Source organism: Phaenicophaeus curvirostris, chromosome 3, assembly GCF_032191515.1.
Source record: "Phaenicophaeus curvirostris isolate KB17595 chromosome 3, BPBGC_Pcur_1.0, whole genome shotgun sequence".
In the NCBI taxonomy this organism is placed as follows: Eukaryota; Metazoa; Chordata; class Aves; order Cuculiformes; family Cuculidae; genus Phaenicophaeus; species Phaenicophaeus curvirostris.
In genome coordinates this window covers 3,787,726-3,931,904 of record NC_091394.1, presented here as the reverse complement: position 1 = coordinate 3,931,904, position 144,179 = coordinate 3,787,726, and the positions used below count along the sequence as shown (strand labels likewise).

The window sequence follows — 144,179 nt, the reverse complement described above, 5'->3', positions numbered from 1 at the left end:
CGGTAGGCAAATGCTGGTGTGAAATATACTCAAAGCAATTTCAATTAACAACAATTAAATTGTACTTGGCTTTAAAATAGGATACCAGGAGTGAGGAGTAAGATGCATAGAATCTCTACAGGTGATAAATGGAGAACTGGCCTGCTGCTCACCTGAGTTTTTCAGATTTGTTCTAGGTGATAATAGTGTCATTGGAACAAGGAAAATGAACAGAACAGCAGTTAGTGGGAGGGTGTAATGTGAAGAGGGAAGGAAGAAGTAACTTGTTCAGCCTGATGAAAACAGAATGAACCCAACCTTTTCTCAGCATCTATTTTCCTCACATCCTAGGAGGAGGAGAAGGAAAGAAAAACAGCTGTCAGCCAGGATGAAGATACCACACAAGGGAACAGCACTACTACCTAACAACTGCTGTTCTCAATTTATGGCAGAAAGTATATTCATCAGCATAGAGATATCAGAGCTTCAAACATAATTCAGACAGCTGAATGTTAGTAAAACACATAGTTTTGCAGAGTCCTCGTAACTCTAGATTTTTTTCAGCAAAATGATTTTATGCAACCTGAAGAGCTAGCTGAGGAAATAACTCAAAAGAGAAGTTGATAATATTTTCAGCAACAATCTCAGTAACAACTCTCTGTGTGCTTGCAGTCCAGGAGTTGTTATGGATAGTTAGGCGATATGTTCTCATAAAAAGAGAAAACCCCCAAAAATTACTTCCAGAAGAAAATGTTTCTCAAATGCAGAGATGCATGTGAGGATTTTTTAAAAAGTAAAACAGAAGTAATATTAATAAATATACAATGTACATGCAACCTAATGCCACATCTGTTCTACTTTTCAATTACTTTAATAGTGCGTGGTATGATTTAAATATGGTATGAAGTAAAGATTCCTGTTCTATCATCATAATTTTATTGCAGTTTAGTTAGTTTTACTTAGCTGGAACTCTGTGAGGTAGAATCAAACTTGTTTAGATCTTGGAAGTGTTGTTCTTAACCTGATTTCTGCCCAGCAGGGGCAAGTGACAAGTCCAGAGCTTTACTTGTTACCTGAGCACCCATTGCTTTGCTATGCTCGCTGACTATCTTGCTATTATCAAATCACGTAAACTTGGTTTAATCAGATGAGTCAGGGGAAGGTGAACAAATAGGACCTGTGATAAACTTGTCTGATTTTATGTTGTTCTTTGCTCACAGGCAGCTGCAGAGAATGACATTTTGTGGGAAATATCATCTGCACCTAAATCTAAAACAATGTGCATAGAAATACAAAATGATAGATAGTGCTGAATCCAAGTACTACTGGTAAAGCATGGTAAAACACACTGAATTTCAGTTACGGATGAGTTAATTTATGTTGCTCATTTCATATGATGATTTTTCCCCTCCAAAAATTGTGATAAATGCCAAACCTAAACTCTATCTTACAAATATTTACATGAATCATAGAATCATAAAATCATAGAATCACCAGGTTGGAAGAGACCCACATACTTGATGGTTGAATGTATGTTTTTTATGCAGTTTCAAATATGAGATTGACAGGCCTGTTTCTGTAATAGCTGAGATACCTGTAATTGGTAGCATAAACCAGGACTGAAGAAGCAGTATGGTTTTTCAAGACTACTGTTAGTCAGTTTTTTTAATAATTCTAAAAATGAATAAAATTGAAAGTAAATGTATCTTTTTTTTTCAGGCCAAATATATGTTTCAGACATTATGTAGACAGATTCCTTTTTGTGTGCCATTTGTGGTAGTTTGCTTACTGAAATTACCCAGTGCTTTAATCTTCACTTGAGACATGCCCACAGAACATTTTTCAGGGATGTTTGCTGTTGACCACTGTGCACAGCACAAAGAGATTGCAAAAGAAAGAGCATCCAAAGTGCACAAAGACACCATGCAATTGTTGGCACTGATTTGCAGAATGATGAAATATCCTGAAAATTGATCCTCTTAATATCAGTCTGAAACCAAGTGTAGCAGCACTAAGGAAACTAAACTCTTCCTTGTTATTCAAATAACACATCTTTATAATCTTATTTTCCCTTGAAGCAGTATTTTCTTGCTGAACCTCATGCAAACATTTTATTTTTCCTACTGACTGCATAGATCAAGCTGAGTGTTAGATAAATAATAAATCAAGTTACTTGGGGTTATGTGTGTTTACCCAACTGACCAAACTGTTCTTGCTACACTGTCCTTCTCCGTTTCAACTGCTATTAATACCCCCAGCATGACTTCAGAATTAATTGCCTATTTAGTGATGTTGTTCTGAGGAACAGTTGAAAACTTATGCTAATAAATTACTTGATTAGTGTCATTGGACACAATGCGAATAATTTGTCAGTGGCAAACATCTTTTCTCTTGGGAGAGTGAAGGTTAAGCAGAGACAAAATAGAAAAGCAAATGTGCAAATGTCAGCATCATTATTTCAGGAACAGAGCATGAATATCTTTCTCTATTTCCTGTGTCAGAGGTGTTCTTGTTTACTATTTGATAACATTTCCTGATGAACAAACTCTTTGTGTTGTCTTGCCTGCTAAAGGAGTAAAAAATTTTGAAGTATTAACAAAGCTACTAAAAGTCTGAGGAAATAAATGATAAAATATTTCTCTATTTCAGGTTATAGTAATTGTTGTCCTTAAAACATATATTTACATTTCATCAAGGCATCTTTCCTTTAAGATGAAGACAAGGAAAAGGTGGTTTGGTTAAAAAAGCGAATTTTTGAAGTAAAATATCTTTTTAGAAAGGTTTGTGGTTTTGTTTTTATTTCTTCATTCTCTGTGGAATCTTGCTCCTTCTAATAGTTGATCAGGTATAAAATTATTGTTCCTTAAGTTGGCTTCATGAAATGTGAGGTTTGCAGAAGGATGTTATGGTGCTAAGTGTCAACATAAGGAAGAGAAGAGTGAACAAATGCACACAAAAATGGCAATGACAGCTGTCACCATGGAGCAGTCAGAGATGAAACTGCTATTTCTCATTTGCTGTAGGAAAAGTTTAAGAGAGCTGTGGAATTGAAGACAAGTTGTAGAAGTTTGACACTGCAGTAAAAAGTAATAAAAACATTCAGAGATATGAATCATCTGGTCAAAGAGACAAATCGGGGATCTGATCTGTCTGACAAAATTCTGAGTGATTAGCGGTAGAACAACCCTAATCTTGTTCAGAGAAAAGCTTTTTGCATTAAATGGAACATAAAATGACAGCTGCCAGAGAATTTTGGTTGTATAGATGGGAAGGAGAATGTGTCTTAGACATCTTTTGCTGAGTGATTCTGAAAACATATCTTTTAGTGTTACTCAGTTTCTTGTTTCTTCTTGCAAGTGTTTTAGATTATTTTACTCACAGCTGTATTTGAAAATAGGCAGTTGTCATAAATCATTGCAAAGTATTCTTAGACCTCTGTAAAACAGAAAACAGAAGATAGCTGAACAGAATCATAGAATCATAGAATGGTTTGGGTTGGAAAGGACCTTAAAGATCATCTTGTTCCAACCTCCCCTGCCACGGGCAGGGACACCTTCCACCAAATCAGGTTTCTCAAAGACTCATTTGACCTGGGCTGAGTTTCAGGTTCATATAAGTTGAATGTTGTTTCATTTTGCAAAATAAATTTTTACTTTTTTTTACCACTGCTGCTCAAAGCTATATTCACCAACAGACTAGGCAGTATTTGGGAATGCTCTTGGATGACAGCGTCTTTCTTTCAGAGTAAAAAAATAATTCTCCAGTTCTACTGCATGCATGGTACTTTGAGTTGGAGATTTTGTACGCCTGAGAGAAGCATGTTACTGAAAAAAGAAACATAACACGTCTTAGCAATAAGTTCAGGAGTCAGAAGAAGACCTGGTGCCAGTCTTTTCATTAACATTTTTGAAAAAAGTGTCTGGTAGGAAATGGAGAAGAAAATGGCCTGAGAGACTATCAGTCTGCAGCTTGATCAAGCAGCAAACAGGAGAATCATTGAGCTTAGAGCAGTAAACAAAAAAGGTTGTGGGACATGTGAGAAGGGAATTCAATGAAGATATAATGACTAGAGACATGCATTACTGCTCTGGTTTGAGCTAAAGAAGAATTAATTTTCTAAATTTTCAGCTAACTTTTGTCTAACATCATTTGCTCAAAATTAAATACAGAGGTTTTTTTAGACAGTGGCTGCTAATTGTAAGACAGTAGTGTTAATGCTTAAAGTTTATGATTATCCCTAAATAACAGGGCGTTGGTGCACATAAAGACTGTTATTTATATTTATTGTATTATTTATATCTCTGCAAACAAAAGACATCCTCTAGTTGGCAGAATATTGTCAGAGGGGCAAAAAAATGCTGTACCTGCAGGGAGGAGCAGACAGGACAGGTGACCTAAAACTGGCCAACAGATTATTCCATTTCATATATGTCATACTTGGTATAAAACTGGGGGATCACAAGGGTCAAGATCTCTTCTCTGGTGGCTGGAGTCCAGCAAGAACTCCATCTGTCTTTTTGACCCTGATCCTGGATTAAAGCATTCCTGAATCGAGTTCCTGAATCCAGCTCTCATCCTCTGCTGAATCCAGCCTGGAATCTTTCCCCATGCCTGCTCTGCAGCATCAGTGGTGATGGATAGTGATTGATCAGGATTTGCTTTAATATATTTTTATATGTTTTATTATTTTTAATTAAAATATTGTTGTTATTGTTCTTGTTCTATTAATGCTGGTTTAGTTTTAGTTTCCAATGCACAAGTCTTTCATTTCCCTTTCCTCTTTTCCTGTGTGTGGGGGGATTGGGATGATATTTAGCTGCTGACCTGGCAAGGGCAGGGCTGAATCATTACGCGTAAAAATAAGGATATGATTGCTTAGCCTGACAAGAATAAAATCAGTCATCTTGAAGCTGGACATCGAGGTGCTAAGGTTTAGTGTTTGATAGGAATGGTTGGACTCAATGATCTGGTGGGTCTCTTCCAACCTGGTGATTCTATGATTCTATGATTCTACTTTTTAAGTTGGATTCTGGTTCAGAGATGCAAAACAGGAAGACTCAGGATGTGTGTACTAGGAAAAAGATCAGACATGATAAAGATTACATTTTCTTTCATTTAGACTCTGTTGTTCAAGATAAGAGAATTCTTGACGTGCTTGGTGGGCCAAAACATCTAGCAACCCAAACAATTACTGAGAGTCTTGGAGGTGGTCATATAGAATTATATATTCTGTGCACATTCACTAGAATCCTGCCTTAAACACAAAGAACAGAAAAGTTTAAATAATAGATTTGTTAAGGAGAAAGAATGACTGAGATGAGGAGCTCCTTCTCCAATGGAAAGAGATGTGATTTGCAAGCATCCCTAGAGACCAAGGACTTTGACAAAAAGACATATGTAAGAACAAGACATTTAGAAGAGGGGGAAGAGGAGCTATGCTTAAAGCCAAGTTCCAAACCCCAGAAAAATATGGACAAAATTATTATATTTTTTTTTCTCAGTCTTATCTTTGCTAATCTTCCACTGTTGCCAGCTGGTGCAACATCAAGCAGTAAGTAGCATCATTTCATGCTATTGTAGCATTGATGTGGTGGTCATTTGCACCATCTGTTACGCAAATGTTATTGGACAGAGAAAGCATTTCCTGAGAGCGATCTTAAAAATGTCATCGAGAATCAGGTATATGATTTCTATGGCAAAAATCAAGGAAATCAAAGATACTGCTACAGAAAAAGAGAAGAAGGAAACGGAGGAATTAAAAGTAATTCTTCTGCTGAGTCCTGAAATATTGTCTGTTGCAGTCCTACTCCTACCACTAATATTGAGTCAAAAAGGATTCGATCTAGACTAAGGCTACAGCAGACTGGTGTATTTTTAAGACAGAAACAATGCAGAACACATACATAATATCATCATGAAAAAGAAAAGTATGCACTGCATATTGTTATATCTCTTGGACATTGCCACAGTGATGGATGAGATATAACTGCTAGTATATATGCCTCCTACTGAGACCATAGACTATATTAATAGCTTTTGAGCCTTGGTGATTTTTTTTTTATGCTATATGTCACCGCACTGTGAAGCTACTCAACCTAACTTAAAATTTCAAGCAGACTAACCATGTTAACGTGGAGCTCAGCTTGAGGGAATTATCAAGTCTTCTAGCAAGGCAAATTAGTACACGTTCATGCAGCTGTAAGAACTCTGTATGGCTGCTGTTAGTCTGCTTCTGGTATCTGAACTAGATCACTGAAGTTACCAGTATGCTACAATGCCATCTGAGGCATGGATATAGCCTACCTCTGTAGCAATAATGATATCTAAGGTTCAGTGCAATAATCATGAAATCTCCGAAGCGCTCTGACTGGAATAATTGTCCTCCCTTAGAAATTTCTTCTGCAATTGCAAATCTTTAGCAAGACAGTATTCACTAAAATCATCTTTAGTGCATAGTTGCCCAAAGTAGCTGCTTTATTTAAAAGGCAGAATAAAAGGTAGTTGCCTGTGATATTGCCAGATATTAAACATTTGTGTATCTGGTTGTCTTAAGTGGCAATCAACGTAATAGTAGATGTTTCTAGAGATTTTTTTCCCTGCTGTTCTGGCTTGTTTTAATTAAGCATGTTTGATTTTTAGATTTGGGAGATTATCTCTGCTATTAGGCCACTACTTGCAAGGGTTTGCAAATAAAAAGGCAAAGGGGGGGGGGGGCGGTTGAATTTTTTAAGTGGTATGTTAACTCTTATTGTCTAGTATATAGAGATTTTTTTATGTAAAACCCATAAACACCTCTACTGTATGCAAGCAGTTCCCATAAGGCATAAAGAGCTTTCTTTTCAGGTAATCAGAAAGCAGATGGAAGTATAGGAATATTTTGCCTGTACAGGTTAACTTGTTCTTGTAATACAAAGAAATCCCAAAGAAATAAACATTACTAAATGTCATCACATATTACTGTCACAAGAAATTCAAGTTGAGAAGACTGCTTACTTGTCAATGTAATTTGATAGCATTCTCTACAGCAGAAGGATGTTTGGCCTTGAGAAGCTAGAGGTATAATTTCTTTGACTACATATGGTTAGAAATTACCCAAGGAGAAAAAGGAGGCTTGTACTTTATTACTCAGTGGGGCAAGTAGAACATCGATTTTCATTCTATGCCTATTTAATGTACTGTTTGAAGAAAGCTTGTACTTGGAAAATCTTTTATGATCCTCACAAGTATTTTCTTAGTATGGTAGTTGGCAGGGAAGTATGGATTACATTATCACTGTTGGTTAAGAAAGTGCCTATTATTAACTTCCAGCTAATATAGCTTTATATGAGTTCATAATCACTTCATTTTGTATAAGCATGCATGTGCTTGTGTGTGTGTGAAAAATGTCCTTGTATGCATTACTTCAATTCTTCCAATGTCAATACTCATGGATTCTAAAAAGGATACGTAACGAGCAAACCACTCAGGCTAAGTAATCTGACTGGCTAAAATGGTGTACAACAGAAGGACCTCTGGATTTTTCATCAAATAAAGGTCCTCAGTTTTGAGAACTGTCATTCCTGGTGGCACAAATTATTTCAGGACATCTTCAAATACTTGAATACCCAAATAGTTTGAACATTCAGTATTCACAACTATTTGTATCAGCTAGCATAAAAGGATTCACTATTTTATTTAAAAATTCAGAGTAGCCTAATTTCTACATAAAGACAAGCATTAGTGAGTAGAAACCCCTTTCCATCATCTTCCAACAGTCCTGGAAGACTGGGGAAGTCCCACTGGACTGGAGGCTGGCTGATGTTGTGCCCATCTACAAAAAGGGTCGCAGGGAGGACCCAGGAAACTACAGGCCTGTCAGTCTGACCTCAGTGCCAGGGAAAGTCATGGAGCAGGTGATCTTGAGTGCTGTCATGAAGCACATGCAAGAGAACCGGGTGATCAGGCCCAGTCAACATGGGTTCACAAAAGGCAGGTCTTGCCAGACTAACCTGATTGCCTTCTATGACAAAGTGACCCGGCTACTGGATGAGGGAAAGGCTGTGGATGTGGTCTTCCTGGACTTCAGCAAAGCCTTTGACACAGTTTCTCACAGCGTTCTGCTTGAGAAACTGTCAGCCTCTGGGCTGGACAGGCGCACACTCTCCTGGGTGGAAAACTGGTTGGCTGGAGGGCCCAGAGAGTGGTGGGAAATGGTGTGAAATCCAGCTGGAGGCCAGTGACAAGTGGGGTTCCCCAGGGCTCAGTGCTGGGTCCAGCCCTGTTCAATGTCTTCATCAATGATCTGGATGAAGGCATCGAGTGCACCCTGAGCAAGTTTGCAGACGACACTAAGCTGGGTGGAAGTGTCGATCTGCTGGAGGGTCGGGAGGCTCTGCAAAGGGATCTGAACAGGCTGGACCGCTGGGCAGAGTCCAATGGCATGAGGTTTAACAAGGCCAAATGCCGGGTCCTGCACTTGGGGCACAACAACCCTATGCAGTGCTACAGACTAGGAGAAGTCTGTCTAGAAAGCTGCCTGGAGGAGAGGGACTTGGGGGTGTTGGTTGACAGCCGACTGAATATGAGCCAGCAGTGTGCCCAGGTGGCCAAGAAGGCCAATGGCATCTTGGCTTGGATCAGAAACGGCGTGACCAGCAGGTCCAGGGAGGTTATCCTCCCTCTGGACTCGGCACTGGTGAGACCGCTCCTCGAATCCTGTGTTCAGTTCTGGGCCCCTCACCACAAGAAGGATGTTGAGGCTCTGGAGCGAGTCCAGAGAAGAGCAACAAAGCTGGTGAAAGGGCTGGAGAACAGGCCTTATGAGGAGCGGCTGAGAGAGCTGGGGGTGTTTAGCCTGGAGAAGAGGAGGCTGAGGGGAGACCTCATTGCTCTCTACAACTACCTGAAAGGACGTTGTAGAGAGGAGGGTGCTGGGCTCTTCTCCCAAGTGACAGGGGACAGGACAAGAGGGAATGGCCTCAAGCTCCGCCAGGGGAGGTTTAGGCTAGACGTTAGGAAAAAATTCTTTACAGAAAGGGTCATTGGGCACTGGAACAGGCTGCCCAGGGAGGTGGTTGAGTCACCTTCCCTGAAGGGGTTTAAGGCACGGGTGGACGAGGTGCTGAGGGATATGGTTTAGTGTTTGGTAGGAACGGTTGGACTCGGTGATCCAGTGGGTCTCTTCCAACCTGGTTATTCTGTGATTCTGTGAAATACCTTTGCTGAATAGGTTTGTCTATAGAGTTCCTTGAGGCTTAGTCTTAGGGACAATATTTTTCTATTAATAACACTGAAATCATCACAGAAGAGAATTGGGATATTTTACAAGAAGATGAGGGCAGAGAGCTTTGAGCAGAAGGCAGATTGCAGAGGTGTAGGTCCAGTAGGGACAGCCCATAGGATTATGAAAGGCATCTAAACCCTATGTAATAAAGAACTGAATATCCTTCTAAACGAGCGAGAGAGCAGCAACAAAATCCATGCAAACCCCACGCATTTGTCAATGTTTTAATGGAATTTGCTCACCTTATAGAAAAGACTGTATAACACTGCTGCTTATGATGGCAGGATACCATCCCTATGTTCTCAAATTCAGTGTTATTCTTCATAAAAAACCAAGAAGTTGCACATAATCAAGCACAAATATGAAACCTGTTGTAATAAAACTTGTAGAAACTGCACTCAGACGGATTTTAACATCATGGTGTAAGAGTAAGTCTAAGATTTGGTAGTGTATTTGTCTCCAAAGAGATTTTTAATTTCTAATGAAATTTCATTGATAATTTCTAGTTCAACATAGCAGTATTCAGAACCAAACCACATGGAATAGGTTTTGCATGAGGAAAATTACTTCGTCATCAGCTCGTCACAGTACAGTTTAGGCATGAAATAAGTTTCTTCAAGAGATCAATAAAATTCAAAATACCTGTGGTACTGAGGATTATAGTACAATCAAAAATGCTTTTCTTTAGGTACAGGCCATGATTCAAGGCTAGATTGGAGCCATCTTTGTCTGGGGTGGGGAGAAAAGAGAAACATACATTTTAACAAGCTTGGATTTAGAGTGAAGGTGAAAAAAACAAAAGAATAGAATTAGGAAAATATTGTTTGCTAAATGGAGTGACAAGAATTAAACCATTATCATAAAAAAATGAGGAAAAAAAAGAGCTGTGAACAATGTTTTTGATGGATAAACCTCACAATGCAGGCAGCTCACAGAACCATGGCTATTCTGTTTTTTTAAAAATATCAGTAATATAATAGTGGACTCAAGAAAGCCAAAGTCATTGTTTTGTTCTGGAGAACAAATATGTAGATTCAAGTGTTGTGATGTATTAAAAACTGAAAAAAAAATAAAACCCAAAACACATTAATAATGAGCTGAATATTTAGGTAAATTTTCACTTTGTTGTAAAATTGAAAGCTCATGTTCACATTAAAAACCCAGATAAATTACATTAATTGACTGAAAACATTGCCACAGCATAGATAGTTGCTTGAGATTATGTCAGTTAGTTATACAGAGCCACATACCAAGTGACAATAACTGCATTCTGGCTACATCCTCTCCTGTTGACCTTTGACAGAGCTAGTGAGGGACTAAGCAGCTGTCTCTTCCGACTCTACAGGGACTAAGTGTCTTTCCAAGCTAGATGCCTTTTAACTAGTAGGATTTCATGTTCCTTTCTCCTTTTGTATTTTGGAGCAAACCAAGACCCTTTCTGAGATTGTAACTTATTTGTTTCAGCCTTTTTTTCACATAACATAACAAAAAACTTCTATATATGGCAGGTAGTTTTTAACAGAAGACCAAAGTCATGGGAAGTTGGCTGAAAACCTGAGGTGCGAAAAGACTGTGATTGAAGATCTAGGCTGTGTTTCAGACCATGAGCTGCTTCTTTTAAAAAAGGAACTCTGCCATGTTAGGAAGACTTTTTTATTATTATTTTCGATTCTTTTAATATATGTTATTCAATGATAAGGAGGTTTGGGATTCTTTATAGAGACAGCTCTGCTGCTGTAAGCAGCAGAGGTAAAGTCTAGGTCTGGAAATCAATACAGAATTCCAGTTCATTTCAGTAGAGGAGGCAGGCTGGAGAAGGACTTAATATTACCAAATAGTCAAACTGTTCCATGTGTTCTGGCTGTGCTTGTAAGCACTGTATAAAAGAAAAATAAAGCCATCATTAAATATCTAACAGAAGCTGTGCACTACAGCTTCACACTGAACAAAAATATTAAATGCAATTTTATTGACTTTTTCTTACATTATGTCACTAATTTCACTTTTACCATGTATAGCAGAAGGAAATGCATAGGAACAGCAATATGACTGTTGTTTTAAAAATAGAGAAGTATCATACTATAGTTTACTAAGTTTGCAGGATAACATATGACAGAGTCTTTGTGGGCTTCAATTAACTTGTGCTCTTGGCTTCAATAGGTTATTTGTTCCACCTGCATTTCATCAACAACAGCTGAGCTATTGATTTTGTTTATTCTTTTATCCCTTGCAGTAAGTTGCCTTACATACAGTGAAAAGTGCTGACAGTTCCCAAAGAAAATCACCAACTGGCAGGCATATAGGATTTCACAGATAGCTGGTTAGGTTGTTTCTATAATGAAATACTTAGAGTTGTGCCAAGAAATTTTAATGACAAATGGAGCTCAAAATCCTACAGGATATGCTTCTTTGCTTCACTGTAGCTATTAGAATATTTTATTACTACTTGCTTCTTCAATGCACTTGCTTATTTGTTACAACATATTAGTCAAATTGCTTTGTTTATGTCCAAAACCTTTGAAACACAAGTTGAAAGGCAAAATAAGAATATTAGATGATTCCTATTTTATATCAGTATCATTGCATGCTGAGAATCATTCAAATAATAATAATTGGGGGGCACAAACGCTCTTTGGTTTAAAGATGACTAGAATACTAGGATTTTTTTTTATTTTGGACATCTTTGCAGCTAGTTCTAGATATATAATACTGAAACAGAAACTCTCAGTATGTCAGTTCAGTAGCTAAACATCTCCACTATGCCAAACCAGTAGTCTGATTTAGCACTGAGATAAAATCATTTTTCCTGAATCAAAGAGGAAAATTGTTTCTGGATGCCACGTTATTCAAAATTACACTTAATAATAACATGTATATTAGTTAATTTAAGAGATATAACATCACAACACATGCATTGACAAATTAATGTTCAAATTAATGGAAATTAATGAATTCAAGGAAATTAACAGAGAAGTATAAACGCTAATCACACATGTGAATTACTGGAAAATTAGAACACTTGATCTTGAGTCCTGTGTACCTTATAGCATCTCAATGTTGACATTAATAAAAACCTGTATGTTGTAAACTGGCAGAACTGACTTAATGTCCAGCTTTCCTTCTCATATAATGAAGATGGTTGTTGCTACTTTTTTAGTGGTTTTGCAGGCAATTACTACATTATCCCAAGTAAGTGTTTAATATAGTTATTTAAATAGAATCAATAATATACCGAAATTTTCAGGAAACTTCTTAAAAATACATGGAGAGATACATTGGTAATCCCTATTCTCTATGTATTCGTTCTATTCAGCATAGACAACCAATTTAAAATTCTGGCCTTTAGGAAAGCCCAGAACAGCAGCCAACAGTTTTCAGACCTGTGAGATTATTCACTTGACTTCAGGTTGTATTTAGGTATGTTCCTTACTAATTATGCAAAAAATACTCTTGAAAAGTATTGATACCACTGCATTGAGAGCTGGCTGTCCCTTAAATTATGACTGCTTCCAAAGAACAAGGTGCAGAATGTACAGAGAAGAGTAGGTGCACCTGACTCTCAAACTGTGAACCAAAATATTCCTTGTCAGCATTTGCCGATCCCTGGAAGCAGTTTTGAAGTTCCCTAAGGAAGGATGAATCGCCCCACATGCTGCTAATGCGCAACAGAGGTTCCCTGGAGCAATCTGTAGGGCATTTTAAAATGATCAAGTCTCCCATCTGTGCATTTACAATTATTACCTTTCAAAAAAAAATCAAACCATAAGATGCCAGAATATTTTTTATAATATAATAATGGAAGCTTTGACAGGGAAGTGAGAGATCAATTTCCTCTGTGGTCCGAAGGGTCTCACGTACCCCTCCTGAGTACTGAAACTGTCAATTAAGATAACAGGTAGTCTCAAGTCCAGGAGAGGAGATAAGGCACCTCCTGTTTAGGAATGGTTGGACTCGATGATCTGGTGGGTCTCTTCCAACCTGGTTATTCTATGAATCTATGATTCTATGAGTCTAGAAATAGACCTACAGAAGAGAAAATACTTTAGAAGTTCTATAAGCAGAGACCAGATCCCTCCTGGATACAGTTTCACAGCTTCAGGTGAAGTATACATGTTGTCCTCCATCCCTCTGAGGTGAGAAGCAGGGAACTGAACTCATTCAGGTGAATCAGGAACTGGCTCTGGGCTCCATTTTCTGTACAAGTGCTGTAGCCATGAGGTTTTTCTGCATGGGGAAGGCAGTTGTACCACAGTTAAACTCCTTCTGTAATCTTGTTTTGAAAGGAAGCATTGGGATCAAGTTAGTTCTCCAAAAGGAATGTTTTAATCACCTGCTCTGAAGAAAGAATCACTGCCTTTCCATGTTAAATAGCTTAGAGGTTCTTCTGGATCTCTAACTTAGGTGCCTAAACTACAGGAATAGTTAAGAATTCAGACTTATCTCTAACATGATGCAGCACAGTGCTCAATATTGTCTTTTCTGGCTTACCCATCTGTAGCCTCTGGCCAAGGCACCATTTTAAACTCTGCATTCCAGTCCAAGGATCTGGCTAACAAACTGCTGGCAGAGCAGCCCTAACTTGTAGACCCCCATGTCTCTTATCGCATGTTATCTCCTCTCTGATGGAATCTTTTAGAAGCAATTCGGTAACTATAGTGTAATAACATCACACCTTTCTGGTAAGACTTTTATGTGTTAATTGACAATAAGGTTATGGTGTATTGATTTTGTAATTTTAAAGACAGATTGAATTCCTTGCCCTTAGTTAATTATTTTGTATTCTGCAAAGGACTTAAAACTTGTTTTTCATCCAGGTTTTCTTGAAAAGAAAACATATTATTTGTATCCTTAGTGGTGTGGAACTGAAAGAGCTGGTCTGTATAAAACTACGACTTATTTAACAGTCATTAAAATGCACCACAAGAACAACATAGTCTAAATCAAGCTATAGGTGACTGAGAATATTAAATGTCTGTTCCTAATTCTTTAATTCTTTAATTCAGATATTAATAGTGGCAACTATCTTCATTACTATTTTAGCATTTTCCCCACAAAAAATCCAAAACAAAAAAAAACTTACTAGTCCTGCAAAAAGGGTTCTAGTAACAAAGATTTTTCTCAGCTTCTCTCCCTTCCCCACCACTCGCTCTGATGTGGAGGGAAGGCAGGGAGGGTTATTCTGAGCAGAGAAGCTCTTTCAAATAGGAAGTCTTGCACTTCATTGGAAGTTCATAAGCAAAAGTGCCTCTTGAAACAGTGCAAAAGAAGAACTGTTTAAAAGAATGAGCTATTTTTGAGTGTATGGGTTACTCCTAGTATAAATTTCAACCTTTGAAATATTGTACAATAGCTCTGATAAACTTCCTCTTTTGTTACCCACATTTAATTTAAATAACCGTTGATTAAGCATTTATAACAGATAAAGCACAGCTTTTACATATACTACTACTGAGTTCACGGAGAATAAGTCAGAATGGAGATCCAAGAGTTGGGAAGTTCTTCATGCTTTCAGCTGGCATTTTATTTTAGAAAGTTCATGAGAAAGAGCAAGAATCCTTGATAATGTCATATAATTTTACAAACGTCAACAGTCTTTTCTGGAATCATACTTGCCTTAATCAAAGATAAGGCATTAATAAGAGATTGACCGATAAGGTCCTTGAATAAGATGACCAGCTTGTAAAGTGCTTGTGGACCTAACTAGGACTATTTGCCTATGCAATAGTACATTTCATGCTGAGGCATCGCATCATTAGTAGAATACTGATGTGCAATACCTCAATATCATACTAATTTTAAACTATTATCACTATAACTAACTAATCAGTTTATTAATTTAACCTGTGGGTTCCATCTAATACTGGTTAAATGTAACAAATATCATAATTTGATTTTTTTAACTTAATGTCTAAACGCTTTTTTTTCTCCTTCTTAGTTGTGCTAAACTCAGTATCTTGTAATGGACACAAAAGAACGTGCATTACAGTCACAGCTAAAATTATATTTTCAGCCTAATTAGTGATTTAGCAACCTAACCAAATACCAAAGGTCCTTGTAGCCATAGTTCAAACTATCCAATTATTACAGCAAACACTTATTACTAATAGTTAAAACTGTATTTATTAGGTACAGGTGCTTTGTGCTGGTCACAATCAGTTCCATCCAATTCTAATGGAACTACTGCAGGGCACGACCAAGCCCCTTTCTGGCTCTGAATATCTTGTGGTGAAGTTTGTCTCACAGACTGATCTGTATTCAGCTCATTTCTGGAGCTGAGATCACAAGTTAGAAGACATGATATTGACTGACAGATGATAGACAACATAGCTCCCTGGAAATCATGTTCTACATTAACAGTTAAGGGTCAAACTTTGCTAGAACCTGATATTAAATAAGTTAAATATTTTCAGTGTAGGCAGGTCCTTGGCAGCCCATTCTGAGTGTTGTTATTATAATATATTATAATATAATTCTATGCATACATCTCAAACACAAAAACAGGACCAGTTTTCAAGGTCATTATTAAGACCTTTTGTAAACTTCCCACTCATACGTCTTCTCCTTCCCTAACCTCCATCTTCAATGAAGTTCTGGAATGAGTGCAAATAAAGAACAGAAAATACTTGTGAGTGATGTAAATTCTGGTTTTGAAAAGCTGAGTTTGCAGTATCTTATGATTATCCCTGCTCAGACACCTCATTAATACATTATATATCGTTCTTTAAAGGAGTGTCCTTTGTTTATTTTAGCTGCTGTAATGTGATCAAAATTTTATGTTCTGTCTTATAACTGGAAGCACAGACTACGGGACATTCTTGTATCCAGTGTGAAGAAAAGAGCTTCAGATAGGCAAGTGCTGTGAAACTTTGTTCTAGAAAAGGAAAAACAATGCAGCATTACAGCTGGGAGATGACCATCAGAAAAGGATCCCAGTCCAAATGTTGGGGAATAGATTTTCCACTAAAAGTTGTATTTTCTGACTTCAGGAATGCAAACCATATGTGGCTGATACAAATGTAAAACTTGCTCCATTTCTACAGTTTTCATGGTTTTCCTACAGAAGACAGTAATGCTGCTCATCTTTTCAATGTGTCTTGCTTTTAAATATGCAAGAAATTTAAAATTTCCTTGGCTTATAGGAGCTTTTTTTTTTTAACTTCCATAGTGATATCTTTAATGATAAATTAAATGATTTAATAATCCTAAAGATGCTGGCAAGATTAATTGTTCCGTTGCAGATTTATCTCATGTACTATTTGTGATCATGTTGTTTTCTTGCTTAAATTATACATATTAAGGCTGAGAGTCAATCTGAGGTCATATGAATACCCTATTAAACTCAGGTAGGGAGGGATTTCAGGCTTCAGTACAGTTATTAACAAATTCTTAGAGGCATTTAGGCCACTGTTGCTGATTTCACTGTAAACATCAGCAGGTCAGATTTGGCTCATGGTCAAGGTTAATGTTAACAATAATTTCTGTTCTACTGTCCTGTTTAAGGGCAGGGCAATGAAAGCTGACTTTATTCCAAAGTAAATATATCTGTTAGATGTTAGCCTAGTCTTACTCAGCACACTCAATTATGAAACTCTGAAAATCATCAGGATAGAGTTTATTGCTTTATTTTCATTAACTCTGAAATCATTTGTCTTTCAGCTTCCATTTACCTGAGAAAAAAAGCATTTTAAAGAAATTAGTTTGTTATTCTCTCAGATTTCTGTGATGATGTGTGTCAATCCATAATTTTCTTATTTTATTTGTATTTAGGAAACAACGAGCAGATTATTTCTCTTGAAGATCTGTAAATGAGAGATTATATTTAAAACTGCTAAATACTCTTGAAATAAAAAATGTTGAGACAAATACATCAAATATTTTTAAGTTTAACAACTTTATTTCTTCACAGTTAGCCTATTGGAATTTAAAAAACTATATCTCAGCAGATAATTTTAGTTGTTCCCCGAATAAATTAATATATTCTGTTACCACCCATATTTCACTCTCCAGGATCATGTATAAAATTCTCCATGTTTAAATCATGTAAACTCATTTTCCATTTCACTTACTTGGTAAATAATGGATAGCATACCAAAATTTTGCATCCAGTTTTATACACTGGCTATAAAATTTTTCTGCCTTTTTTGGTCAGCTTTTTTTTTATTTTTTTTTATCCTTTCCTCTAAAGCGATCATTTAAATCTAAAGATGCTGGGTAGATTAATTGTTCCATTGCAGATTTATCTCAAGTATTACTTGTGGTCATGTGGTTTTCTTGCTTAAATTATACTTACATAGGCTGAGAATCATCTAAGGAAAGGCATCCATTCTTCTATCTCACCCCAATATTTAGATAGGCAGCATGATTTGTCTTTAAAGGTGTTTCCCTGTCATGATTGATTAATCAGTATTGCAGGTAAATTTAGATGCATAATGTCATGTGCGAAATACCACCTAAAGATTTTTTCAGTGCACTTTTTCATATTACATCCTGCATCCTTCCTAAACTCTACTTCTTCCCACAGTTGAAAAAGTCAGGTTTTGAAAGCAAAATGGTCAGAGACCATGTTATTGGATATAACTGTAGAAACAGTGCATTTATTTGCAAATACATGTAATGAAATTCAAACCAATATATTAGAAGTGCTGAAATAGTCAAAAGAAAACAATGAAAACAAAATAAAATTTTAAAAATATGCGAATGCACACAGACTGTGATTTGCATTGCTAAGCTCTAATGTGCATAGAAGGCAACAGTTGTAAAATAAAACAAAAATTATTAGAAATATTTAATAAAATCAATCTAATACTAAATCTTAATACATAGCGTACTAAAATCCTAATTCTGTAAGAGCAACATGATATTTTAAATATCCTGTCCTGTGCTTATCCTTCAGCTTCAATTTTCATTTCCAGAACATTCCTCTACCCAACCTCAAAGGGGCATTTTTTTTTTGCTGTGATTATTCTATGCAACACATAAGTTATTCATCCAATAAATACAATTTAGAAATAAAATATTGATGTTTAAGGAAGTCTCAAGAAAAAGACTAGTGTGTTTTGAATTTTGAAAATAAATATCTCCTGCTGTTTTTGTTAAAACAAAATCTGCACTGCTTAGAAAAATGAAGGTGGAGTAGATGATGGAAAAAATGCTTTTCTAGGCTCTTGTGGGAGGAAATACTTGTTTGCTCTTGTCTGCAGTCTCTGCTAATTAATTTCAGGCATCAGCCTGGTTGCTGTCTTAGAATTTGTGGTCATTTAACATTAATGTAATTATGACCCCCTGAGATCCAACATTTCTTCTTGATACTGAATCTGTATCATACACTCATTAAAGCTTTGTAATGTAAAGAAAGCTTATAATTCCAGGTCATAAAATATCTATGCAAATTTTTGACTATTTTCAATAAATCACAATACAGTAGTGTAAAAATGTAAAAAAATAAACTTAACCTGTTGAAAGAACCCTTTCTCTTAAATGTGAACAGGTTTAAAGCTAGTAAAGCCAAGCTTCTTTTGTTATTAATTCTCTCAAAAAGCAATAAGACACATTAAAGAACATATATTAAAGAAGCTAATGGTGCATATTGAAGAAGTCATAGTCTATTATAAATACTGGTTTTTTAAATTTTAAAATATTTCAATTGTTTTACAGTGCTGTTCCTTGAGGAAGCTAGATTGGAAGGGGCATCAGTTAAGGGAGATAAAAGTGGCTTTACTTGTGCTGTGAATTAAGAGGAATGAATTATAAATCTCATTTCAATTTGCTTTTGGTCTCTAAATACATCTGACAAGTTTTCTGATACCCTTTTAGAGGATTGGCATTTGAGTCAAATGGAGAAACCTAAAAAAACATTTCTAGAAAATATAAAGGGAATAAAAGACATCAGTTGGTTAGAATGAGTACGGTTGAAGCCACTCTTAACCACCTAACCTTTTAACCAGTGATATTTAATGATGAGTTGGGAAAAATACACTTAAGCAGATGGCGTCACTAACTGAAGACTTAAATCTTCACAACACTCTTAACGAAACCTGACACTTTCCTACAAGGTTAAAACAATGTTACATTGCTCATTGTCCATGTCTGTAAGGGAAAATACATTTAATAAAAAAATTACTGAACACTAGAAGGCACATAATTGAGATTAACCAGAGAATGACTTACTGCTTTGGTAAGGGAATTGTGGAGAGGAGGGAGCTGGGCTCTTCTCCCAAGTGACAGGGGACAGGATGAGAGGGAATGGCCTCAAGCTCCACCAGGGGAGGTTCAGGCTGGACATTAGGAAAAAAATTTTTACGGAAAGGGTCATTGGGCACTGGCAGAGGCTGCCCAAGGAGGTGGTTGAGTCACCTTCCCTGGAGGGGTTTAAGGAGTGGGTGGACGAGGTGCTGAGGGACATGGGTTAGTGTTTGATAGGAATGGTTGGACTCGATGATCCGATGGGTCTTTTCCAACCTGGTGATTCTAAGATTCTATGGTTACCAAGCTCTTCAGGTCTGCAGTTAAATAGCAGCAGAAGCAGCAGCAGCAACATTTTTGTCTAGATCAATGGAGCTTTAAAAATTCTATAGTTACTATTTGGGTGCTTTTTGCTCCATGTCAGACCTTGCAGCACTTCGCAGCTTTGCAAGAGTTTACTCAGAGCATTTGTGAACATCAGATTTTGGAAACATTTCAGATATAACACAGCAAGGGTTTTAGTTTGCGGGAACTCTAAAGTAGTGATGTTCAGTGGAAAAGATAGCATTTTAACCAGTGTATAAGGGGCATTTGCCACATGTTTAAGATTGATATTACATTTTGACTTCCACTGACACTTAGGCTACTTCTGCAGTAAAAGGCTTCTTTAAGGCAAGACTGCCTTGCTCTGGATTCTAGTCAGATGGCATAGAGCGCTGCTGACCATGACTGCAGATAATATTCCTGATTTTATATTTATCTGTGACCTGTATCTTACAGGTTAATTAAAGTTTAATTGTTATTTTCCTTTATTTTTATTCACAATTTTCTGGACCTTTAAGGCAATACTCATCTAGTTAACATATTCCAAAGGTGTCAGTTTGTGTCCCTCTCTGCAACATTTCTTTTTCCTGCGATAGCCTTTTTTTTTTATACTAGTGAGTAAAATGGGGTATTTTGACACAGCAATATTGACTGATTTTTTTTTTTCTAAGTTCAAATATTGCAATTTGCTGGCAATCTATGTGCAATAAAAGTGATCAGTAAAAAAGGCAATGCAGTAGAAAACACCTCAACAATAAATTGAAATATGCTTCACACAGTCAGTGCTATTTAAATTCTCAATATTTTACAAGGTTCAACAATTTTGTCTTGACAGAAATTTAACTCTCTAGAATAAAATCCTTGTGTACCTGGAAAATTAAAAATATTTAGTCTAAACTCTGAATTACTGCATGGAATTAGTTACAATGGATGCAAATCACGATTCCATGTAATGTTACAGTGGGGCAGTTTCAATGTTACTCAACCTTCTGACTTATTAGCCTTAGACTAATATTAAGTCCACGTTCTACGTCCATTTAATTTATCATGTAAAGAAAAATATTTCTCTTTTTTTACTGCCTCTCCTGTCCTTAGAATATCTCCTATTTTTAATGTCTTCTGAAATATTACATAATTTATTACTAATTTTCCCCTTGCAGAAATTATTTATCTCTTATATTCACATTAATTTTTTGTTCATCAGCCTGGAAAACATCCCTTTCGATGCATAGTGGTCCAGCTTATTTTACCAGGAGTTTATCTGTTTTCTATCAAATCTAATATCCACCATGTGAAAGAACTAAACCCACAGAATTTGTACATGGTATTGTATCTTCTTTATTTAACATTAATGTAGCTCATTTTGTTTCTCTCTAGATGTAACTTTCCCATTTGTAACTAACTTGACATAGTTTTCTAATATTACCTGTCCTATATTATTTGTTAATACCAATGCCCATTTCTTCTTCTGCTGTCAGAGTATAATTGGGTTCATTGTCTCTTTGCCGGTGCTGAAAAATCCTTTGGTATTCTAAATGCATTATTTTCAATATTCAAGCTATTCTAAGAGTTAAAAATATCTTCTTGGTAATATTGTGGAAAGAAATGTGTCACTGCCCACATGCTGCCTACCTTGTCTTAACAATTTATTCTTGATGGAGTCTGTCTCGCAAGTCCTGAGATTTTTGTAAAGAGCTGCTCTACAACAGCAGATCAGTAAACAGGACAGTACAATTTTTCCCCAACAGTATCTTGAACAGCTTGATTCACTTATTCCTCTCCTGCCAGCCCATGTCTAGGGCTTCATTCCTTCTGCATCATTCCTCCTGTCTTCACAATCTGAATAATTATTTGGTTGAAATATAAAATATTAAAGGAACTTGGGGCTCACTACCATCAGTTTGCTGGTCTTCAGTTGTCCCTGAAGGTACATGCCTTTGTCCCAAATTCACACAGTAGAAATTGCAAATAGTTACAGAAATCTGAAAATTTATATATGGAAATGAAGAACTGTACATTCAGAGTGACAGGTAACAAATCTGGAAAAAAACCCGTATTTTAGGGTAGAGGGAACCATCGTATGAAGCAGAAGAATGAGTAGGGAACCTTCTTGTATTGGTAAATGAGAATTCATTCACTCATATCAGTTAAAGTGCTGAAGGACTAATAAAAAACCAAACAAACAAACTTTCCAGCAAACTGAGGACTGAAATATAATAAATGGCAAAACTATAGAAAGTCATTGCCCGTGAAGTGCTATGAGTAATAGTCCTCACTGGCTGCCTGAGAGAACCTTATTTGATTTCTGGATTTGTTCCTTTTCCTTATCAGGCCACCGAGTGACTTCAGGATTCTAGCCAACCCCCCCTTTCACTAAAATAAGCCATGTTTTGGATGTTGTCCAGTCTTTGCTGAAAACATAATGATTGCTTTATTTTTCCATACAGCTGGTGCCCCTTCAGCATTTAACTCATACTTTGTAAAATACACCTGAGTACTGTAAGTGTGAAAAGAGCTGTTCAGGAACCAAACTATCCCCATTCAGTTATGGGAAAGGATGCTGCAAAAAGTGGTATAATTCCAGGGTATGGCTGCACAATAAAATTCACTCCAGGAAATCACAATCTGACTGTAATGAGAGCAGGAAAAAATCGAGTACAGACTCCATAATGAAGATTAATATAGAAAACGGTGAGGTTGCTTTCAAAAAATTGTGTTTGTACCCTACTAGTCTGCCAAGCTTTGCAAGTCTTTGTTTACTTGGTACCAAGTAGCTAATCCACAGCTACAAGACAAATAAAACCATTCTGGCTATAGCACCTCTTCTCTCTGTACCTCTTTAAGCGCCTGATGCTGCAATTCCAGTTCAGACAAACAGCCTTAGTAATTGTGGCAGTGGATGTCAAAGGGGTGAGGAACAATTATTTCCCTGAATAGAGTGAACACAGGCTTAAATATCTCATTGAGAAGCAGCTGCTCAAACAGAGCTGAAAAAAGCATAGAAATATTTAAATGTAATCATTTAAATATGTAAAACACACTTACACAGAGGTAGAGGATTCAACTTAGAGGAAATGTTTGCAAGGTCTTGGGGGCTTATTGAGTAGCTTAACCTACTTTGGGATGATCCATATATGTGAAATTAAATTAAACAGTGACCACAAATACACAGGAGTTTTAAGTGTTTCAGCTACGGTGTTCCAGCCTTGTTTTACATATAGTAGACTCTGTTATGCAATAATCAAGAATTACCACACTGAACTGTGATTTAATTAGAATATCAGTTAAGCTTTTATCTAATTTCTATTTTAAAGTGAAAAAATATGTGTAAATATCTTGGAATCTAACTTCAGATTAAACAACGGCAAATGAATGTCTTTCATTTGCCACTTGAATTTTTGGAAAAAATATTTGTTTTGAATAAAACAGACTGCTTAGTAGGAAGTGCTGTTTATGCTAATATGGAACAGTGGCTTAGAGTTGCTTCTTCCAGCACTGAACACAGATGTCTGGAGAATTACAGCTCTCTTATGTAGTTCTGAGGATATGAAGGCTGATCAAGGATAAAAATTTCTTCCATTTCCACAAATTTACAGGCATGGAATCAGATGTTTTTTATGACTTCAGTATGTTTTCCTTGAGAAATGATGGTTTAAAAGAGTAAGATAGTTGTACTTGCTAGTCAGTTTTAGGGAAAAGCGCTTTTAAAAGCCTAGGAAAATCTCTCATCTGATTATCTTTTCATTTGAAGAGCAACAAACCAAAGTCACTTCTACAAACATTTGGCAGTGATATCGGTTAAGATCATTAGAAGCTTTAAAACCCCAATGAATTCTTGAGGCCTGGCAAGCTGCCAAGGTGACTTTCTGAACTCACAGGCCTAATGTAGGTTATGTAAGACAAGATACAGACAGAAGTCTAGATAATTCCAGCTGTTTGACACAATTTACTGATTCAGTGCTCGGCGATACGGTCCGAGACACGGTTACTGTTAGGGATGCATTTAGTATGCTGCAGGTTGCTTTAGTGCTAAACCACAGCCTCCAAGTAATGACAGATATGATGCAATCGGGGATGCAGCAGCTGCTAATGAGTATTAATACTGCATAGGAGAAGCAATTGTTTTTCTTGGCCCATCAGGCTGGCTTTGACTACAGAAACACAGCAGAAATACTGAATTAAACAGTTCTTTCAGAAAAAAAATCGCCTGTGCCCCTTGTTCTTTGAGTATTTTCAGTGTGCAACTGGACTTGTATAATATCCTGTCAGACTTGCCAACTCTTGTTAAGTTTTAGCTTTTCTCCGGCTTGCTTCAAATATTTCTCTTTTACAGGCTTTTTAACAAACTGAATTAATGTGTCATCACAATCATTGCTGAGTGAATAACAGCCACACCACAAGGACCTCCACAGACAGTAAGGAGACTGCACTGGTAGGTACTGCAGGGATCTATGTATTTTGAGTCAAATTAGTCCTGTCTATGCAGTGTGTACTTGCCTTTCAGTTTTGTGTGTAATTTGTGGATTAAATGCCTTGTTTTATTTAAGATAGGGCAATCGTGACATAGAAAACTCCGCTTCTCCCTTCAAATCTTCACTATATAACCAGATTGCGTGTCCTAAAAAGTGAGAAGCTCTTTTCTAAGGGTCTGAGACATGACTGACCTCAGGAGCCCAGACTCCTGGTCCAGACACAGCATCTGCTATCATGCATGATAAGCAGTCCTCTGCCAGCCCCTGTTTGCCAGCTTATTTGGGAAAATGTTTTAAAGTGCAAATCCAGAGCAATCACACTTCAGCAATTTCTCTTACTGGGGTTGTGGAACTACTGGGGCTATGAGGAACCTGTCATTTCCTTGGTTTTGGGTTTTTTTTTTATACATTTAACTTACAGCTCAGTGTTTTGGTTACAGGAATGGTTTGGATCAGAGACAAAACAAAACTTACATCCTTCCTCCATCTCCTTGTAGGCCACATTTAGCACCTTTCTCTTCAAACATTAATGAGAGGTAAAGACAAGGAGGAGCCACCTGAGCTGCAGGATCCCTCATTGTAGTTTGGCCCTCCTTTGGAATTGCCCTTATCAGGAGAAACGCAGCAAGTAAATGAAGAACATGAGTTTGCAGCACTGCATGATTGAAACAAGCCGTACAAATAACACAGTTTTCCTTCCCTCTTGTCCACTTGGGTGGACGAGGTGCTGAGGGACATGGTTTAGTGTTTGATAGGAATGGTTGGACTCGGTGATCTGGTGGGTCTCTTCCAGCCTGGTGATTCTATGATTCTGATTGTCATCCCTGGAAAGAGTAACTGTTTTTTGCTAGAGTCAGAGGAATGAGCTCAAGTGTGAGGCCATCACTGTGTATTTGCAGTGGCTAGCACATGTATTTCTTCAACTATTTAATTTCTTTTGTCAGTCTGATTTGTTTTTTCCTCACTATTTACTTTCTCCTATCTGTACTACTTTTAAGTGCCATAACATTTATTTGCAACAATCTCTATGGAGAAGTATGACTTTTACAAGATAATAGAGAGCAACAGTCAAGATGGAAATAGCTTCCATTTTGGTGGCAGTCTGAAAAAACTCCTGTGCCAGTTAGCCTGGCTATTCTATCCTATTCTGAGTCTGAATTTTGTATACGTGTATATAACTTGTTTCATTCCTAAAATAATATCTTTATCATAATCACACAAACTGCAAAGTCATCTAGAAATATTTTGTTCAGCTTTGCTGAAGGGTGAAGGATGCTAATTTTAGCAGTGATCAGCTGATGTACACTGTTAATTATTCCTGGAGAAATTTGGTGATGTGCTTAAGTCCTTTGAAAGCACAAAGCCTGATAAGCGATGGTAAAAACTCCTCTTCTTTCCTATGGAACTGTGGCAGTAGATCAACACTTTTGCTTCAGCCCGTGCATTCCTGCTAAATATTTTTCGCTCATTCCTTTACTTACCAGTCATCTCAGTTAAGTAAAAAGTCCCTCCATATTTAACTTTTATAGACCACACCCTTGTTCAAAACACTGCAATACATATATTATATGTTATTGTGCATATGGGATAGGTGGAACTAACAAGTTTCTCACTTGGGCTTCTCTTGTAAATTAAAACTGAAAAATAGAACTCAGATTTTTGGACATAAATTGTTGGTATCCTTTTCTAGCCAGTATCATATAAAACTGAATAATATTCCTTTTCATTTTTTAATTAACAAAAAGTTCAGCTACCTGTAGGAGAGGAAAGCAGTAATTTAGGGTGAATCCCTTAGACAGGAGTGCACCTAAAAGGGCCAAAAAAAATTGGAGATTTGATATCTTGCTGTGAAAAGGTGCCACGTTTTTGCTGAAATATTTGTTCAGTACAATGTCCAAATCCTTATATTCAAAAAGAAAAGCTGTCCTTGCTTAGGCCTTTTAAATACATCTGTCTGTCATGGGATTCATTTGCTGCTAAAATCAGAATCACTTAGAGCCTGAACAGATAGGATGTTCTTTCTCTCAAACTGTCTCTGTGGAATCCTTAACTACAGATCAATGTTTCTGAATTTTTATACAGGTTTTAAAGGAAGTATTGAAAGGAAATACTCTGCTTCCTTGAGCCAGTCATCGGCTGTTACATTTGAAGGGATTTTATAAAGTAATTTCCTTACTGGTTTGTCAGTTTTATTACCTGAAGGACTTGTTGGGCTTAAGTTAATGTGCCTCATTCTTTCCCATCTATCCACGCTACTAGACAGGGATAATATCCCTAAATTCTTTGTAAATATGAAGAGAACTTCCCGTGCTAGAAAGGCTGCTGGAGAGAACAAGGAGAGCAGATATAGGTCACCAAAAATGAAGAAATGCTGACAATAAATGAGGAGTGTTATGGAATAGGAGGGAGTGTTCTTCATACTCTATAAGACCATGTTTGAAGGGCTTTCTGGCATCAAGGTCAAACCTCAGTAGATATCAAAGTGCAGATTTTGATTTAGAGTGTCATCCTCATTTTGCTTCCTTAATAATTTCAGGGGATCAACTTGAACAAAGAGAAATGGACAAAATAATTCTTTCAGTTTTTTTGAGAATTCCAGAAGTCCTTCTGCTCCTAATTAGTTTAAGGCACGGGTGGACGAGGTGCTGAGGGATATGGTTTAGTGTTTGGTAGGAACGGTTGGACTCGGTGATCCGGTGGGTCTCTTCCAACCTGGTTATTCTGTGGTTATTCTGTGGTAATTCTTAGTTCATTCACTATCTCATCAGCCTGAATACCATTAGATTTATTTTCACTCCAGTCCCAAGAAATAAACCCTCATTCCTCTCCTTTTCTTTGATGTTCTTTGACTGCTACCATTCCAAAATGCTAATCTGGTAGTACCTTACATCTTTTCTTGTCGGTTCATACAATCGATTCCTGTGAAATATTAATGTAGAAAATCCATAAGGTGTGTAGTGGCAGCTTCTGAAATCACACATCTGCCTTCAGGCTTCAGTTAGCAGCAGAAAATCACTGAGGAAGTTATATAGAATTAAAAGTAAAAGTCTGTGCTAAGGCAAACTGGAAAGAGGACTCTGGTTCTACACAAGCCAAGTCAAAGATTCATGCTTTCCAACAGCACTATGTAAACCTCTACTACTGTACTCCCTGACTAATAGTATTAAATTTTATAAATGAACCTGAATGAAACAGTTACTGCAACAACTTGTCTATTATCTATAGTAGCTGGGATATTGCATGGTTTTGGAGGAGTTTTTTGGTGGCATTTTTTATTTGATTTTGGTTGAGATTTTTGGGTTGTTTCTTGTGGGTTTTATTTTATTTTTTTATTTGTGCGTTGTTTGTTTTTTGGGGTTTTTTTTTGCCTAAAATCTAAGTACATAGACAGCTTTCTATTTACAGTGTGCTGAACTAGAATTCTGTATTCAGTCCTTTCTAAATTTCAGTCTTTTGCAACTGCTCACACTGGTTTCTGTTGCATGGGAATTTGTGCGCTAGTAGAATTATTTAATTTCTTTTTCTCCTGCATTTTCTTCACGCTTCAACTTTTTCAGTACATGGTTTTGATGGGATTTTGTACAGTTTGGATTTTAGATGAGGAGTGTTGAGTTCAGTTTACTTTAATGTATTTTAAAGTGAATTGCACCAAATCAATTATTCCATTTAAATTTTTAATGGGAGTGCTCATATGAGCAGTAGATAGGGTTAACTAATTTACTTTAAACTCACAACTTCAGTTAACTTAATTTACTTTTAGACCATGCCCATGTAACCTCAGTCAATTTCAGCATTTATACAGGCACAAGGAAAATTGATCACTATCCTTTTACCTCTACTCATGCCAATGTTTTAGAATAACTGGAAAGAATGCAGAATTAGTATTTTTTTTCTGAAAATACTTTTTTCTCTAACTCCTTAATTAAATGAGATCAAACAGTTACAGTAGTGATGTCTTAGGTGCTTGATCTTAGAAAAACTAAAGAAATATACTCCTTATTTAGGCAAGTAGCATTTACCAAATTTGATATTCAAGAAAAAAACCCACTTACTTAATACTTACTGTTCTCTTTGCAGAAAAATTGAGCAAAGCATCGTCTCTCTTAATAGTTCCCTCTTAGCCAAACCAAGGATTTAAAACCAATTTTGTTTATTCATAATTCGAAAACTTTTCATTATTGGTTCTTGTGTTTGAAAATAAATGCAATCAAATTTTTCACGGAAAGGGTCATTGGGCACTGGCAGAGGCTTCCCAGGGAGGTGGTTGAGTCACCTTCCCTGGAGGAGTTTAAGGGACGGGTGGACGAGGTGCTGAGGGTCATGGTTTAGTGTTTGATAGGAATGGTTGGACTCAATGATCCAGTGGGTCTTTTCCAACCTGGTGATTCTATGATTCTAAATAAACACACAGGGACAACATCTTGGCTTCCATCTAGAAACATCTCTTCCCCTCTTCCCAGCCTGCAATCCTCTTGCTGCAGGTTGTACTGGGTCCTTCCAGGGAGGTGATGGATGTTTCAGGAGATGAGGGTCAGTGCATTGTGATTCCTACTCAGCTGCTCCAACGTGTATTGCTCCACCAACTGCAGTGCCTTTGTGGTCATAGCTCCTCCTCGGTCTCATCTCTGTCCCTACTCAGCTGCCTCTTTGCTCCTGCCGTACTTTTTTTCTGCCCCACTGTCCCTCCTGCCCTGGCATATTTCTTGCTTGCCTCTTGCCCCATGTTGTCTCTTGCATCTCCTTCTTTGTCCAGCATCCCTCCTTCGGTATTGCTTTCCAAATGTTTACATCATTACTTGAAAGCGTTCATAAGGCATAGAGGCATCTTAGACACACCACATTGCTTCAGTTTTGGCCTGAAATGCATCTGTGCCATCTGTTGTGGAGCTGGCTGAAAGTGGCTGTGTCTGGCACAGGGCAGCCCCTGGACCTCTCCTACACAGGTTCCTCTTGTGCCGCCTCCACTACCAAAATGCTGAACGTTGTATCTAATACAGTAATGGGCTCCCAAATTTCTTGTTTGGTTAGACTCAAACAATAAAACTTTTCAAGATTTTACTGATGAAAGACCTTTAGAAAGCCAAGAGGTGTACAGTGTAAATAACAGATTTCCTGTTATTATTCTGCACCCTTGCATGCCTGAGGAATTCTGCTTCTGTCAGTGATCAGTTTAATAACCCATTGAGCATTTTTTATAGCCTCCATCCAGACAAAACTTTGTTCCCTGCTAGCAGGTCCATGTTTCCCAGGTGCTACAGAAACATCTCCTTATAATCAATTAGGTTCTCACCAAGTTTGAGACATTTCCTTGCAAAAATAGTATCTGCTAGGAGCACTCAGTCTGTTACGAGTAAGGCATTCATTAATTTCAATACAGAGACCAATTCAGATTTTTTTTTTTTTAATTTTCAATTTCACTTAGGCCTTGGAAGTTCCTCCCTGACCAGAACCAAAAAAATTTTCCTGAGAGGATTGGCATTGCCCACATCAAACTTCCACCATACGTTGATAATTAACTGATGAACTAAATCAAGAAGAAGGATAAAAATTAAAAAATAAAGCCAGGGCAGTTCGTGGTCGAGTGCCACACAAGGGCAGAAATCAGATGCTTGGCTGCAGAAAGACAAGGCTTCTTTTTATGGAGAGAGTGATACTCTATGCTGTCTAAAATTTTCATGAAATTTGGGGCTAAATCTTCCTGCTGCTCCTCCCTCGCATGTTTTCTTTTTTTTTTTTTTGTTTTTTTTTGTTTTCACTCCCAACAATGGCTTCAAACTCTGTAAGGCTCTTCAAAGCATTCTTCTTACTACAGCAGGGTTCAACTTAGCTCAATATTTTCAGTAGGAAATGTATACCTGCCTGTCTAGTCATCACCAAAGACCAGAATATTTTCTCATGGGTTAAGTTGGAAACAGTAGCTCTGCTAATAAAATCTGATCATGAATATACAGCAAGTTACATGTAAAGTAAAGGGAGAGAAAAGATACATTGGAAAGAAGGAAACCCAGAGGGTTTCAGACTGTGTGACCAGAACAGAACCAATTAGTTTTGTACTTCATCCTTAAGGTAAATCATGTGAAATTGTGTTTTCATATTAAAAAACAGGATTACAAAAATAAATTTTGACCCACCAGCCACAGAATATGAGTGAAATGACAGGGAAAAACGCCTCAATCTTTGCATGTCACTACTTAACAAATCTTCTGAGATACGATAGGTCAGTCATTTACTGGGGCTGTTTGTTGATAAAAACATGCAGGACATCCTAGGTTGCTATTTTTTTCAAGTTAAACAATTCCAGTTTATGCAATGTTTTTTTCTACATTTCTTGGTGAGGGACTTTAGTAGTTTGTAGGGCAGCAACCAAAGATGGTTTTGTAATGAAAGCTTTCTACATGTGAAGGAATCTTGAATTATGCTGATGATCATTTTGCAGCCATTCGTACCTGAACAGATGGTGAAATAAATTTGAAAGAATATGTAAACATATTTTCAAAACTCACAGAAACCTAAAGGAGAGTGTTAAAATATATTTATCTTGAACAATTTTTGTTGTCTTAAATAAGACAGAGAAAAATACTGTGATAAAGATTTTCACTTATAGTTGTAATTTTAGATATCTAAATCCAAAGTTTAGATCCTTAAAATCTTGCCATATTGGCAGAGGTGCCAGAATTTCTGAAGTGCCAGATTTTGATGCCAAAAGGACTCTTATAACCCAACATTACTTAAACGGCACATCTGACAAAATCTGATTGCTGTTAGAAACTTAGTTTAAACAGAGGGTCCAGTGGCATTCACAGCTTGACAATTTAGATGTTTCCTGGTTCAAAAGGTATGACCAACACGACCTCTCTTCTTCCCCAGCCTTAAAATTTGAAAGGATGCATACTTTTCTTACAAATCACAATCCACCTACAATCCATCTGGAAAATACGTGACCCAACACTTGTCTTGTCCTCTCCTGCACTTCTCTTCTTTTGCCTACCTTTTCTCCCCTTCTATGGTGTTCTGAGTTCTGATTTTAAAATCAGTTATGGCCCTTTTATGACTGACTCAAAACACAAAACTGTATTTTTCTTATGTTGGTAGACTTCAACTGCTGCACTTGCTCTTTTTGGAGCACAGCAAGACCTTGTCCCTGTTAAGAAAACTCACTCATCTTAATCTACCTTTTCCCTGCCCCACTAAATCTTTTACTAGGGAAAAGTAATAAAACTTTATTTGCCCACCAGTAGCCCATCCAAATTTCCATATCTCATCTGGCCCCTGAACTGTCTAAATACAACCAGCTATTGCTACTTTTCATAGTTCAGAACAGGAACAGTCTGTGACCTGTGGGATAAGAAATCTGATCAGAACAAAACTGTTGTTTGATACCACTACAGAATACTAATGAAATAAGACATAAGGAATAGGTCATTGGTGTGGTTAAGGCCACCACCATACGCTCATCTCATTTTCAATAGAAATTGGCCATAAAGCAGATGACACCTTTTAGTGAAGGAGGTGTATGAACAACAGAAAATTTTAGCTTTTTTTCCTTAAAATTGTCTTCTTATTGTGCTTCTTTGAGAAAACAGTCATCAATCACAGTCTTTTGAGGCTCTTGTCCCATTTTTAAAGAACTGCTCATAATTTTTGCTGGTGCTTCCAACCACCTTGTGAATTTTTTTTGGTGCAGGCTTTAATATTTTCACGTGCCTTCACACAGCATAAAATAAAAACAAGAAATGGCTCTCTGTCCCACAGTTCCACCACATAGTGACTATGAATAAAAAGAGACGGGACACATTTTAGTACTGAACTAAAGCAAATTAGTTATAGTACTGTAATTTTATCATATGCAAGTACCATAGTATCGGCTTGTCATAAGATACACTAAAATCCACATTTATTGTTGCTAAGTACAGCCAGGCTGGAGTTTTGATTCAAGGCAGTATGTAATTCCTTTAAGCATTGAATTACCTCTCTGTGTTGTTAGCAGAAAACACAAATTTAAGTCTTGTTTCAGACTTGCACTTACCCTGCTTAACTACTATAAAACCATAACTACAATATTACATTAAGGGTTTTGAAGATTCAAACTAATGATCACAAAGAGAGGTGAAAAGCTTATAGCTTTGATGCAACCTATATACATGTAACGTGACATTGCATTTAGGATATTAATTCTTACAGAATGAGTAACAAGATAAATATTTTTTCAATTTCTTCCTATTTTTGTTTTGTTTGAATGGTCATTAACTATTTTAAGGAATGGGATGGTTGCTCATATTTAACTAACTCTCTGCATAATGAAAAAAGTGTGGATCATAGTATTTTCACTGAGGTCGCTTATTATTCTTGGACAGTAAATCAAGGATATTTATTGCAAATAGCTATCTTGTTACTTGCTGTTGATGAGTTATAATTATTTTTTTGAACTAATATGCCAAGATCTTTGAATTAGAAGTGATAGCACTTATGGTGTGAATACAAGCTCTTACTGTCTTTAAAGCCTCAAGGCCACTATATATATATTTTTTGCCCAGCAAATAAGGAGCCCATTCTCCTTCCCTCTCTTCACTGCCAAATCGCCAGCTCCTACTAGAGTGTCTCCAGAAAGAAAGCAAGAACTGATTGTTATATGTATTTCATAAAATTTACATTAAATCATGCACAATCCTTATGTGTGACATTAATAGTCGGAACAGACAGTTTAGCTATAGTGAAAATATTTCTAAGCGTAACTGACTAACTTGTGTTTTCATCTTCTCTACTTTAAATGAACATTATTTTTGTGGTAAGTTAAACAATTAACTTAAGAAAGGTATTGTACGATACTTGACTGGAAAGAAAGTTAAACAGTGAAATCATGTTTTCCTTATTACTCCAATGTAATTAAGATTTTAATTAAGTCATGTAGTTTTTTTCATTTCATTTGTCACAGTACGTCTACTGAAGTCCTCACTGTAGACAGAGGAACTTCCAGGGACCTGCGGTGTAACACAACAGTAGTTGCCTGAGATTAAGAAATCTCTTGATCAAATGATCAAGATGATAGAAAAGATTGCAAAGGCTGAAGAATTTTAGGATTCCAGAAAAAGAGTAAGCAGTAATAGCAACTCGAGGAAATAAATCCAGAAGAACCCTCTAATTGTTACTATCTTAGCAATCTTAAAAAAAAACCTGAATATACTCTAATGTACACTTTTCCACTGACCTTTCATGTGATCACACTACCAAAAAATCTTTCTTTGGCATGTGCGACATTCTTATAAGATCATTAACATATATTATGGTAAAAGTTAAGTATAAGCAATTTTTTTTTGTAAGTGCAAACCAGAGCTAATTAAATCTTTGCTTGGTTTGCCTGTAATAATCAAAGCACAGAAATGCCACTGTAAGTTTATATTCATTATCAAAGGCCAAAATAGAAATAAGATCAATAATAGCTGTGGCATTGTCTGCCAGTATGCTTCTTTGTTAGATTTGTATTTGATTGGTTTAATAAATTCTTTTCCTGAAACCAGATTACAGCAAGATGGAGTAAAATTTTTGCAGCAAAACACTAACATTTTGCACAGAAATAAGCCTAATAATTTAAAATGCAAAAGATATGGAATCCTTCAAACAGACCCCTCACTTATGGTCAGTATAAACTGAGCCACTATGTTACTCCTGGAAAGAGGAAGATATTTAGATGGCAATAGCGCAATACATGAACAGCAATAATAAGGACTTCTGGTGTATTTCACCTTGCCCTGTGCAACATAATGAAATGATTTTTGCGATTACTGCAGTGCAGCTGGAAATAAGGTACCGAGTTTTTACTGAGTGAAAATCTGCTGAAACCAAATGCATTGAAAATGCCGGGAAACCAGGCAGTAAATTCCATGTATATTTGGGTAATTGAACTTAGAATGTGCATGGCAGATGATTTCTCTGGATATTAAAAATGTGTATCACACAGCACTGAGACGTGTTTTTGCATTCCTCTTTCCAGTCAAGAAGTTTCTGTCTGCCTACAGTTTAAGGAATTGACTCAGCTGATTTGTCTGTTTAAAAATGTTCATCGGAAAACCTTAACTTATGATTTATTCTTTCTAAAATATTTGATGGTTTGCGACTCATTTCTCAGGTGGCCAGTCTACAGGGATTTGTTAATAGGAAGATACTACTTCTGCTTTTCTAAAGCCACTCGGTGATTAAAGCTGTAAAAATTAGGTTGATGAGATGAAGAAAATGCTTTTTTTGTTAGCACATTTTTGCATATTTTTTATTTGTGTAAGCATGTCATTCATTTGTACCTTTCCAGCTGGGCTGTAAAGACCTCTTGGTAAGTTCAGAAACCTGCTTTAATTGTCACTAAAACATTACTGGGCATTGTCTTGGCCATAGTACAGATTCATTCTTCTGGACAATCATTGGACAGACGAAGTAAGATGGCTCAATCATTTCTATTAGCATCCTAAGACAAGTATCTGTGCAATCTTGTAACCATCTGCAACTAGTAAAACTGGTATGAAATTTTAAACAATGACTATGGATGTGTTTCTATAATAGGATAAAAACTCTTCATCTGCCTTGATTAAACACTGATTTTTTTCCCAAAAGGCTACAATTATCCAGATGCAAACATGGAACGGTCTCCTTAGTTATTCCTTATTTTCACTGAGGTTCATCCAGACTGAGTCTAGCAACTGAAACATGAAGCTACTTTGGAAGATCAGGGAGAAGGTAGCTCTTAATACTTCCACAAGTCATTTCTCAAAGTGTCTCAAAACACAACTGCATCCATGAGTAATAATTCACACATGAGAATAAAATGCAAGTTATGGTGCATGGATTAAGGCAAGCTGGGCGTATTGATATTGCTTGGTAACTTGAGTCCCTGATAAGAGCTTTTGAGATCAAATTTTCCATGCCATCATCTGTATATGCAGGGTATTTTCCCATTCATACGCACATATGATCATAAATGTTTCAGAAAGTATTTTGAGTACATAAAGAGGAGCAGTTTATGTAGCTCTGTTTCTTAGGTCCTAACAAATTCAATTTATATACTTTACAATTCAGTGCCCTGATTAAATAAAATTGAAATGAATAGAAGTATAACCCCCCACTAACTGTAAATATGATCAGTCTTGTTTCTCTCTGGACTATTAAACCGTATGATAGAGAACTCTGTCTTTACTGCATTTGAAAGAAAAAAATTCTTACCAGGAAACACTGGCTGTATCTTTTAAAGGTCTTCTGAAAGTGTTCTGATAAAAATAGATCAAAGCGGAGACTCAGAGACAAAAATGTGCTCAGAAAGAAGTAATTGTGACCTCATATTATGTCAGAACATTTTTTGTTGTATTGCATTGTTTCCCTGTGATGGTGAAAATATTATCTCACACTGATTGCTCAAGGTCTTGACCTGCAGATAGGATATTTTGGGTGAGATTTTTCAGTGTAGACCAAAAACTGTTTTGAATCTTAATATCCAAGTGAATGCCATAACCTTTACACTTAAAAGGCACACACTTAAAGCATTCAAATGTTTCTGTTTTCTTTTTAATCATAAAAAAAAGAAAATAAATCATAAGAAGCATGCAATCATTATCATCTGCTGTGTTATATTCACAGATCTTGCAGCTTAAGGCAATGATCTATATCAGCTTTACAGATGATTACAGCAGTCACTTGGTAGTTCATAAGACACTGGAAATTCAAGTGATCACTTATTTTCAATTTGTAATAAAAAAAAGCCCAGGGACCTCCTATTAATAACACTTTGTCATTCATGTCACCATTATTAGACTGCCTTTAACAACATTCTAAATGGTATTTACTCACTATCTGGTACTTGACCAGCTTGTATAACATATGCCTCCTTCTAAAATAAATCACTATCAAAATTTCATACCACCAGATATGTGACTATATGCCATTAGCAATGTCTGTTTTCCTGCATGACATTTTTCAATTTATTCAGAACTGTCTTATTAGTTTTGACATCAGCACCATCTGACACCATGTGAAAGATTAAACAATAAGCGTCTATGGGTATAATTGCTAAATGAAATCTTGTCTGACTTTTTATTACCTCCTGGAAGAGATACATTCTCTTTTTGCAATGGCTATCCTGTAGAAATAGTAGAACATACTGCTCAAGTGTATTTTACAGACAGAAAGGCATTTTTGCACAGGATGTTCCTATATTATGGAACACTTCGATGATTTTGAAACTCTAAAATGATGTTAATATATCTGATAATGTAAGACATTCTTGCGATCACACAAACATTAGTTGCAAACCTAGATATGTCCTATCATCTAATTTTTAAAGTTACTAACGTACGCAGAGATAAATTGCCACACATTACTTGCCCTAAGGACAGCAAACTGTAGGTGTCAAAGCAGAGAAGGGTAATTAGCCACTTTTCACTACTTCAAGGTCAGAGGAACAGGTTTTCTGTAGCTTGCATAAAATGATCATCTACACTATTTTATGGTCAAAATGTCCCTCTCCTTTTTTCCCCTCTGTACCATCAGTATCGTACCAGCAGCCACGAGGCAAAGTCCGTGAAACCAAAGTCCTATTTTTGCAAAGTGCATCAAATCTTTGCATAATAATTCATTTTCTTCATGGAGTCAGTTGATCCAGCAATCATCCTGGCTGTGGTTTGGTATGTGGGTAGGCAGTTGTTGAAGTCTGTTTAACTTCACAGGCACTGTCATGTGTTTTCTGTCTTTTTGATGCATGCCAGCATTCTACAGCTTTGAAGGGTAAAGTTTTGAGTGTTTAATGGGCATGTGTGGTAAATGATTGTCCATCCTCATTCAAGCTCTTCTCTTATGATGTCTTTGAAATAGCTCAATGCTACATTAATGCTGAAAATAAGTTTTTCATCATTTGTAATGCACTGTCTGATATCTGTTCATTCACAGCTGTTTAAAATGTCAACCAGTGTATGCTTTTTCTTAGTAAAAAGTTTTTTAAAGCATCCTCTATCACATTTTGCACCATTCAGAACTTACCTAGCCACAACTATTGCTCAGGTAAAAATGTCATAATTTAATAATTTAAAAAAACCCTCACTGTACTCCTGTAGTTGATGATGCACAACTAAAATGCAGAGGCACCTATTATTTCTTAAATTAGTTTATTTTACGTGTGAAAGTATAGCAGCTCTTCAAGCATGGTCATGAGTTTCAAATCAGATGGTCCACAACCATATTATACTTTCAGAAGGATATGTGGGATGGTTATGTTAGACTTTCAAAAGAGAAGGAACTGCTTCTTGTGCTGAAGGAGAATGAAAGCAAAGTTGTGACAGATGCTCCAAAAAGAGATCTACTTATTCTGGTATATGGCCAAACCTTATTAATGCAGTTCTCAAAAATGTCAGACTCATCATGAATCAAACACTCCCTTTCATCTATGACATCTGTAAGTCACATAAAGAATAAACTTACTAGCTGTCCTCTTCATCATGTTTTTATTTTTGTTTCTATTCTATATTCTCTTCATTTAGTCATACAAATAGCAAATTTGCTCCTATCCAAGCTGCAGTGTTCAAAGCTAAAGTAGTTTAAAAGAAAAATCCAGTATGTCTGTAATTTAGCACAGGGGAAAAAGGGAATATCCGTTATAGGTCCATGTTAAATAAAGAATTTAAAGGAAATTCAGGCTGTAAATAAGGATGAGAGACTGCTTTTCATCCTTAAAATATTTTTTTTCCTAATGTTAGTTAAAAGTATTACATTGCATATTGCGGTTGTAGTAAGATTTTTGAAATATAAACCATTCAGTGCATTCAAAACACACATAAATGCAGAGTACATTTTAGAATAAGAAACAGCAAAACTTCTGAATGGATTGCATTTCTTTCCTTTTGCACCTTGAATCAAATGAATTTCACTCTTTGAGATATGGTCTTTTAATGTAGCATTATGAAAACAGACAAAAATTAAACAAGCTCTAATTCTCTCAGGACTGTGAAACAGAGAAAAGACTCAAAATGCACCTTTTCTATAGCCAAACTTCTAACTTTTCTGTGAAGTTCTGCAAAAAATGAATATTCATCTGTTATTTTGTGGGATTTTGTGTAGTTGAGTAAGGCTTCTCTGCACTCTTCACAGCAGTCTGTAACAGACCTGAGTTGTGGAATTAACAGTTTAATCCCTATATCGATTAAATTTAAGTTGTGATTTTGTCTCTGGGAATGTAAATTAATCAGATCAAATAATTGAGTGCAGGACCCGGTACTTGGCCTTGTTAAATCTCATGTTTTACCTTGGCCCATTGATCCAGTCTATCCAGATCCCACTGTGGAGCTTTTGTACCCTCAAGTAGATCAGATCTCCTGCCCGATTTGGTGTCTTCTGCAAAGTTACAGAGGGAACACTCCATCCCCCCATCCAGGTCATTGATAAAGATATTAAACAGATCCTCCTGCTGGCCATTGCTGTAGATGGGGGTCACACTGGCATATCTCCAGTCATCTGAGACCTCCCCTCTTCATCAGGACTGTGGATAAATGATGGAGAATTGTCAGTCTTCTCTTCTAGCTCCCTCAGTACTTGGGTGGATCCCATCCAGGCCCATAGACATGTGAGTGTCCAGGTGGCACAGCAATTCATCATCCTCCTGGATTGCGGGTAGTTTATTCTGCTCTCCATCCCAGTCTTCCAGCTCAATGGGATGAATACCCTTGGGATAACTGGACTGACTGTTAAAGACTGAGGCAAAGAAGGCATTAAACACCTCAGCCTTTTCCTTGATCTTGGTGGCAAAGCTCCTCCCCCTTTTATAATTTTCTCTTGGTTTTTTAATCCAGTTTTCTTTCACAAAGTGGCATTGCTAGCATCACCTTTTATTCCTCTAGCACTAATTCCAGTTTAAGCAGTACTTTAAACTCACTGATAAAGAGCAGTTCCATAGAGGGAACATCCTCACTCCTCTGTGATGAAAACCAAGACATAGATTTTTATCTATTTCTTTTTCTGATAAAACTTTGTTTTTCTTGCATATTCTCTAGAAGTCATCTACATCTGCATTATACATCTCTCCTGTCAGGTTTTCATTATACTATGAAGGTATGGAAACTAAAGGAAGACACCCCCTTTTCCACTACATCATGCATTTCAGATTCTGAAAGTAATATGAAATCTAATGCTAATCCTATTAACATTTTCATTTTATAACTCAGAATATGAATGTGTCTTGAGGTGGACTTTTTTTGGCAAATATAGTGTTACATTAAATGGATTCATAGTGTCATAGAAATAGAAATGAAATGATTAATGTTATTTGGTTCAGATCTATTCTGGAAATTAAATATGATCAATATGATTTTTTTTTAATTGACATTTGCAAGGGTAAAGATAACTTAGTGATGCATTTTGGTCCATTTTTTAAACTACATTTCAAAGAAAAGTTAAGGAGAGTGCAGATTTTGTACCACTAGTCATCATACAACGGGATGAACAGACATTCTTGAATTAACTTTTGAAGAATCTCAGAAATGTTATTGCCTGTAATTTCTCCCTTTCTGTACAGAGTTTCTGAATATTTTGAAAGTGAACTCATATGATTTATGAGGATTATTGCTTTATTATTTTCACAAATGCCATCCTCTGACAATTCCTGAGATTTATTAGAAAATTTAGGCAGCATCTCGAAATTATTTAGATTCCAGCCAGCATGTTCTGATCACAGGTCCTTGTGCTGACTATACCTTAATATTATGTGCTGTGGATAAAGCATAAAAAGCTTTGTGTTTACTTTGCAATTTATCTTTTTTCTTGCCTATTAAAGCTGTATGCAGAAGTGAGCTATGAGAACCAAACTGTGATTAGAAGCAGCAACCAAAACTGGCACGTTGGGGAATACTGAGGGGCATTGTCTCATCTGCTGCACTACACAGCCAGGAGGGAAATAAGGAAGGAATACTTAACACCCCAAATGTCTCAGTTATGTAGCATCATATTATATCCTATACCACAAGCAGCATAAGTTGTGTAACAACTAAAACTGCAATGCTTTCCATAAACCAATGAGAAAACACTTAAAATATCCCATATATAAGCTTGCAGGGGCAGTAGTTTGGCAAAGAGTTCCTCTGCAGTTATTATGGAGGGAGGAACTAGGAGTGCTAAACCCACAATTTGAGTTTGGGGATATTTCTTTTGTGTACCTTTCTTTTGTGGTCTCTGCTTTGAGCCAAAGACTAGACTGATAATAATATTTAAGTTCGAAATGTAGTTCCCTTAATGGGGGAGAAATCTGAGCAGCATCACTGCATCCAGAACAGTGTAAGTCCAGAATCTTATGATGCTCAGCTGGCCTGTGGCATTTTGGCAGTACCCAGTGCATTTGCATCCAGAAAGATTCAGGTTGGATATTAGCATAACTGTTTATAACAATAGGGTTACTGAAGCATGGAAAGAATCCGCCCATCAAGATTTTGTTATTTCCTTCATTAGAGATTTTTAAGGACTGGCTACGCAAACATGTATCAAGAATGACAAAGATATAGTTCGTCTTGCCTTCTGCCAGAGAACCCAGTGACCTCTTAACGTCCTTCTCATCTTTATTTTCCTGTGATTCTATGAAAATTTGAAAAAAGAAATACAATAAAAGCATTGAGATGCTCACAGACGGCCGTAATGGAGCCATATAATGTTTTGAATAGATGCCACCAATGTTGTCTTCCTGGGACTTTAGCCAGGTATGTGCTTTTGAACTACTGCTTTTCTGAACACTTACGCTGCTGAATTCCTCAATTTATTTCTAGTGAGGTCTTTATTCTTAAATCCACATAAATAAATTTGGCATCTGAATACAAGGGAATACATTCTGATTGTTAGGAATTTATTAGTATGCTATAGAATCATAGAATCATAGAATAACCAGGTTGGAAGAGACCCACCGGATCATCGAGTCCAACTATAGATGCTAACAAATATAAATACCTCTATAAAGAATGTTTCTCTGATCTATACCGTTTTCTTTTTGACCTTCAGAGACCTCTTTCAATTCTGATCACTGTGCAGGTGCAGCTATCAGAAGGCAGTATGAGTCTTTCAAGCTTTTTAATGTGGTCAAAGGAAAAAGACGAGTTTTCTGTGGTCAAAGGCTCATTTTGGTATAAATTTTAGAGATGAAATTAAATCAATAGTATTAATTACTGCAATGTAATTTAGCTACAGCAATACATATAAAATTAAAAATTACCTTAAAGGTACCTGAAAACACAAATATATTTGTACATTTTGAATTTAAATTTTATATATATATTATATGTGAGATTAGTCGATAATCTAATAACATCCCTTATTTGCATAAGAATATAGAACCTAATTAATATATAGCAATCTATTTTTCTATAAAAAGAATTTTTTTTCCACAAGAGCGAAGCAATAGCACCATCTAGAAGAAGTATACTTTCAGTTATGTATTTTTCTTTTCATAACTATCTTCCTCTTTCCTTCCTACTGGGTGGAAGGTAGCCCTAATGTGCTTCTTAGTCTCTTAATTTGGTCAGATTTCTATTAATTTTATTATTTGTATAAGGCATTAGAAATTTAACTTAAATTCACCTTCCTCTAGTTAAAATAAGTTCTCTATAAAAATTTTAATTGAATTAATTGTCACAAGGACAAAATAATTAATTAGCAGATTTTTTTCCTTTACATCACAGTGAGAAATGGCTGAACCATACTTGTCATTTTTCCAAAGTATGAAAATAGGCTCAGATACTTGGCACAAAAAGTCTGCAGAAACAGACAGAGCTTAGAAAATTATAAGAAACTGAGAATAGACCTTGAATTTGAAAATGCTCAAAACCTTGAGACTAGGCTTGGTACATCATCCAGGATTTGTAATCATACCAGTCATGTTAACCTGCCACGTGACACCAGGAGAACTTGCAAAAAATTGTGTCTTATATAATACCATGATAATCCTGATAAAATTTTCTCCCGTAAAAAAAGATGATGACATAAAATTTTATCCATAGGCAAAGAACAGTTACTCAAGCACGCAGTACATCAAAAGCAAGTTTCACTGATCCTGGATCAGTAAGCGGCCAAATCATTTAATGGTTAAACTCATTCTCTGAGTAGAGCTTGCACATCCCTCTCTGGTTATCTCTGACTGTAACATAAATTCATGAGCCAGTTTCAATAATACTCTTGGCATGGATATTTATGCTTTAAATTTGGAGTTTCAGTCTCTAATTCTGCAGTTGATACCACCTGGCACCTGACCTAAGGAAGCCTCATGGACTGTCCAACACAGTTTTTTGTGTTGCACTGATGAGTGTGATTGCCATCATTTGAGTATTTGATATCTCATTATCTTGAGTATGCAGTGGAGTGTTGAGCTTTGGTTTTTCTAGCTGCTCAAAATATCTTATATTTCAGAAGATCTAAGATTTTTCCAGTGCAGCAATTTAACAGTAAAAAGGGTTGTTTGTTTGTTTTTTTGTTATTATTAAATCATGACTTACTAAAGTGAAAATTATTGTGGCAATAAATAATTTTCGAGAAAACATCTTTTGGGAAAAGTTTTTTCTGTCCAGCATTGGATTTTACAGGGAAAGTAAATGAGTAAAAAACAGTCAACATTACTTAGGATACAGTTTCTTAGATTCCAGGTGCAGGTTTCCTCTCCAGCTTTTTAAAGATGTGTTAGGAGATGGCAAGGTCAAAGAGACAAACCTTCTAGCAGGGAAGGAAGGGAAGTGTTTTTCTGTCCTTTGCTTCATATTGATGATAAAACCTTGCATCAGTTTCTTAAACTTTATCTAATATTCTTACAGGCTAGACTTGTAACCTATAACAAGCTTTTGATTATTTTTGTTTTACTAGAAGAGTAAGCCTGTTGTCTGTGTCCAAAATTTGAATTGATCTTTTAGCTACCCTGGCCCCTGGCCATAAAGTAGCAATTGAATTAGAAATTATGGGGAAAGTCAGGTATCACGGAGAGGGAAGGACAAGCCTAGTCTGTTGTTCTTTTAAAAAATACATGCCTTTTAAATCTTCTTGTACAAGCTGGAATTTTCTCCGTGTGGGAATTTTTGCGGTGATACTTATGGTATTACTGCAGTTCAACTACAAGGGGAGATAAGCATGATAGACATAAGGTAGATCTACTCTGTGCAAAAAAGCTTCATACAGATAACCTGAGCTTACCCAGAGCAGTGCAGACACAATCATGTGGCACACAGCTTCCTGTTCTAGAAAACAAACCATGTTTCTCATGGGTGCCTTACAAGCTTCTTCAGCCAACGGTGATTATCCTGTTGGAGTTTCCTTTTTGAGAGCAACTGGGATCAGTGCTGGTTTGTGAGCAGCTATTCTATGCTCCGTGCACACTAGAGGCATCACTCCTGGGACTTTCACTGCTCCTCAGAGAGACAGAATTGCCAAATGGGAGGCTGTAAAATTGTAGTAGAAACCAAACTGCCTGAAACTTATGTTTCTTCATAGGCAGATTGCCTTCCTTGCGTACAGTATAACCTGAGTTTTGGAAAACCTGGGGAAAGTGTGAACTTACAAAGCAAGAAAACACTACTCCACAGCTTCAAGTGAGAGGTGGTTTGGACCTTTCGTCTTCTATAGACCTACAGGTGGCAATTGTCATAGCTGCACAATCATAGAATCGTAGAATCACAGAATCACCAGGTTGGAAAAGACCCACTGGATCATCGAGTCCAACCATTCCTATCAAACACTAAACCATGTCCCTCAGCACCTCGTCCACCCGTGCCTTAAACCCCTCCAGGGAAGGGGACTCAACCCCCTCCCTGGGCAGCCTGTTCCAGTGACCAATGACCCTTTCTGTGAAATATTTTTTCCTAATGTCCAGCCTGAACCTCCCCTGGTGGAGCTTGAGGCCATTCCCTCTCATCCTGTCCCCTGTCACTTGGGAGAAGAGGCCAGCTCCCTCCTCTCCACAACCTCCTTTCAGGTAGTTGTAGAGAACAATGAGGTCTCCCCTCAGCCTCCTCTTCTCTGGCATTTATGCAATATGAATATAACATAAAGACCTATTATGTACCAATTGATTTTCCTACTCGATACAAGTTGGAAGAGAATCAGTAAGAAAAATACTATGGCATGACCAGTAAATACGGTTTATGATCCCTTTTGAGCAACCTTTGAGTTATTTCTTTTGAGTCGGTTTATAAATAGCTGGAACAGGGTATATGCCTTTAATATATTTAAAGTTACATTTAAAAATTATTAAATGTAACTGATTCAGACTTTTTTTATTTCATGTTCTAAGTACAAAGAAGCATGACATTAGTATTTAGTGTTCTTTTAATTAAAATAGCAGTTTACTCTAAGCCCTGGAATTAATTACTTTTTGAACTGCTTCTCTGCTTTACTAATAATGTTTGGCAGGTTTAAAATAGAATAGCTAAACTTGAGGCTATTCATTTCAGAAAACTATTGCAGAATACACTGAAGAAGTGGAACTGAAATTTGAAAAACTGTCATGTGCAAGTGCAAACAATTTGTTTAACCATGAAGACCTCTGTGAAAATTTGCATATATGCACTGTGAATGAAAGGTCATTAAAAGATGGAAATTAAAGCTAATTTTAACCTATTGACCTAATGATACTAAATTTTGCCCTAGCTAGGACATTAAAGACAGCTGATTATTTTTCCATGAGTTTTGCCCTTGGAAAGAAATAATTTGCAATTTACAGGAAATATGCACTAAAAATGCTGGGGTTTAACATATTTTTCTTAACTATTAAAAAGTGTTATAGGACTTAAATGACAGGACATGCATTTTAAACTAGAAATCAAGAAAAATTTTTCACCTGGTACCATCTTACTGATGTAAATAACAGTCAAGGAAGAACTCTGTATTTATAGTTATCTTCTTGGAGAAACTACAACCTAATATCTACTTACACTTTGTTCCAAAGTGTAATGCAATCATTTTGCCTCATTTAGAATATTTTCGTGCCAGTCTCCTAAAACTAAAACCCTCACGTGTACAGAACAAGAAAAACACCTGAGATGACTTCAGGTGTTAATAAAGAGGCAACTGACTTCTGGAAGCAATAAAAAGACTCAAGTAAGACATGGCATCAGTGCATTATAGAAAAGAAGTAGTTGTGTGAACCACTACTGTTGTTGTGGTTTGACCTCAGTAGGCAGCTCAGCCCCATATGGCTGCTTGCTCTTCTCCCCCAGCAGAATAGGGGAGAGTATCAGAAGAGTAAAATAGAGAAAACCCATGGATGGAAAAAAAAAGTGCTGTAATAGGTAAAGCAAAAGCTGCTCATGCAAGCAAAGCAAAACAAAGAATTTGTTCACTGCTTCCCAGTGGCAGGCATCTCTGGGAAAGTACGGCTATTATCACTTGAAATGGTTATGTGGGGAGACTAACCCAGTAACTGTGAACATCCCTCCCTTCCTCTTTCTTCTCACCAATAGCTTTATTACTAAGCAGGATGTCATACGGTATGGAATAGCCCTTTTGGTTAGTTGGGGTCAGCTCTCCCAGCTATGTCTCCTCCCAACATCTCGCAACACCCCCAGCCTGCTCACTGACAGGATGGTGTGAGGAGCAGAAAAGGCTGTGATGCTTTGTGAGCTCTGTACAGCAATAACAAACACATCTCTGTGTTATCAACACTGTTTTAGTCACAAATCCAAAACACAGTCCTGTACAAGCTAACTATGAAGCTAATAACTCTATTATACCCAAGCCCTGTACAAATACACAAGCAACAGTCTCTTCAGGTCCTCAGAAGTATTTAGATTTCTACTGCCAGCTGTTGGTCTTATATTTAACAGTGGAGCTTCCTGGATTTTTAAGCATTTGTAATGAACCAGCTTTACCCTAGAAGAGTTAAGTCTGCAATATTATCCATTAATATCCAAGTATCTCCATTAGGAACATGTCACACTTGCCTTCATATATATACACTTTCTGTCCCCTGCAAACCTTCCCTTTTCTCCCCACCTCAAGATGAAGAACTGAACAATACAATGAAATTCTGAATTACATGCTAATCTAGAAGCTAGTGATTAAAATAGTGCTTAATTTGGACTTATAAATGTGCATCCAGCATCTTCAATGTGATTTTGTTGATTTATACCTGCTGACCAAGCTAAGCTTCTGCTTCTAATTCAGTGTTCCCATATAACTCTTTTACTGTCATCTCAATCTAGTTTTCAGTACATCATTTATTTGCTTGTAACTTTAATGTGTATGCTACATATATAACTCCTGTGCTAGATATAACAAAGATGCTGACTTGGGAGTTACTAAATTGCATGTGACATTCAAATTCCTTTTCTCTAAGAGATTACAAATAGATGCCCTTTTTGAACCAGGTCTACAGTAACGAATATTTTCATGGTATCTAACAATAACTAATTGCAGTCCAAAATGCATGACTTGCCACTGCTGCTCTTACTCTCTCAGAAGGATGTAAAGTTTGGTAAGACAGCAGGATTCATGCTCTTCTTTCCAAGGTGTGGGAGGGACTGTCCCATGGGGAGGGACTGTTTGCAAAGGCTTGTTCTGATAGGACTAAGTGCAATGGGTATAAACTGGAGGGGGGCAGATTTAAACTAGACATAAGGAAGATTTTTTTCATGATGAAGTTGGTGAGGCTGTGGCTGCCCCATCCCTGGAGGTGTTCAAACCCAGACTGGATGGGGCCCCATGCCAGGGGGGTCAGAACTAGATGATCTTTGAAGCCTCTTCCAGCCCAAACTATTCTATGATTCTATGATTACAACCATTGTATTTAAATAATAAAGACAACCCACCCTGCCTCCCTTGTGTAAAAAAGAGTATTTGTCTTAAAATGTAAATTGAGTCCTATTAACTATGCCCTGGAAAAATGTGTTTAATCACAGTGTTCCACTGGAACACTAAAGAAATAAAAATTAATTGATCTTGCCAACTAATTCTTTTAAGACTCCACACTACTGGATAGGAGAAATGATGTTATTTTGTCTGAATAAGGAGGTAATTTCTTTTTTTCAATGCCAAAGAGAATATGTAATGAGTTTCAGGAAAACATGCAAGTAACTTTATAACCAAATCCAACTTTGCCCTAAGATGCAATGAAGAACAAATTCATACATTCGCTACATATATCACATTAAATACAGTTTTCATGTGGGACCCTCACTTGGTATTTGGATATATTTACCCTAAATACAGTGATAAGAAAAAGAAGCTAATAGTTAATGTCAGCAGAACATGGCTATTGAGTCTATTGCATATGCATATTGTGCTGAGGTCCCAACGGCATCAATCATTAGGCTATAATTTATTACCTTAATAGTTATATGCCTTACTCCCAGACTTTTTCTATTCACATGTAGCGGACTAATAGACAAATGAACACACTGTTATTGTATTTTCACATAACTAGTTAACAATGGTACAGGAGAAATTTTCTATACCACTGTGACTCAAAAGGGAAAGTTCTCCTTCAGAAGACCAACAGGAGTGAAGCCCAGAACTGTCTTACATCAGCATAAAGTTCCTGCAGTTCATCAGCAGTTTTTGTTGGCTGTCTATGGACACTGGAGTTCTCCTATGGAGCATGCAATCACTTGATTTTGTTGAGAAATCCTTCCCACAATTTACATTTCGTTCCCTGACTTTGGACCCTTTCAGTTTTATCAGATGTTTTCATTTTGGATTAACATTTTATAAAACTAGCATCACATGGGAAGGATTCCTTTCCCTCCTCCTTCCGCCCATTTTTTTAGGATCAAGAAAAATCTCTGCAAGGACTCATTTTAATTCCAGTAAATGTGGAAAGGAATGTTGTCAATCAAGTATGACTATTCATACTTGACTTTGCAGACTTAAAAAAATAAGACAAAGAAAGCTCCAAGCTGGCTTATTTCTAGTGTTCATTACACAAAATAACGCAGTGCTACTACAGATACTTAATTCCAAAATTCTGTGCATGCATTTTTAAACATATATGTAGCATTTGATTTTAGGAAGATGCAGATATGTGAAATATATTTTGGGATATAAAACTGAAAGACAGCCCACATATTTTAGAGGTTTGAAATACTCACAGACTTCTGTGTGTGCACATATGAGTCACAGAAGAACATATTTTCCCATCCAAGAGATTACTTTCAGGATTTAAAAACAGATAGGTATATCAGCATTTAGAATGATTCTAGATATTTTTTGTCTCCTTTAATATCATTTTTTTTTAATCTAACATAGTCTTTCTTAATATCAGACAGCAGGATTCATAATAAGGTAATTACAGAAGGACTGTTAAAATATTTACCATTAATAAACAGTGATATACTTGTAATTTACTGCATTGTAATAAATATCAGATAGTTTTAATTGTTTAATGCATTTTACCAACATAACATTCTACTGAAAAAAAAGTGTTGCACCTGATTGTGAAAGAGATCTTAATTTATTATATTAATTATTCATTACATGGTGGTTAACATGTTTAAGGTGTCACTGGATATAAAGATCTGTGTTGTCCATCCTAAAAATGGGCCAGTCAACGTGAAGTGGTATCCAGATTTAGTGGAACCTCCCTACTGTAATATTAGTGATTTGAATTAGACTGATCTATGTAGAAGAGATTTTGACTTTTATACAACATACCCATTGTGTGGAAACTAGCTGGAAGTTATTCTTCAGAGAAAATGCAAATAACAATTCTTAGATACATTTTCATTGTGTTGTAAGTTGCAGAAGTTTTGTAAGGATTAAGTTATCTAATATTAATTTTATCTTCTAGCATTTCAGTTTTCAATTTTCATTTAAGCATATTCCTATGGTTTACCTTTCACAGTTTTCTTCAAATTCTTAGAGTGTGTTTGATGATTGAGAATATAATCTTGAGAAAGTTTCACTGTGAGATTTCTGTACTCTTACATCTTTCTTTGAAAATTGTTTTATTTTTTTTCCTGTTCATTTTCTTTTTTAGCATTACTTATTTTGGCCAGAGAGGAGTAATCACAAAATTCCTGTTCAATGAGTTGGAAAGGAGAAAATATTTTCAAATATTTCTGTTAAACAACTTTCTTCCACATTTTCCCAATAAGAGGCATGGAATTTCTTGAGCTCTTTGAGGTGGCAATAAGTCTGTGTTTAATTCAAAAAACAACTCACCAAGATGTGAATTACAAAAAAAAGTTCTCATATTTGGCACTATGAAATTTCATTAGGGATGACCCTTACTTTTTAAATGGTAAACCCAAAGATTCTTGAAAACCTTTATTTGGTTTTATTTGGTGAAACCTTTATTTGGTAAAACCAAAGATTCTTGAAAACCTTTATTATGGTTTAGTGCTTGATGGGAACGGTTGGACTCGATGATCCGGTGGGTCTCTTCCAACCTGGTTATTCTGTGATTCTGTGATTCTGTGATTTAAGTACGAGATATATCTCAGCCTAAAAATTGGAATCCTGGCTATCACTTTTGTAAGTATCATTTGCTCCAGAGAGGTTAGTTGGCAGTGGTTTTCCAGGTCAGCCGCCTTCAAATATTTTAGATCATGAGTCTTTTAAATGAAATCAGGAACATATTTTTCAGCACGCACCACCAAAACACCTATATTTAGTTATCTATAAATAATATACATGTACTAATGCATTCTTTACATCATGAAGCATATAATAGAAACTTAAAAGGATGAAATAAACATGGTTGTAAAAATATTTTTATTTTATTAATGGTGAAAAAAGTATTTTTGTCCAGCACCCCAATGGGTTCTATTTTGTGTCCCCATGAGTGCACAACCTCTCCCGATATCAGAGAACAGTACTCTCAGTAAAGCAAAGAAAAATTAATACAGTAGGCAACCTTGGCAATTCCTGTATCGCACAACAAATACTTTTTAATTCACTTTATTTTGGAGTGAGATTGATGAAATGGGAAAGAGGGGGCAAGTATCCTATACAAGAAAAGCCTATTATCTTGTGGGGTATCGTGTAAAACCAAACTGCACTTAGTAAATCCTAGGCTAATTATGAGTAACTGCAGATAAAAAGTTTCAGATTTTCTTCCTTCCTCATTTAAACTGCTTTCTTCTCACATTTAAGTATTGTCACAATTTAGCCCCAACCCAGCTAATTTTGGCAGCTAAAACCGTGCAGCTGAACTCCCAAATCCCTTCCCCTCAACTCCCTGGGAAAGGAAAATAAGTGGAAAAAGACTCTTAGATTGGAAACTAAAACTGTAGTAACAATAATAGTAATGATGATGATGAAAATAATTAGGAAGTAATGTCATATACAAATATTTGAGATCACACCCCCACCACACCCCTCGATGACTGTACGTCACCACAAAGGCAGTAGAGCAGACACGAGGGAAAGAGTCCACAGCTAGGAGGGAGATGAGCTTAGGAACTGGATTCAGGAATGCACAGATATGGGATCAGAAGCAATCAGACAGACAAGGACCTCACTGGATGTTTTGTGCCTGCTCAAGGATGGCTTTGGTTACTATAGGTATAAGTATAAACATTGGTCCTTTTTTCATACCAATACCCTGTGTTATCACTTCTGTTGAGGAATCACATCTCAAAAACATGCAGTTTGCTTTCAGAGAGTGAAGTTACTTAGAGCAACTGAGTTAGAGACAGAAAACTTACTCTAACTTAGCTCAAATCACAACAAGGATTTTCACCTAGACTGGCTACAGAGGGGAAACAATTCTATTTATAAGAAAAGTTTGTGAGAAGAGGTTTTCAAACCCTGTTGTGTTTACAAAAGCCTTTGTTGAAAGGGTGAAGACCCAGAGTCCTCCTGGACTTACAGGAGAGAGGTCTGAGGATGACCAGAAAAAGGATAATGACAGAATAGATTTTATTTTAAGGGACCGAACGTTGCCATTATCCTGACATCAAACAGGACTGTATATATTATGCCTCTCAACAGGTGTTTCATCACAAAAAGAGCAGAGCATATTTCAGTTTTTCTTGTTTCAGCTTCTATACCAGTTGAAAAAAAATATTGGATGAGTCCACATTAATAAGTAACTCAGTGCAAAAGGAGCTGACCTGAAAGGTGAAATGGTTGTTAGCGAGATCTCCAGGTCTTCTCTGTATCTTTTTAAGGGGTATTTATTTAGCATTAGCTTTACTCTGTTCCTGTGGATTGCATGCCCTTTAGAAGCTAGAAAGCAGCCTCTGCTCCTGGAACACATCTCTCAGCCTAGTTTCATCCATAAGTAGCACAGCTCACACACTCAAAAACTGCTCCCATTTGCAATCCAAAATGCAGCAAGTGGGGGCTCACATTCATTTGATTCACTTCAAAACCACACTCCTCATCTGAACTAAAGCACAAATGTAGATGTGCTGACTGACTTGGTGATTCACTCTAACATTTCCAAATGTCACACCGTGTATAGCAGTATTATTCCGAGTCTGTATTTTGGATTTGCTACATTTGAGCAACAAAAAACATTCACAAAGAGATCGTGACAAAAAGTGGATCTGTGATTACATAAGTCAGCAAAGAATTCACACTAATTTTAACGAAAGTGTAGAGAAGTGAAATATCACTCTCTCTCATTTCTTCTTTTCCACCCTCAGATGGGTAGTTTGCTCTCCATAAAGCAGGAAGCCAATGTCTCCTCCATTTCATAACTGCTGTTTCTTGCAGTTCAAGAAGTCTTTCAGTAGAAATGTGGCTACTTTGAGTACTTTGAGTCTTTTATCTACACAAAGCAAAATTAATTCACTTAGTTATTAAGGGACGTAGTTAGAACAGTGGTCAATGGCAGAGCAGGGGTAGGACAAGACTATGAAACAGCCAGTAAAAGCAATAAATGCTGGACAGATTCTGTTTTCACAAGAAAGACTAGGATGCCTCCATGTTTGGAAGTTTTTAACCGGAAAATTTTCCATTTTAACTGAAACTAAGTGATCTCCTCTGATTCAAGGAGAAAATAATTCAGATACCTTGTCTAATTCTACCATGTGACAAATAAAAGCAAGCTGATCCAATCCTGATTATCAAGGAGTTTCTTTTTATCACTAATCATAAAACTGATTCTGTTCCCCTCCTTTATGCTGCTTTATGGCCCAGTGCCCCACTGTTCCCCAGGAAGGGACCTTTGGAGGTCATGTGTCCAACACTTCTGCTCAAGCAAGGTCACTAACAGCCAAATTCCCAGGACTTATTTCTGCCTTTGCATATAAACAAAGAGATGAACCACAGAGAGCAGAAAGCAAGGTAGAATTATTTTTTTTTTCATCTTTTCTTGTGGCTGGAAACCATCATAACACAGTTGAGAAGCAAAAGCTTTTCTTCTGTCCATTAAAGTGTCTAGTCCTTCATTTAGCTCTCTATAGAAGACTGTACACTACTCTTTGATGAAACTGTTCAAAATATTTTCTTGCTTGTTTTTTTCATCCTGTATTCTCAATTTGAAAATGTTCCATAGTGCTTAAACTGATCTCCAAATGATGGATCTTTCTGCCATCCTCAGGCTGATCAGTGTCTTAGATTAGCCTAAAGATGTTAGGCCACAGGAAGGAATTCTTTATATCTTGCTGAATAAAATATTCTAGGTTCAAACAAATTCCCATAAAAAATCAATAGAAAAACTCAGCTGTAGAAGTGAGAGAGGCTGACAGAATTTGCTATATGAAGAGATTAGCCAGGTATTAATCGAATTCTTCCTCCTGGGAAGCCAGGAGGAAGAATTCGATTAATACCTGGCTCCGAGCCTGGTGCGAGGAGAGGGGCTTTGGTTTTTTTGATCATGGGGGGGCTCATGCACCCCCAGGCTTTCTCGCTAAGGGCGGGACACATGGGTCTCCTAGGGGGGCTAAAGCCCTTGCCAGAAACCTAGCCAAGCTCATAAATCGAGCTTTAAACTAGATGTGAAGGGGGAGGGGGTTGAGCCCAGGCTAGACAGGAATGAGCCTGGATGTGGGGAATTGGTGATTGGGAGAGGGTGCGCGGGCGAGGACCACCAGTACCTCACCGCACAAAAAGTGGGGGAGAACACACCTCGGGGTGTTAAGGGAGATGCAGGCACTCTGGTGTCAACTGATCCAGTTACCAGGCAGTTGGGAACGAACCCTGTTCCCTCTAGGAGGGCTGAAGGCTCGGCAGCTCAGCTGAAGTGCATTTACACCAATGCACGCAGCATGGGAAATAAGAAGGAAGAGCTGGAAGCTGTCGTAGGGCAAGGGGCCTATGATGTTGTTGCCATCACGGAAACGTGGTGGGACGACTCATATAACTGGAGTACGACTATGGTGGGGTATAAGCTTTTCAGGCGGGACAGGAAGGGTAGGAGAGGAGGTGGGGTAGCCCTCTTTGTAAGGGAGGACTTGGACATCACTGAGATGGATTGTGGAGATGAGGAGGTTGAGTGCCTGTGGGTCAAAATCAGAGGAGCCCACCAGAAGGTAGATTTTGTGATGGGAGTCTGTTACAGACCACCCAACCAAGGAGAAGCAGCTGATGAGCTCTTCTATAAACAGCTGGGGTTAATCTCTAGATCGATGCCTCTCGTTCTGGTGGGAGACTTCAATCTGCCTGATATCTGCTGGGTGTACAACACAGCAGAAAGGAAGCAGTCTAGGAGGTTCCTGGAGTGCGTGGGAGATAACTTCCTTGCACAGTTGGTGAATGAACCAACCAGGGAAGGTGCCCTCCTGGACCTCCTGTTGGTGAACAGAGAAGGCCTTGTAGGGGATGTGGCGGTAGGTGGACGCCTAGGACTAAGCGACCATGAGATTATAAAATTTTCTGTTCTAGGTGAAGTGAAGAGGGTGGTTAGCAAGACGGTAACATTAAATTTCCAGAGGGCAGACTTTGATCTCTTCAGCAGGCTGGTTGGTGAAGTCTCATGGGAGACAGTACTCAAGGGCAAGGGAGCCCAGGAGGGCTGGGAGCTCTTCAAAGGGGTGGTCCTAGCAGCTCAGGAGAAAGCCATCCCCGTGGTCCGGAAAAAAAGCCGGCAGGGGAGAAAGCCAGCTTGGTTGAATAGAGAGATCTTGAGGGATATCAAGAAGAAAAGAAATGTTTATGGCCTCTGGAAGAAGGGACAGGCCTCTTGGGTGGACTACAGGAGGGAAGTGAGATTGTGTAGGGAAAAAATCAGAAGGGCTAAGGCTCAGCTAGAAATTGGATTGGCCAAGTCAGTGAAAGATAACAAAAAATCTTTCTACAAATATATAAATAATAAAAGGCGGACTAGGGAGACCATACAGTCCCTATTGGACACAGAAGGGACAACAGTAACAGGGGATGAGGAAAAGGCTGAGGTACTTAATGCCTTCTTTGCCTCAGTCTTTAGTCGTAAGGAGGGTCGTTCCGCCTGTGTACAAACCCAGGAGCTAGAGGAGCAAAATGAGGCTCCCATGATCCAAGAGGAGGTGGTCAGAGCCTTGCTAGCCCGACTGGACAGTCACAAGTCTATGGGGCCGGACGGGATTCACCCTAGGGTACTGAAGGAGCTGGCGGATGTGCTGGCCAAACCCCTTTCCATCATCTTCCAACAGTCCTGGAAGACTGGGGAAGTCCCACTGGACTGGAGGCTGGCTGATGTTGTGCCCATCTACAAAAAGGGCCGCAGGGAGGACCCAGGAAACTACAGGCCTGTCAGTCTGACCTCAGTGCCAGGGAAAGTCATGGAACAGGTGATCTTGAGTGCTATCATGAAGCACATGCAAGAGAACCGGGTGATCAGGCCCAGTCAACATGGGTTCACAAAAGGCAGGTCTTGCCAGACTAACCTGATCGCCTTCTATGACAAAGTGACCCGGCTACTGGATGAGGGAAAGGCTGTGGATGTGGTCTTCCTGGACTTCAGCAAAGCCTTTGACACAGTTTCTCACAGCGTTCTGCTTGAGAAACTGTCAGCCTCTGGGCTGGACAGGCGCACACTCTCCTGGGTGGAAAACTGGTTGGATGGCCGGGCCCAGAGAGTGGTGGTAAATGGTGTGAAATCCAGCTGGAGGCCAGTGACAAGTGGGGTTCCCCAGGGCTCAGTGCTGGGTCCAGCCCTGTTCAATGTCTTCATCAATGACCTGGATGAAGGCATCGAATGCACCCTTAGCAAGTTTGCGGATGACACTAAGCTGGGTGGAAGTGTCGATCTGCTGGAGGGTCGGGAGGCTCTGCAAAGGGATCTGAACAGGCTGGACCGCTGGGCAGAGTCCAATGGCATGAGGTTTAACAAGGCCAAATGCCGGGTCCTGCACTTGGGGCACAACAACCCTATGCAGTGCTACAGACTGGGAGAAGTCTGTCTAGAAAGCTGCCTGGAGGAGAGGGACCTGGGGGTGTTGGTTGACAGCGACTGAACATGAGCCAGCAGTGTGCCCAGGTGGCCAAGAAGGCCAATGGCATCTTGGCTTGTATCAGAAACGGCGTGACCAGCAGGTCCAGGGAGGTTATCCTCCCTCTGTACTCGGCACTGGTGAGACCGCTCCTCGAATCCTGTGTTCAGTTCTGGGCCCCTCACCACAAGAAGGATGTTGAGGCTCTGGAGAGAGTCCAGAGAAGAGCAACAAAGCTGGTGAAAGGGCTGGAGAACAGGCCTTATGAGGAGCGGCTGAGAGAGCTGGGGGTGTTTAGCCTGGAGAAGAGGAGGCTGAGGGGAGACCTCATTGCTCTCTACAACTACCTGAAAGGACGTTGTAGAGAGGAGGGTGCTGGCCTCTTCTCCCAAGTGACAGGGGACAGGACAAGAGGGAATGGCCTCAAGCTCCGACAGGGGAGGTTTAGGCTAGACGTTAGGAAAAAATTCTTTACAGAAAGGGTCATTGGGCACTGGAACAGGCTGCCCAGGGAGGTGGTTGAGTCACCTTCCCTGGAGGTGTTTAAGGCACGGGTGGACGAGGTGCTGAGGGATATGGTTTAGTGTTTGGTAGGAACGGTTGGACTCGGTGATCCGGTGGGTCTCTTCCAACCTGGTTATTCTGTGATTCTGTGATTCTGTAATGGATGGTTTAAAACTACTAAGAATAATACTGTATGGACTGAATCAAAGAACATAATTGTGTTTTCTTGTCTTGCTTATTTTTAAAAATAAGATTTCAGCTAACACTAAATAAGGACTAATAAAAGCACTTTTCTAATCTGTCTAGCTGTCATTAATTGTAATTATGGAATGTTCTTTCTGTAAATAAAATGCAAAAATTAAAACTTAAAAAAAACCCTGAAACGCATTTAAAACTCAATGGGACTCATACCAAGTAAAATCCAAAGTATTCCAAATAATACTAAGATGTTGTTAGAGGCAATTGTTTATGGTCACTATTCTATATGAATCCCTTTCTCCCTTTTTTAGTTTACTGCTTAGGAGAAAGGTGAGGGTATGGTTATTGGCTGATTAAGGGTGCAAAAAATACACATTAAGTACATAAATATTCATCCACACAAAACAAGGCTAGTGAAAGGTGCATTCTGGCTGTTGAACCTTTTCAGAAATAGAATATACCAAAACTCACATAAACTCACATAAACACATTTGGTTTTGCAACAAAATGAGACTTAACACATAGAAGGAGGGCGGTGAAGGCTTCAGTAGTTGCATGAAGTTCAAAATTTCAAATTCTCTACAAGAAGTAGATTTTTTGAGTTAGAAAGTGATTTTGACAAGTCTCTAGCTCACAAACCCTCTGTGATTGCTTATAAACAGAGTCGAACAGGCTCTTAGCATCCAGATATGTAAATTCTGAGATATCCCCTTAAGGTTTTATTAGCAGAACATGCAATGGTTGCTGTGACTATTCTTCAGCTCTCTTGTGGATATTTAATTCCATAATGATGGTGAATGAGTACATTTTGGCATATTTTGAACACACCTAGTACGTACCACATGCTCTCTGTCGATGTAATTGCAATGGTGTCCTTAAAATAAAGGGTGCCCATCAAAAGAGATCTAAGATCTTTAAAAATTAAAATATCCTATGTCAGAAAAGGAAAAATTCTGAAGCTCACTTTTATATGACGTGACACAGCACATTTTCCAAGAACAGCAAAATCAGCTGTTTTGTGCCTACTTGTTCTCTAACCTTTTTTTTTAAGTAACTATAACTTGAATCTTAGCCATATGGATGCCTGCATCATCCTGCAGAAGAAACATCTGACTGTCTATAAACACTCCTATAACTGTTTTCCACACTATCTTTTTTCAGTTACCCTACTGTTGCTTGACTAAGGCAGACTACACACCTGTGGTATAGAAGTTGATCCTATGGATAAATCAGGTGACTTTCAATTACTGCACAAATAAACTTCTTTAACTTGAGGTGGTAGAGAACAGGGAAGGTCAGAGAAAGTGCTGAGCGGGTTAGGAAGCAGAATAGGACAGTTTATTAAGATTAACAGCTGCAGGCTTGACGTTGCTAATGGCAAGACAGATCATAGAATCATAGAATCACCAGGTTGGAAGAGACCTGCCGGCTCATCGAGTCCAACCATTCCTATCAAACACTAAACCATGTCCCTCAGCACCTCGTCCACCCGTGCCTTAAACCCCTCCAGGGAAGGTGACTCAACCACCTCCCTGGGCAGCCTCTGCCAGTGCCCAATGAGCTTTTCTGTGAAATATTCTTTCCTAATGTTCAGCCTAAACCTCCCCTGGCGGATTACACAAAACTCAAGTGAATCCTTTCGTGGAGTTTGTATCTTCTGTATTCCTCGTTACAGGGAGCTCATTGCAGAGCCCTGTAGCTGAATCCTGTGCCCTTCTCACCCAGCAGGATTTTTAAATGCTCAAAGTCAGGCTTGTGAGGTGGTGGCTGCTGGTGGAACAGACAAATTCTGCTAGCCAAGATCGCCTCGGACTCGCAGTTATCATAGAATCATAGAATAACCAGGTTGGAAGAGACCCACCGGATCATCAAGTCCAACCATTCCTATCAAACACTAAACCATGTCCCATGCCCCTCGTCCACCCGTGCCTTAAACCCCTCCAGGGAAGGTGACTCAACCACCTCCCTGGGAGGTTGCCATCTGCATTTGTAAGCATATGTTATGTACGTAAGCAGATATGTTCTTGACTTCAGAGTATCAAGCAGACAATCCACAGGCTGAGGTCTTTGGTACAACACACAGATTTACTGGGGGTAAAAAAAAAAGAAAAAAAAAGAAAAGAAAAAAAATAACAAACTAAAAACTCATCATTCACCTTCTGGCACAGCAGTTTTGCTCTCCAGTGCTGTCCAAAAGGAGAAAAGCATCCCCGCTTCATTAAAAGCTGCTCTAGAGACAGCGGATACCCCCCGGCTGGAGCATCCCGTCTCCGCGGGTGCGCACCTCCGCAGGGGCGCCTGCCAGCAGCCTCTGCCCCTCTGCCTTTCTTCACCTGACTGTATTTTATTCCTAATGGATGTTCAGCCTCCTCCTCTCCTCGCCCCCACCCCCCTGCCCGGCTCCGCGCTCCCACTCCCCCATTTCTCTGTGCGAGCGGCGAGCGCATCAGGTGCGGGGAAGGAGCGGCGGGGGGGGTCCCTCGCTCCGCGGTGCCGGCTGCGGAGGGCTTGGGGGTGTCCCGGCACCCAGAGCCACCCCGTTCTGCCCCCATCCCAGCGGGAGCGGCTTCCCCACGCCCCTTCTGCCCCTTCAGCGAGGGTGCGGGGGGACCGGGGGATCCTAAGCCTGCTCCCCCTCGCACTCTCGGGGCACAAATCTTCCTCCCTCGTCGTCCCTCCCAGTGCTTCTTCGCCCCCTGCCTTATCCCCGCCGCCCTGGGGGACGCTGCCTTTTCTCTCCATCGCTGGGATCGTTTCAGGTCCTCTCAAATAGTCTGATTATTAATATATTTTCCCTACTGTCCTCCCTCCCACCCTGGTACCCTGGGTACCAGCTCCCCACCGCCTCGCCAGAGGGATGAGCGTTTGGGGTAGGATGTAGCTAGGGTGGAAGACAAGCCTGGGGAGAGAAAGGGAGAGATTTTGCTGCCGTCTCCGGGCTGATTGGAAGAGGCAATCATTCACTCTATCTGCGGCCGCAGGATTAGCAGCTAAACTTTTATTGCTTCTTTTTGTGTCTGTGCGTGCGGGTGCGGGTGGGTGTGTGAAGGGAGAACTCGCCTCTGAAGGGGGGAAAAGCTTTTCCATTTCCCTCTGGCAGGTGCGGTTCGAGGAGGAGAGGAGCTCAAGAGCGTTTCTCCTGATCCGTGAAGTGATGAGGGGAGGGGAAACGATCCCTCTTAGTCTTCCTTCCCCAGTTTTGAAATCATCCTTTCCCCACCACCGCCACCCTCCCTGCTTCCCTCTCCCCTTCCCCTGAACTGGATGAATGGAAGAGGCTCCAGGGTTTTCTTCTGCTTCTCGCCCTGGACTGGAGAAGTGAGGGAGACCTCTCTCTCTCTCCTCATCCGTCTCAATCCCGCTCCATCCGTCCCCGAGAGGATTTCAGACGGTGCGATGTATTTTCATCCTCTGGCCGCTGGTACCACTTGATCCTACGCTGCGCGCAGGGAGAGGGTTCTGCAAAAAAAAAGAAAAAAAAAATGGATTTGTTCGATTTTAAGGGATTTCTTCTCTAATAAGGATCACATTGCAGACAAATATGACTAAATCCCCTATTTGGTAAATCTTTCTTCCCCTCACCCCTCCTCTCCGGGCTCCCTCCCGCCCGCCCCCACCCCTCCAGAGGAGCAGGCACCGGGAGCTGATGACGGACCCATTAATCCCTTCTTCAATGCATCAAAAGAAGCCGAAGGGCTGGAAGTCGCTGGGCTCGGAGTCCTGCGGGAAATGCTTCGATCTCCTGTTGGTTCTGTACGAAACTGGTGACGAGGGGGCTCGGCACCTGGATGCTCGGATGCTGGGGCCACCGCGATGCTGCGCTGGGAGCCCGGCTGCGATGGGATTGAGCCGGCCGTGATTAGCTGAAGGCGAGAGGAAGGGCTGCTCCGCTCTGCTGTCTGCGGGTTTTGTGTTTTTCTTTCTTTTTTTCTTTCTTTCTTTTTTTTTTTTCTTTCTTCTTTTCCTACTTCCATCCTCTCCCCGCCACTGGAAGTCCTCCCGTATCTAAATGGAATTAGTGGAGACCGAAGCCCCTTGTGTAAGGCACAGACATGACCCATGGGCGCAGCTTCTTTCACAGTGAGTATCCCCCTGCTCCCCAGGGCTGGAGCTGCGGGACGCGCGGAGCCCCGCGGAGGAGCCGCATCCCCTTCCCCGGCGCTCGGAGGAGGCACCGAGGGGACCCGGTACCTGCCAGGGCTGCGGGGAGGTGGGCTTGGGGCGGGGGGAAACACGTTCCTGCGGGCTGGAAGCTTTCACCTGGGGGCGATGGGTCTGAGAGAAAAGGGATGCGGTGCATCCCCGCTCGGGGGGATGCGGGAGAAATCCTCCAGGAGCAGCAGGAATGCACTAAAACGCAGCAATTATTAGTCGAAGATATACACACACACCCCCGCATCCCACCCCCAGCCCTCCAGGGGCCTCAATCTGCGTGGATGGGACCCCCCTCTCACTCCCCAGTTTCGCAGAGGGTCCACTCTACTGGCCATAGTCCTTCCAGAACCTCTCCCAACGCTCACACCTGTAAAATAGAAACAGGTATTGTTGGTCCAACAACTCTTTGCTGAGGGACATGCTTTAGTGTTTGATAGGAACGGTTGGACTCAATGATCCGGTGGGTCTCTTCCAACCTGGTGATTCTATGATTCTGTGCTAGGCTAAGCCGTGTCCGTGCCAAATCACAGCCTCCCCAAAGCTGCCTGGCCAGGAGATAAATCTCTTCATGTGCAGCTAGTGATGGAAAAATGCACAGATCCAAAAAGGAGCAAAGATGCGTAATCAGAGTGGCACGAGAAAGCGTGATTATAATTACACCTGTGATTAGGAGGGAAAGGGGGAGGAGGAAGACGGAGAGAACGCACATGAAATTGGGTGGAAACTTCTTTAAAATAATCCCCAAATCCAGACAATCACAATATTGTTGTACTGTCAAAGCTTCCCAAGTGATGGTTTAGAATAAGTGAAGACTGCGTGATTGGTCTCTTTGGTGTCTTTATTTTTCTTCTCTCAGTGAGAAGCATTGTTCATTTCCTGTGATTTGGGAAAGAAAAAAGCAAAGAGTCATAGAATAAAATGGACTGTCTTGACTGCTTAGTGAAAAATATTGTGTTATCTTTTCCCATAAAGCCCGTAATTTCAATTACCTTGTAGCAATATACAGATTTTGGTGATACTGGTGTTACTATCACTAAATCAAAAAGTCTCATATTTTTTTGGAAATATGAGACAAGTCTTTGACTTCACCCAAAGGGTAGAGGTGATATATCCAGGGGAAAAAAAATTAGTCTCTTAATTTTATTATGAAGGTTATTTTGACTATTTATTAATAATGAGTACTGACATGATGATATGTAAGCAGCTCCCTGCTTTGGCATAACATGGCTCTGCAACTTGGAAGCGTCTTTTCTAGCGGTTACAGCTGGAATTGAAAAGATGTGGGCTTTCTATCATTTTTGTAATAGTGCCTCTGTGGCTTGGACCAACTCTTCACTTCTCATAACTTCAGTTGTTTCCATTTGGAAAAGGAGGGGAGCTTGAAATGAACCTGTAAGACTCAGACATGAATTACTATTAATTGCCTAAGAAGAAGCATTTCTCACATGGGGTTTGTTTAGCTGCTGTGCCTCCTATTCCAGCTTCCATGAATTCATAGGCAGAAGGAGCACTGGCAGCTGGTCCCATATTCTAACACCAATCCACCTTACACTATAGAGAAATTAAGTTTTGACTGATGAGGATTCCAGGCATAGATGCAGTGCATTCACTGCATGAAACACAGATGAAGTAAATGAGCAACTTAGTAAATGGGCAAATCCTGCGTTGCCTTCAGATTCTGACACAGCTGGCGAGCAGAGTCCCAACTAGCATCTATTTCCAGAATCCATCCCTGAGGAGAGTAAGGGCATGAACTGCTGGGTAGCAGTCAGATCAGAGCAGAAGATCTAATGTTCTCACTGAATGCCCATGATACAGAAGAGTTTTTAACTACCAGCTCTGCCAACATCTGTCTCTGTGAGCTGGAGGATTAAAAAAGACGCAGGGGCTGTGAGTCTGACCAAGAAAGAGTGAATGTGCTGCCAAGCCTGATTTTCCCAGCACTTCAGCCTTTCCCTGTTTAACAAGTTAGTGTCATCCATGCATCAAACCTTCTGTCCCATGGAAAGGGTCAAAAGCATAGAAACAGAGCTCTCGATGCCATCAGAATACTGGAAGTATGGTGAGACTGGTTTCCTTTGGGGTAAAAACTGCACACAAGTTGCAGTGGAAAAGCTGAAAATGAAGTGAGCACAATTTCTGAAAAAAATAATTTAGGTAGCTCGTTACAAGCCCAGTTTTGATGTCTCTTTGTATAAGAAAAGGAAAGTGTGCCATTCAATTACATTTGTTAAAGACCACAGGTCCATCAGTTCCTCATCACAGTCAACAAAACAAATGGCAGCTGATTGATCTAAAATACTCAGAATCAATACAAAACTTCATGGCCACTTTAACTTTAGTGCAGTCTGGGCACTATGTCTGGGCTTCATGCCAAACTAGCCAGGGTCAAAACCTGGAGCACTCCAGGAACTGATGGATCTGTTCTCTTTTTCCCTTGCTATCCTACTTTCTCCAAAACCCAAAGAAGTTACAGGTGATAACAAGAAGATGCTATCAACAATGCATGATTCCTTCATCAGGTTGCCAGTTAGTCACTTTGATCTTCCAAAGACCTCTCATTATGACTGGCCTAAATGTTTGCCCCTTAGGCTTTTCTAATTAAAATGCTATGTTATCAAACTCAGAGATTGGCTCCAGGTTGAAGACCATCTGAGAAAGGCCCCATTTGTTCCCAAGCAGCATAACTGTCCTATCATGGTGGGAGATAGGAGATTTCTGTTTGTAAAATGGGCTGCAGATTCACTGCAGCACAAAGCAACATCCCCTCGACAAGTCAAGTCAACTAGATTAATGAGACTGTTAAGCACACACAATAATTTACTTCACTGGGGATTTGCAAATGCTTTGATGGATGCGAAGAGCACTCGCTTCTTTCATAGTCCCAGTACTCATTTTCAAATTTTCTTATGGCATAGTGAGAGACATAAGTGAGACCAGGGGCACTGAATCTTAGCAGACCTTTTTCTCCCTCTATTAAAAGCAGCCAGTTTTTTATTACTGTCCCAAGCTAAGGTTATATAAATAAATATTGATAAATTTTTTTCTATAATATTGAGAAAAAACCAAAACAAAAGTAGGAGGGAAGCATCTGTGCCTGGGGATTTTGCTTTAAATCCAATATATCTCCTCTTTATCTGGATATATTTACAAGGACAAGTACTTACAAGGACAGATCACAAAGAAACTTGTTTATTAAAAATGTGCAATTTATAGATGCAATTAAAACGAAATTTTTTTAATAGTAATTCTATTTAATTTGTAATCTTCTAGGATAGATGTTTACAATTCATTTGATTGCAGGCACTATCACTCTGTGATATCTAATGCATATTTCTTTTTCAGTTGTAGCAAGTCTAATCATCCTACATTTGTCTGGGGCAACCAAAAAAGGAACAGGTATGTAAGCTTCAAACATTTTTTTCAGACATCATATTGGAGCCCAAAGTATAGACTTGAGTTGTTAGTTTAGTTCTTAAAATTTGTAGTAGTTCACCTACTTCCAGTGTCTATTCCTTTAGTTTGAGTTTTAACGTTCCTATTCACACAAAAGTAGTGATACTTTTTTTGACAAGTTAGTGGCTTGACCCACAGGTAGCTCTCACTAAAGACTGAGCCTGAGTCTAACTAAAGGCTGAAAGCATCCCCACTTTCAAATTAGGATGTCCAGTTTGGGCACTGAGCTATCTACTTCTAGATCTTTTCGCCTGGTGAAGCTGAATTTGAAATCTGAAGTTGGTGGTGGGTAAGAAGAGATTGTTAAAAGCTTTAGGTGCTGAGTGTGGTGAGCCCCAGGCAGGGAGAATTGCAGAGCACTGTGTGTGTCTGAGTGGTCACTCCAGGCCCAAATTAATTTCAAGAAATTAGGATCCATGTCATACTCAGCTTGGATGCAGGCCAGGAAGAAAAAGAAAGGCTTGCAGAGCATAAGGTGGGTCTCAAATGGTCAAAATCATCCTTGGAAGGTGCTTGTCTCCATCCATTTATCGTAAAGAGGGAGCCTCAAACAACTTGGCTTTATACATTAGAGGCTTAAGTTAGATGGGACATTTGGAATACAGATATCTCATTTGGAGCAAACACAGGAGTGCTCTTTGGGCACCTGTGTGAGGTCTAGAACCTACTATTCTCCTTTTAATGCAAGCCTAGGTATTTTTCCCTCTGAAGAATCTGTCTTGTTTTAGCCTAATTTTTAAAGTGTCGTGCCCAGAAAGTGATTCTTCATCTCCTTTAGCCTGAACAGACTCAAACCTTTGCCTCCAGGCTCTCTGCCAGTGTGAAGCAAGGAATGCAAGTGTTTCAGGGCTATGAAGAAAGGAAATAAGAACATCTGACTCTGCTATCTGATGATTCACGTAGGAGAAGGAAAGTTCTGGGCTGTGATTCTTGGCCTCAGTGTTATTTATTAGTTTTACAGCAAACAGCAAGATAAAAATAATCTATGAATCAGAATTCAGGAATTCCCCTGTCTATCTCTGCCCGGTGAATATACGAATGGTAAATTCATGTCTCCCATTTCTTGAGCTGTTCCTATAAGGTTTGTATTTTAAAAGCAATAAAAATATCTTGCCCTAGACATCCATATGTCTTCTTTCCTTTGAAAAAATGTTTTGAGTAAGAATTGTATATTCGTGTGCTTAAAGAACAGTCTCATTTTCCCCCAGAGCAATGATCATACTCTTAGTCTCAAGAGAAAAAAAGGTGAGACCACTGACAGAAGGGGCTGTATTATTCTGTAAGAGAGTTCTATGTGTCATAGCGACATAATTTGTAAGCTAATTATATGATGCTTAATGTGATCATTTCACAGAAAAGCAAAGTACTTCCGAAGGACAGAAACCAGTGCAATGTGGATCTTGGACAAAATATGCAGAAGGAGGCATCTTCACTTCTCCCAATTACCCCAACAAGTACCCTCCTGACAGAGAGTGTGTCTACATTATAGAAGGTGACCAGACAATGAATCTTTATCTTCTATCATCCACTGTATTAAAAAAAATGTTTTATTTCAGTATATGTGATGAGTAGGTAAAGCTATGATGATGTATCTTCTGATGATGTATCATAAAGCTATGATGATGTATCAATGATGATGTATCTTCTCAAGACACGAGACATAGAGACGCTCTCTCTCTGCACTTTCAGTCTTTTTTTTCCTAAAAAGTTTAAAAAATTCGTAGAGCATACTAAAAGATATTGGAAAACACACAAGATTCATTTCCTTACATCACTCATAAATTAGTTCAGGTACTAAGTATGCATGAGTCACTAAGTAATAAACAGTATCATTTATTTCAGGATATTCAGAAAATGGATAGAATGTAAAATACCGTAACATGCAGAAGAAAGAATATTTTAAAATGAGTAAAAAAGAGTGAATACAGCAAAGGAAAAGGCTTTTGTCTTGCATGTAATTATTTTAAACTTTCCACAAGTGAATCAGGGATGTGAAGCATAGCTAAGGCAAAGTACAGTAAAGAAAGTTATACAGAAAACATCTAAACAGTGAGTGTAAAAACTATTTACTACACAAGTCTTCAAGAGAAATGAAAATAGGTTAAAGAAAACAAAACAAAAGAAAAATGTAAAAGAATAAACATTAGCACCAAACACTGTTAAGACAAAGGTTTTAAGGAGTTGCCAGTCACAGGAATGGAAGTGATGTAAGAAAGGCTAGAGGTGTGTTAGAAAAGAACAAAACAGTTTCTTTTAATGAGTCCTAGCAAAAGAGATGTTGAAGGAATTGTTATAAAAATGAATCTGTGGAAAGTAATAGAGGTTAGAAACAGTCAGAGCTTTGTAGTAGAAAAGATAAATCAGGTAGAGAATGGTAAGTCACTGGAACCAAGAAGATTCATCACAATATGTAAAATACAACACCAACTCTTGTTTTATTAAAGACTGGACAGAATTATTGACTACAAATGATGAAACCAGGAATTATTGAAGTTTTTATTTTACTAAAGACAGAGGTAGTTCCAAGAGAGATTTTCAAAGGCATTAACTAATTTGACTTGTTACAGCTGCTTTGGAACTGCACACTAGGAACTTTCAGAAATCAGTCTGTCTTTCCAAATCTAGTGCTGTGTTACTGAAAGAAATATATTTCATAAAACTCTTTCAGGGAAATGATGGATGATAAATGTTGTATGTATTGGTTAGGAAAAAAACCCAAAACACAGCAAAGTGACTGAAATCTCTGAATTTAACTTTAGCGTTAGGGAATCTGACTGAAGTCAGAAGTAAAGAGGTGATTATAAATCCTGAAGTCAAACAAACCCTTTAAAGAAAAATTATGCTTGTCCAGTCTTCTCTCTTGAGCCCAGAATTTAACCAGACATATGGTGAACATTTAGGTTCTTCCATGGTGTAGTAATATGTTGCTAGATCCTTTTCTTTTTGCATATATTAATCAAATTATCTTTCTAACATTCCTATGAGAGTGGGAAGAAGTCTGCCTGCTTTATCTTCAAGGATCTGACACATAGAGATTTGTTTTATCATTAAAGGGAAAGGCTGTGGGGAAAAAAAAATATATATATAACCATATTTATAAACCCTCCTCCAGTATCTCAATCCTTAAGGTGTTCCTCCTCTTAGCAAGAAGATGCCTGAAAGATTGCTAATGTACATACCTTTGTGTTTATCATATTAAGTGCTGATAAAAATACGGTTAATAAGCTGAAAGGTGGCAAATTATGCAATTGAAATTGCCTGATTTAGCATAGCTCCAATCAGAAATGTCTAGGAATGATTTAGGAAGGAAAGATTTACAGAAAAATCTTCAATGATGAAGGTGAAATTCCATTGTGACAAGTTTGTAGCAATGTGTAAGAAGAGGAATAATCCAAATCCAACAGACTTCTTGTTATATTTTATGGCAAAAATCAATCTGCCTAAAACCAGATTATGACAGTGCTTATGACACTGATGTTTCCTATTTCCTGTCCAGCCACAATCAATAGTTTGGATTGCAACTATTTTCTTTAGAACCCACAATGATAGCAGCTCTATGAATACATAATTTGATGAGAACCATGTATGCTGTAGATTTTTAGCTCTCATCTCCTGTTTCTAGCTTCTAAAAGGATCAGTAATAGTCATATCTGAAAAACGTCACAAAAATAAACAGAGATGTAGTAAGGTATCTGAGCAATGTTATTTTTTAAAGTAACAGTTTTCAAAAAAGTTGCAAGAAGAAACACTGAGGGACTAAAAAACTCAGAGTTAGTCAATTACTTGCCCATATTTATTCTTTTCACAACATGTAAAAATGGCAAAAAATGATAAAGAAGGCTAGCAAGTGAAAAATTTTCACCATATCTTTTATATTCCGTGGAAAGCGTTGACATAAGATACTGAAGTTAAAGAACTGCAAATGGCTACGATTAATTATTTTATTAATAACAATACCTTTGATGTCAGATAACAACTGAAGGAGTGGAAAATCCTTGCTAATCCAGGACATAAACATTCATTCAATTTTAGAGTAAGCCAGAAACATCTCTATATGCATCTTACTCCTATATTTTTTATTAAGATACCAGCAGGCTTCAAACAGCTTTTAGACGCTCTTGAATACGAAGTACCAAGCTAGGGGAACTGTCAATATGTCCATAATATTATTCCTATTTCGCTATCTCTCCTTGCATGTCTTAGAGAGTTCAGCATACCAGGGCTGCATATGCCATGCTGACAGCTGTGTGATGTGAATTTAAATATGTATACGCATCACCAGGTTCCTTCTTGCCTGCTTGATTTCATTCCTTCATATTTTTGCTATCAAGCACTGTCTGGGGCAAATTCTGATGACTTCCCTCAAACACAGTTCTTATTGCCTATAGGCAACTTCAGTGAGGACTTCAGCATGTAGTGTGTTGTAATATAATTGAATTTCATCTCATGATACAATTTCCACCCCCCCCACACTTTGTAGCTCATCTTAAATGTATGCAAGCCTTTTATCATTTCAAAATTACTCTGGTGTAGTAAAGCTGGCAAAAATTGCTGTGATCATAGGCTGTGGGTTTCTAAAAGAGAAGAGGATTTCTGACTGCAGAGGCTTCTATCCTAGCAGTCAAAGGCATACGCAGATCAAACAGCTAGAATTTTCTTCTTCGTTTCCTTGTTTTTCTTCTTATTTTCTTCTGTTTTAGTAGTAATGATAATTAACTATTGGAACGACTAATAATTTTAAAGTCCAGATTGGATAGCTTTATAAAAGAAATCCTTTAGGTCATCCAGAAGTCATGGACTCAGTACAAAAATGACTGTGCTATAGAGGAGCTTCTTGTGAATCCCATCTACCTTTCAAAATGCACTGAGAATTTGTTCGCTTATTCTTTCAGACTTATTGGGCATATATAAAATGTAGGAAATCAGAGAGTGAGCACATTCAATCCCCTGTTGGGCCTCATTTCACCCTTGTTTCACATCTTCATGACACTAACCTGGCAAAATTCACAGAGCAATCGCAGCAGCAGCAACATTGGCCTTTGCCAAACTGCAGAAAATTTGGCACGTGTGCTCCAAAAAGAAATTTGCACAGGAGATTCTACAGGAGCAAAGGCTTTTGTGTAAAAAATATTCAGGGAGTAGGATAGTCATACTTTACACGGTGTATCTTAAAAACTGGTTTGTAAACCCTGTAAGGCAAATACTTGTAGGCTTTTATCCATTCTTCAGGTTTTAAATATTCAATGTTTATGTATAAATATAGGTATATACTATTATTGCTTTGGGGAGATGTAAACTAAATCTTCTACTTTTTATGTCTGTGGATATTAGAGTTAGCTGTCTTGAAAGACCTCTATATTTTCACTGAAGATCATTAAACTCTTTAATCCTAGATATTGCACCTCAATATTTCTAACACCTAGGTATAGGTGTTAGAAAACAGTCATGTATCACTATACAAAAAAATCTCTGCTCAAGGCCCTTTTGTATTTTACAGTGATTTTTTTGTTCAAAACATTTTCATCAAAATAAGGAATCTGCTTTTAAAAAGAGGTTATAGGTGGCTTTTTTATCAATAATAGCTGTATGACTCAAAAGACCAAAGATGATTGACAACTATTAGTACTTGTAGGAGCTCAAATAGATGGACGTAAATGTTGAGTTCAGTGCCTCATTTCCATGCAGTCTGGTATATTGAAACAGATTTTTCTCTAAACTTCAGCTGTCGGTTACACAGATTTAGAGGTTGATCAGAATTAAAACTTTAATGGTTTTTTGCTGCAACTGTTCTACTGCAAGTTGGAACCCAGTGCCTTTTTATGCATGGAATGTAAAATCTTGAGACACCACTTGTGTAAGATAATTAGATGAAAAATATGACAAGACATGCAAGCATTAACTAGTCATTCCACAGTATTAAACATTTTTAAAGAAAGGTAATTGGAAACTAAATATGGAAGATTTTTTAGATTTAGAGTTAAATAATTCTGTGAAACAGCTTCAATGTATTTCATTTGGACTTTACAATAACTTTTTCTGACATTGTAGATGTGAATAAGAATACCAGAAATGACCACTCCAGCCCTTCTTTTCTGATTAAATAGCCAGATACTAATCTAGTCTGGAAGAAAAGCATATTATGGGCTTTTTTTTGCTTGGTTTTGGGTTATTTTGTGTGTACCTATATGTACATTACTAATAATCATTATTCTGGAACTGCTCTCATTGTATTTCTTTAAGTTTTACTATGATCACTTTTGCACACACTTTGTTGCAAAAGCTTTGGCACAAGATATGTATTTATACAATAGCTGCTTGGTTTAGCCTGTGTTTAGCAAAGAAACACTTTGCTAAAGCCAGAGTATAACTCTAAAACGATACCTTTTTCACTAGAAGGATGATAAAGTTTGAATTGTGTGTTTGCATGCATTATGGTCGTTTCCAGGAAGATGAGAATTCTTTTATTTCTTTGGTAGGTTATTGTGAACAAAACATTTAACCTTAAACTCTAAATATTGTACAGGATGAATCATGGAGGTGCATTTAAAAGCACAGAATGAAAAGGTGCATGAATGCTTGTATTGCACCCCTTCTTCGCTTCACCCAATCTTTGTGGCCACCACTGTCTTCACAGTTAGAGAATAATCAAGTATTGCATTCCTCAGAAGAGCTTGGAGAGAGGACCTTGTTCTGTTTGGAGAGCTTACATAGTGTGCTGGGACATAGGCAGCACCTATACTAATACCTAAAACATGTCAGGAAACATCCACTGGCATTAAGGCTGATAGGGACTCTCACACACGTACAGGTTAACTCCTTTCACCTTCCCAGTCAAGAGTAAAGATATAAACTGCTTGCTGTGAATGGTCCTTGACTGATGCGAACCATCACATCATGCCTAAGAACAGGCTTTGGCAGTTCTGGTGGGCATGGGCCAAAATGGTAGCAGAGGGTGATTTTAATATTTAAGGAATACGAATGATCAGTGGTGCAGCACCCAAACTCATTCCCCAGCCTTGTTTTATTAAGCAGTGGAGGAACAGTGCTAATAAATAGTCAATGCTCCATTCTTAAATTGTAGCAGCCTCTGTGCATGGGAGCTTTAGGGAAAAATAGAAACTCTTCCTTGAGCTCATGCGATTCTGATCCTCTAGCATGAACTGGGCTTCAGTAGGAAAAGCTTTATCTTGACTTTGTTGAAAATAAAAAATGTAGAGAAGATTAAAGTATAGCAATATACTAATCATAAAATTATGTGAGATTCATGCAGCTGTCCAAAGGCTGTGGAAATTATGCAGTGTTTTCTCAGTCCATAATTTCACTGAGTCAAGAGATAGCATAGAATCATAGGGTGGTTTGGGTTGGAAGGAACCTTAAAGATCATCTAGTTCCAATCTCCCACTGGACCCGGCTGTTCAAGGCCCTATCCAACCTAAAACACTTCGAGGGAGAGGGCGTCCACAACTTCCCTGGGCGACCTGTTCCAGTGCCTCACCACCCTCATCATGAAGAATTTCATAGAATCATAGAATCATAGAATAACCAGGTTGGAAGAGACCCACCGGATCATCGAGTCCAACCATTCCTATCAAAATTCCTCCTAATGTCTACTCTAAATTTTCCCCTTTCCAATTGAAAGCCATCCCCCCTCATCCTATCTTTAGTTAGGCATTAATTTTGCTTCATCCTTGCCTAGTTTCTTAGGTGAGAATTCACTGCACTTGTCCTTATGTTCCAAATGAGATAAGTAATGCTGAGTATAAGCAATTAAGAGCCAAACTGACTGCAGTACACATAGGAACAGAATTTGCCCTTCTTACTGTAGCACAGTTATTATCATTTATTTTCTTCATCTTTGTGAAAGTTTGGTAAAGAAGTAATCATTTTCCCTCCTCCCACAATGTAAGAAAACACTATTTACCAGGTTTCTTGGAAAGATTTTTAAACCAATTGTTCCTAAACTATTTTACTTTACATTACAGATATTCCTCTAAGTTTTGCTAAGAACTGCTGTCATGAGCACTTTTTAAAAGAAAAATAAACAAGTAAGGTCATGGTGTAAAATCTTTAAAAATATAAATGTACTGTTTTTCGAACAAATTTTTAAGCAAAATGTTAAGACACATCAAAAATTGATATATTTGGTTTTCTTGAGTTTTGTTATAGGTTTGAAAGGTCTTGCTTAGAAAATAATGAGATTATTCTTTTTTCATCTCTAGCTGCTCCTAGACAATGCATTGAACTACATTTTGATGAAAAATATTCCATAGAGCCTTCTTGGGAGTGTAAATTTGACCATATTGAAGTACGAGATGGACCTTTTGGCTTTTCCCCAATCATTGGACGCTTCTGTGGACAGCAAAATCCACCTATGATAAAATCCAGTGGCAGATTCTTATGGATTAAATTTTTTGCTGATGGTGAGCTGGAATCTATTGGGTTTTCTGCTCGGTATAATTTTACACCTGGTGAGTACAAACCACATTTTTTAATACAGAAAGCTTAGCATAGTAACTTTGCTAATGATGTGTAACTGTGCTGTTGAAAAATAACTTTGACTAGAACTATATTTATTATGAAGGAAAATATTAACAGATAGGAAGATGATACAAGATAGATATATCATTTGCATAGAAAGTTAGACTTGTTCAGGGAAGAAATTTTCCATACAGTTTTGTCCAATATGTATATATACAGCTTCTGCAGCTTTTAGCAGAGTTGTTTTTGATCAGATTCTATTATAGAAAATGATTCAAAATATTTCATGGGAAGTTATGTGCTTTATGCTTGATTGTTATACTCTGCAGCTTTTCTTTCAAAATGATCATTGATAAAGTATTCTTATAAAAAAAAGTGTAATTATCTCAGAAAATTCCATCATTCTTTTTCCACTTCACCAATGACTTCAACTGAGTAGTGGCATAGTTCTCCTTTTTCAATAAAGAAAACTACTACAAATATTGCTAGAGGAAGTGTGAGGTTCAAATAGTAAGATGTATTAAATAATTTTCTAAAAAATGTATGGATCTTACATGTAATTTTGCAATTATTCCTTGTCACTTTTTACGTTTAATTTATTAAAGCAAAACAAAATTCATAGTCATACTTTCAATTAATTTCTCTACTCTCGTCACTTATTAACAAAAGATTGCTGATTTTAAATTTCATTTTTGGCTGCAGCTACACTGTACTGCACTGCACTGCTGGATTTGACGTAGTTCTGTACCTTTTTGTGTATTGAGTGATGAGTCATACCTTTATATAGCTTGCTCTAAAGCACTGTAATTATTATGTAATTTTGTCAATTATGTCACTATTGTTTCAGCTAAATGGTTTCAGGTGGAACAATATTCTTTAAAATATATGCTAAATTAACAGGCCACAAATTCTGCTTGCTTAATTTTTCCAGTAGTGTCATAGAAGACAGCAGGATTACTTGAGTGTTCCTGTATGTGGTTTCCTTTCCCTAATGCAAGGAAAATAGCTATAAAATTACCCAGCATAGTTCAATTTCCTTTTAAATCAAAGATACTGTCTTCCAGAGGGTAAACATACTTCAGAGGTTCCAACAGCAACAGGACACAGAATTTCTGTAGCAAATAACCTGATAGCCAGATACGTGTGTCTATTGTAAATGCAGAGACAATGGATGAAATTTTACTATATCCACACGTACATGTTTGTCTCTTAAAAGTGAGTTAAGTTTGTATCTCTCATGTAACACGGCTCTGTGGGCTTTTGCCATTTTCTTCCTCACCTCCACCAAAAATTCTCTGCTTTAGATATCATGTCTTTCTTGTTTCAGAAGGTTATGTATTATGGTTGAAAAGATGTTCATAGCACAATCTGTAGCTTATTCTGTCAAAAAAGCTCTCAAGTGAAAAACAGTCTTGTGGAACATGTTTTATCCTTGTTCCTTTTCTATGATGTAAGGTGGATTTCTACAAAGAGATCAGTGCTGCTAAAGCAACATAAATTATTTCAGACTTCAGATGGAACAGCTATGTCTTCTTTTTTTTTTTTCTTTATTTCTTTTTTTTTTTGTTTTTTACTCCATAGATTTCCATAGGAAATTCTGACAATGAATGATAATAATAGGAAGCAGTTCTCATTCTGAATGATTACTTGACCAGTCCTTTATCATGTAGGCAAGGATAAGGCTTGACGTTTTGAGTACTGTTGTCCAAATATGTGCAGTGGGAGGGTTCACTGACAACTCACCAAAAAGATGCTTTCAAGAATGTTTAAGAGAGTAGTGTAGTTTGAAATTACCTCCAGAAATGATCATCTAAACAATATAGATCCATCTTGGGTAATGCCAATTGATGAAATTAAATTGTGAACAAATGAGAGATCAGAAGAAAATGTCCAGCTAACCTCTCTTTAAAGAACATCACGAAAATTATTCAAAGCAAAGACTTATTTGGAAACTACTGGTGCCTATAGCAGCTGGACACCCTGGCAAGATGCAGGTTTTTGCATCCACCTCACTGGGCACAAGCAGCACATGCTGCCTCACTCCAGCCTGCACAGGAGGCTTTCTCTGTTCTAGTGACACGTACAAGACAGCTATTTCTTTAGTACCAGCTATGTTCCCCACCTGTGTGGTCCTCATCCAACCCCAAAATGTTCCTTAGCTGCCACTTGTGCATTTGGTATCCTCAGGTTTGTTGATAAAGACAAGAAATATGATGTTGGATATGTGGGCGTGTGGCAAGATTTAAAAAGAAAATAAGTAAATTTGACTAAGCTGAAGCAGCAACCATTTATTATTATTTGAATGGTACTTGGAGAAGCAGGGATAGAAATTATTTACTGTGTCTCCAGGGTGTACAAAACCAGATAACAGAGTGAAGATGAAAAAAATATCAATTAAGGTATCAGGAAAAATATTCCCATGAAGATCTGTTAATCTGTACAACTGGAAAGAGCCTTGCCACCTGAGGCCTTTTAGAAGTAGTTTGGACTAAATCCTAAAAAAAGAAATTATATAGAGCTATCCTAAGGCATAAACTAATATTTTGCAATTACTAGCACTTCTCTGTTTAATAGTTTCTTTGACTTGAAATAGTTGGCCCTGTATTCACTGATGCAAAACTCAGTTTCAGCAGACTCTCAACAGGCTGGGGTTTCAGGAATCTTGAAATTCTTCTGCTATGAATTCTCTATTCTAAAAGGCGAGCTCTACCGGAATAAATAACTTTAATGACAAATAGAAAGCTACAAACAAAACCAGCACAAACACACTCAAGTTAGCGGTAAAAATATTGAAAATTTTGCAAAAAAAAGTTCCTTATTAAGAGAATAATGTAAGCTTTCATTTGTATGACTTTATAAGTTATAGGGTTAAGAAAGATGTGGTTGAATGAAGCAATATATATGGCATACGGATTGACTATTTTGAATGTCAAAACTCTAAATTAAGGGAAGAAGTTGTCTTTTTATATATATTGTTAAGGCTAAATACCAGTAATTGTCAGATGCAATTTTTATGTAAGGAAAATTTTCAATATTTTTGTACATGTGAGTCTACAAGCAAAAAAAACCCTGTATTTACTCTTTAAGTACTATTTTTTTAATTGTTAAATGTTGAATAACTGTGATAATTTTTAAGTGGAACTATCTGAACCTATGACACCTCTATAAATATATGCAAACGTTTTGCTGTTTTTTTGAAAATCTCATGTATAAAAGAAATAATGTAACAGACTGCAATACTTTCAGGTTGCTCTGGTTCATTTTGAATGGACACAGAATTGACTAGAGAAAGACATACAAGATAAGCCACACGAAAATTCTTTTTTGCTTTTGTTTTTGTCATTCTTTGGGTCATTGAAAGGCCTACACTTGAAATTTCATTTCACATTTCTGGGTCCTTGGACTCAATCTGTTACCCTCAATTTTGTTCTGAAGTCATGTCTCAAGAGCATTTTCTGAAAAGGTGCTAAATCACCGTTTTGTGTAGAAAAATTCAAGTGTTACTTCAAGGGGACTTTTCTTGAAAACCACTCTTTAAAATGAGTATTTTTTTTCATGTAGACAAGCATTGAGACAGAGAGAGGATATGTTTATTTGAGCTCCCTTACTCAGCTGGAATAATCAGATTTCTGTTTATCCTGGACCCTGATTTTGCAGGACAGTGGCTTAAGATAGCACATCATTACTTTCAGTTCCTTTACTTAGTAGAAGCCATCTGTGTTTTTATTTAGCCTCATTAATATAAAGGTCAGTCAGTAACGTTTTCTGTTCAACTGCCTGATAATGGAAAAAAAAATCCAAAACAGCTTTATAATCTTATATCCCCAAAAGTTGAGTGTAAAACACTGTCTAATCAGAATAACAGGACTTTTACATCCTCATTGTAGTGATACAAGTTGCTGTAGAATTTCAGAGGAATAGAATAATGGCATCATTTATCTTGAGGAAAAGAAAAACAACCAATTTTTTCCTGACTGGAGGATTTCCATGTGAGATTTACATGGGCCCACTTCTCCAGCTTGTCCAGGTCTCTCTGGATGGCACCAGCTTGGTGTCATCTGCAAACTTGCTGAGGGTGCATGTGATCCCACTGTGTACATCATTGATGAAGATATAAAACAGCACTTGTCCCCGTATCACAGAATCACAGAATAACCAGGTTGGAAGAGACCCACCGGATCACCGAGTCCAACCGTATGGACCCAAAGGATACTGCTTATCATTGATCTGCATCTGAACGCTGAGCTTTTGACCCTCTTGATGTGACCAACCAATTTCTCATGCACCAAACAGTCCACCCATCAAATCCCTCTATTTCCAATTCTGAGAGAAGGATGTTGTGGGAAACTGTGTCAAAGGCCTTACAGAAGTCCAGACAGATGACATCCACAGCTCTTCCCTTGTCCACTGAGGTAGTCAACTACTTTATAATCCAATAAAGTTTTCTGAGAAACGATAAATAATCTCAGAGCCATCCAACTTTGAATGAGTCAACACTTTTTCTTTGTGACCAAAGTCGGTTTGAAATTATAAGTAATTACTCATTAAAACCCTTCCTTTAAATTTTTGACCCAGAACCTTCTAATCTTTAAAGGTATTGTGAATTTGTTTGATTTATTGAGATTTGTAGCCCTCAGTAATTCAAATTTTTGTAAGCATCTGCCTTGAGTTGTGAGCTTGTAGTGTGTTCATACAAGTGTGCAACTGTCAGCTACTTCATTGCTGTTTACAACGTATCTGATCTTGTCAATGAGAAGGAATTTCACCGTAACATCTAGGATGATGCATTTGCACATTACATTGAAAGTCATGATCAGCTACATAAATATTGCCTTTTCAAGATAATTCAATTTGCATTGTGCTATGCTATATATTGTATTAATTTACAGGAACTATAAGATTAGGTCCAGAGTATTTCATTATCATACATATGAGAATTTAATGGAATAATATGTATAAATTTTGAGTGAAAAATAATTCCTTGTGTGGAGTGAGTATCTAGAAGAGCTCTTGTTATCATATATTTATATTTTTCATTTTACAATACCCAAAAGGCAGCTTAAAACTTCCTATTTTAGAAATCCTTGCATGCTGGGAGTATCATGCTACCAAGAGAAAGAAGCTGAACACTTAAGTTCCTACTTTGTTGAGCTTTGCTGTACAAATAACAGCAATTGAGATTAAGATGTAGTTTTAAGTATTCTAACAGTAGAAGAACCTTGTTGCTTGGATTAGTAAGAGCTGCATTAACTAGGGATATTAAAAGTGCATTTTTATTAACTATGTATGAACATCAGAGTGAAAGGGCTTTCCGGTTCATGTACTGTTGTCTCACACACAGGGACTGCAAGAAGCAAGTTTCCAACTCTTCTCATAAATGCTTAAATATATAACCCTCTATTGATGGATCTTAAAAGAATTTCAGAGTTGATATTATATGAGTATTTTCTGCTTCAGCTAGTGTTATGGAAGACTGCTCCAGGATCCAAATAATTAGGAAAGTTATTCTAATTTATTACCTAAAATTGTTCACATTTAGTTTATGTATTTGCCTTCTTATACCAGTGTAACTTGTTACCTTTGAAACCTTTTTTTTCTCAACAGAACTATAGGCAACAGTGTCCTGAGCTTAGAAATGGCAACAATCTTTTTTTTTAAGATGTCAGCTTCCTTGTTTACAGAAGCCAAATTCTTGTATTATCTTTCTTTGCCATAGGCTCTTTGTCTTCTTGTCATCGGTGCCACCCCACTTCCCTCCAAAAATCTCTTCTCTGTTTCTGTTCCACAACAAGCTGAATACAGACTTCTAGAGAGAGTTTACTAGAAAATTGTACTGTAGTACAGGTACAAATAATTCTTTTCTACCTTTACAGGAAATACCTCTCTTGATATGTAAATGATCTCACCAATAAAGTTGATTATGTTGTTGCATTTCAAAATATTATTTTTCTGGGAGAGTCCTTTAACAAGCTTAGATGTACATTCAAAAATAGTACTAGAAAAGCAATATTTTTAGATTAAGCTGGTTTTTTTACTCCCCCATTGTCATAATTCTCAAAATAGTTTATGTTAGTACTTGTTACAGAACAATTAAAACAAAATCTTAGAAGAAGGAGGATTTTCCTTAAATAGGATCCTTTTTTGTGTTGTTTCCCCTAAGTATACACTTCTGGCTTTATGCAAATACTATACAGAATTAGTTTAACCTTAGGTCTGGTAAAGAGTGATTACGCTTTGCTTTAAGCACTTGCAAAATATGGAAATATTTAGTGAGCCCTAGGAATCTGTTTTTCCTATTAATTCCTGATTTCTCTGTGGTGTTCGTGAAGCACTTTGAAATGGCAAAGCAGGGAAAATAACATGGAATTTAGACTGAAAAGACTACTAGGTAGTCGTCTTCAACAAGTGTTTGGAAACAACTTGTTTACAATGAGAATTTTCACTACTAGCACACATATGCATAACAGCACCTCCAAACCCTGTTGTTAAGCATCTTACTTCGTGGTTTTCCTTCAAATCTTTTAGCACCTATTTCTTCATGGAAAAAATGAGAAACTTCACGCCTCATATGCAATGAGCAAAAAGTTTTTGAATCCTTCTCGAAGTTGTTCCAGTTCTTACAACTTCCTTTTTTTGGCAGATTTTCTAATAGCTTTTCCTGGGATGGTCTTCTGGCAGGTTGTGTTACGGCCTCATCCTGGCAACACTGGTGTCTCAATAGTTTCTTTTAGTGACCTTGGCTATGTGGATGCCTGCAGAGATTCTGCTGACATTGGAGCAATTCTTTTTCTTTACATATCTATTCCTTAAGTCACTGACTTTTCATCTTTATGTATGGTTATCTACAGGTTTCTGAGGTGTTAACAGGTATAGTCAATAAATCTTGACAATCGCCTCAGTGCTTTTGTCTAATCAGCAAGACTATGGCTCTTCTGTCAGGCAGAGAAACTATTTTTTATTCTATCCACAGAGCTGCAAGAAGTCTGATTCTTTAGCTGCCTGTATAGCAAATGATGCTTTTTATGTTAGCTACAAACCCATGTTTATATCACTTGTTTTCAGTCACCCATAGCTGTTAGTTTGATATTTGCATAAGTTCAAGTAACTGTGATGATTTTGTTGTTATTGTCTGTTCATTTTATGAAGTATTTCTCAATTTTGACAGCAGTAAGTAAGGATCTTTATTGACATATGTAGCTTTCCTCAGCAGATTTTTTAATCTTTGAATATTGCTTCTAGCTAATTCTCCTTAAAAATGCATACAAACCCTTGTTTGAAAGCTCCCAGTCTTCTCTAACCACTGTAAAGGGTTCTTGCCCAGTAATTAGTAGCTTTGTAATATTTGGAAAAGCCAGTTGTGTTTCTGTTTCTAGAGGGGAATATTTTTGCAGTATGCAATGGTTAGTAAATTAGTAAGCATGTCAAATACAAAATATATCCTCTGTTAGGCTTTGTTGTGTATACTCATCAGCTGTTGAGCATTGGTTCATTTACTTAGCGTAGTAGTTATAATTTTTGTAAAGGGGTGATATTGATGGCTATGACCAATGCTGATTTGTTTACTGTCTGTTTAGAAATGCAGACTATGTAATTCTTCTATCTCAGATATGAGTTCTTTGATGCTCAGGTCTAAAGGTAAGAGTGTGCTTCTTTCAATTTAGATAGAAACTTTATCTTAACGTTTTTGGAAAGAAATTTTAGCTGGCCCATTAGAGTACCTTTGATCTGTCTTCTCTCTCTGTCTTATTACGTGATATCAAAGTCCCCGACTTTAATGGGGTAGAGAAATGCTATAATGCACAGCCCTTACCATGTGAAGAACAGAGATACAAGGATTTCTGTTAGATGCCATCTGTATGCCTAATTCTAGCCGATGGGTGTTATTGCTAGACATGAACCTGGTGGAAAATCAAGAGCTTCAGTCAAGTCTCTGAACACCTGGACTTATCTGTTTTTTCACTTTCTTTCACTCTCCCTCTCTGTATAGTTATAACCTACCTCAAACTACCGATAAGCTCTTTTTACTGTATATACCTTTACCTTATACGTAGACTAAGAAGCTAGTAACAAACCTTATCTCAGTAATGTTAACTGATGCTGTGTAGACAATAAATGAAGGTATGTTATCCTAAAAATTATTATGACAAATTGAGGAAGTGAGAAGTTGAATTTTTCAAGTCCAATCTTAAAACAATCCAAGCTTTAAAATATGAAAATCTATATGAAGATGTTTATAATGGTAGTCATGAATCATAGAATCATACAATAGTCTGGGTTGGAAGGGCGCTTAAGGATTATTGAGTTCCAACCCCCCTGCCCTGGGCTGGGACACTTCCCAGTAGACCAGGTTGCCCAAGCCCCATCCAGCCTGACCTTGAACACCTCCAGGGATGGGGCAGCCACAGCTTCCCTGGGCAACCTGGGCCAGTGCCTCACCACCCTCATCATGAAGAATTTCATCCTAATGTCCAATCTAAATCTTCCTCCTTCCAATTTAAAGCCATTTCCCCTCACCCTATCATTACGTGCCCTTCTAAAAAGCCCCTCCCCAGCTTTGTTGTAGGCCCTCTTCAGGTACTGGAAGGCCACTACAAGGTCTCCTCAGAGCTTTATCTTCTCCAGGCTGAACAACCCCAACTCTCAGTCTATTCTAATATGGGAGGTGCCTCTGCCCTCTGATTATCTTTGTAGACATCTTCTGAACACATTTCAACAGATCATATCCTTCTTATGTTGGGAATTCCAGAAGTGGACACAATAATGCAGGTAGGGTCTCACGAGGGCAGGGCAGATGAGGAGAATCACATTCTTCAACCTGCTGTCAGCCCTTCTTTTGATGCAGCCCAGGATATGATTGGCCTTCTGGGCTATGAGTGGACATTGCTGGCTCATGTTGAGCTTCTCATCAACCAGCAACCCCAAGTCTTTCTCTGCAGGGCTGCTTTCAACAGCGTAGCTCCCATCCTGTATTTAAATCGTGCGTTGCCCCAGTCCAGGTGTAGGACCTTGCAGCTGGCTTTGTGGAACCTCATGAGATTCACACAGCCCCACTTCTCCAGCCTCTCCAGTCCCTCTGCATGACATCCTGTCCTTCTGGTGTGGCAACTGCACCACTCAGCTTGGTGTCATCTGCAAACTTGCTGAGGGTGGTGCACTCAGTCTCACTGTCTATATCATCAATGAGAGTATTAAACAGCACTGGTTTATGCAAAAGTCACCAGTGTATTGTGAGTGGTATTTAATGTTCGTGAATGCTAAGTAGATTAAAGAGGGTTTTTCCCTTATAATATTAATCCACATTATGCACAGATATTCCTTTGGAATCTCATAATAATTTTCTGGTCAGAGTGATGAGGTTGAAAAATGTTCAGCCACCAAATACAGAATGGTACAAGTGTCTGACACTCCTGTTTAAAGGTCCAGAATTTGCTAGCCTCCTATGGTCTGTTTCTGTTTTGTCAAACAATGTCATTTACACTGTGGAAAAAAAAAAGTCACATGATTTTCATTCCTGCAGATCTTTGAAATCATCTTTTCATGCAGAATGCCACTAGCACAGGTAATGTTTCCTTTTGTTTGGGAAAGCAAATAAGTATTTTTTGTTCAATTTATGATGAATGTGTAAGCATTTTCAAGTTGCACATTACTTTATTGTGCCCACTCTAAATACTAGGTGTCTCTCTGCAAAACCTATTCAGTTCATTAAGGCTCCCAATATAAGAATATCAGGTAATATAATTTAAAATTGTAATCTATAAAAAAATATCTGGAATTTCTTTCTGATAGGGCCAAGGGCAATTCCAAAGAACAGTAGCTTAACTTTACTATACCCAATTGCAGCACTGACAAGCCACTAAATCTAGTCCCAGTTTAGCAGAGAACTTCAAGGAGACCACATTTAAGCATGTGCTTAAATCTGGGTAATCTCTAGGTTTGCATATTTCTCTAAAGGTAAATACATTTTTTGAATACTGTCCTCCACTTTTTTGTCTATTGAACTTGGTCAAAATAAAATATTTGTTTATTTTGGAGAACCGAACTTTCTTCAACTCTTTTAAAGAATTAAAAACTATTTTTCTCCATTCTTATAAATTATGTGATAGCTATATATGAATTCAGTGTTTTTCCGTTTCATCAAAATCACACTATTATAGCCTTAAGTAGGCTCAGCTTATTCACTAACTTCCAGTTATCATTTATTTTCATATTCTGTTTCAGTGAGTTGAGTCTTTATTGGAGTCAGAACACCATGATTAGTGATTTTTCTGTGTTCCTGTTCATCCTCTAGATATCCTTGTCCCTAAAAAATTGCCTCTTAATTTTCTGAAATTAGATTATTTTCTGTATGTAAAAATGTATGATTTTCTTCAACCATGCTTATTCATTCAGATAAGTCTTTTGGTCCAACTCAGTTTGCCATTCAGGTTTACAAGTTGTAAAATGAAGTGATAACAGTTCTGCAACAATTTGGGATGAGTACCGGTTCCAATCCTTGGATTTCAGATTTCAAACATAGTTTAAATTTTCTGGTAGATTTTTACTACATTCCCACTACTTAAGCTTGTGGTAGTGCATCCATTGCTAAAAGGGCTTTTTAAAATAAAAATGGAGCAGTACTTCAGGGTAATTTTTTGAAAAGGACAAATATATTTTCATAGGAAAAGAGGCCTGTGATTTTTTTTGTGTTATCTTGTGTTCTTTTCTCTGAAATTTGAATTTAAGTTCCCAGACAATATCTCCACAAACAAGCTCTAGCTAGGGAAAGCCAGGATGATATTTAGTATCTTTCTCTTTCTGCAAATTCTCATCTCCTTGCTCTGCTGATGCTGGAACTCAGTAGAAGCCACGACTGAGAAACTGTTGCCTTTACCTCACACCTTTGCAATAATGAAGAAATTCAGATCTCTCAGTGGCAGATCTTCCAGAGAATGGTGCCAGTCTTCCATGCTCTATGTTGTGGGCAGCTATAACGACTTATTACTAGTTTAATTACTCTTTACTCATTTATTTATTCAGAAATCTGCAGACATTTAAGCACCTACATTCTCTGTTAATTTATTTTCTCAATTCATTTAGGATGAAGCATAAAGACATTTAGGTGGATGAGATATTTGTTGAAATAAAAAATAGTTTAAGCAAAAGAACTGGATTTCGGAGACTTCAAATTTAAATTGATTTTTCTTCCTTGACCTAGTGCCTTTTTATCTTTCAATTATATTTTCCATGTTTGTGTTTTCTGCCTTTTCTTTCCACTTTAGCTAAAAAAAGTCCTTCCAAAACTTGACTGTTGACTAGAAATTATATCCTATTAATAAAAATGAGATATTTTTATTTTATTACTATAAGAAAATATTTAAAACTGCTTTCAAAATCTACATTTTTAATTATTACTACAGGGTTCCTTAACCCCTCTTTTGTTCCTGAGGTTGGGGTTTTGTTTTCCCTGAAATGGTTACAAAGCACTCCAGTGTTTATTTAACTAGTGTATTCTGATGCATAAAAGTATTTTCTAAAATGTCATACAATGCAGAAAAGATTTCAGCTGAACAGACCAAATTCTTCTCTGCTTTAAGAATGAGACTTCTATTTATACCAATTAATTTGGATGTATGGTCAGGCATGTTTGGTTTAGTCTTGTATTCTGGACTGCCATATTTCCAAATTGATTTGAGGGTGCTTTGCAATTATATGGACATACAGCCTAATTGAGAACCTTTCATTAAAAATATGCCAATCATTCATAATCAAATTGGATAACATCATTGTTGGCAAAACTGCATCTGCCCTTAGAAAGCAATTCTCAGGTGTTTCTTATTAAAAATGCATGACATAATGAGTACCACAAATATTCAAGTACTCAAATATCTCTTGAAAATGAAAGATTCAGATCGCTCAGATTGTTCTTGCTCTGAAGACCCTTGCTGATCATGTCAAATGCACCTTGTTTACATATCGGCAGCACAGTCTGAAATTTGCTAGGTAAATGAGTATTTGACATCAGCATTTACCCAAATAGATTTGTAAAGCATAATTTATCTTCAGTGAGACAAAATGTTTTGATCTGTGCTACACAGACTAAAATATACTTTTGATTATTTTCTTTTTTTTTTTTATATTTTGGGTAATGATATCTACCAAACAATTGTGAATGTCATTGAAAAGAGTAAATTAATTGCAAAATAGTAAAAATAAGTAAGCAAATGCTTTTGATCAATATTTGATAAATATTGCTTCAGAGGTTATTGCACACTAGAGATATGGAGAGGTTATTTGAATACTTTGATGTCAAAAGACTATTAACTAATATCTAGCAATTTGTTTTAAGAAAGACTGCTTGAGTCATGAATAAGATGATGAGAATAGAGTTGCCAAATATTTTCTGAGAGTTAAAATTCAAATAAACTGATGTCTGTGGTACATCCATTATTAAAGATTTGTACTAGCATGACAGAGGCAGGCAGCATGAAATGTTATTCTAGTCACATATCAGTCCCCTAGATGACACTGAGAAGCTAGAAGATGTTGTGTAACAGGACTTACAAACATCATTTGCCAGATGTTATCTGATAGTTGAAGCTGAAGAGACCATGTTATCAAATCTGCTGGCTGCAGCATGTGGGTTAATAAAAGATATATGATACCATTTCTTGCTTTCTCTTGATTTTTTCCTTTTCTTTTCTTTGCTCTAGCACGTTTCTCACCTTTATGTGAAAATTAATATTAAAAGAACATGCAGAAAATTATTATTAGAATAATTTTGTTCTTTAGTGCTGATTTCATTACAAGGATTAGACAGTTGACTATTAACTGATACTATCTACAAAGTCCGTACAGAAATTATGTACAATAAGTTTATGGGGTTTTTGGGGATTTTTTTGTTGGTTTGTTTGGATTGTTGTAATAAAATGCATGCTGGCTAAGTAATTTAAAAATCAGACTTGGGTAATTTGAATCTATGTCATTGTACGTGCTTGCCACATAAAAATAATTTGTAGCATTAATATAGTTGTTTGTATTCCAGAATCTTGCATATCAGTGATATTCCAGCGTACATAGAGAACAGTGATTTACCAAGTGTTTTTAAATGAAAAGTTTTATTTATATTTGTGATTTTCTTTTTTTAACCACTACACCTTTAAATGATTCTTTTAAATCAAGCTAGGAAGAATCCTGCTGTTTGACTTGCTGCTGCCAGAAGAGAAAACTATCCTGATATCTCATTTCTTCTAATATTACCACATTAATGGAATAACAGGACAGTCTCTAATCAGCATCCACTTTGCTGTTCTTTTCCTAGTTTCTTCAGCCACTTAATGGCAATATTGGATGTTGTATAAAGTAGGTATAAGGACTTATGAACACTGCCTTTTCAAAATGTGATTCAGTGAGTTGCAGTGACTTTTCCATGGTCAATGTGATGCGAAAGACCAGTTCTCTTTCCATGTATAAGTGAGGCTGAGCAAGTCAATCAGTGTAGCATTCTATAAATCAATTGCTAAATTCAGGTCAGATTTGCAATCTGACCCTAAACCTGCTTCTATTAGTAGGATTGTTGAAACAGTGAGTAAATCTAGTGGAAATTAAATTATTGCCTCAGACTGGTAGTTTTTGAATAGAGGAGAAAACCTGCAAATCTGTTAAATTCCAGGTAAACTCTTTTTTTAAAAAAAATTTAAATTCTCAAGTTATGACAATAGAATTAAAACATTTCTAATCTATACTGAAAATAATCACTGTGTGGGGATAGCTGGATCTGGAGGTCTTGGTGTGTGAAAAAGTTAGCATTTACTGAGTTTTTATATAGACACAAATTGAAATCTATTCAGACTCTAGATCACAGACCTTCAATTATCCACAGACCCATTTATTTGCTGATGTTCATGACAAACCAGTTTGAGATTTGATTAGTGAACACAGAGTATGTGGCATAAATAATACTTGGAGAGGTCTGATAATCCACTAGAGGGATCTTATTGTTTAACTAAAAACTTTAAAAGGCTGATGACATGACCCTTTGATTTAGAATTCATGCTGTTGCTGATTTTTTCTTCATGTGAGCATATAGGGGAATATATCTTAGTAATGAGCAACAATCTTTAGTAATTAAAATGGAAACCATTTGGGGCTAGGGTTGGTATGAATTATATTTGGTTTAGTGAAATACATAGTAAAACTTACAGTAGGGCTTTCCTCGTCAAAATAATAATATTCCCAGCTGACCTAGTGTCTTATTTCTGGCAGATTATATCTATTGTAGGTCAGTATTGGCAATTAATTGCAATTTGGGCTGTTCTTTGGCAGTCTTAATTGCATGAAATCAGAGAAAAAGCATCTATTTGAACAAAAGGGAATGTCACTTTTATGAAGTTGTAGTCAACTGGAAGCAGCTGAACTCTAAGGCAAAAAAAAAACAACTGTAAAATCATATTTAACCAAAAATTTATCAAAATATTTTCCTCCCATAATCTCAGAAGGAGCTGAATTTCATAATACTGGAAAGAGTGGAAGGGTTATTGCTCCCTTACCATATATTATTTATATCCTTTAAATATCTGGATGCTATCTTGTATAAGAAAATGTAAAATTCATAAGTTTGTGCGTAATTTAAGTAGGAATTCACAGTTTAACACAGGGAGTTATCTTCTTTCTGACAACTGAACTATACAGAATCTCTTCCTCAGAGAAAACAACTACTCTATGCTATTAAAAAGATGAAGAACTGTCTATACTATACCACTGTCTATATCTAAAGTGATGAAACCCCATCTTCTCATCTTGTATAGAGGGCTTTGTACATTTGGGAAGACTGCTGGGGTCAACAGCTCAGTTGTCCCTGAAAAGATGATGTCTATGCAGGAAACATCCTAAAAGTAGCTGAAAGAGAAGGAAAACTCTGGGGTCACTGAAAGATATACTGCTATGGATGCTGAAAAGACAGGACAGAAGACTTGTTTTTCCCACGTTTTTTTCTTGGACTTGGTGTTGATATGCCTTCCTTAGCAATTCATTGAGCTATGTGGCTTTTAGAGTTCCTCTCTTTGGACACTGAAGGTGTAGGTTTAAGCTATATTGCATTGCCTGTGGTGGGCATGTATAATTACAATTACAATTGACAATTTGATTTAACAAATTCATTTCCCTCTTCCTTTGATTTGGTTTGGATTTTGTTCATTTGAGTTTTTTCCTTTAGGAAGAGAGCATTCTATGCCCAGTGGGAATAAAAACCTAGAATTTTCCCTTTGATGCTAAACACCCAATAGATTTCTACTCTGAGTATAGAATACATTTTTAAAACATCTATGATATTGACTTTTGGAATAATACAAAGACGTTATATGACAGCACTACAATATAATTCATCCAATAACTCAAAAATCTAGCAGTTGTTCTGTAGTCTAATGAATGACTTTTTGTCTATGTCTATTTCACTTGTTTCTGTTCTAAGGATCATAGTTTCATGAATATCTTGTATGATTCATCTCTTTCTTGTGTCCTATATGGCCAGATGATTAAACAAACAGATGTTTTTACAAATACAACTCAGTTGCCTTCCAGTGCTCTCCAGTTATTGATTTTAGTGAAAGTTCACCTGATGCTTTGCTAGGCTGTAAGAAAAAATTCTTTGGAGGCAGTGCAAGAAACTTCTTGTTAAAACAAACAGTGAACTATTTACACATGGAAACTAGAGGAGATGTTTGAGTTTCTCATGTGAGATGCAGTTTTATTCATAAAGATGACAACAGCATAGATGCCATAGGTAGCATGGCCATCTACAGCAGGGGAATATTAGTAGGTGTAAGCAGTGCTGATGCTTCTGTTTTTACTGGAAATGTGTCTCAATGTGAGGTCAACTACAGCTTATTCGGTGCTATTTGAAGTGGCACATGTAATACATTCTGTTGAGTATAATAGCTGAAAAAGACATAGTTCTTCAATAGAATTGGGAACATTGCAGTGAATGTGTTCATTCTGTTGAATTTTCTGAGAAAAAATTTTCTGAGAAAGCACTTCTCCTATGACAAAATAACAAAGTTTACTTTATATCACCGAGTTATTCCAACAAGTTCCCTCTGTCCTCAAAAATCTGCCCTGTGGACTGATACAGCATGAATGGCCTCTCTGATAAGGATATGCAGATTTAGCACTCAATTGTAGCAAGGAATAATTATGTATAAATTGATTCAATCTGGAGAAACAATGCCTAGCAACCTCTGGATCATTTTTTGCCACCACAAACATATAGTGTTATTTCCTTGGGCTGGGCTAGGAGTCATCTCTAACAAAGCAGTGACATAAACCCCAAGCCTTAGTAGTATTGCAATGAAATAGCACAACTAGGCCATACTTAGTATTCAACATAATTCAGGAAAAGCTCCATAGCACTTTTATATTACACATCTTTCTTCCTAGTCAAGTTCAGAGACCATTAGTCAATCACAGGAAGCCACCAGGACGCTATCTTGGGGAGACTAATATGAGGTGCTGCCCTTGACTGATAATCAGTACTGGCAGTCAAGTCAGCTGCACTGTTGCAGCAAACCTGTATTGCCTAGATAAGTGGGCTCCTGAGCTCACTCAGTCTTGTTTCACATGTTTCTGGGCAACTGGCAGATGAAAGTATATGTAGCCCCTGAAATATTTGTCATAGGATCATTTTTTCCCAGTGTTTTCGCACAGAGCCTGCTGCATAAGGGAAATATGAAGCCCAATTGAAGAAATTAGATGCTAGAGTAAATATTTAGCATAACAAAAATCATCTGCCAAATAATCCCACACATATCAAAACTTGCAGACTTCCTCTTTCTGCTCAGCCTAAGTATGACATTGTTGCCCATTTTTACACTTCTTTCTCACCAGGTCACTTCCAAGAAGCACTTCTCGCTTCTAGGACATAGACGCACATTTTAGAATGAGACACAGGCTCTCCGGGGTCCTCTTGCCTTCTGACATGGTTCCCACCCATACAAAATTTACTCTGGAGAAAAAACCCACTCTAAACAGTTTGCAGGGTAGACAAGGGAGGCAAGTAGGCTAAGATCTCAAAGTCTTCATGAAAACAGAAAACTAGGTGCAACTTCTACTGGAGTTATTCAGGCACTTCTTATCTGCTCAGTTTAACTATCCTAGCCAGAAGTTAAGCATAGACAAGGATTTTCTTTTTCTGATGATACAGCCATTTTATTTCCAAATAAATGCTAAAGAAACAAGTATTAACTTTTGGTATACCAATGACTGACTGCTGCTAGCACTTGCAGTATATCTCATCTTAATTAGGACACCATAGCTGTGCAGTTTGTATATTAGTATAATGTATTGGTTGCACTATAAAGATATTTTAATAGTGAATATGAGCTGAGAGTAGTAAATGTGACAAAAGAAAAAACTAATAAACAAAAGTATTTTGGAAATCTAACTTCTGGATGGGACTTCATATTCCTTCAACAATATAAGGAACCTGGTTAAAGTAACTAGAGTAGGTTGACTGCATTTTTCTAAACATGGTTTTACTTTACCTACTGCTTGCAACAACCATTTATAAAATTTCTTCTTAAAAGACAAATAACAGCTCTAATTTACTTTACTCTGAGTCAGATCATCAAAAGCAAGAAAGAATAGTGTCTCCTTATGGATCTGCATCCTCAAAACCAGAATTTCCTAAACTTCTCTAAAGCACAAAACTCCTTTGACTTATTTTTCACCATATGACTTTCTGCTGACCTAATAGCAGGTAAAACTTCAAGGTGAAATATGAAGAGTCATATTCACTTCTACATTTGATTTACCACCTCTGAGATCTTTCATGGCAGTGCAAAGGAGCGAAAAATTTGAGAAACAGTGTTGTAGATTGTAAATATGTAGCCTTCATAATAGCTGTCCTTCTTACAATATTGTTCTTACAAGAAAGAACTTGGAATAAAAAAAGCAAATACAGAGCATACTATTTCCAGTCATAATTATTATAGAAGTGTTTTTCAGGTTGTTTAGCAACCAATAGTTTTCTCTGAAGATCCTTTGCTATCTTTAATACAGATAAAGACATACATATTGAAGCTGAAAAGATTCCTCAGAACATATTTCACTTTCAGCTAACAAGAAAATAATCTGTCTAATTTTGCACATCTATTTCACTTAATATTTTTTTTTCGCTTAGTACTTTTCCTTTACCCTCCCCAGCAGAACTGCTAAGTTCCCTTGTTTGTATAACTCACCAACAAAAAAAAAAAATTTTACTCATAGAAATGTTTTTTGTTTTAGAATTGCTTTAGTGATTCTATGAGCAGATTTTTATGCTTTTAAAATGTTTTTTCATCATCTTCCAGTATTTTCACTGTGTTATCAAATACTAGGAAGCAAACACATTAAATACCTTAGAATAATCCTGGTGTTCTGTAGCGAGTTCTGCAAGTGCTACTTTTACAGAAAACTGTATTTCACCCCCCAAGAGGACAGGACTGATTCAGGCTTCCAGAAATCCTTGTAAAAGAACCTGACTTCATAAACTTGAAAATAAATAACCGATGGCTTGCTGAATAGTGCAATTCTCTTTACTTTTCCTTGAGCGTTTACACATAAAATCAGGTCTCTAATAAGTTCTGTGATAGAGAACTTCATCTATGGATTAAAATGTCTTATATTTTCATAGACACAAGTTAAATGCTTCTTTCTAGTCATTCAAAGGCAGGAAAATGAAAAATTTTAGAAACAGCTGTCTGTTCAATTAGTAAAAATGGACATTTTGACTATTTATCATTGGGAAATATAGTTAATGTATTTGCACCATTTTCTTTATATATCCATTAAAAAAGGAGGGGGTTTAGTTCACAAACAGCAAAATCTTGGTTTTGGCTTCAAATATCAACCCTTTGTAGTGTATAGCTTGAGCAAATAATGCCTTCATTTCTCATTTATAGAAGAAAAAAAAGCTAAATAACTCAAAACAGGGCTCATGTATGAATCAGGTTTTGTGGTCTGCATTTCCCTCATCTTGACTTCTGATTGACCAGACAGTAATTACTCGTATTCTTCACTATACATATTTTGTACTTCAGATATAAAAAATATTGTGTAGTTAGGTATGTGTTGTCCAAATATGGTAAGGAATATACTAGCTCAAGCTTACATTTAAGAGATACCAAAACATCTGTTGACTTCACAAATTTGTGCATTTGTAAGAAAGAAGATAGGATTTATCTGTATGGCTTAAAATTACTTTTAAATGCCTTGCAGAATCTGTCCTTGAAGGCAAGTTTAACAGTGTCGATAACTGTGAATTTTTTTTTCAAAATTAGGTCTTTTGAAATAGATTTGTAATAATAATTGTCAGAAGAATATTTCACTGCAGGTATTTAATTTGAACTTTATGTATATTCATTGTTTCTATTAGATACTTTCTACCTGTTTCTTACAGAAATCATTCAAGTAATACAATTTGAAAGAATTTCACTTTCTGTTATGACTGTAGATTAGAAAAAAAGTACTGGCTCATGTCATGATGTAATAATTCTGCTTTATACACGTCATCTATGATGATCAGCCGGATTTGTTTTCCCACATATAGCGCTCTCTTTATTTATATTTCAAATTTTCCAGCTCTTTAAAAAGGCCGATAAACATCCTTTCTTTTTAGCAATAAGATAACGATACACTGATTCCACAATGTTTTGTAGCATGTTCCACTTTAAATGTTGAAAATAACCCCTCAACACATGCTCCAAATATATTACTCATTAACATTGTGCTTGTGTGTTAGTATTTATCACACCTAATTCTTACATGTAGGCATTTGGTCAAAAGAATCTTTAGCTGCTTTTATAGTTAGTAGAACAAGAGAATCAGAAAGCAATTTGTTTTGCCTTAGATAACTGTCAAAAACTGAGATGCATTCTTTTCCAAATGTGTCCATTTACTATGGTTATTGAACGTACAGAGAACCTGGGCAGCTAACCCAGGCTGAACCTCTCATATTGGATGAGATTAATTCTATGCAGATGGACACAGGTTCTGCAACCAAATAAAACTGAAGTTTCTGAGGTCTATGCTCTCTGGTGACGTGAATTTACTTTTCAAATTTGCATGCAGCATTGAGGTAATGAATATTGCCTGTGTCATGACCAATTTTCTGTATGTCTTATATTAGATGCAAAAAAAATATAAATAATTAGGTATCAGGTATGTGTGTAGTCACTGAAAAATATATGTTGGGCATATTTTGTGCAATCATTTTTTAAAGTCTGGGGTATCATTCTATTGATGAACAAAGATTAGGTTTAATTATTATGAGAATCTTTTTGCTCATCTGTTTCCAAAATGAAGTTGTTGCATTTTCATTAGACTTATTTCTATGTGTGAACTGAAACAGTATCCAATTAAACAGTGTTTTCTGCCATAACCTCTCTGCTTAGACTGTACATATTTGTGAATTTATTATGCATACTTGAGAGATGTGTGTTTACTTGATATTTACTGAGGTCTGAGACTGATAAAGGCAGTGGTATTTGGTGAGACTTTTGATTATTTTGTGTTCATAAGGAGAAAAAGAGTATCAGGTACTATTTTATAGGAGAACAAAATAAAATGTTAGCAAGGGAGATCAGGTAACTGGCCAGTCTGAAGTGAGTGTTAGTTTCTCAAGACTGAGATGCTGTATGCAAGCATACATAGGTGGATAAACATGTTTCAGTGTGGATATGCTATAGCTGGGCAGCCACATAAGGTGCTGCAGTTTACTTGTAAACAAAGGCATTTACATATTTTTTTCTGTGGAGCCGAGATGCACTTCTCCCCTTGCTGAACTTCATCAGGTTCCCATCAGCCCATTTCTCCAGCCTCGTGAGGCCCCTCTGGATGGCAGCCTGAACCTCTGGTGTATCAGCCACTCTCCCCAGCTTTGTGCTATCAGCAGACATACCGAGAGTTCACTCTACATCATCATCCAGGTCATTAATGAGCAACATTGAGCCCTTGGACAAAGCACTTATTACTGACCTCCAACTAGACTTAGTACTGCTGGTTCCCACCATCACTGACCTGATCATTCTACTGGTTTTCAGTCCACCTCCACCGTCTCCTAATCCACCCTATTCTTTTACTGGTTAAGGAAATCTAAAGATTATCACCATTTTCTCCTTGTGCCACTATAAAATTTCTCATCCCACTTTTCTTACCAGTAACTCTAAATAACCTGGCACAGATTTTTGCATCTCATAAACAGTTTCAGATGTAACGCCGTGCTTCACTGAGACTTTACAGAAAAGCTTATAGTAACTAAACATTGCAGGACACTGCAGGAATCTATTATTTGTGGAATAGATTGTAATATATCACCAAAAGAAATTTTTGGATAACCTTTATTTGGTTGGGTTTGGTTGGTTGTAAAGGAGGCTTCAGAAAAGAGCCACAGAACTTCTTTTGACTGCAAGGTCTTCCATTTACATATCCTTTGCACATTTTCACATTCCTTATGAAAATTCTTGGTTTAATCTTTGCATACTTCGTTTTCCCATTAAGGAGATCCCCACAAAAGTATTGTATTTCCCTCAAGGCTTATTGCCACCTATTATTCTCTCTCATTATATGTGGTCATTTTTCACAGCAAAATTTTCCTGTCTTAGGAAGCTTTCCTAGTGGGAACATAATTTTCATCAGGACTATCTGTCTATGGGAAGATATAGCCAGTCAGTGTTTAGATATCATTAAAAGGGTTCTGCCTCACCCAGACTGATAATAACAATTTGATTAAATTACATGCAGAAGAGCTGCTAAAGTATAATCTATTTAATGGTAGACTATTTAAAACCAATGTTTTCTGGGTAAATATGCTTGAACATGGTTGAATTTTCAGCATCCCTGACAATACCTTATGTACAGATTGCTGATTGTATTATAATAATATGGTTATACTATTAATATTTAATTAAATGCATCACTTAAGGTGCCGTTTTATTGAAATACTGAAATATTTTATTTCACTGTCGTTCTTGAGATGTTGAAAGGCTGAAAAAAGATTATTTTTCAAAACTGAGCAGGATCTACCATATTTTTATAATTTTAACAGACAGTGTACTTTTACATGTTTTTGTTCTAATTGTATTTAACAGATGAAATAATATTTTCAGAACTGTTTTGTGGCATGAGCGGCGCAGTTTTCAGCCTGGATTCTTGCTACTAGCACTCCTTCATATAGTAGAAATCCTGTCAAGACCTTTTTCTCCTTTCCTCCTCTACACTTCACTAATATGTTGGAGTGTTTTCAGTAAATAAGAGCAAACTCAGCAAGAGAAAGAAATATAGTGATTATACTAGACATATTTTGGACGTTAATTTGAACCAGTTGTCAAAGTAGGTTTCCATTTTTCTTGCTTTCAACACTAGATATCAACATGAGTTCTTTAACAGAACTTCTTAATTACATTAAGTGTTGTTGATTATCATATCTATTTACGTATCTATAAAACTACTTAACAATCCATGCTAAATGCCTGTTCAATTATATTTGCAGTTCCTTAAGTTCAGGAGTCTTGACTCACAAAGTTGTGGCTGCCCCATCCCTGGAGGTGTTCAAGGCCAGATTGGATGGGGCCTTGGGCAGCCTGGTCTAGTTGGAGGTGTCCCTGCCCATGGCAGAGAGGTTGGAATTAGATAATCTTTAAGGCTCCTTCCAATTCAAACTATTCTGTGATTCTGTGAGAACTGGGAAGACCAACAGCAGCCTGCTTGTAGAGGAACAGTTTAGAAAAGATTTTACAGCTCTGATTTTTGAAGTCAATACATTCTCACTGTTAAGCTTAAAATTGCTGATTTTGCTTTTACAGCACTAGACTTTTCCATGATATTATTTGGATATTATTCTTACTGTCCTGACTAGACTAAGGCTAGAGGGAAACAACGATTCTGATGGTAGGTTGTGTACATTTTCATTTGATACATTTCCTACTTCCAAACTTTCTCTTCATTGCTTTATTTATATCTTTTTCTACACTGACTCAACCCTGAAACAGTGAGATCACTTCCATGAGTAGATTACATGGTTCAAGCTCTACTTTGATTTTCCTCTTTTACAAACCGTTTGAGGCCTGGGCAGCAAGTACATGGCTCACAGGAAGCTTAATGTGTAGTGTTGGTATAGAAGGGTTCATCATTATTTTCAGAAGAGCAGATCCTATCAAATTGCCAGGAAAAAAAAGAATAAGAATAAAGGCCAGTGGGTTTCTTTCTTGCTTATTTTTAATTTTGAAAATGAGAAAAATGGTGCAGAATATTCATTTCAGGTAGAAAAACAGGGCAAGCAATACAAATCTCCCAGACAAGACCAATCTCTTCTGAAAAGATCATTGAAATACTTCAGCCTCTCTCACATTTCTGGTTTTAGACAGTATCTTCAAACTCAGCCAGATTTTGTGAAATGATGATTTGTTTGTGGATAGCTGTCATTTGAATCATAGAATGGTCTGGGTTGGAAGGGACCTGACTTGGAAGATCATCTAGCTCCAATCCCTCTGCCACAGACAGGGACGTCTTCCACTAGATCAGGTTGCTCAAACCTCATCCAAACTGGCCTTGAACACCAGGGATGGGTCATCCACAACCTCTCAGGGAAACTTGTCCCAATGCCTCACCATCCTCATAGTAAAAAGTTTGCTTCCTAATATCTCATCTAAATCTCCCTTCCTTCAACTTAAAACTATTACCCCTTATCCTATCACAACACTCCCCGATAAAGAGCCCCCTGTATCTTAGCACCGATCGAAGACGAAACACATTTATCTATGTGTTATATTTAATTATAAAAGCATGATATAAAGCATCTGAAAAAGAAAATATTATCAAGGTCATCTGATCAAAAATAGCACATATTTTATACTTAGCACAACGGATTCCATGATAAATCCTTGTGGTATTCATTCTGGGAAGACCAAATGAATGCTTCTGAAAAAGGAAGAGTCTCCTCTTTCTCAACAGGGGTGGCAGAGAACTCATAAACACAGAATAAAGTTTAGATTTCTCTAGTTAAATGTTATAACCATACTGCAAAATGTAAAACAGACAAAAGGATTCTCTCCTCTTTCATTGGACTGATGTATTAAAATATCACGTATCTAGCTGGGTGATGTTCTTGCTAGTGTATGCAGAAATATTTTTGAACTCACTCTTCTGAAAGAGACAGAAAAGTGGGATTTTATAGCAAAAAAACCCTTGATATGATATTATCAATAATTTCTGTATTAAAAATTTGAATGTTGTCAAAATTTTGAAATATTTCTTATTTCCAGGAAATATATGTACACTGAAGTGCATAGTCAAATTTTAGCACATTGACATTATAACCAAGGTACTGAACAAAATTAATTTTCTCTTTCTCAATTTTTAAGATCCAGATTTTAAGGACCTTGGCGCTTTGAAACCATTGCCAGGTTGGTATGTTGTTTGTTTTGTTGGTTTTTTTTGCAAGTTGGAGGCCTTTGCACTTTGCTGTAGAAGATATTTTTGTTTGCTGTTCAGGTTTCATTTTTTCTGGTATTTTGTTATTCAGTTTGTGAGTTTGAAATGGGAGGACCTGAAGGAATTGTGGAATCTGTACAAATTGTCAAAGAAGGAAAAGCTTCTGAAACTGAAGCAGTAGACTGTAAATGGTACATCCGAGCACCACCTCGATCCAAGGTCAGTTCTTCATCCACTTGCTGATTTGCCATTTAATTTAAGAAATTGACTTTTCTAATATGTTATGAATTTCTTGGTGCTGTCAGGTCTTGTTTAATAACTTTACAGCTTGAACGTGTGAACTACTATTTTCCTTCTACTGTGGAAGGGTAATTTGTCACCTCAGCCAAAATAACCTTCTTTCTCTATAAATAATGGTGTGGGCAGCATTAATGTGCTTTTTGTGCCATAAGTAATTTTTGTAAATTTATCTTTGATTTTTCTCATATTTTTAAAGAATCAATGTGTTTTCTTTTCAATATATTTCAAGTACCTTATATAGACACTGCTAAGGGAACAGTGCTGTATTACAAAGGTCATCATGGTTTCTCACCCAGGAACCGTGAAAATGAAGCCAAGGTAGATTCACGTTCCTCTGTATAAGACCTTTAGTTCCTTTGGTTTAGAGCCACAGACAAAAAGAGTGTTCTCATTTCTCTCCCACCATAGTCAGCAATCCATGCCTTTGTAATAAAAATGGGAAAGCTTCAACAAATTTAATAATTCTTTTTGTGGATTCTGTTTGAGTTCCTTTCTTATCCATGGCTTATCAATTATTATATGGATTAATTGTACTGGTTACACTACCATTTCTCCCCTCGTTGCAATTGGAACAGCTTTGTGCCTCCCATCTACTTTCATTCACTCTGTTAAAGACAACTTCATGTTATATTTTTTTCAAGGTATCTTTTATTGGACAGGAAACATTTTTCAAGGAAGAATTTATATCCACTAATCTCTGCCATCTTTAAACAGACAAGGCTATTTTTGTGTAATCTTAGAGAGGTCTATACAGAATATATTTATCTGTTCCAGCATTTGGTATTGAATAAGCAGGAGGAAGGGTTTCCAAAAATGAAAAAGTCGTTAGTATCAGCGTTTTATTCTTGTGCAAGTTTAGAAGAGGAGCTGAATCGTCAGCTTGTAAAGACTACATATAAGTTAATTCCAATATACTTTAATCTCTGATTTTTTTTGTTATAAATTTTGGAAAAATTAAAGATTTATAGAGTTTGAATAGGTAAGATTCCCATTTTGCTACATTGAATAGCTATAGATGTGAAATGACTGGACGGAAGAGTGATTGTGTATGTTATATACTTAGGTATTAGTAGAACGAAATCAGGTAAATGTATAATTAGAATAGTCTTTATTAGAATCCACACGACTAAATGAGCTAATAAAATAGTCCTGTAATCTTAATTTCAGTTTATGCTTAGTTGGTCAGGTAATGTCATTGTGATATTCTTGCTTCTATCTCTAAGTTCTCTGTTACTCAAATTCCTGCTAGAAATCCTCTATTTACTTAAATGCAGGATTCATCCACACTTCAGTCTTGATGTGAGAATACAAATAGTCTAGCTAGGTATCCATAACCACAGTGTTTAGGAGAAGAATGCCACACTACCACTGTTAAGAGAGGATTAGAGATTGTTTAGTTCTCGTACTTCTATACGTGCGTTTAGTTGAGTTGAATTTCAAAAAGTGTAGACTAGCTGAAGAGCATTTGGAAGGGAGAGCAATGAAAGAGTTCTATCAAATCTGAGGAAAGAGTGGAAGTTATTTAATGTCATCCAAAAGATTTTGTGAAAAAAGATGATACCAGATAATAAAAGGCATCCACAAAGATGAAAGAAAGCTCTGATGCCTGTGTTTATAGGATAAACTGTGGTCCTGCACTCCAAAAGAAAGAAAGATAGTAGGGAAGAAGGTTTTGATCAGCAGGGAGGTCATTATGTTTGGACTTGATGATCTAAGAGGTCTTTTCCAACCTAGTGATTCTATGATTCTATGATTATGAATGATTGGTTAAGGAAATTTGTTCAGACAGCATTATTAGCAATCTTAAAGTGCAGATAGGGTAAAAAAACCTGTGAAAAATGAAACAATACTAATACTACTTTTAAGTGTGTGTGGGGGGGGTCATCTCTTGAAAAATTCTACTTATCCCACCTCACTGAATTTTTTCGGTAGATAGGGCAATATAAAAGCATATAAATCAGTATTTCCTAATATGTGAAATTGAAAGTCATTTCAGCAAGCTAGGAAAAAAACCCACTTTTCAAGCCTAGATTTTCTTTAGAAGGGTAACTTCGATTTAGAGCTTGACTTTCTTAGTGTGGTTTTCACATATAGACACACAGACATTCAAACATATGTGTATGTCTGCACATACACACATACATATGGTTATGGTATCATCATACTCAGAAAGGCTGAAAATACTTCAGATATCAAGGAAAAAATTAGTGGGTAAAAATTTAGTAGCTCTTACCTGAAGTGAGATTTATTAGGAGATTGTTTATGGCCCTGATTCTATTAAACTGGATTCTATTGTCAATTTTTTGCAGTCAGGTTCTTTTGTGCTTATTTAACCTTGAACTAATGACATGCTCAATAAACAATAATTCAGTGACATAATTCTAATTTATGGCAGCTTGGACCTATGAAAACAGCCTCTCCTGCTAAGAACAGTAAGAACTTAGCAGACATCTTTAAATCCACATGTTCCTGTACTCTGGGCTGCACAGTTTGTTGCTGGGAACCATGCCTGAAAGTCCAGAGTTTTTCAGACTGTGTTAGGATTGGATCTTTGCACCTTTAGTTTCTTAATTAAACTGTGCCAGAATGTGGGTTGCTTGCAATTTCATTTGGCTTAAACTCATACAATCTAAACTGTCTGCAGAAGCAAGATGCAAGTCCTTTCCTTGGTTTGCAATTCCAGATTCAAGCCAAGTCTGAGCTCAACACATGAGCAATGAGATCAGTCAAGGAGCATGAACTTGAGATCTCTAAGCCTGAGCTTCAAACCTGCAGTCTGAGTGCAACATTGCTGCTTTCCTCAGCAAACTGGAATGGGATAGAGAACAGCAAATTTCTTTCACACACTTAAAATGCAGCTATCATGGGTTAATTTATAGAATCAAAAGTAAAATGCTGAAAATGCATGCAGAACTGAAACTTTCTGGGACAGCAGAAGACAGTGGAAGGCAGTTTAAAGACAACTTCAATCTACATGCATATCTTGCTCCTTGTACTTGACAGTGACTGGCAGCAAAGTGTGAGTTTTTTGTGATCATTCTAAGTCAGCTCCTGCTGAGTAAGAGGGCTATGAATCTGGAGTTCAGAAATACTGGGGGTTCTGCACTTTGTATAGAAGCAGATTTCAATCAGCAGAGAGCAAGGATGGAAAACGAAGAAGAAAGCCACTAACCAAATGTGATGACCTACTCAAAACTGTAAAGAGCTGGAGGAACGTCCCCATCCCAAAATACTTTACTGTGGAACAAAGCCCAAAGGAGAAAGTGAATAAGATTATTGCACTGGGATTTGAAAAAATTCAGAGACACCACTGGCTACAGTGATGGATAAGCAAAGAATCCTTTATTCTTTAACAGAAAATAAGAAAATAAAACAGATTATAGGTTTTTCTCGCTTTCTGTTAAGGTTAAAATGCTAGAGGACAATATCAATGACAAGCGTTTTTCTATTTTGGATATAACAGCAGAGTTTGACAAGGCCCCCTCCTGGAAGACAGAGCACATCTTTGTGCTCAGGTAACACTCCTTTTAGTAGGTGTCTTTCCCAGCAAGTTACCATTGTATTGTGTTTGTTCATTGAAAGGTTTTATAGGGGGGAAAAAAAAAGACAGCAGAATTTGATGGTAAAAATACTAAAACCTTTACAAAGGTGATGCTCTGATGCTGGAAAAAAAACCCAGCAAGAAGTGTTTACAGTCAGAAGCTGTGGTCAGTTTGGGAAGAAGCATCCAAATGGCAGATCATAGAATCATACAATGTCCTGAGTTGGAAGGGACCCACAGGGATCATCGAGGCCAACTCCCAACATTCAAACCATGTCACCATGTGTGTGAGGGCATTGTCAAAATGTGTCTGGAATACTGTTAGGCTTGGTACCATTACTGCATCAAGTTCTCCCTGGGGAAGTAATGCACCACTGCCCTCTGGGTGAAGAACCTTTTCCTAATATCCAACCTAAACCTCATTTGGCACACCTTCCTGCCATTCCTTTGGGTTCTATCATTGGTCTCCAGAGAGAAGAGATTGGTGCCTGCTTCACCCCTTTTGAGGAAGCAGTGAACTACTATGAGGTCCTACCCCAGTCTCCTTTTCTCCAGGCTAAACAGACCAAGCGACTCCAGCCACTCCTCATACGACTTGCCCTTTCCTGGATGCTCTCCAGTAGCTTGATATCCTTTTTATACCGTGGTGCACAAAACTGCACCCAGTACTCAATGTGGGACCACAATAGTGCAGAGTAGAGAGGACAATCACCTCCCCTGATCAGCTAGTGATGCTGTGCTTGATGCACCCCAGGACACAGTCGTCCCTCTTGGCTGCCAGGGCACACTGCTGGCTCATGTTCAACTTGCCATCAACTAGATAAAGAAACATTAATTTGAATCTGGTCCAGTGGAAGTCGTCTATTCAAGATAAATGAGCAAGAAGTACATTTAAACTGGACAAATAGTCTAGACATACTACAAGGAATAAAATTGAGCTGTAAGCCAGTTAGGCAAAGTGGTGCCTAGTTCTCTCTCCCCACCTGATCACACTATTGGGCAAAGTAGATATCTTTACAGGTTATAGGATGTGAGATATAATAAAAAGCTTAAGAAACTGAAAAGATTAATGGCTGAGACAGTGAGGCTCGAGGCTAAGTGTGGGCCAAAAGCCCAAGTGGGACCAAGACACCTGTATATTTGCAAAGGATAGATACTGGTGCCTGGTAGAGGCTCTAAAATCCCATATCACTGTTTTTATGGTGGACCTTGTAACCACATACCTGATCAGAAAGATGATGCTTTTGGTTCCAGGTGCTTAACTTCCAGATTTGAAGGTAGCCTGGAGAGAGAGTGGGCTGTTGTGCACACATTTTCTAGACAGTTAGGAAGAAACACATGGTGAAGCAAATTGCAGAGCTGGAAATCTGTATAAACCAAACCATTTTCTGTTCTCACATGTGAAGTGGAAACTTGTGCTCTCAGATGAAACTGCAAGAAAAACAGTTTAAGCTGTCAGAATTAGCAGACTAGTAGATGTTTAGTATTTGGTAGGAACGGTTGGACTCGATGATCCGATGGGTCTTTTCCAACCTGGTGATTCTATGATTCTGTGTTTAATTTTTGGAGGCTTCTTAATCATACATAGAAGAGAAGTTTTAAGTAGTACACTACAACTTAATAGGAGGAATTTGAATGGTGATTCCTGAAATGTTATAAAAAGTGAAATTTAGAGGCTGAAAAACCTAATAGAGACACATTTACAGGCCCTAGATGAGATCCATCTCTGAAGAAGCTCTGAAGCTTGCTAATGTATAAATAATACAAATAATATTCTGAATGAAAAAAAAAAAGCCAAGAGATTGACATCCCTGGAACAAGGTGAACAAAATATGTTTAAACAAGTAGAAAATATTATCTATGTTAAACTGTCTAAACCACTTCTTTTAAACAGATTTTTAGTTGAAGATGCAAGACAAGTATGTGTGTAGAACTGTGTATGTAAAATCTCTTCTATCAGATATGGTAATACATCTGCCAAAAATAAATCAATTTTAAATTAACATGAACCTGTTCCATTCAGGTATAGAAACATAACCAACCTTAGCATCCTCCAAGTAAGCAATTGCTAAGAAATGCAATTTTAAAAAGCTGTTGGTGAACACAGCAGAATCAGGATGTGATCTACAGTTTTCAGTGTTAAAAAGCAGAACAGCACCAAGCAGCAGTAAAGGTTGTCACAAGCATTCTTCCACTGTACAAGAGAAAAATGAGGATGACTTGACAGTTAGGACAAATGTCAGTTCTTGGGGACTCACAGGAGTCTGAAGAAACAAATAGGAGAAAGCAAAGAAATCTGAAGAGCTTCAGTTGTCTAGGAAAATGGTATTTTGATGTCTGAGTGTAGCTGTGAATCACAAGGTGTTAGAAGAAGTACTACATAGGGTTGTCACCTTCAAGAGATAGTATTCTCCAAACCCTAGCAGAGAGGAAAATACGGAGTTCTCTGTTTGCACAGCAAGGTCCTAAACTGGTAACAGCGGGCTCAAAAAATGTCAAAAAAAACCCCCAACCAAACAAAAAGTAAACAGAACAGGTACTGTTAACAGTTTCGGTCTGAAGTAATGTTGATTTTCATAAAACAAGTTTAGGATCCAAGCAACAGAATCACAGAATCATGGAATCACCAGGTTGGAAGAGACCCACCGGATCATCGAGTCCAACCATTCCTATCAAACACTAAACCATGTCCCTCAGCAAAGATGCAGAGCAAAGCAAACACTGTAACTGATCACTGAGCAATAGGGAAGGACATAGGACCATTTAGCCCAGTTCAGTGCTTACAAGAGAACTGCCTGAGCCTAGAAGTCAAATACGCAAAATCTGGATGTTAGACCCTGATAAAGAGGAGATTGTTGCCTTACATCTAAATTACTTTCAGCAGTTGAACTTTTTGTTTGTTTGCTTTGTTATGATGTGTTATAAAGGACTGAATGTTTGTGCACAGCAGTATATTAAGTCTGATATGCTGCGATGTGGTATGAAGTTTTCCTGACCAGCCTGATCAATCATGTTGTCAGCTCTAACCTTCAGTGACTGATTAAAAAGCAGAACTCATCAAAAATGTTTCACTATGAAGAGATTATGATCTGACTATTTTACTGAGGTAATATATTATTCATAGTTTACAATCATTCTTTCTTTTTTTTTCTAATATATGCAGTCAGAGATTTCTGTTGTTTTCAAATGTAAATAGAAAAATAGTAAAACTTATGCAGCATTTCCTTTTTCATTACTGTGATAATACAAACCTTAAAGGTGACAAGACAATTACTTAAAATATTATGTGACCAAGTGTAAATTATATATGCCAGAGTCGCAGTGAGGCTTTATCAGTTTTGTTGCTAATGGCATTGGCATTTGCAGTGACACCTCAAAGCTCAGGAAAAGCTAATACTTGTGCACTAACAGCCTGTTCTTCTAAGCAGTGTGGAATTGATGATTTGAGGAAAGTGTCTTATTAAAACTTTACAACAAAAATGTGAACAAAGAAGATAGGGTAGTTATGCTGGTTCTTTCAAATAAGGTGTTCTCTTCAACAAGAATGTCCTGATTATGCTGATATAATGTGTCAGTACCTATGGAAATGTTATTCTAAAAGCTCTCGCTGGCATCAAAGAAAAAAATCTTAATGAAGGCAGATGGTGGCATTTGAGTTTGTGACCTCTTTTTTATTCATATGTTTTCTTTTGGGAAAGCAAAGTTTCTTATCCCACGCTGGCAGAAGTAATAACTAAGATCTCAGTAAATGAAATAATTAGAAATATTGATATTTTTTCTTTCCCTTTCTGCTTAATTTCTTTTAGTGAGATCCACATACCACTAAAAGTAATGAGAATTGGCTACTGATTTCAGAAAACTATGTACCATTCTGCATTAGATAACAGTTTGTCATATAATCAGTTCTATTCTTTCCCTGGGGAACTCAATTTATTAGTCATTTTCTTCTGCCAGTGTGGATCTTGCAGCCAGTGACAGGAACAATGGCAGATATATAGTAATAAAACCATAAAAATTGGCAGAGGCGTGCAGATGTAATTAAATTATTCCAGCTCTTTAAAGTAAAATCTGATCCAATATCAAGTTGTCAGTTTGTGTAATCAGTTTCCAGTTTTTAAAAATGCACCGCAGTCTTAATGCATAGGTCTGATCCAAATAAACTTAAGTAAATGGAACGATACTGACTGATTTCAGTGAGCTTTGGATCAGGTCCTCATTACTTTATATAAAGTTCTGGGAATAGTCATCTCCAAATGAAACTATGAGGATGAAACTCCAACTTATCTCGGAATATCAGGAATTTATTTTCCCTATGAAACTTCGTGCCATTGGAGAAAGTGCCATATTTCTTCTGAAGGATGGACATAAATTTTAAAGCCAAATATTTCTTTCTAGTGGTTCCAGTACCTATCAAGTCTATATATATTATAATCTTCACTGAATTTATTATACACAGAAATTAACCAGTATGACCAACAGCAGAATTCAAGCTTGGGAAGAAGTGAAAGTGTTGGCTTCTTCACTGAAAGACTCAATCTATAACTGCTACTCGAAGAAATATTTTACTATTTTATAAGACTAGCATGCCACTGGAAACTAGAGAATGTCAAAGGATAAGAAATAAGGCTTTATTATATGAACAATCTGTTTGAACAGATCAGGAATAATTGTTGAATGCTAGAAATTGCTGTGAGAGCTCGTATTTTATAACCATAGTGACAATTAGCACACATCTCTTGTAAGAGTGAAAACTGATATAAATTACTTCTCAATACTGAAATGAGATACCCTACACAAGATATACATGTGCTTATATGCATGTATACACACACACACACACACACACACGCATATCTATGTATATATAAATGAGTATATATAAGAAAGAAGGACAGAAATAAACATATATATACATATACATAGAACATATATTTGTTACACATATTGTGGGCATGTATGATATAAAAATAAATATTCGTGGCAATAATATATTGGAAGCTTTCTGTGCATTCCTGTGAGACATTTATCTGACACGCTTTGCTTCCTGTAAAACAGTCTTGTAAATACAATATTATATATATCGAGCTGCAGAAGGTTCTTATTGCACTAACAGTGACCTGAAGCCAGTGGAGGAAAGGAAAATAAGGTGCATATTCAAGTCCTTGTTCTGAGTGGCTGTGTTTGAGCCACAGGCTGGTCCAAAGTTCTTGCCTATAGTTCTCTCAACAGCCCTTTTCTGCACATTTTTGCTTACTTCCAATTAATTTCTGCACATTTTCATAAATTTCCTATCAGAGGAATAACAGTTCCTAGGAAGCAGCTGCCAGCAAAGGTCAAACAACTACCTGGTGGCCATGGAAATAGCTGAGTCTATAAAAACAGAAAAGAGCAGGAGCCACACTGAAGACTAGGAAGACCTGAGAGACTAAGCTAGTCAGGCACCATCAAGACAGAAATGCTCTGAATAGTTGGAGAACACATAAGAACAAAGATTTGAAGCACAAGAAGGAGTAAAAGGTCAGGTGCCTGAGCACCTGGGGCAGAAAGAAGGAGAGTGAAGAACGAAAGAGACTTGTAAAAGGGTGTAGCCAGTGCAGAGGAACTTCAGAAATGCATTTTCTGCACTCAATACATTTTCAGAATTCAAACCAAGCCCTTAAGTATGATTTCACCAAGGAAATAGGCGACCTTTTTTAAGAGGAATGGAAACTGCATATCTCCCAGTAGGAGAGGAAATGCCAAGACATTTCAAGACAACACATTTATAAAAAAGTGATGGATACTGTGAGAAAATATCAGCAATGCTGGGTGACCAAACTCTAGTGATTTTTCATTCCACTAGAGGGCTGGAGCAACAGTAAATGAAATTTAAAACACCATAAAAACTATTTTTTGATATAAGATACTGCATATGAGGTTGTGTATTGCTGTTAACTGTTCTATTTTGTAGGCATCGATAGAAGAAGCTTCCTTAATTTATAGTATTTAAAAAACAGGATAGTGAAAGTAGAATTTACTTATCAGCAATTTAATTGAAATATATTCCTCTCAGTTCTTCTGGAGGATGGGAGTGTTGGAACATAAGTAAGGATTATCGTTAGAAATAACATACTAGGAAAAGCTTAGGCAAGCAAAATGAAACTTAATATACCAAATCCCATAGGCTAGTAAAAATTGGTTTAGAGATATTCATTTCAGAGAGACCAGTTGCAAAGCATAACAAGGAATGCAAATGTACCATTATACACTACCTGAAGAGGCTCATTTAAAACTCTGAGCTAGCAGAAAAATCTGCGTAGCAGATTACTTAATAGCACATAATTCTCAAACCGTAAGAACTTTAAAATATTAATTAGATGAATTGGTGAGCCCTGTTGCTACTAGGATATGCTGTGTTTGTGCACTTTATGCAAGTCGAGAGAAGCTTTTTAAGCAATTGTTCTGTTTATTTAAAAAAACCTACCTGATGTTAATAAGATTGCTTGTAAAGAAGTATATCTAATATCTAATATGGTGTTTAGTTTTGGTTATTTTTTTAAGTGAAGATGAATATAGTTTTATCCTGGATATGTTTACTGACTTTTTATGATATTTCTACTCTACTACACCTTTCTGTATCATTCTCCTGAAGTCTCCTGGGCACACTTGGCAGTTTGATTATTTCTCATGTGTCTATTGAAAATATTACTTAGCCTCTCTGTTACTGGAATATTTGATATTGCTTGTCTTAGCAATTGGTTTTAAATGAGTGGTCTTCCTATTAAAGTCCATATAGAGTTGAATTTAAAATAATAGCCTTTTCTCCTCTCCCTTGTTTTTCTGGGGGTAGATTTAGAGGATTGTTTGCAAATGGCAAGACATCATTACTTTATGAGAGAAATTAGCTTGTATGCAAGAGACATTTCCTAAAAAACTTTCTAGGTTTCTAGCAGTTTCCATGAAATGTGTTTGATTTCAGCCCTGTTAAATTATGAAGATGTATACCATAAGGCTTTGTTTAGAAAAGCTGAGATGGTGGCCAAATTGCTTGAGGGAAAAAAAAAAATAAAATTAATGATTGAGTTCTGCCTGGCTCCCAGAGTCTCACTTCCTGAATCAGTATAGCTGAGACATATCACAAAGATGACACATATTGACTCTGGGGAGGGAGCAGCAATTATTTGCCTTATTATTTTCCATGTCAGGCAAGTAATAGAGCAATATTGTGCCAGCCAGCAAAAGAAGACATTTTAGCTTGTCTGTCCTTCATCTTCAAGGACTGCTGTGTATACTTCTCAAAGACAACTATATATTTGGAAATTAGGACTTTACTGCAAAGAACACTTCCACTGTATTCTACTTTGAAGTCATAATACCAAGAAGCATAACAGTGCTCAGTTTCCATATTAATGCCCTTCCAGGGAGGTGGCCTACGGATCATCAGATCCAGAAAAATTGTTTTAATTTGTCTTTGTCCCACAAGTAGAGCAGAGGTGGTTAACATTTCTTTAGTCATTCGCAAATGTCTGTACATGTTGCTTTTGTCATTTGTTTCGTAGATCTATTTGCGATTCCTGGACTATGAAATGCAGAATTCCAATGAATGCAAAAGGAATTTTGTAGCTGTCTATGATGGAAGCAGCTCTGTGGAGGACTTGAAAGCAAAGTTTTGCAGCACAGTTGCTAATGATGTAATGCTGCGGACAGGTCTTGGTGTAATCCGCATGTGGGCAGATGAAGGCAGTCGAAGCAGCCGATTCCAGATGCTCTTCACATCTTTCCAAGAACGTAAGACCCTAATCAATGTGTCCACCTTTGTGTTTGTTAAATAGTACAAGTCGCAAAAACTGTCAGTGATTTCTTCATCCAGAGTAGTCAGTGAAGAATGTTCCCAAACAAGGTGTTTAAATATTCAGAACGGTTTTTATTCCAAGCATTTATAGTGTGCGATAGTTTCTAATGCAGTGAATAGACCACGGGAATCAGGAAGACAGGTATGAGTAGTCACGACCTTTCCAGTTGTATGACCATGACTTTTATCTGATGCCCAGGCTGCTGAGCTGCCATATCTCTGTTTTCCCTTATGCAATGTGCAAAATAATACCTGACGTTTTATCAAGCCTGATCCTTTTCTATGAATTTGATTTTTCAAATCTCATTATGACAGGCATTTAAAAAATAACTAATGATTATTTTATCACAGGTGTTAGGTATATTTGTGCATATTCCACAATACGTATATCAATAAATGTACATGTCATATATTGTTAAGCAAAGAATTTAGTTATTTTTTTGTAGTAACACATTTTCTAAAAGCTTTACATATTTTGGTTAATATTCTTTCAGTACGCCTTGCTTGCATACATTTGTTTATATGATTTCTGAACTCAGACAATAAGCAAAACAGCCTTTAAAAGAAACAAATGGGAGTTCCAGCTACTTAAAATAAAAAGCAAAAAACAAACCACAAAAAATCCTCAACAAAACTCAATAATCCCATTCACTGAAAATTATTGATTCAGGTAATCACCTGTGAAAGATATCAATTTGTTTTCTTTGATTTCTTCTCTTGGATAGAAATAATGCATATTTGTTCCATTGATGAAGTATTTTGCACATTTATTTTCACATGCTGATTCCTGTTTATCGTGAATGTATTTTTTGCCTTGTGTCTTGTCTGAAAGGGAGATTTCTGTGTGGCTGTCAGTGGTTCGAATGAAGGCACAACTCTACCAAACATATTCTTCATCTGTATGCTTTGTGTGTGTACCCTGAAACGAGGCAATGAGCCTCTGTTGAGAACAGCCTCCGTAATTCCTTAATTATGGCTCTGATTAAAAATTTCTGACAGTCTTCATGCCTAAAACTGCACACACCGCTGTATTCTCATACTGAAGCCTTAGGGTGGATTATATTTTTCTTGTCTGTAAATCAGGACAGGGTCTAAAAGATATTGCAAACTCTCAGTTGAGATGATAGTGCCCTTTTCTTATTCCTGCCACTGAAAATATCCTGAATATTCAAGACCCAATTCATTTCTTTCACGAGACATCCTGATCTGTTACCTTAGAAACAACTGCAGACACTGGAGGTTCAAAGCATATAAAGAATTGGAGAGTGAAGCATTAAGGTGACTAACTTAAAATCAAGGTTTGAATTAAGTGTGTGTTTGCAAAGCTTTCATATTTTAAAGGAAAATAAGGAAAAATGTGCTCTTTTCTGTTATGGCATTCCTAATATGTTTTCCTGACATATTATATCTTATGACATACTATATCTTATCCTTGTAAATAGGTGATAGTTGATACTGCATGGTATTCTGACTGCAAAGTTGAAAATATTGACATGATACATTTTGTGTATATGTACTCTGAACAGTCATTGTGTGCTAAAAGCTGAAAATTTATTAAGGGCTAAATTGCACTTTGAGATCTGTGCACACAGACGGCTCATAAATATTAGAAGAAACTGCATCTGTGTTTTTAATGCTGGAAGTTAACTTTAAAGGTTTAAAGGCGATGCCACTTGTAATTTCTGTGCTGTGTCAGTTGTCCCTAAGTGTTGCCCAGTTCTGCAGGCTGGTGCTGGCTGCCAGAGCTCTGCTAGAGCAAATCTCTGGTGTGCACGCTGCAAGACACAGTTCATAGCACGGAAACTGCAACCTCTTTCAGCAGCATGTGGGAATAATTAGATCATCTGCCTGGAAGAGAAGGAATGTCAGTCCTCATTCAGGGAGATGTGCATCAGGGAACAGACACCTGTGTCTCTTCTTGGGGACAAAGAGGAAAAAAGCTGCTTTGTTCATCTAGAGCTGAGAAAGAAACAAAATATAAGATGACATCTATGTTGTGGTTGTGTGCATGGGAGAGAGTGACAAAGTAAAATTCCTGTATTTACTGTTGCTGTGGGAACGGCTTGAGGTGTTGTGAACTGTAGCCCCCCAAGTTCCTCTCCTTCGCATGGAATTAAGTTGTCAAGACTGTGAATCTTCCCTTGCACAAGTCTCTGTGAATTGGAATTGGCTTTTGGTGGAAACAGGCTACTTAACCAGAGGAATATTTTCTTTCTTTATAAGTCTGTTCAGTGTTAATTCTTGTTATAGACCCATTTCCTGGGGACTTGGCATTTCTTTAGAACAGAGAAATCTTAAAGAGATTTCTTTTTATGTTTATGTGCAGATGGTTTGAGCAGTGTGCACCAATCACTTTAAAATACATGTCTTTTTTGTTGGTGTCTAAAAAGTAGTCTTACAAGTTTCCAAAGCTCTAGCAGTGATGCTTTGCAGAATAGAAATGCTATAAATATGTCTGAAGGAAGGGTATGCAGTACAAGAAGTTGTTAAATTTTTTATGCGAGAAAATTACGAATGATTATTCCATCATCAAAATAGTAGGAGACATCTACGTAACACTTAATAACCAATTAATTCTTAGTAGCTGATAGTTTAGAGTGATGAATTGACACTCAGTGATGAGCATTATTAGCTATTCCAACTATGATTATGGGTTTTGTCTGCTTATATCCATATCTTTTTAATCTTCAGTATCTCTTCTAAGCATATATATCAAATTGTACTTTTGGATATGGTGTTCACTCTCTACAATAGATTTCAAATGTCCAGTAAATTAACTTAAGAATTAGAAAAAGGAAAACAGGAAAGATGGTATCATATCATCATAAGGTATCTGTTGTCTGGTAAGAATACTTGAAAAATGAAGCTATTTTATTCACCCACTCAGTAACTGTTCATTTCATTTCCCATGACTGTGAGAGTGATCTTTAGCCTGATTAATGAGAGGCATAGTACACTTACCACTTCTTCAAAGAGCTGCTCCTGAGCAGACACACCTATGCTTTAACCTAAAAGCAGATTCATAGAGCCAGGGCATATGGTATAAGAGAAAAATCCTTCTAGATGCACAGCAGGGAAGATGTTGGTTCTCTCACCTCTGACTGCTATTTGGTAGTACTGCTTCTTTCTCTATCCTTAACCCTGCAACAAAAAAACCCAGACCAGGAAAATATCATTCCTTCTCTTCTTTTGTTGCCACTTTGAGCTCTAAGCTTGTTTTTAAAACCCTGTCACACATGGTTTTCTTAAAGGAGCACAAGTTCTATCATTCTTATTTTCTTTTTATTAACAACCCCCCATATCTAGGGCCATGTTTAGAAGAGCAGTGCACAGCTTTATTAAGTAACAGCACTCGAGTCCTTCTTTAGAGCCAGGGTCACTGAGGATGATAACCTCAGCATGGGCACTTCTCTAGTGGGGAAAAGGCACTGCAGCTATGCTGAATGAGTGACTGCGTATGTTACAGTGATGCAAAGGGAACTACTGAGAAAGGGAATGACGATATGATAAGTGTAACCCATGGGAAGAGACGATTTCCCTTTACAAGGACATGGGATTGTAAATAGATTGCAGCTTTGCTGGTTTTACTCCCTGCTTCTACACTGACATACAATGAAGAAAACATTGGTATTACCTCCTTATTGGCAAGTAGTCCTCTGTGATTTTTGCCCCTCTGTGCTGTTTATGGATAACTCTAGTGTAAATCCCTCAGTGGTTAAGCATCCCAGTGCCTCCCTGCCCCTAAACAAAATAACTGGTTGTGGTGCCTTGAGTGAACAGACTGCAGCTCTGAGCATGTGCTGCTGAGCTGCCATTCTCTGGTGAGTTTGTATTCCAAAAAATGCCATGAAACCACATTTAAGTGTTTTTTAAAGATTAGATTATTGATGTGTATTTGATACAGCTTTCTATAAAAGTTACATTTATCTTGAACAGAGCTGTGTGAAGGTGGCTAAAAAAGAGAATTCACTATTAAGCACATTTCATTTTCAGGTTTCTAATAGCTGTATTTTAATAAGATTTTTCTTTTTCATTAGTAGCAAATGAAAAGATAAGTAATTTTAATTTAGGTAATATACAGTGTATATTAGTGTACAGTATTAGAACCATTCTAATAATTTTATAATTTTAATAAAGTAAGTGAAATAATCTCCCAGCGAGACTGATGAACTGCTCCTTAGAAAGGCTGAGAGAAAGCTTCTTCCTCTGTTCAAAGAATGGTTCAAGAAAAATCTGAAAAATTCAATGTTTCTTTCCTTTGTGAAGGAAACAAAGCTCTGTTTTCTTTTGTAAGGAACAGCGGGGAAAATCCAAATGATCTATAATTAAAGAATGGATGTGCAGAGCATGATGCAATGAGCTGTCTTGAGGATGTGAGAAGTAGGTGTGAAATGTCTAACGAGTTTAGTGTATAATATTTCTCACAGCGAGCTATTATTAAGATTTCAAAGTTTTCCCATTCACCCTCAAGAGAAAGCAAGACCTCTCAAAAAACGTTATGACGAGAAGGGAAGGGGAGGAAAGAGAGAAACCTAAAAATAGGAAGTAGGATATTTATCTAAGATTAGGGAGTCCCAGACTGAAATCCCTGTCTTGAAACAGGTTCAAAGAGTAAATCCACACAGTTCAGTGAGGTAAGATGTAGACACCCCAGCTAGCTTGCTCAGAGCTAGTTCACAACCTAGGAGCGAAGAAGTTACACTGACTCTGCATGGTGCTGACAAGCTGTGTAAATACACTAGGGAAAGCATCACATTGAAGTGGAACAGCCAGGATTCACACCAGGCTTGTAAAAATATTTTGACCTGGCCGTATCTATATTTTATACCCAAAGTAACCTATAATGACCGAAAAAATGGTGCTCAACACACACCGATAATGTATTTTATTATTAATATTGTAATATCGTAATAGTATAATAATTATTAATAACACAGAGAATATTTAATTGCTATTATGCTTTATATTGTTGTTTTATAGTATAACTGTACACGTATTACTTGTGATTATTTATTGCCTCATGAAAACAGTATTTTTTTAAAATGTAAAATATGACTTATTTCATGTTACTTTGTAAACACAGCATGTGAAAGACCTATTAATGCTCTTTATGTTTCTTTGCCTTAGGGCTGTTCAGGATTAAAAGAATTTATGATGATTTTTTATTAATAAATGAAAAAAGTACAGATTATTGGCTCCATGTACATTCCAAAAATCTTCCAATAATAAGAAAATATAAAGAACTTCATTGCCTGAATTTTTACAAATTTTGAAAGCCATACCCTTCAAATACTCAACTCTAGCTTTTTTTAATACTGTGATGGTAACTTTCTGGAAATATGATAATTATAACAATCTTGTAACTTGTACTAGTTACAAAATGTTTATGTGCCAGATGACAGAAAAAGAATGGTTATTATTATTAGGATTTTTTAAAGCATAGGTTTCCTATACTTGAAAAAGACTCTGGGATGTCATTTCTGTTCCAGTTAATGCACTAGCTTATGTATCTTCTACGACAAGTGCACCCTCTTGTGTTCAATATAAACACCCGCTGCAAAGCAGAAGACATACATTATAATTAATCCAAAACTATAAAACCTTTTTGTATATTAAGAGGCCAGATACACACAACAGATATTTTTAAAAGGAAAATATTATCATGAAAAAAATGTACAATGAAAGTGTTTAAAGTTTTTTGGTTTGTGTATATTATTTTATATAAACTGTAGTTTTACATTGAAATAATTATAGGTACAAATACAAACCGGGAAAGAGCCATTAATAATATTTTTATTTAATTGATGATTTAATTATAGCTCTTTTATGCTATAAAAGTTGAACAATTTTTGAAAGACTTAAAGTTATTAAAATACATGTGATTGTATTATATGTGTGGTTCTAATTTGCTTGCTTTTGTTATAATCATAGTCATAATCATAATCATTTATTGTGCTAAATACACTATCTGAAGTATTTCTAGGCAGCACCTTAGCAGGGCTTGACTCAAAGCAGCTTTGGGATACAGGAGAAGTAATATAACTGTGTGTTCCCAGCTGTCACTTTCAATCTAATTATCAAGTCATCTTCTTAGAGAGTCATAGAGGTTGGAAGGGGCTCCAGGGTATGGTTTAGTCCAACCCACCTCCTCAAACCAGGGTCAGCTACAGCAACTTGCTCAGGGCCATGTCCAGCTGGGTTGTAAATATCTTCAGTGACAAAGATTCCACAATCTCTCTGGAAAACCAGCTCCTGCACGGTGTTTGACCGGCCCTGGTTTAAAAGCTTGTTCTTTCATTTAAAGGGAATTTTCTGTATTTCATTTAGTGCTCATTCTTGTCTCGTCACTGGGCACTGTTGAGAAAAGCCTGGCTCTCTCTTCTTTGCTCCCTCCCAGAAGGTATTTGTACGCATTGATGAGATCCTTCTCAAGCCTTCCCTTCTCCAGGCTGAACAGTTTCAGCTCTCAGCCTCTCCTCGTATGTCAGATGACCCAAGGCTTCAGTGGTCTTTGTGGCCCTTGCTGGACTCAGTCCCTCATGTCCATGTCTCTGCTGTTCTGTGGAGCCCCGAACTGGACACAGTCCTGCAGATGTGGCCTCAGCCAGTGCTGAGTGCAGAGGAAGTGTCACATCTCTCAGTCTGCTGACAATGCAGCACAGGATACCGATGGACTTTGACAAACGGGCATATTGCAAGCTCATGGTCGACTTGTTGCAAACCAGGACCTTTTCTGCAAAGTTGCTTTTCAGATGGTCAGTCCCCAGGATGCACTGGTGCATGACGTTATTCTTCCTTAGGTACAGGGCTTTGCATTTCCTTTTGTTCAGCTTCTTGAAGCTCCTGTTTCTCCAGCCTATTGACAACCAACTGTATAGCCACCCGACCATTTGGTCTATCAACTGGTCCTCCAAGTTTTGCGCTGCCTTCAAACTTGCTGTGGATACACTCTGCTCCATCATACAGGATATTAAAGAAGAGATTAAATAGTATTGGCCTCAGTACCGATCCCTGGGGTACATCACCAGTGACTGTCCTCCAGCTGGACTTCTTGCTACTGATCTCAACTTTTTGAGCTTGACAGTTCAACCCTGTCCATTTATCTAGCCTATATTCATCATTTTGTTTATAAGGATGTTATGGGAAATAATGTTGAAAGCTTTTCTTAATTAGCGATACACAATATCCACTGCTCTCCCCTCACTCACCAAGTTAGTCCTCCAGTTGTAGAAATCTCTCATGTTGGTCAAGCATGATTTCCTGTTCATAAGTCCATGCAGACTACATTCTTCTTTCCCTTCATGTGTTTGGAAATGTTTTTCAATATTATTTGCTCTATCACAGTCCCAAGGATCAAGATGAGGTCAACTTGACCTGTAGCTTTCACCTTTCTTAAAGATAGGAGGACATTAGCTTTCTTCCAGTCCTCAGAAAACTCGCTCAGTCACCATGACCTTTTAGAGATAATCAAAAATGGCCATGCAGTGACATTATCCAGCTGCTGTGAACATCCCATCAGGGCCCACGGGCTCATGTCTGTCCAATTTGTTTATCTTTTTTCTCTCTTTGTCTTACGTTTCATTTCCAGATCTCCCTGCCATCACTTTGCATAATTATCCCTTTTTCTTAAATCTTTCGTACTGCTGTTATTTTCTTCTCTCTTATTTCTGAAACATTTCCTAATATTTCTCATTTGATATAACATCTCTTGTTATTCCTTTCAGTGACTTTAGTGTCATCTATTTCTGCTGTGCATTTCTTCTAGTTCCTCCATTGATTCTTACCACCACTATACTTCTAAATTCCTTTATTTCTACCTTGCCAACTGTCCTTCCTTCCCCTAAATTGTTCTCTGTTCTTATGGGGGTTGTTTTCCCACTGTTAATCTTTTCTTTGCTGTTGCATTCAGGGTTAAATCAGACTGATTTTAAAGTATCAAGAGCAAGTCCTAGACACCTAAGAGGATCTTCCTGCACAGACACAGCACTCTGTCATCATCACTTAGATTCTAAGGCCTTTCGTGCCACTCTGTCTGGGGTTGGTTTTGGTGTTTGGTTTTTTTTTTCTCCTTTATGGTTTTATTAGCATAAACGTTCCTAATCAAGCAGTATTATTTTTTTTTTCCTTGTTGCCCTCTGATTCCTTGTGCTTTCTCCAATTGCCATGTGATTCTCCTTTTCTTGTGTACTTCATACTTATTACCATGTATTTGAATGGTTGGCTATCAGTTCTTAGGTTTCCCTTTCATAAATTCTCTCCCTCTCTTTTTCACTTTTTTGTTTAGAGCAGGCAGTAAGATTTGTGTTGGAAAGAGCCAGTCCCAAAAGATCCTTGCATTGTCCAGAAACAGGAATTGCAGCAAGAGCATGCAAGGATGCTAGTGCCTCTGATGGGGTCCCTGTAAGATGTGTCACTTCATGATGTGACACAGTATCCTCCAGGCTCAGCCCTCACTGTCCCTAAATTACAGCAATAGATAGATAAGGGCTGTCCCAAAGCACCCTCCCTTGCTAGTACGTATGTGTGCTGTTCTGCTCTTTCTATCCACTCTGAAGTAAAATCCTTTCTGTACCAAACTTGACACCTGTCCAGGGTCACTGCAGCTTAGGAGATGGCATACTACGTTTTTCCAAGAACTGAACAGTGGACAGAACCTTTCTGGCTGATCTATATTCTGCATTGGCTAAGAGATTTAGTATATGTATACTCCTATATTTGACTGGACGGTTGCATATTTGGGGAGGTGTACAAATTTTGATGGCATTTACTATTTCTTTAACAGACCACAGCTGCTCTGAAGAAGCCTTTGTAGTCAGTTATGGATATCTGAACTCAAGCGCTTATTTAAAAGTGGATTTCTTGACATGATATATGGAGTCATTAAGTTCTACAATATAAATCCTTTGTATTGTCCTTAGTTGGCAAACGACTGAAGCAGTTTTCTGCTCTAAGCCAGCCTGTGCTATGCATATATGTTGTCATAGGAACTACTTTTAAAATGCAGAGGAGAAAAATTGCCATGAAGCATCAAATTAGAAGTTCCAATAATAACTCCTTTCTGATTAGTTATGGGTCTTAGGTTATTTTTTGACTTTCCCTTAGAAGTTGTTTTAATAATGCTTTGGCGTTGTTTGAGCTTAAAAAATACATAAACAGTTAATTTTTACTTATTTAACACTGATAAAGTTTGTGGCTCTTTTTCTAAATAGAAGAAGATCTGGTTTGGTTTTAATAAAAGAAATATGAGGATTAATTTATTTTTACTATGTTATATAGTTTTGGAGTAGTGTCTTTACAATCCTAACACCTAAGGATGTGCCAACACTTGAGTAAGTAGCTAAGTTTAGCAGTGTGTACTCTTCCCTCTGATGGCCTCCAGGCTGCTTTTTCACAGTAATAGTATATGGGCTTCAGTAAAGCCTTTGTCCTGCGGCTTTAATCTGCATGATGCTCCTAGAACATAGACTTCAGGGACACTGAACACTATTGCTTTTTTAAATCTTCACACTTGTGATCAAAGGGGCACTTTTTTTTTGCTGTCGCCTTTCTTTTGACCAAAAGTTTTCAGAAGTAATTTTATTTTCTCTGTGAGTAAATGTTCAGGCACCATTATTATTTTGATATATTTTGATAGGAACGGTTGGACTTGATGATCCGGTGGGTCTCTTCCAACCTGGTTATTCTGTGATTCTGTGATTATGGACACTGAAGCACACAAGCTTCTGGAGTTCCATCAACAAACTTTTAAACGCTGATTTCCCATACACTGGATCTGACTGGAATACAGTTAACTTTTTTTCATAGCAGCCTGTAGGGTGCTGTATTTTGATCTGTGGCTAAAACTGTTGATAAAACATCAGTGACTCCCCACCACTGTAGGGGTAGGGTAAAACCCACTACAGGAGTGAGAGGGAATATGGGAAAACCCATCTGACTTAGACAGAATTGAAAATCTCTTGCCATAGAATAATAAATACTGCATGACCTGCTTGCTCTCACTGCTGTATGTTGAATATTAAATATGCTCAAGGAACAAGTGTTGTATAACTTTCTACTATTACAGACTACTTTATCACTCCTGGTTGTGTTTGTTGCAGAGAGCTGAATTATTTGCTACTTAATATCAGCTTTTTCTTTCTTGTTTTTAGCCCCTTGTGAAGCCAATACATTCTTTTGCCACAGTAATATGTGTATTAATAATACATTGGTCTGCAATGGACTGCAGAATTGTGTGTATCCTTGGGATGAAAACCACTGCAAAGGTAATGTGCAAAATTTGAAATGTCATGTCATTTAGGCTGCGTGGAATGTAGGATATTATCCTTAGTTTCTTGTTGAGTATGTGCCAGATGGGTTAAAGCTCAGGAAGAATAATTCAGGGGGATCATACATCAAGCAACAGAGAAAATGAAGAGGTAAAAATACCGATGGATTTTACGTTGCGTTAGCATTTGTTTTGCTTGGTATTGATTTATATTGGTTATGCCCTTCTGGCTGACTCTGTCCTTCTGGGAGGCTTTCTGATCTCTTGATCTCTGTTTCCCATACAATCTAAAATGTAATTGAAAGTCATATTTTGGTTCCTTTGTCATAGTTCCCTGTGTGGTAGAGTAACATATGGGCAGCAGGTGTCTTTTAGTGGCATGCCATGTCCATAATAGCAGAAACGGGCTAAAAAGCCAGGATGAAATGGAATTAATGCTGTAAGAAAGCATCCAAATCTACCTATAATCAAGTGAAATTTAAGAGCAAGGAACATACAAAGCAAATCAGGCATAATGTATATTTCATAGGTAGGGACTGATGTTCTGAACCATTTATTTGCAATAGTTTCTAAATATTGCTCTGTGTTTCTGGGGAAAAAAAATCAGCATCTCTGTTGTCTTCAGGGAGAAGAGCTTTACTAACTTACACTGGAAGTTAGGGAGGCAATTAATTTCCCTCCCACCTTCCCACACTACTGCAGATTTTTTTCCTGGAAAGATGGGATATGCCAAATTTGGGAATCAATCAAGAAAATATTCAGAATGAGGTGGATTAGCAGTCAGCCCATAAGCCTCCTGAAGCCTGTAAAATCCTGACAGGAAATGCAGTAGGGTAAAACACAAATGAAAACACACTTCAAAAGAATAGAAGGAACTGTGGCATGGAATGATATTCTTCAAAGAAAGTAAACATACAATTGGGAAATAATTATCTGTTCTCTGTTTCTTCAGCACAGAGGAAAACAGAAAACTTTCCCCACTCTTTAATTTCCAGAATGATTTTCATCTTTCAATTACCAATACCTTTTTGTTTGGTTATGCACATCTCATTTCTCTGATGAGAAAAAGGAGGTTTGCTGATTCCAGCAAAAAGGTTGTTGGCTGCCGTGTTGCTTTTTCAAACTCTGCTATTTCCCCAGAGTCTGTGTCAGTCAGAGAAACTGCAGTTGAATCTACAAGAGTAGGAAATGGGGAGTACTGAAGAATTCGGTTTTGTTATCTAGGAGATCATGAAGAGATGGATGTTACCATTTTGGTGCCAATAACTGCAATTCCAAAGGCTTTTTATTAAGTCCTTTGATAATTTTTAGGTTGCCAGGAAAAATTGCACTAAACTAGGTGTTGAAACTTAATCACAGTTGTCAAGTCTTGCCATGCCTGTGAGAGACTGATGAGAATGCTTTCAGCTTGGATTTCTACAATGCTAGTCACCATGTCTGCAACCATTTGAAAGCAAATCACAGAGAAATATACATGACAGTAGGGTGGAACTGTTTTTATTTTATTATTTTACTGCGTATTTTCTTCGTTTCTTCATCCACAAAGATGAATTTGATGGCTAACTTCCTAGAGTCCCCTGGGTTAAAGCCATTAGGTAGGGTTGGCTTTTTGGATTTTTATGGATGTTTAGAAAAGTTGAGGTAATTAATGGGTCAGGAATAAAAGAAATAGGCACAAAGAGGACACGTACGTTGTTTATTTGGCTTGCACAGATACCCAATGTCTTTTTTATTTGTGTCAGTGAGATTGATTAAGTTAACTCGGACATAAACTAGGCTCAGCTTTGCAGTAACTTGAGAACCCGTCATGTTTGGTTTTATTCTTGAACTGCCATTAATGCTGTGTTTTTTGATTTTTTGTCCTATCATACAGAAAAAAGAAAAGCCAACCTATTGGACCAACTTACCAATACCAGCGGGACTATAATTGGGGTGACTTCTTGCATTGTGATCATCCTCATTGTTGTCTCTGTTATAGTACAGATCAAGCAGCCTCGTAAAAAATTTGTCCAAAGGAAAACAGACTTTGATCAAACAGTGTTCCAGGAGGTGTTTGAGCCTCCTCATTATGAGTTATGCACCCTCAGAGGGACAGGGCCTACAGCTGACCTTGCTGATGTTGCAGATGACTTTGAAAATTATCATAAACTGCGGAGATCATCTTCAAAATGCATTCATGACCATCACTGTGGATCACAAGTGTCTAGCATTAAGGGCAGCCGTAGTAACCTCAGCACAAGAGATGCTTCTGTCTTGACAGAAATACAACCCCAGCCTGTAAAACCACTCATCCAGCCCATGAACAGGAGAAATATCCTTGTCATGAAGCATAGCTACTCACAAGATGCTGCAGATGCGTGCGAGATAGACGAAATTGAAGAGGTACCAACCACAAGTCACAGGCTGTCCAGACATGATAAAGCTGTTCAGCGGTCAGTATCAATAGATTTTTGATGAAGACTATTGTGTAAAGACTTGATTGCCCAAACGTGTTCACTCTTTATTCATTAAAGACATATTTTCTTTCTTCTTTATTGTTTAAATTTCTGTTCCCTGATAGCACATACCATTATATTATCTCTCTCTTCCTGACTCTTTTTCTCTCATCTCTGCTCCTGTTTCCTGAAGAATCCTGTGCCTCTGTTTTACCTTTCTACTTTATATCTTTCTTTTTCTTTTACTATTTTACTCGCATGCATACATACATGTCAACAGAGAACAGGTGCAATTTTTAAAAACCAAAGATTTTGTGTGAATCTAGTTTTTGGAAGAGCCACATATATGTAATTCCTTTGTAACTGAGGTGGCCTTGAGCATCATCGACTGTTGGTCTAACATTGCTAAATTAATACGTTAATAAATAAAAACTACATGTATCCATTTTGATGCATGGCACAATAATGAGAAACAAACCTGGGGGAAGGAAATCCCTTTTCTTGTGAAAAATTGTCTTTTATATAATGAATGGCAATATTTGCAAAACTTTACTATATCTGTTCCATTATTAATCACCATGTCATTGTTTCTCATACTAACATAGATTTAGATTAGAACATGAGACATACATAAAGTAGTGAATAGAAAATACTCGTATATTTACATAGAAGAATGTAGTTTAAAGGAATCTTCCTAATCAACAAAAAGTAAAGCATGGTATTTTTAATAAGAGCTATTTCTACTGTATACTGCACTTTGAATTACTGTAAATATGAATGTTTGAAAGTTTACAAGTAAAAGAAAAAGAAACACAGAAATATTTACGAGCCATTTATTTGAAGAACGGAAACTTTATATATAGATTTGTGTTTTCTCTTGCATGCATTATTTATGCATTTCTTGTGACTGTTTACATGTCCTTCATTTTTTTTTCTTTGCACATTAAGGCATTTCTGTCTTTTGATTATTTGTCTTTTTTGTTATTTGACTATTTTTATCTAATTGCATGTCAATGTAAATTATTTCATGAATATTGATCAGATAATCAAGGTGTACTGTTTATTAAGTATCTATATGCATATATTTCTTTTTTTCTATGCAAACATTATTATTTTGAATGAAATAGCCATAACATTCCAGGTTCTGCCTCATTGGGTCTCTAAGCAAACATGAGTCTGAGTACAACACAACTAGGGTCTAAGAGACAAACTTGAGGTAAGTAAACATACCTATAAAACAATTGAACCATTTGTTGGTTTCCATTTTATTTGTTGTATTTCTAAAATGTATGTTAGTTCCCAAGTTACGTGTCACCTTGTGTGGCGAGAGCCAAGATTGAAAACTGAGAAAACTGAAAGACAGATGACTACTTTAGAATTGTAAACTATGCAAAATCCATTAGTTCCTTATTCCTGACAGGTCTATAATTTCCCCCTAGCTAAATATAATTTCCATTCCAAATACATGTTGTTTTGTTATTTTTTTTTTATTATTTATGAAAATAAAGTTTAGAGTCCCAGCATGTGAAATAGTATGTAAAACTTTGCAGTCTAACTCAAGACAGGAAGATCTCGAACTGTGTATTTTCAGTTCATTTTATTCATTCAACCTTGTGAAGTGTCGAGGTAAGAGTATGTGGTACTGTTGACAAATTTAGAGAATCTGTAGCACTAATGTCAATGTTTGCAAATGAAACTTCCTGTTTTGAGTTTTTACTTAGGTTTTTCTTTTTATATAATTTATTATCAATACTTAATCTCAATAAATTTAATCTCAGATGTTTATTATGAAGCTATAGATAGCTGCTAGTCTGTGAAATTATACATGTATATGTGTATATATATATAAACATAGTTATGTGTATATACATGTTTATATGTGTATATATGTATACACCAATTTTACTGAGAAATAATCCATTACTGTTTTTATTTCTTCTAGATAGTTTAGGTAAATATTTGTTTGTATTTTTCCTTATAGGGAAAACATATGTTAACATCATTTTGCTTTCAGATAACCATTTATACAGTCATGCAGACTCTGAATGAAAAATCCATAGTAAATTATTTCAACTGTCTGAAAGATAGAGTGGACATGTTTCTAAATTCATTTCATTGCCTCTATGCAAACCTAAGAAGTACAGACATATTTTACTTAGCAAGGTATTCCCATTGCACAATAATATGTTGCTTTTGTAATTTCATTGCTGGCCACCAAGTGCTCCTTAGCTTTTAAATACATTTGGAGATTTGCTGCAAACTTGAAGATGAAACTAGCTCCTGAGACTGTTCCCTTGTTCCCTTGTTCCCTTGTTCCCTTTTTTTAAACCGTAGTTTTATTTCACTTGATGTTGGATGTCTGTTATTTACTTGTTTGTTGTGTGATATGTGGAAGAAGATTTACATTGAACTTTTGTTATGTGTACATTGTTTTCATTATATAGACTGCTTGAGAATAGTGCACTCCTGGGTGATTTTGAACATGCTACAATGAAATATGAAAATATCGTCCTTGGAAACACCAGCTAGAGGTTTTATGGACTCTCTGACCAGCTATTCTCATATCATGACAAAATTCAGCTGTGTTGAGTAAAATTACTAGAAGGCAATAAGACTTTGGTTATTATGCTTATCGTTCATTTCTCTTTTCTTTTTCTCTCTTCTTTTGTTTGCAAGTTAAATTCCCAGTTTCAGGAACAATTTATTAAAATCAGGTATTTAGCCATTCATAATCACTTCAATAGAAATGTTTGTTGGATAAGCGTCTAGCAATATGACTGAATTTGACATTGAGAAAATAATCTGCATGTATTTTAATGAATATTTGAGTTGGCAAATATCCCTTGATTAGATACATTGTAAAAAGCATGCATTCACAATTACTGCTGTTACTGTTCCATTTCTGTGTCATATGCTTGCTACTTGTAACTTTTTATATAAAGATACATAAAACAATGTATGATAATTTCTTACCTTGAGTTTAATGGCAATGTTTTCTTTTACCAAATTTACAAATCTTGTGTAATCTTATGTAGCTTCCAGGAACCTGAAACACAGATATATCAAAGAATCAACTCTCATCCCTCACTTATTGAAAAGCAAAATACACTAATTTTTTTTTAAGATTTAAAAGAATTCATAATACATGTAGTTGATCATCTAATTGCAGTTAAAAGGTTTGTGATAACCTTTGTATTCAGTTCTGTACTCTTAATTAATTTATTTCCACGGCAATTACTAGGCAGTTTGCTTCAGTGTAGCAGAATAGTAGATTTTTATTAGCTTTACAAATTATATGGCTGGGCTCCAATTTTAGGGATAGAGATTTAAACCACTTCCTTTAGCAGGATAAAATTATATTCATAATTCAAGCTACAAATGTTTAGTAAACAATGCCAAAATCAAACATGAGAAGTTTAAGTTATTAAGGAACTGAGTTTTTAAGGAATTAAGGCTGAAAAGCTACAGTTATTTAAAGTTGAAAAACTTCTCATTTAAGACCTCAATAATCATGTATGAAATCATAGTTTCATCATCTATATCAAGTTTAACATTTCAATTTCTGTTTCAAAGCAAATCCCAGTTCCTCCTTAAACTTATTGTGTCATCATTGTTGTTAGGTTTCTCAGTATACAAATTTTGCTAGTTTTATTGAAAAAGCACAAAGAATTCCAAGGATATTCCCAAAGTATAAATAGACCAGATAAAAGAAAACGTGAAAGACTGACATAAAAGATAAGATGATCTATATCAGCTATTTAAATATACAGCACAATTTACATAATTACAGATACAGGAAATCTGCTTTCTACAAAATAATTTCTACAAATGTGATTTAGGAATGACATGAGAAAAAGAAGGTTGTCAGGTATTTTGCCTCCTTTTCTGTATACTATATTTGCAATGTATTTTAAATAATTTTATTGTAGCTTGATTAATTTGTTTGTTATCACATATTGGCTGAAAAAAAACCAGTCCTCCATCCTCCATGGTCATCAAGTGTCTTTGAGTCACCTCAGCTACACAGATTTTTAGCATGCAGTAATAGTTCATTTCTAGATCAGTATCACTTTCCAAGTTCATATACTTTGTCACTATTTTTTTCCTTAATCTTTCACTGTCTTGTCTCATGATCCTGTCTCATGGTCCTTTCTTAAGTATATTGTGTTAAGATATTTGCCATATCCACGCTTAAAATGGATGCACCCCTGCATTCATTATAAAATCAAGGAACAATGAAAGACTTGCTGAAAGAAATGCTTATACATGCACACACATTTATGTATATTTATAAATATTTCCTATTGGAGATAGTGCATAAATAAATATATAAGGAGAAATCTACATATGTGAATTTAGCTTTGAATGAATTATATTGATCACCTAGAAAAATGCTGAAGCCTTGGGTTTCAAAGTTTATATGTGTATTTATATATATACACATATATATAAGCACCTAAATCCCATTGAAACATAATGTTGGTCTAGTGCCTCCTAGACAGGCACACAATGAAATCTACTTCATGGTATTTCTAGAAAAGAGTTGAGTGAGAGAACTTAACTGGAGAAGACAAGAATATTAGTATTTATGCTGCACACACATCTTTGCTTTCATAAAAAACCTAATTACATCAGGAAAAAAGAGTGAAAAACAAAAACCTATGTGAATACAGTGGATCAAGCAATGTAAGAATAGTAATGCTTACTTGATTTTGGAAACTCCTTTGGAAATATGTCATCTAATAGCTAGGTATACCCTTAAAGACACAATTGCAAGTGAGAAATTATGTGTATACTGGAGGAATAGGGTCAAATTCTAAAATTGTCTATTAAAAAAATAAACAACGATAAATTCAAACCATATTAAAGTATTATAATTGAAATATTTAATTTTAAGTAATTACATTCTGTATATACTCAGTGGAAATAATAGCCTAGTCCACTATACTGCAAACAGTAAAGAGAACTTTTGCTTGGTATCACACAATAGTAAGATATCTTAATGTGATCTACAAAACTCAATATATTGAAATAAAAGGGGTTGTTGCTGAAAGTAAACAGTTTGCCCTCCCTGTGAATATTTTTCAATTATTGTGAAGCCACTTTTTAAAAAACAGAATGCAGTTCAAGCAAGCAAGTTCAAACAGACTAGCTAGTTCAAGTAACATGAAGTTCACAAAAGTTCAATTATCTGTAAAGAGAATACTCAAGATTTGTATTTGACCACACACTATAAGTTAATTTGAACTTATTCTATTATACCTTTTCCATTTTATGGAAAGAAGATTTGGCTTGTTAAATTAACATAGCTACACGTAGTCTGAATAGCATTTTCGTAAATTACTGTGGATTAGCTGAGTTGGTAGTGTTAGTTTCATGCATTTTACCTCACATTTGCCTTAAGCTAAAATTAAGAAAGGTAGTTACTGACCAGTTTGGTTTGACTGTTTGATGTGTGTGATGTATAGCCATATTGACAGTGCGCTTATTTCTTATATATTTTTAAAGATGAGGTTTTGCTATCACAGTACATTGCCATATTGTTCACAGTTTTGATTTATTTTTTCTTTCTCCCATGGATGTAGTGTTATGTATATAATTTTCTTTTTCCCCCTGAATGATAGTGTGAACAACCACTCCCAACCATTTTTCTCTGCTCCACAAAATATGGTCTTTTCTGTTTGTGACGTCTTCTCTGCAGCATCATTTACAAATCTCATGAAGACCATTTTGTAAACTATCCCAGAGTAAACCTTTTCCATCTTGAAGGAAAGAAAAGGCTCTAAGAAATGTTAGTACCATATCCTTCTCTTTCTTTCTATTTTTATGCTGGCAATAGTCTCTTGAATCTAACAATGATGTAACCAATGGGACATGTTTTTAAAAAAAACCAAAAAAACAAAGAAAAGAAACAGAGAAAGGTATGAAGAAGAATTAGAAAAAAATTATTGCAATAAGAAGAATAAAATATTAGAATAATTATAAAAAGAGTAGGAAGGATTGTTGCTTATACACATTCACAGATTCAGGACACATGTGTGCCTTAGTCACCAAATAAAAATGTACTGTCCATGTTAAACTCCAAAAGACAGCTGTAATACCTGTGCTTTATAGGACATTGTCCTACAAACAAGAAATTGGCCTTCCTGTGTTCCCTTCTACTTTATGTGCAATCCCCCTGTGACCACAAAGACATTCCAGCTGAGGGAGCAGAGCTGAAGAGCCAAGTACTACAAAGGACAAAACCTGCACCATTCCAAACTCTTTCTAACACAGAAACCTGTATCTGATCAGGAAGTCTCTTCCCTCCTCACTCCTGACTCAACATTTGATGTGAAATCTAAGACTCCTGGCTCCATTACTCATCATTACCTTAGCATCACCTCTCTTTACTCTTTGATGATGATTTTACATCTTTATCACTGTTGCCTTTCATTTCTGTCCACAGTGGGTCTCGTTCTGTTCCCTTCTCTCTTCCAAATTCATTGAAAATGCTGAAATTCTCTCAATTCACTGACCTTGTGCTACCCTTGCGTCTACCTGGCTCTTTTGCTTCAGAGCTATATTAACCTTATGTTGCCTATAAACAGTAAGATTAAAACATGTGGCCACAACATATCTTAATCAGCTTTAATTTATGCAACATAACAAAAGCTATAAAGATGTATTGAGATGGACCGGAGTGCAGGCTTATTAGGGATTCTGGATTTGTATTTTAATGACTGTGTACCGGTGTTGTCTGGGCCATCTACCTCTGTATTGTCATGCCTGCTCCTCCTACAGTCACGCCTCTGTGTGCTGCAAAAAGAAACTCACCTCCACTCCTTTTCTTCTCCTAGTGATACCTGAATCATTGTCAAACCAAGTCTTGTTTCAGACACTCCTGTGTTTTATCCTCTGTTGTATTTGTATTAGCATGTCCCTCCATAAAACACAAATCACTGTCGTAGCATCCTTCACATGCTTATTTAAACATGTTGAGCAAACACCTGCTAATGGTGTGGCAGAGCTCTCATCAGAAAGGTAAGAACGTCAGCTACCAGGAGAAGCAGGAGTTGCTGCTTCCCTCCCTTTTCTTTCCCAGGAAACGGAATTGTGGTGATCTGGAATCTCCCAACAAAGTCACTATAGGAGAAAAGGGAGGCTGCCATCCCCTTCAAGCAACAAATTGTAACTATGAGCGATGATCTAAACAGCCCATGATAAAAAAATGGAAAGAACAAGATTGCTCAAGTCTCATTCCAAAGTGACAGGCCTGACCAACATCGTGCAGCAGCATCACATCTCTTCACTCTCAGATAAGGGACGACTCAAGTTCAATCCTTCTTCATCCCATGAAGCACGATACCACAACTGTGAGTACTGATTCTGTTCAGGGTTCTGGAAGGACTTACTAGCTGCTTGCATTAATGTAGGCAGACAAGGGCTTACTGGCTCTAGGGGGGCAGTCTCGTGCTGCCACGTGCAGTGGAAAACTCTGCGATATGTAATTGCTTAGACCTTCTAACTTTGCCATTCTTCAGTTTGTCCTTCTCTACTCCAGTGAGAGGCATAGTAAACACACTTAGCTAAATGGTGGCTTCATTAGAAAGTGATTAGTTGGCACTTAACTGAGCTGGATGTGAAAGATTTCCATGGCACTTGCTGCAGCTATTGAAAAAAAAAATAAAATTAAAAATTTGGGGGAATTTGCACAGATCCTAGATACATGCGTCTGGTTAAATGAACCATTCAGCTGCACTAACTGCATTAGTAAACGAAGAGTCCTTCCATCTTAGGTTTTACTAGTAAAAATGCAGTGCCTAATTCATGCTCTGTTCACAACATCCCTCTAGATGCTGCTTTTTTCTGCTTCAGTTCAAATTTTAATTTGGAAAAATTGGTGTGCTGGAAGCAAATGGTTTTCACCGTCTTTAGTGCAGTGCAGAATGCAATTTACACTGGGGAAGGAGAACTTAATTCCTCATTTCTTGGTTAGTGTTAGAGGAGATTTCAACATCAGTGAAAATATAGGTGAGCTGTACTTTCCCTTTGTTTGACAAATAAGTGATTCAAAAGAAACTCAATGCTCTATACTCAGTGGACCCATGCAAGTTACAAAAGGAAGTAAAGCAATGAAAGAGGATGCCAGAAATCTAAAGTAAGCATATTTTCCCAATGATCAGTGCAGCAATAATATCTTTGACAGTTACAAGACTAACTGCTGAACACCTGGTTACCATATAAAGTCAACCCTACCTCACATTTTTGGAACAAATTTCTTATTATCATAATCTGAAGTTCAGCTGAGGAGTATGAATGATTTTACATTTGTATTTGAGTTTAAAATTATAAATGTAACATTAAAAAATCTGTAACAAGGAGCCGTTCTCCTTTATTTTGAGATACATTTTAAATACAACAGATTTTGCTGACCATAAAGAATTGCCTTCATTTTTTTCAGAACAAAGTCCCTGCATTTTGTTTTTTTCCTTGCCAAACAGAAGAAATTTTTAATTCCTTTAAAACATTTTCACTCCCACATTCCACTGACTGTTTTGGTGTAGAAAGCACCCATGGGGTAGTTTTGTTTGATATTCTGAGCACATCTGGCATCTCTTTAGCAATGAAACAGTGCATTACAGCCTTGCCCACAGGAGGAATTTCTTCAGCTGTTATCTAAGTTGCATTGAAAAGATCTAGACTCAGAGACTTGTGGTGTCATTTGAGCATAACTTTAGTGGCATAAAGGATTGTGTTAACTTTTCATGTTTGGGTGGAAAATCTACACCAGTCCAGGCAAATATTGAGCATCATTTAGATAGTTATAACTTAAATTATTAAAAATAATATGAATATGGCATCACCATTTGTTAATATCTTCATCACACTGGTGACTGGAAAAAAAAGAGTGATGTTAACATGGAAAATTTTCAGTTCATAGACTAGAGAAAAGATAACGTGACATTATTATTTTATACGCTAATGTTTCCAGGTCTGTGATTCTTCTTAAATTCAGCTAGAATTCTCAGTTTTACTCCTCCTCCCCCTTTTGTAATACAAATTTTGTGTAGGTTTGCTGAAGGAGCATCTCTTTTGCAATTCAATGGCTTATCTTGGTGGGGACCCAAAAGGAAAAAAAATTGATGCGATAACATATAATATACAGTTTTCTTTTAGAAAAGCCTATCAGATGTCATTAGAGTTTAGTTGAATCACTTAATGTGCTGCTGGAAGAATATAAGATTCAAGATGCATAAAAATGAAAATATGAAAGTATTCTGGAAGCTCTGCATGAATTTAGTGTTCAAAGATGTTATTATGCAACTGGCTTTGATCAAAAGACAGGAATCTCAACAGGCATAAACTTTTATGGAAATCTTAACAGGGACATAAACTTTATACAGCATAAAGTTTTAAACACATCTGCTTGGAGTACTTTCAGAAAAGAAAGGAAAAATAAAGGAACTTCTCTAATGGTTTGAGAAAATGAGTAATTATTCTGTCTCAGAATTAGTCAAAAAGACTCTGCACAGGCTCCTTTCTGTGGAATCTGTGCACCATGCTAAACAAAACATTTAAATAGGAGATATAAAATGCAATCTTTAAAAAGCAATAGACCTAGATCACGGTAGTGAAAGCTTTCAGAAGTACGGTGTGGGATTCTGAACCTGAATCCTACCCTGAAATACTGAAAACTTAACATCACCCTTTGGTTTCCTTATGACAAAGCATATGATTTCAAGCTGCTATATACCAAGGAGCAATACCTAATGAAGTCTAGGAAACTTCTTTTCTCGCTGAAGTTCTTGTCTAGTTCTTGAATCAAGATCTTATCATCCAGTTTGTGAGGGTGGGCTCACCTCCCTCTGTTGCTGATGGCACCAAATGGGCTGATTATTCAGAGGCGATGCTCTTCATGACAGATATATTATCATTTTTTAAAATCCCACCTTCAGTTATGACAGTAATAAGAGAGGTTAGTGTGTTATGGAGAACTCGGTCTAGTTAAGACTTAACGATGTATCTGTATTTTCTGTATCTGTTTCAGAAATAACAGGGTAGTTCATTTAATTTAAAATACGTTCTATGCCTCTGTTTGAATTTTCTTCAGCAGTCTTGAGACATGTTCATTGATAAACACCTATCTGAAGTATTTCTTGTTGAATGCCATGGCTGAAATGATATTTAGAATGAATATGAAGCTCTGAAGAACTAAATTATCGTATATATCGCCCCCTCCCACCATCCCAATATTAATTAACATTTTAAAACTCTCCAAGCCTCTCAGAGACAGTTGTCATGTTTGGAGCTGACTTTTGTCAGTGATGAATACCAGCTGAGCCAGAAGAAAAAATAAAAACTTTGCATCTGAATATTGCTAAAATATTTTCTCAATATGAAGAACAACCTGAGTCTATAGTCATGTGGCTCATTCTACTGTTAGAGGAGAAAAAACTCTAAGACTCCAGTTAGCTAGGTTTATGGCATATGTATTTTCAGTATGTGAGAACATGCCTTATTATCCTCAATTGCAAAGTACATAGAAGAGAAAATGGAAAGCAAAGGAGGATGCTGAAGCAAAAAAACCATCCCAAACCCCAAGAGTTGTAAGTAAATAGGCTGTTCTACATTCGTGCATAAAATTAATGTACAGCATACCACAGAGTGCAGCCACTTCTGTTCCTTTTGGATGATTTGCAGAGCTTCTTATGAGTTTGTGGGGGTTGTTTTTATATATGGATCAGGCATCGCCTGCTAACATTTTAGTTATGTTTGCATCATCTTCTTCTAAGAACTATGAAGTCCCTACATTCCTAACTACTTTTGAAAAACGTTAGCCAGACACTTCCAAGACTTTCCTCTCCTCTATGTTTTTTATAGATCATTTAGAAATGGAACTATGCTATGGAGCTACTGTTCAGTCTAGCAAACCTTGCACAGCTATGGCATCTAGCCAGTACTGCAATCACAGTGCATTGTCTGAAGGGGAAAAATACAGTGATGTAATATATGGTCACATTCAAAGACCCAATCCACAGAAGACTGGAAAAGGACCTTCTAATAAAAAAGCAGAGCAGAGTTATTTCTGAGGAGCTTGAAGTTGTCCTTTTTTTCTATGCTGATGTCTAAAATAATAACAAGCATTGTGAAGGAGAAAGAAAGAACAAAAGCATAAGCCAGATTTTTTCTTTCACGATAACAGTAATGCTTACCTCTACATCTACTGCTTGAATGATATATTGTTTGTGGAGAATACAGTGCTGATACGAGCCTTTCATCATAACGTGTAATGCTGATGCTTATGCAAGCTTCCCCCAAGTCTGTTACTGAAGTTTCACAAAATTCATAAATCCAATAAACATGACAAGAGAATATTACAGCATTTTGCCTTTGCTGTTTTCAACAGGAAATACATTCTAGATTAAAAATTAGCAGGAAGCTCAAGTTTGAACAAAAGTCATTAATCCCTCCCCTCTCTCCAGTCATGCATATAGTGGAGTTGATGAAGACTAATTTGTAAAAATGTGCATATGCTGACATATGCAATCAATTTTCTAATATGACATGCTTTCCATCACTTAATATGCATATGTATATCTCACAGGTACGTGGAGACTCATGAACACAGGAGCTAATATGTCCCCAGACAGCAATAATCAGTCGTCAGACTGCTGAAAATCACAAATGCGCCCAAGGTAATATTGCAAATATTTGGACTGATATCGCACGAAGAAGCTGGACAGAGAAATACAAAGGAAGGTTTTCATCCATTTCTGGAACATTTTATGCTTGGCATTACAAAATGTATTTCAATTTCTATGATGATGAGCATAAATTAAAAAGATATATCAGTTTGCTTTCTGAGGATGCTGGTAGTGTTTTCTTCTGGGGAAAGAAAATGTGACTAAAATTTCATGATACTTAGAAAATATCTGTTCTACCAGAGCATGGTTAAATAATTAAGCATTAAGTTAAAACTTGCTCTATTTGTATTCCAGGATTGGGTTTTATGTCTTTCAATCACTCATAATAAATGTTAAAAACTGTTAGTCAAAGGTACATAGTGTCTTAAAACCAAATCTTGCTTCAAGATGATCGTGAATGGGTTGGACCCTTACAGGGATAAATACAGCAGAAGCCAAAGGGAATGATGGGTACTTGGCACTTTCCCAAGCCAGTGCCACTGCAGGAAAAGTAGGGAAGGGAACAACCCTGTCTGAGAAACTAGAGGAGTGTTGGACTCATTAATCTGATTTTACATCAGAAGCCAAAGCACTGTAAATGAAGTCCTTCTTCTGAAGTAGTTAATCAAAAAGAATTTTGAGTGGTAGAGTCAAGCTATTTGACATTCTTTTGATTTGTTAATAGGTGATCGTTCATCTGTATTAGTTTTCATGAAATAGAACTGGTCTCTCCTTTGGAAATTGATCCAGGAGGTTTCAAGTTTAGTCTCTCACATGGAAGAAAGTTGCCTCTAACCACTTGGCCAAGTAGTTGGATTCTTAGTCACTCCTCTCCCTTCATTTTCCCTCTTGTTCTAATGAATGGTTGTCTTTAACATAAAAGAAATAGCTCTTATGAGAGTAATTTAACAGAGAACTATGCCAGAACAGCTACAGTGTTGCACTTGCAGGTGATTAGTTTTAGAATAATTAACTATTTCCATTAAGTTGAATTGAATTCACAGCTTTAGGTAATGCTATCTGAAACCTTCCAGTTGAAGAGTGACTCAATATTGCATTTGGCTTTCCATGTTTCCGTTCTCCTATTCCAATAGAATTTGGAAGTTTCTGCTACTGAAGGCTGGAAGAAAATCCCTACAGAAAAGGGTCTGCTCCCCAGTATATGCCTTAGATAGCTGAGTCTCCCTTCCTTCCAGCTCAGTCACTCTCACAGATGAGCAAGATCAAGGAGGTGGCAGCAAGCAGAAGCAGGTGGAAGAATGAGAGTCTGAGGTAGCGTTGTCGACGAAGGGAAATGGAAGCACTTTCCTGTCCTGTTATTACTGTTCTTTTACCAGCAACAGCCAGTAAATTTTCCTGCATCCAGTAAAAGGAAGTGAAGGTTTCTTTGGGCATCTCCTTCTTAGTTTTACTGCAGGAAGGGTTTTAGACGCTTCAATAGGGCAGCCAGTTTTTATTGGAAACCTAACTGTCCAGCATTGTTATTTCACTGAATTCATAGTCAAAGTTATTTTCCTTATGAGTACTTATTTCTCTTGACCCAGGTCAAACCAAACTAAATTACCTGCCTCTGTGACAGATTTAAATAGATTTTTCTTATTTCTTTCTGCTAGAATGGGAAGATGAAGGGAAGAACATAACATATTCTATCTGAAATCTATTTCTAATTCAATTAGAGCTTCATCTTGGCCCCATTGAACTCACTGGGCTTTTTGCCACTGACTTTAATAAGGTTAGAATCAGACTCATAACACTCAGGTTCTGATTTCTTCCAGATAACATATTAAAATATTAAATATCTTTGGGTGAATGCTTCCTTCTTGTCTACGTGTCCCTTGATATTGTGTTATTGCTTTTTCTCCAGTCCTTCATTAAGTTTTAATTAAGAGTTCCTTTGTGTGTAGATAAGGGAGGTGTATTTTAGTCTAAAACTTTTGAGGATATGCATCAGTTTCAATGTTTTCAAATATTTCAAAAATATGAACGCAATTTTTTTTTCTGGTAGAGGCCTGGGGATGAATTGGGAAATGAGATGACAAATAAGGGATATGAGGATAAATCTTCAGTCTCTCTCCTATTTTATATTTTTTTTTAAAAAAGAATGCATTTGATTAATAAGAATATTGGTTGTCATCAAGGCACTTCAGAGAAAATAAACTTCCTTTCTATTTCACAGAATGTCCATTGTGAAAACAAAATTAATATTACTGACAGTTTGTTTAATTTCTGAAGCCTCATTCCATTGTTATCCATTCATTCTTCTGTTTAAACCTGTCAGATCACTTCTTATTATTTTACATCACTGACAACTAAGAGTAATGACTTTTGATCCAATTTGTAGCTTTCATTGTTAGAACTAACACTACAGGTGAAAAGAATGTGATACCAGAGACAACAGATTCAGATAAGAATGCAGAGGAAGAAATGTAGGCAAAGCAACACCTCTAAAACCATACTTGAATGCTGGTATGTTCTTCCAGGAAGATATTTATTTGAGTGATGAAGAGAAGAAGAGAAAGGGAATTATTTGGCTTGATTTTGATTCAGATTTTTTTGTAGTGACCATGTACTTTTTGGGCTGCAGCATATGTACCAGTAATACCACCTGGCTAATATTTGAATGCATGTATATTGCCCTCCTTTCAGGTATGACTTTGAAAATCATAACTTGGGTCTGAGTGAAGACTTTGTACTACCCCTACTGACTTGCAAGGCCAAAAAACCATTAGTTGTCTCTCTGCATATTGGTATATGCAAGATGATAGTTGAAGATCTTTCTGGGCATCTGAAATTAATCAAAAAACCCCCAAATTTTTACTTAGATTTAATAACTGGAGGAGAATAGAAGAGGAGAAATTAAAACCCCATCCAATCTACTCACCTGCCCAATCAGTTCTGCTCTTTCAAATGGTGTGTAATTAAGTCTACTAACTTTTTTTATTCTAAAAACCTAAATTACACAGTCTAGAACGTCAGATGCATGACAGCAATTCTCACTACTTGTAAGAATTAAACTGTCAACTGCTTACAAGGTTTTCTGATGATAAAACTGTCTTGTGAATTCATTATGGCCTTGCTTATCGATTTCTCTGGGTCTCTAGGGAACACTGCAGACTGATCTGAAATTTGTCTCAGATGTATATAGAAACTGAAAAATTCAGAACTACTGAAAACAATCTATTTAATATACAAATGCCTTTGCCAAATTGTTGAGTTTAAAACTAGCTTAAATAATGTGTAGAACGTCATCATGACATTAACTTTTTCCTCTGATAAGGGTGTTTGAGTGCCCTCCTGCACGTTTTAGGTTCTTTGCTGTGGATATAGTAAGGGCAAAAAAGAATTTTTCTTAATACACCATCATGCTGTGAAATCCTCTCCAGCAATTTATTGTATCCTGACTAATACTTTTTCCTTCTGTCTGAAAATTGATAGGGGGGATGTTATCTATGCACTGTACATCCCGGACAACTTCCTGGGTTTGAATTTTGTCCAGTGTCACTGTGAGACTCTAGGGGCAGGAATTTAGCATTTGTTTAGTTAAATGAAATGGGAGCCATAGATCAAGATGTTATTTATAAGCCAATAACCGAGGCCAATTTCACTAGCCAAGCCATATATGCCTTAAACAAGCAGTTGTTAAACCTTGCTCAAAGAGCTTTGATGTCTATTGATCTTGCTGATTATAGCCATGTCTTTCATCTGGAAAGTGGTAAATGGAAATCCTTAGACAAATTGAAAACCACATTAAAACAAATTAATGCTTTTTATTTAAACAAAGAGCTGTGAAGCTTTATATTGTCTATAATGGCTTCAGCCAACAGCATGTAAACTGCATGAATTTTCTTTTTCACCTTATCCAGGTGGTGGGAAGCTTTCATTTTCTCCATCGAGTTTAAGAATCTACAGTTTGAATGAAACAGTGCTGACTAGATACCAGTTTAAACAAGAATGAGAGATGGATTATTGAGATATTGAGCAAAACTGAAAACAGGCTTTGTACGTCATTTGTTCAACAAGCATGTAATTAAGTCAGCTTTGGTGTTCCTAAATACTAGATTCTAAGGTGAAGTAGTGTATGTGGCCAGAACTGATTAGATGAAGAAGGAAAAATAAATCCACATCCCAGACATTTATCTCAAATCAGGTGTTCCTTGATGTCACTCATAACTACATGAGATTTAGATATGATTAAAGTTATGCTGTACAGCAGCGAAGATTTTCCTTTGCCAGAAACCAGAAAGATTTGTAAAATTATATGTTTATTTTATAGAAAATAATAATGTGATTTTTATTTTTTAATTCAACAAGGAAAAGAGAGATCCAGACCACATCATTCTATTATAATATTCAGGTGTTTTTAAGAGAAAGTCTGAGATGATTCATACTATGGATTCAAATCTGAAGTTTTTCCATATTTTGAGAGAACCTTTGTATGAGCAATTTTGAACTTAGACATATGCAAAATAAATCTATTCCTCTGGAAAAGTGGAATATTTTTATGTAGATATTTAAGATCTGCTTTCTTTATCTCTAAAATTAATTGAATGTTATAAGCAGGGGTTTGAGTTGCTTAAAGCTAATTCTGAATCTTCAGACAGTATTGAAGAAATGGCTCTGGTAAAATATCTAAAGTAGAAGTGAAGGCAAACCCAGTACTTCTTCAGCTTAAAACTTAGCTTAAATTAGGCTGTTTCACTATGAGAGTGAGGCTTATGAGAGGATGGTGACATGCCTGCAAGCATTTAGAGATCAGTGAATGCACTGATCTGTTAATAGTAAATTCTATAGAAATAATGGTAAACTTAAATTGATTTTTATTTTAAGAGCTAAAATATAAATTTTCAAAAATCTCTGTTATAAAGTACATGAAGCCTGGATGATATTTTTTAGTGGAACAAGTAGTAATTGATTACAAAAAAGAAAATGCTTCAGGTTCTGAGCTGTTCTGTCAGTATGAATAAACAAAGTAAAATACTAAGTACTGCTAATGGTAATTTTGTAACACGTGAGCAATGATTAATGCTAGAGATATTTTAGAAGGCTAGTCTGTCTAATGCTTTATCAGAAATATGAAATTTAAACAATAAAAGTAGAAAATATGTCTGTTCAGATTTCTATTTTATATAAAATTGATCATAATACAGATTTTTATGTCTATTTTTTGTCTAATTTAATAACACTACAGTAATTCTATTTACTATCTATCTGACAAAGTCTGTACTGATATAACATTCACATTTCACATCTGCAAGTTCTGAGAATGTAAGAGTATTATTACTATTTATGCTAATATCTTTTCATTATTTATGAACAGATTGTGCTTTCTTATGCAAACTGTGATAACACTTTGAGAATCCTTGTATTGCACCTTGCCTGTTAGTTTAAAAAGAAAGAAAACCAAAAATCTGTGCTGTAGTCTTTTGACTTGTCCTGTGCAGTCAGACTCTAAGCTGATCTCTCCAAAAGCATCAACATGCGTCTGTTCATTGATCAAATCAGAGCCTACACTGTGTTTCTGAAATAAGCACCGAACAGCATATATTTCTGTGGCTTCACTTGTTCTTGCTGGTTTTTTTCATTAGGATGCCTAAGGATTTTGACTGAACTGGTGGGATTGAATATAACTAGGAAATGAAAAGCCCTCAGTTAAGCTTATCTTGTCACTCAAAAAGAGGTTGACTTCACCTTTCAAATTCCAGTGGATGCTAATCTAAAGTGAAATTTTTCAGCTGAAAATGCCAGGACCTTAGCTACTCCAGGCTACTGGAAAGACTCATAATTAAACCTGCACTAACGAAGAGGTTGGACATAGGGCATGATCCAGAGCCCATTGTAGTCAATGGGAGTCTTTTTCCATTGACTTCAGCGGGGTTTGGATCAGGCCTTTACTTCCTAAAATGAACAAACTCCCAGCAAAAGTCTGCTGTAAACAAGTGGCATCCTTTCCTGAGATCTTAGAAGATGCTGAAGACACATTCTTTGCTCATGAGTATGTCTGTGTTTGGGTCTTACTGCTCATGGTGAACAACCAATGAAAAAAAAAAAGAAAATTCAAAGTTTAAGTGTTGCTAGACACATTCAGAACTTGATCTAGAAAGCAGGAATTTATATTTACCAACTGGTAAATTATGAGAAACAATACAGATAAATTACTAAGGATTTTTTGGTTCCCAAGGGAAAGGAGAGAATTTAAATTTAAAACTCCCAGAACTGTAGTATGTGAATCCTTGACACTCAGAAATAAAAAGCAATTCTATCACTAGAGGCTTCATTTCTGTCACAATAAGTATAATAAAAACTAATAGTAACAATGTAAAGTCATAGCTTTTTTTGTAAGAAGTAATTATTTTCAAAATTCTGTTTCTATAAAAGGGATATAAGTATGTTACAAAATGGAAGAAAACTGAAGGATTTCTTTAAAAAGAAAAAATAATGGGAAGTTTCAAAGTTCCAATTGTATTTTCAATTGCTTTTTCTTTCTTTTCTGAATAAGTTTAAAGAATTTTCCTAAATGGAAGAGCAAGTAGAAAAAATTTAAATCCTCCCCTATCTCCTGAATCTATGCACTCTCCAAGGAAAAAATAATATTTCAAGGCATGTAAATGTCAGAAATTCTGAATGTCTGAGAGCACAGACAGAGCAATGGTTTCAAGGCTTTTGTCTCCTTAGTTATCATTAGTTATGTGTTGTCTGACTTAGACATCGGCAGGACTATCTCTACATCTGAGCTACTTTCTCAAGATTTCCTTTACAGATTGCACTTCTATCATGCTCACAGAGTTGTTCAAAGTTGGTCCAATGAACTATGCCCTCAAAATTCCTCTCTTTCTCCAGTGATTATGAAAGGAAAATATATGACAACTCAGAAATACATATATACATTTGAGCATGATTGGGTTTTGCCTCCTTCTTCAGCTGATGCAAACAGTACCTTAAACCTTGTGATCAGGACCAATTAAAAGTTCATAATCAAGGCTAAAGGTTCAGAAGTGAAGTAGCTGAGGAAGCCTTTGGACTTCCAGTAATCCTTATTGCACACTGGCAAACACAATTTCCATAGCTCAAAAACGTGATTTTTAAAGGGAAGAAGAGGAAGCCTGAACAATTTCTGCCAGATGTTCAGAGACATCTCATGTCCAGACACTCCTTACAACTTCTGTTCTTCCTCCTTCCATGTGAGGGTGCTCATATATTCCTTTTCAGGCCAATAACCTGAAGCAATTAATTTCTGGTACTTTGTAGAAATTCAGTGAATAATTGTTTTAACTTTATTTTAAAAATCATTTTAACAGATTTTTGTCCTCCTTTCCTTATATGAGATTCATATAAAGAATAAAATTTCTTTGAAATTTTTATTCTATCTGGCACCTCTGAAGAGAGTTATTCATTTGTCTAATTAGCATAACATTTGACAAATCTAGTAATTTCTACTGAACAAATAGTATGGGGTAGATTACGCTTCTAAGGTGATTCTATCCTCTACAATAATCCCATGAATACAGAATCATCTGACTGACTACAACAGGACTTAAATGGAAATGGAATTGCTTGAAAAATCTGTTTTGGAAATAGAATGATAGAGTGGAATTCCTCAAGATTTCTTGGTTTTTGTCTAATCCAATTTTCTCTTCCTATTACAAGTTCAATGCTTCAGTCTTGTCAGCTAATGCAGATTTTACAGGAAGCTTATAGTCAAAGTATGGATGGTACTGAGATCACTATTTCACTTTTATTTATTATTATTATTATTCACTATTTGCTTTCTTTAAAAAATTTGTATTTCTTACCAGGTGACTCTTGTTCATATCTCCCTTGATTGATATGACCTTAATTGGCCCCATTTGTGCAGTTTACAATGTTGTACAGGTCAAAAATTCTCTGAACACTGAAAAGTTGCACTATAAAGTTTTACAAAGTTATATTCAGTTGGGCAGATTAGCATCACTAGTTTATAACGCAACCGTACTGTAAATCTCTATATGGAAATTGTAAATACAGTCTTGAGGTTGACTTTGGGCTCCTAATTTTTGGAGGTTGCTCTTATACTGTATAGTTTCCTAATAAATGTCACATTCGTTTGTTCTTTCATTTGATATAGTCTCTTCAGTTTATAATTTTCTTATTGGTAGTTCTTAGATTTCATGCAAGAACACTAATTAAAAATGTTAATATAATGTCTGCAGTAATTAATCTTTTCTTCCTAACTTACAAAAGAAAGTTGCTGGTATGCTGCTTTATATACTTGAAAAAATACTATGATAACACTGCCAAACAGTTTTGGAATTGTTCTCGTTTAAACTGTGTAAATTGTTTCTGTCACCTATGTAATTAGACTTTAATTCAGTAAAGTTCAGCTAACAAACTATGAAGGGCACAGACTATAAACCTTTCAACGCTTTGGCAATAAAAGTTATGCAAGTGAGATACATGTACAAGTATGAATGGGGATTTTGAGGATCAGCTCTATGAGTGAGTGGTGCTTTTTAAAAAAGGACTGTATTTAGTATTATGGATGACGATTTACATCTTCAGTTTGAAAAAGAATCTGCATATGTTTTACAGAGTGTGATAATTCAAAGTAACCAAATTACAGGGATGTCAATAAACTTACTTTTCTGGTGTCTACCTAAAACAAATAACTTTTTTTCCTTTTCTTTTCTTTTTCTTTTTTTTTGAGATAACACAGTAATATGAAATGCACAGATTTATTCAAGTATGCCACTGAAGTGTGGTAAATGTGAAAATTAGTTACTTAAACAGCTATTGCACACTGGGATATTGAATGAAGTGTTGTTGGTAAACAGTATTGATTTTTTACACTGCATGTAATAATTGAAATAAGGATACAAAACATTCTGTTAATGCGGAGAGAAATATTTTATGAGTACTAGAAATGATAATGTTGATTTTGTACAGAAGTGATGTGTGTTAGAAGAGAAACCACATCAAACCTGAGAGTTTATACTCAGAAAGCCGAATAACCATTTTGATTCACAGTTGATAGCCGCAAATAGATTTATGTAATTGGAAATGAGTTTCATTGTTCAGAGCTGGGATATCCCGTATACTAGTTTGTATGGAGTCCTGAGTCTTGAGATCTTGAATGAAAGTCTCAGTTGCCATGCTCACCTATGCAAGAAAAAAAACCTCTTCCTTCATTTGCTGTGGAAATGTGCTGCACACACATGGACACACAGGCACACAGACACACAGACTCTCAGGCACCCTCCCCTACACAGTTGATACATTTGCTATTCAATAATTTGATGACTCAGTTTCAGTACTTCTGGTGTATTTGATTTTTGACAGAAGGTTTTGAAAGAAAACCTTGCATGAATTATATGAACAAGAAATAAATATATGATTCTGGCATATCTAAGAATAAAGTGTAGGAATAGCTTCAGTTTATATAGTGTATCATCCCAGAAACACAGCTGTGTCATGGTACAGGCTCTAAGCATTATCTGCAGAAGATGTTTATTCAGCCTGGTAACTTGCATTGTTGGACCTGTAAATCTTCCCCATGCAGGCTGATCAGAACTACTGTAGATCAACTACCCCCTATTTATTTTGAGAGACCTGGATGTTTGAACAGTTTCACTGTGCATAGAAACTGCATCCTTTGCATGACTACTGGGGCCTCTCCTATTACTAAGCACTGAACCTCTCAAAATTAAATATGTTAGTATTACTTTCTTCCTTATCCTTTATAAATGATTACCACTAAGAAAATCTGGAGCTGAAGTTCTGTATTGTTGTTACAAACTGCTAAATGAAGCTGAAAATTGTAGATGTCATGTGAATATGATGTTAAAGAAGACAACTACTGCAACTGTTAATTTCAATTTCAAATTATGTTATCGGTGTTCAACTATCACTTACTCTCCCAGACTAGCCTTGAAGGTATCATGTTTCAGTCCTTTTAATAGAAAATAACCAGACCGCGTATATCCTCTAGATGTATCAGCTAGGAAACAAATGTGATGAAGGTTAGTTTAGGTTTAGACTGATAGACTAGAATATTTAATTTCAGTCTCTGCAGCATTAAAATCCTAAATCCTGAGCTTTAAGGGCCAGAGAAAAGAGAGGTTTTAGATAAACAATTACAAATCCACTTCTATATAACAAACTTGAAAATACAGAATAAAATTTTCTAAGGAGATCTGACAGGTGAGCTATAAAACTTCTTGTTTTATGCCTTTCATAAACTTACTAGGTAAAAAAAAGGTAAAGGTTTCAATAAGGCTCCTTCATTTTGTCAAGTATTTGTGTTTGTGTGTGCACTTAAATTTCCTTTTTGTACTTTATGGCACTCTCTCTTCCAGAGTTCTCATTTACTTCTTTTCCAGGAGTCACCCAGAGGAAAAATAGCAATCTGGATGTGATTTTGTATATTCATTGTCACAGCTACAACACATAAGCAGAGGTTTTTCTATTGTTGTAGGAGATAAAATGCATCCTTTTGGCCTGTGAAAATATTGAGAGTATTGTGTCCTTTCACGGTACCATATGGTTTCTAATTACTAAAGTCTTTACCTGGAAGACTGTTTTTAATCACTGACAAACTCTCATCCTATTTGCGGGTGTCTCGCTGGGTAAGCAAGTCTCTAACCACCTCCTCTTGGATCATGGGAGCTTTGTTCTGCTCCTCTAGTTCATGGGGATGCACACACAGGGAACAACTTTCCTTACTATTAAAGACTGAGGCAAAGAAGGCATGAAGTACCTCAGCCTTGTCCTCATCCTTTCTCACAGTTGTTCCTTTTGCATCCAATAGGGACTGAATATTCTCCCTGGTCCTCCTTTTATTGTTAATGTATTTATAGAAAGATTTTTTTGTTATCTCCCACCGTCTTGGCCAATCTGAGCTCTAGTTGGGCTTTAGCCCTCCTGATTTTTTTCTCTGCACAATCTCACCTCCTCCCTATAGTCCACCCAAGATGCCTGTCCCTTCTTCCAAAGTTCATAGACATTCCTCTTCTTTTTGATGTCCCTCAAGATCTCAAGCTGACAGTGATAGATTTTTTTTTCTCTGACTTCAATAAGATTCTGGAATGAAATGCTGGCCCTACCTATAGTTTATATACATCTTATTTTTCTTGATTCCCCTTTCAGTAAGTGGGATGGCACAGGCCTCTCTAGAGAGTGAATCATTACTTCCAAAGGCAAGTGTTAGGAAGTATGTGGAGGGTGACTCACCTGAATTATTTCCTTCTATCAACTTAGAGGGGAATTAAAACACATGAGCAATATAGGCAAGTCAAATATCCACGTCTAATGAATATTCTAAATGGGGTCTTCAAAATATGTTGAAAATCTTGACAGGACTAAATATAACAGACAAAAATAAGTTTAAAACTAGTGTCAAGACCCACAACCAAATTGTGCTCTAGTTTTCTAGCTGAACAGGAGAGAAG

The 144,179-nt window shown here is 36.9% G+C and overlaps 1 protein-coding gene across 15 annotated transcripts; it reads left to right on the top strand.

The window, feature by feature from the left end:
• Window positions 1-60,084: 60,084 nt before the first annotated feature.
• On the top strand, window positions 60,085-132,969 carry NETO1 (neuropilin and tolloid like 1). Of its 15 annotated transcripts, none has more exons than XR_011337137.1 (13): window positions 60,092-60,275; window positions 63,696-63,749; window positions 65,161-65,298; window positions 72,026-72,274; window positions 96,653-96,694; window positions 96,814-96,941; window positions 108,102-108,330; window positions 118,543-118,656; window positions 120,532-121,090; window positions 122,235-122,309; window positions 123,770-123,807; window positions 128,178-128,448; window positions 132,681-132,969. XR_011337137.1 is itself a non-coding variant. In XM_069853273.1 (11 exons), the coding sequence occupies exons 1-10, from the start codon at window positions 60,248-60,250 to the stop codon at window positions 122,293-122,295; spliced, it is 1,578 nt and encodes a 525-aa protein (XP_069709374.1). In that variant the 5' UTR covers window positions 60,092-60,247; the 3' UTR covers window positions 122,296-122,309; window positions 123,770-124,118. The 15 variants fall into 15 exon arrangements, 5 of the variants coding, with proteins under 5 accessions (XP_069709375.1, XP_069709374.1, XP_069709372.1 ...); XR_011337140.1 differs by having other exon boundaries at window positions 122,221-122,309; XR_011337134.1 differs by having other exon boundaries at window positions 60,093-60,275; window positions 123,538-123,807.
• Window positions 132,970-144,179: the final 11,210 nt, after the last annotated feature.

Coding starts and splice junctions, on each gene's coding strand:
- NETO1 (XM_069853270.1), top strand. CDS start 60,248: ATGACCCATGGGCGCAGCTTCTTTCACA. Junction 63,750..65,160: donor GGCAACCAAAAAAGGAACAG/GTATGTAAGCTT, acceptor ATCATTTCACAG/AAAAGCAAAGTACTTCCGAA. Junction 65,299..72,025: donor GTGTGTCTACATTATAGAAG/GTGACCAGACAA, acceptor TTTCATCTCTAG/CTGCTCCTAGACAATGCATT.